At 45.1% G+C, this 140316-nt stretch overlaps 2 protein-coding genes across 8 annotated transcripts; both read left to right on the forward strand.

Annotated features, from left to right (window-relative positions):
• Positions 1–28716: 28716 nt before the first annotated feature.
• On the forward strand, positions 28717–106111 carry ARID1A (AT-rich interaction domain 1A). The gene is made up of 20 exons (XM_008148035.3): positions 28717–29867; positions 57723–57935; positions 60858–61313; positions 62377–62493; positions 85374–85614; positions 85900–85989; positions 86798–86965; positions 87611–87923; positions 89354–89499; positions 89590–89699; positions 93874–94083; positions 96839–97046; positions 98170–98302; positions 98470–98642; positions 99006–99156; positions 99237–99374; positions 99457–99553; positions 99993–100884; positions 101248–101378; positions 103043–106111. The coding sequence occupies exons 1-20, from the start codon at positions 28746–28748 to the stop codon at positions 104771–104773; spliced, it is 6840 nt and encodes a 2279-aa protein (XP_008146257.3). The 5' UTR covers positions 28717–28745; the 3' UTR covers positions 104774–106111.
• Positions 106112–113542: 7431 nt separating this feature from the next.
• PIGV (phosphatidylinositol glycan anchor biosynthesis class V) lies at positions 113543–128390 on the forward strand. 7 transcript variants are annotated; one of them, XM_054720645.1, is made up of 6 exons: positions 113543–114455; positions 114701–114785; positions 117441–117574; positions 125296–125838; positions 125986–126417; positions 128030–128390. In XM_054720645.1, the coding sequence occupies exons 3-6, from the start codon at positions 117497–117499 to the stop codon at positions 128309–128311; spliced, it is 1335 nt and encodes a 444-aa protein (XP_054576620.1). In that variant the 5' UTR covers positions 113543–114455; positions 114701–114785; positions 117441–117496; the 3' UTR covers positions 128312–128390. The 7 variants fall into 7 exon arrangements, with proteins under 7 accessions (XP_054576620.1, XP_054576621.1, XP_054576622.1 ...); XM_054720646.1 differs by having other exon boundaries at positions 125296–125456; positions 125691–126417; XM_054720647.1 differs by having other exon boundaries at positions 125296–125389; positions 126017–126417.
• The last annotated feature ends 11926 nt before the right edge of the window (positions 128391–140316 follow it).

Genomic DNA, 140316 nt, shown 5'->3' on the forward strand with positions numbered 1-140316 from the left:
TATATAGTAGTATACACATACAATGAAATATTATTTATCCTTAAAAAGTGAACTACTGACACATGCAACATGATGAATGTTGAAAACATTATGCTAAGTGAAATAAGATATATGCAAAAGAACAAATATTATATGATTCCACTGATATGAGGTACCTAGAATAGTCAAATTCATGGAGCAGAAGATAGAATAATGGCTACCAGGGCTGGGGGTGGAGAGGATGAGGAGTTGCACTTAATGGGTTCAGAGTTTCTTTTATTTATTTATTTATTTATTTTTTATTATTTTATTATTATTTTTTTTTTTCCAGAGTTTCAATTTGGGATGATAACATAGTTCTGGAGGTGGATATTAGTAATGTTTGCACAACAATGTGAAATCACTTATATTTAATGCCACTGAACTATACACTTAAAAGTGGCTAAAATGATAAATTTTATGTTATATATATTTTACCACAATTAAAATATTTTGTATATCCCTGACTACTAGTGAAATTGAGCACCTTCTGTCTTTTGGGAATTTATATTTCATCATTTATAAATTTCCTGCTCTTATCTTTTGCCCATTTTTTCCCTAGCTGGGTTGTTTATCATTTTGTTAATTTATATGTATAGTTTTTTTATGTTAATGGTATTAACCTTTCATCTACAGGGGCTTTTTCTTCCATTTGATTTAGTTAATGGTGTCTTTTAATATTTAAAAAATTCACAAAATAGCTGCCAAGGGCCCACTACCATTATCACGTGGATTTAGTGTTGTGAGAGATAAAGAAATCAGTTCACAGAAAATAGGATGCTGGATAGAAAACCTATTGAGTACTTACTAAATGAGATTTTGTAAAGATGTAGCCTCTCCAGCAAAGAAATGCAAGAAAATGACAGGAGAAACTGGATATTGGTGCTATTAGCTGAATCATGGTTTACTTGTCATGATTTACTCATTAACTTCTCCAATAACTTATTTACCAAGTTATACCAAGCACTGTAATATAAGAATACAAAAGTAACTAAGATGAGTACTGCTTTTTGCCACATAAATTTGACTAGTCTAGGTACCTCATATCTGTGGAATCTTACCTAATAATAGACAAACATGTAAATTGACCGTACCTCCGCTATGCCCACCAGCCAATCAGGAGGGATATGCAAATCAACCCAACAAAGATGGCGGTTAATTTGCATACAAATTGCACCGGGGGTGGCCGGGATGCTTGTGTTGTTGCCATGGCGACGACGCAGGCATTCCGCCACACCCCCGGTCTCTCAGGGCCTCTGGGCAGCATGGGAAGGCGGAGCTGGAGCTGAAAGAGGTGGCTCCGGGGCTGGGCCGGAGTGGAAAGGCGGTGCTGGCAGTCAGGGAAAGGAAAGCCCATTCTAGCACAAATCTTCGTGCATCGGGCTTCTAGTCATATAATATTTGTCTTTTTGCATCTGTCTTATTATTTCACTTAGCATAATGTTTTCAAGGTTCATGGTGCATGTTTCAGTACTTCACTTTTAAAAAATATATATTTTATTGATTTCAGAGAGGTAGGGAGAGGGAAAGAGAAATGGGAACATTAATGATGACAGAGAATCATCAATCGGCTGCCTCCTGCACGCCCCACACTGGGGACTGAGCCTGCAACCTGGGCATGCGCCCTGACCGGGAATCGAACCATGACCTCCTGGTTCATAGGTGTATGCTCAACCACTGAGCCACACCGGCTGAGCAGTACTTCACTTTTTAAGGATGTATAATATCCCATTGTATGTGTATACTACTACATTTTGTTGACAATGTAGTAGCATTGTAGTTTTGTATTCTGTAAATAATCCTAATATATAAAAACCCTGGGTCCGTCACTACCAGAGGCTTGACCAACCGGAAGTCAGTCCTGTGGCTGCAGACTGGTGACCCAGCACTGACTGCTGAGGGGGCTGCAAATCAGACCCAGAGAGAGGCCTGAAGAGAGAAGCAGGGTCTGATCTGTAACCTGTGTGGCAGCTGTTGATCAGTACTTGCCTCTCTCTTTCTCTCCAGGCCTACCCCGGGGCTGCTGATCAGCCCCGCCTTTCTGATCAGGACCTGTTGATAGGCCAAGAGATGCTGACTGGCATAGAAACTGACCAATCAGAACCAAATCTGGGTGAAGTGTGAGGAGCCAATGGCTTCCTAGGAGGCGGAGCTTTTGACACTGACTGGCATGGAAACTGACCAATCAGAACCAAATCTGGGTCAACTATGAGAATGCAATGGCTGCCTAGGAGGCGGAGCTTTTGACGCTGACTGGCATAGAAACTGACCAATCAGAACCAAATCTGGGTCAACTATGAGAATGCAATGGCTGCCTAGGAGGTGGAGTTTTTGACACTGACTGGCATAGAAACCAACCAATCAGAACCAAATTGGCCGGCAGGGTAGGGCAGTTGGGGGCGAGATCAGATCGGCAGGGGAGGGCCATTGGGGGTGAGATCAGGCCAGCAGGGGAGAGCAGTTGGGGGCAACCAGGCCGGCAGGGGAGGGTAGTTGGGAGTGAGATCAGGCTGGCAGGGGAGGGCAGTTAGGGGTTAGGGGTGATCAGGCAGGCAGAGGCAGTTGGGGGCGAGATCAGGCTGGCAGGGGAGAGCAGTTTGGGGCGAGATCAGACCAGCAGGGGAGGGCAGTTAGGGGCAATCAGGCAGGCAGGCAGAGAGGTTAGGGGCAATCAGGCAGGCAGGCAGGCAGGTGAGCAGTTAGGAGCCAGCGGTCCCAGATTGCAAGAGGGATGTCCAACTGCTGATTTAGGGATCAGGCCTAAACCGGCAGTTGGACATCCCCCAAGGGGTCCCCGATTGGATAGGGTGCAGGCTGGGCTGAGGGAACCCCCCCTCCATGCACGAATTTTGTGCACTGGGCCACTAGTACATTTATAAGATTGTTTTGTTTACAGAATACAAAATTAACTAAGATATGGGTACTGTTTTTGAGATCTCATGGTATATTTAGGGAGGTAGAAATGTTAAATCACCAATAATAGCAAATAGATGAGTACCACACTAGAAAGATGATGATGCCTTCGAGTAGGAAACTGTGGGTTATATTTTAAAGGTTAAAACTGAAAGAACTTGTTGATGTTTGCATGTAAGTATCAGGAAAAGAGGAATCAAAGATGATTCCTAGATTTGGGACCTGAGAAATTATGAATATCCAAAAGAACCTTTTACTCACTTGGAGAAGACTAAAATAGAGGTTTGAAGGAGAAAAATCAAGCGTTCTATTTTAGATATGTTAAGTTTGAAATGCCTACTAGACATCCCAGTAGATTTGTCCAGTGTATAATATGAGTCTGGGAACTCAGGGAAGAGAAGTAAGGCTGGTCAATGTCAGTATTTAAAGCTATGGGACTAGATGGGATCATGTAGGGCAAAGTTTGGATAGAACAGAAAAGAGCCACAGGCAGAGCCAATCTTCAGAAATTAGGTAGAGGATGAGGAGGATCCAACTAAGATGACTGAGGAGTGACCATGGATTTTGAGAGAGAGAGAGAAACATTGATTTGTTGTTCCACTTATTTATGTACTTATTGGTTAATTCTTATATGTGTCCCGACTGGGGATCAAACCTGCAAGGTGTATCAGGATGATGCTCTAACTGAGCTACCTGGCCAGGGCCCTGCTTTGTTTATGGTTGTATTGTGTTGTTACACCCTAATTTACTTATTCAATCCCCTAGTGATCCCTATTGATGAATATTTAAGTGGTTTCCAAAATCTTTTGCTATTATAAAGCTGCAATAAATAATTTTGTACAGAGATCTTTTCACACATGTGACAATATATCTAGGATATTGCTGAGTCAAAGGGTAAGTATATTTGTAAATTTGATAGATACGGAAACAAAATGCTTTTATAATTTGTATACCTTCTATAATATGTCTTACAAGCAATGATGTGAAGGCCTGTTTCCCTATACAGTGTGTTATCACATTTTTTTATCTTTACCAATCTAGTAAGTGAAAAATGGTCTCTTGATGTTGCACCAAAAATGGTCTCTTTTATTTTGTATTTCTCTTCTTTTGAGTCAGGTTGAATATATTCTCAAAAGTTTAAAAGCTATTTGTATTTATTTTTTTCTTTGAATTGTCTCTTCCTATCTTTTGATAATTTTTCTAATGAATTGCTGGTCTTTTTATTGATTTTTGGAACTCTTAATATATCAAGCATGTTAGCCCTCTATTTGTGATATGAGTTGCAAATATATCTTTTGACTTTGTTTATAGTGATTTTTTCCTGCAGAATTTTTTTGGGAGAGGGATAGAGAGTTATCCACTGAGCCAAACCGGTCAGGGCTGTGTCATACTTTTAAAACCTTTCCTTAAATACTCAAAAAGTATTTTTAAAAATTTTCCAGAAGAATTTTTTAAAAATATATTTTTATTGATTTCAGAGAGGAAGGGAGAAGGATAGAGAAATAGAAACATAAATGATGAGCCGAAACCGGTTTGGCTCAGTGGATAGAGCATCGGTCTGTGGACTGGAGGGTCCCGGGTTCGATTCCGGTCAAGGGCATGTACCTTGGTTGTGGGCACATCCCCTTTGGGGGGTGGTGTGCAGGAGGGAGCTGGTCGATGTTTCTCTCTCATCGATGTTTCTGGCTCTCTATCCCTCTCCCTTCCTCTCTGTAAAAAATCAATAAAATATATTTAAAAAAAAAAAAGAAACATAAATTATGAGAGAGAATCATTGACCGGCTGTCTCCTGCACGCCCCTACCAGGGACCGAGCCCACAACCTGGGCATGTGCCCTTGGCTGGAATCAAACCGGGGACCCTTCAGTCCACAGGCAGACGCTCTATCCACTGTGCCAAACCAGCCAGGGCCAGAAGAATTTTTTAAGTATGGGAATGAGATACTAGAGTATGTTTGCATGTTTTCAATAAAAAGGGAGGAATTTCCCTGGCCGGCGTTGCTCAGTGATTTGAGCATTGGCCTGCCCACCGGATGGTTGCCGGTTTGATTCCCTGTCAAAGGGCACGTACCTCAGTTGCAGGTTTGATCCCCTCCCCTCCCCCGCTTCCAGATCGGGGCGTGCAGGAGGCAACCAATGGATGTGTCTCTCTCAGATCAATGGTTCTCTCTCTCTCCCTCTCCCTCTCCATTCTCCCTCCCCTCCACTCTCTCTAAAAAGTCAATGGAAAAAAATATCCTCCTGATTATTGTTCGACTGGGCTCAGCCAGGCGCTGTCTCTCGGCTCCACGGGTGTCCGTTTGTCAAGCTTCTTCTCAGCTCCTCTCTCCTGGCTGCTGTTTGCCAGGGGCAGGCCTGGCATTTGGAGACCCAGAGCAGTCAGGTGGAGGGGCATGGAGGAAGAGGAGGAGCAGTAGCAGGAGGAGGAGCGTGTGCCCTGGCACCCAACAGCGAAGCCATGGTGTATGCATATCTCCTCAAGTACATCGTCATCAGCGACACAGGTATTGGTAAATCATGCTTATTGCTACAGTTCACAGAAAAGAGGTTTCAACCAGTGCATGACCTTACTGGTGGCAGAGCAAGCACGTCAAACTCACGGCCCTCAACCAACATTTTTGTGGCCCAGCCAACATAACGGTATGTAAGAAACGTTTTAATACAAATTCCGTAACTTATTTTCTACAATATCCTCTTATACATAATTATTAATAACAAACTAGCCCTAGCTGGTTTGGCTCAGTGGATAGAACGTAGGCCTGCGTACTGAAGGGTCCTGGGTTCGATTCCGGTCAAGGGCACATGCCTGGGGTTGTGGGCTTGATCCCCAGTCGGGGCCGTGCAGGAGGCAGCTGATCAATGATTCTCTCATCTTTGATGTTTCTTTCTCTCTCCTCCCTTCCTCTCTGAAATCAATAAAAGTATTTTTTAAAAAATAATGAACTACAACGTTCACTAATGACTGATTACTATAATCATGTTGCATTCATTTCCCTTACTGGCCTTATTGCGCAGGGGCACCATTTCTCTCCACTAATACTAGCAGCAAATATTTTAGCAACTGATTGCCATGTCATTAGTCTTGTACTGACTTGTTTGGTGTGCGCAACAGGAAATATTTTGCTTTCGGAGAACAAAAAAAATAGGTTTATTTGTGTTACACTTATTAATTTGTGCAGTTATTCAGTGTCTGGTAAGTTAATGTTCAAGAAAAAATATTAATTTTTATTAAAATGTTGTATTATTTTATGTTAAGGATTACTTATTTATTTCAGTCCTTTGTATTCAGCATGTCTCTATCGAAGTAAACCTACGTTTCTATGAAAATGGAAGCTTTTGTTTTCTTGCGGCCCACATAAACTTAAACCTTGTTTATTTGGTTCGTGTTAGCCTTTGATTGAGTTTGACATGCTTGGTGTAGAGATTGGTGCTTGAATGATTACTATTGATGGGAAACAAATAAAAATTTTAATTTATTGATTTGAGAGAGAGAGAGAGAGAGAAACATCTATTGTTTTACTCATCTATGCATTCATTGGTTGCTTCTTTTATGTGTCCTGAAAGGAGATTGAACCCACAGCCTTGGAGCATCTGGAGGACACTCCAACCAACTGAACTACCTGGCCAGGGCTCACCTGCTCCTTGAAATGTTATGTTTTATTCACTAGGCTTCAAGGATACTACACTCTCCTGATTTTCTCATACTTCATTCACTGGCTACTCCTTCTCAATCTCCTTTGCTGCTTCCTCCTCATTGGAGTGCACCAGGATTCAGATCTTGGATTTGCTTCTCTTCTCTACATTTACTCTATTGGTGATTTCATTCAGCCCAATGGAGGGTTTTAAATATCATTTATAAGCTGACAACTCCTTAACTTATATCTCTGGTCCAGATTCTGTCTAAAATATTCTTCCCTCAGATATCTACATTACTCACTCCCTGCTATAGACTGAAATATTTACATGTTGAAGCCCAGTGAAACTATTTGGAGAGAGGGCTTTTATAAAGATAATTAAGGTTGAATGAGGTTATAAGGGTGGGGCCTTGCTCTAACAGAATTAGTGTCTACATAAGAAGAGACTAGGGAGCACTCTCTCTCTCCATGTACACTCATCAAGGAAAGGCCATGTGAGTACACAAAACAAGAAGTTTATGGTCTGCAAGCCAGAAAGAGAGCTCTCATCAGAACCTGAGCATGCTGACAGCCTGATCTCAGATTTCCAGCCTCTAGAACGGTGAGAAAATAGATGTCTGTTGTTTATTTTTTTATTTTATTTATTTTGATGTCTGTTGTTTAAACCAACCAGTTTATTGTGTTTTCTTATGGCAGCCTGAGCTGGCTAATACACTCCCTCATTTTCTTCTGGTTTTTGCTCAACTATTCCCTTTTCACTGAGATATTTCCTCATTGTCTTGTATAAAGTTGTAATGCTGCTCAACCCTGGCATTCTCTTTCCCCTTCCCTGCTTTTGCTCCAGTGAATCATCTGACATATTTTTTTGTATATTTTTATTGATTTCAGAGAGGAAGGAAGAGGGAGAGAGAGATAGAAACCTCAATGATCACAGAGAGAATCACTGATCAGCTGCCTCCTGCACTGCCCTTACTGGGGATTGAGCCCACAACCCAGGCATGTGCCCTTGACTGGAATTGAACCCGAGACCCTTGAGTACTCAGGCCGATGCTCTATCCACTGAGCAAAACCAGCTAGGGTTTTAATTATTTTTTTTATTGTCTGTCTCCCATCACTAAAATGTAAGTTTGTAAGCACTTTATTCACCTCTTATCCTTAGCACCTACAATAGTGTGAGGCAAAACATAGACCTTTAAATTATATATGTTGAATGAATGATTACCATTGTACTAGTATCTTGAGAATATATAATGAAATTGGATATATGAAATTGAGACCTAATGATGTTGGCTACTTCTGTGAAGGGTAGAATTCAGGTCTTCATGGTTATTTCATAGGTATAGGAACTGTTAATTACCAGTTTTGTGGACTTTGTCAGTAATCAGAGCTCCTTTCATAATGACCACTGCAATGAAAGACTCTTGGTGAGCAAGCCACAATTGGAGCTGAGATGCTCTTTATATCAACTTCACATGAACAAAGCCCAGTCCTAGAGCATCATGCTTGAATGTTCCATTCAAATACCATGTTTACATTGGTGGCTCCTCTGGCTTTGTTAGGAGACCATCTTCAAAGCTGTGTGGTCCATTTATGGCATTACTGTGTCTCCCCCCCCCCCCTTTCCCTTTTTTTTGGCTAGATATGATCTAAATGGAAATGTTTGTACATGAGAGTACTTTCAAAGAGTCAGCTTAAATGCTGTGTCTTTGCTTCTTTACCAGGATCTATGTTTTATGCTGGTCATTGTACTTCAGCAATTTAAGATATTGCTCTATGGCAATTCTTTTTTTTTTTTTAAATAAATCTTTGTTGTTGAAAGTATTACATTTGTTCCCTTTTCTCCCCCATTGACCTCTACTAACCTGCCGCTACCCCCATGGCAATTCTTTTTTTATTTTGTTTGGTTTGTTTGTTAATCCTCATCTGAGGATATTTTTCCATTGATTTTAAAGAGAGTGGAAGGGAGAGGGAGAGACAGAGACAGACAGAAACACCGATGTGAGAGAGACACATAGATTGGGTGTCTCCTGCACATGCCCCCACCAGGGCCAGGGATCAAGCTGGCAACCAAGGTACGTGCCCTTGACTGGAATCGAACCCCAGACCCTTCAGTCTGCAGGTCGATGCTCTATCTACTGAGCCAAACCGGCTAGGGCTGTTCTGGTATACATTTTAAGAAATATATTTTTATTGATTTCAGAGAGGAAGGGAGAGGGAGGGAGAGATATAGAAACATCAATGATGAGAGAAATCACTGATTGGTTGCCTCTTCACAACCCCTACTGGGGATGGAGTTGCAACCCAGGCAAGTGCCCTGACCGGGAATTGAACCTTGATCTCCTGGTTCATAGGTCAAGGCTCAACCACTAGCTGGGCTATATATGATATTTTAGATGTACTTTTTCCACTGAGAATGACTTTAACAGTTATTCTGTAAAGTTCATAGTAACATAAAATAAACATTAATTTAAAAACTATCTGCTGAGTTTTTGATATCACAATAATGATATTTGCACCCATGATCATTTATGAATATTACTGTAAAAACTACAGTCTTGAGGAATTTTGCTCTGGGCTTTACTGTTCCTTGTATCATAAATCATCCAAATCCTGTTATCACTTGGACTTTCTAGTCTTTTGAATGGCATTAACTCTCAAGGGAGCCTTTCTAATTGCAGAATCTGTACCTAGTATGCTTGAATTTGCCAGTTCAGCATAAATAGGGATAGATTAGACTATAGCTCCACATATCTTACAGAATGTGCATTTCCTGTGTTCTCCATCTGCCAAACTGGAAGAGCATTTGGACTAGAAAATGCTACTATTCTTCCTCTGATTTACTGTGTCTCTGAGATGGACCTCTTATTTAAATTTGGTTTGGTCAAGAGGCATTATCAGAAGAGTTTATTTTTAATTCAGTATAACTGATACCACAGCATTTATTACCAGTAGGTTCAGGGTCAAGTTGGCCACATTACCAGAATACATGCTGTATACCCTCTTGTTACCTTTCAGTGATAGTATATGAAAGGCAACTTGATTTAATAGAAAGGATGCAAACTCTGGGAGTAGATTTCTAGGTCTGGGTACCAGAGGAAGGGAGGAGGGTAGAGGTGGGGAGATGGGCGCCCTAGTCCTTAATCCTCCTCATTCATCCAGGAGCTCCCAGATCTCCTATTCCTCCCTTTGGTCAACACACAGGCACTTGAACGGTCTCTTGCCCACTCTTGTCTATCCTCTGCCACTCCAGGGCAAGCTGGGCCAGATTTGTCTGAAACTGAGCTTTGACCATGCAAGGGAGGTGAAATCCTTAAGCAGGGCAAAGCAACAATGTGAGAGGAATTCAAGTTCTTGACTGACCAGTAGAGCAGAGCAGTCTGCTCTCCAGGACCTTCCTGACTATTATTTGAGAAATGAATTTCTGTTTTCTATTTTAAAAAGAGAAGAGAATGCACTCTCTCTTTTTTTAATTTAAATTCTTTATTGTTTAAAATATTACATAAGTCTCCTTTTTCCCCCCTTGACCTCTCCCCGGCCGCCCCCACCGCCCCGAGAATGCAGATTTTCGATTCAGGGTTGAATTTGAATCTCAGCTCTTACACTTACGGTCCCTTTGACCCTTGTTAAGTCACTTAATATCTATTAGCTTCAGTTTTCCACATATGTAAAGTAGGGTTGTTACTGCTTTGCAGCACTATTCTACGTATAGGAAAGAAAATATGTACATCTGGCATATGATGGGCACTCAATTTTATTTATTTATTAAAAATATTTTTATTGATTTCAGAGAGGAAGGGAGAGGGAGAGAGAGGTAGAAACCTCAATAATGAGAGAGAATCATCGATGGGCTGCCTACTGCAAGCCCCCTACTGGGGATCAAGCCCACAACCCAGATATGTGCCCTGACCAGGAATTGAACCGTGACCTTCTGTTTCACAGGTCGACACTCAACCACTGAGCCACACCAGCCAGGCAACACTCAATTTTAAATGGTAGCTCTTACATTTTAAAAATTGAGTAAGTTGGCTTTAACTTAAGACTACAACTTGGGCCTTTTTCCTATCAGAAAAAAATGTATTTGGAAGGCTCCCTATAACCTATAAGATCTTTAAATCTTACCAGGTTTCTAAGTTATTTAGGTTTTCTTTATGCCCGTATCATAAGGACTAATGGTTTGAAATCAGAAATCAAGGGGAACCAAAAAGAGTACTTTAGAAACAACGGAGAACTTTTGATGGAGAAAATCATATCTAGTTGAATTGTGTTAGCAGAAAAGTACTATGATAATACCTCAGTTTCCTATAGAAGGTAATTTGTCCAACAATCTAGGGCATCTGTAGGGGAATTGAGAATACTAAAGCAAGTGAAAAGAAACATCGAACTGCCATTGAAAAGCCAATACTACTCACTTCCAGGAAAGACTCTCATATTCAAAACCTATTTGCTCTTACTTTACACACAATTTAATAAACTTGATTGCCTGGTTTCCCAGGACACAGATTAGGAAGAGAACTGCCAACGCCAAGTACCCAGTAAGTAGCAAGAGGTGCTATCTAACAGCTTAACAAAAGAGGGGAGCCCTAGCCCGTTTTGTTCTTTGGTTAGAGCGTTGGCCCCCGAACTGAAGGGTTGCTTGTTTGATTCCGGAGGCAACCAATTGATGTGTCTCTCTCAAGGCGATGCTTCTTCCCACACCCCACCCCTCTCACTCTTTCTAAAAATCAATGGAAAAAATATCCCCTGGTAAGAATTAACAAAAAACAAAAAAAAAGAGAGGGGGGATTGTAAAAGAACAAAAATACACACCAGCCTCGAATCATTTTGGGTAGAGCAAAGAGCCTATCAATCTATCTACCTGTCTATCTATCTACCTATCTATCTATTTTTAGTTTTTTCTTTTTAATCCTCCCCAAGGACATGTTTTCACTAATTTCAGAGACAGAGGCAGGGAGAAGAAGAGAGAGAAATATTGACATGAGAGACAAAACATTGATTGGCTGCCTCTTGCAAGCACCCATACCAGAGATCGAACCCACAACCTGGACATGTGCCCTGACTGGGAATGGAACTCGAGACCCTTTGATGCACAGAACACTCCAACCAACTGAGCCTCACTGGCCAGGGCAGAGCCTATTGTATTTTATTAATCCTCACCCGAGGATATTTTTCCATTGATTTTTTTAGGGAGAGTGGGAGAGAGAGGGAAAGATCAATGTGAGAGAAACACATCAATTGGTTGCCTCCTTCAAGAGCCCTGACCAGGGCCCAGGCCAAGGAGGAGCCTGCAACTAAGGTAGTACGTGACCTTGATTGGAATTGAACCCAGGACCCTTTGGTCTGCAAGCAGGCCGACGCTCTATCCGCTGAACCAAACTGGCTAGGGACCTATTATATTTTAATATTTCCCAAAGATGCATTACTTTGTATTCTAGTTCTAAATGCTAATAATTAACAAAGAAAATAAGAGGTTGAATTATATTTGTTATATTTTTCAAAAAGGCAGGGATCTATTTTATATAAAATACTTTTTAAAACTTTTTGTATTTAAACAGATTAGTTTCAACTATTTAGAAAATTAATTCAGACTTTTCACATTCTCCAAAGGTGTTAGACAAAGGAAGCTTTTCTAAATTGTAATAGCAAAGTCAGAGTAAATACAAACCTGTTTACATCGACAGGTCTTCCAAATGTGTCTTTAGATCTGGTTGGTTGCTTTGATCCCCCAAAGCAAGAGAGAATAAATAATGTATTCCTCTACAAGATGACTAACCGTAAAAGTTTAACAAGCTTCCCTTGGTATGCCCAGCTCTTTGAAAGACAAAAAGAGTAGAAAATAGGAAAGTTATGTAACACCGTGTTCTGAGTTCCCAAGGCTTAAAGGATGATCATACAAACAAACCCACGATGTAAATTATTTATACTGCTAAATAATATGAAACTTAAATTAACAAAGATTATATATAAGAACAATTTCTAAATAATGCCTAATACACAGAAGCTATTGTTTAAGAAGTTCATGATGTCATGAAGTTATGATTCTCAGCCTTTGTGATACCTCTGCAGTTCTCAGGGAGTCATTCAAGGGCCAAAGGTCGGAGGCAGGAGGATCTTGCAAAGCTACCAGCCAGGACTACATGAGTCCATCTGCCTTTTCTTCCTTGCTGTCCAGGTCTTTCTTGCCTGCCTCACTCAGGAAGAGCAAAATTCATCAGGACACACTAAGAGAATTAGCCAAGCACAAGACAGGTCTATTAGGGTAGCAGTCTGCCATTATATACCCTCCCCCCACCCTCCGGAACAAAACCTCATGAGAGCTGGAACCTTGTCTGCCTTGTGTACAGCTCAGGGCTGGCATGTAATACTATCCAAACATTGCTTGAATGAATATGGCAGAGTAGCAGTGAGAGCTTGAGGTACCTGAAACCTTAATTTGGAAAGCCTTTCCCTGGAATAAGGGCACAACCTTGGGATAAGGGGATATATGGGCTACTCAGGGAGTACAAGGTAGTTTATAATAGTCTGTAATGGAACTATAGGCTCCAAAATCAACTCAGACAAGGCCCCAAATCCAGGCATGACCATCTAGGGAAAGTGCTTTTGTTACTATGCCAGTTTTGTTTTTTTTTAATTTATGTTTCATAAGAAAAATTTGGCTTTGTATAGCTTCATTTATTGAAGAAGACATCTTTATTTTGGGAGAATGTTTCCTTGTTTTGCTGTTCAGTAGAACAGAATGTTTAGACTGATTCTCTTTTTCATAGAAGTAACAGCATACTCAAATGTCTACGTACACAACTGTTGTGCTCCTGGAAGTGGCAAAAGCAAACAATCCAGGTAGAAATGAACAGGGAGGGAGATGGTTAGTTTCCCTATTCTGTGAAGAATGACATAGGGAAATGAAAGTGAACTGAGGAAAGGAAGAGAAATGGGAGCTGAAAAAAACAGCCAAGAGACTCAGGGAGAGAGATTACAAAATCACGTCCCCCTTTAGCTCCCAGTGCATTTGCACTTGCTTCTTTCTCTGCTTCTTGGTTGTTTAAAAGTGCCAGGCATGCATTCCCCCATAGCACACCCCCGACCTCTCCTGGTAACACTGTCATGAGGCACAACCTGGACTGCTGTGGAAACGGCAAAGAGCAGGGCTTTTAGGGAGGAAGACGGAGCCTGACCCAGTGTCCACTACTTCAAGAAACGGGCATAAGGTGGCAGCACTGGTAGTGCCTGCAGGTGTTGTGGAGAGAAACTTGGCCAAGGGCCCGCTGTACTTAAGCTGCTAAATCCCAGGGAGAAGGTGGGGAAAAAAGAACTCTGTTAAAGAAGTCCTTATTAGGGTAGTTAGTAATGAGAGGAGAAAGTCTTCTAGGAGAGTGGTGGTACTCAGGAGCTCTACAGAGAGGAGTGGGTGATGAGGTCACATTGCCTGGCACCCACACATCTGTTGAAAGAATAGCCACGTATAAGGAAGGATCAGGATGAGTTGATGAACAATGTAGATGAATCTTGAAACATAGTAAGTGAAAGAAGCCAATCACAAAAGACTATATGTTGTACAGTTTCATTTATATGAAATGCTCAGAATACAGGCATATCTTTAGAGACAGAAAGTAGATTAGTGGTTGCCTAGGGCTTGTGGAAGGGGAGAATGGGGGGTGACTGCTAAAGGGTAGGGGGTTTCTTTTGGGGGTGATGAAATGTTCTAAAACTGATTGTGGCGATAGTCTCACAACTCTGAATAAGCTAAAAACCATTGAATTGTGCGCTTTAAATGGTGAATTGTAATTATATCTCATTAAAGCTGTTACTAAAAATGGCTGAGATTGTGCATTTCTAAGAAGCTCCTAGGTTATCCTGAAGCTTCTAGTCTTGAAATCACAATTTGACTAGAAAGGCTTTAAGAGGTCCAATGAAATTATATTTTTCTTTGGTGTCAGCTCTGTACTGAAGTTAAAATACCAATTAAATATTTTTATTTATACCTTGTCATACTTGCTATATGATGCTTCTAATAACAGTTAATACTGGTATCTTAAAAAAATACATTACTAACATTGTGGGATTTATTATCCATTTTATTGAAAAGCTCAAAATTTGTAAGAGAGCTGGGTTTGAATCCTGGCTCTAACATTTGCCAGTGTCATGGCCTTGAGTTACTTAATCTATCTGAGCTTCAGTTTCTCCATTTATAGAATGAGCATAATAATACTCAGTGGATTTTTGTGAGTACTAGAGACTGTATGGCACACACATAATAGTTACTCATGAGATAACTACTATTAATGATGTCAAATTTGTGTGAGATGAAAGAATTTAGCCCACTCTCCTTTTCATGTATGCATCACTCCATATTTTTTTTTAAGTCTCCTAAATCGTGAAATATTGGTTGTGAAGGAGATATTTCTCTAAGATTATTTTTCTTCATACATTTGAAGAAGGCATTGTTGTTGTTGTTTTAAGAAGATCCTTTTTAAAAAATTTTATTTGATTTTGAGAGAGAGAAACATCAATTGGTTATTCCATTTATTTATGCATTCATTGGTTGGCTCTTGGATGTGCCCTGACTGGGGGATCAAACCCAAAACCTTGGCATATCGGATGACGCTCTCACCAACTGAGCTACCCGGTCAATGCCAAGAAGGCATTGTTGTTTAGAGATCTAGTAAAATCCACATGAAACACAACTTTGAATACATAGGTGTGTGCTTGGGGGCTAGGGGTGTTCTGGTATTAAGGGATTCAAAGAAAAAGTTCAGGATATTCAATAAGGAATTTTGGTCTCCTTGATTCTTAAGTGCAAATCTGAAATGATTTTCATTTTTGTTAAGAATTTTTTTAAAACTGAGTTGCTTAATTTTGGTGTAGGGCCTCTGCTGTTTTCCTTTTCCTTTAAAGGTATAGCAGGCAAGTTCTCTTAATGCCTGGCCCTCTGGGAAGCCTACAGAGTAAGGCAATTTGGAACACCCTGTTTTGGAACGGAGCTACTCCTCAATAGCTCCCCATGGAAGAGGGATTCCTGCTGTAAATTACATGACATCACAGGCACACAGCTTGGGCTGGAGTAAGGATGCAGCTTCTTCCTTCTGGAGGTGCTCTGACCTGGGGAGGGTCCATGGATTGCAGCAGTAGGTGAGCACCGGGTGTCTAGTTCCCCTGTTATATTTTGACTTTATACTTGGGCTATTCTCTTAATGTTACAGATATGCAAGAGGCTGCCCAAAGTGTTTGTTTCCTTTTTAAATTTTTAATATGTTTTTATTGATCTTAGAGGGAGAGAGAGAGAAAGAGTAACATCAATTGGCTACCTCCTGCATATACCCCGACCAAGGATTGAACCTGCAACCTGGGCATGTGCCCTGATGGGGAATCGAACCAGTGGTCTTTAGGTGTACAAGATGATGCTCAACTAACTGAGCCTCGCCGCCAGAGCTCCTTTTGTTTTTATATTCTTCCCACTTTTAGGCTGACTTTATCTCCTTGGTTTTCCAGGTTTCTGGAAGAATATGTAGCAAATACTAATTGTCACTGGAAGTTCCTGGCATGCAGCATTAGTGAAATTTGTTTCTTCCTTTTTGTTAAATCATTCTTTTATTTTATTTTGACACTTTTATAATTTTTTTTGTGTGTGTGTTTTCACTTTTATAATTTTTTAAAAAATGTATATTTTATTGATTTTTCACAGAGAGGAAGGGAGAGAGATAGAGAGTTAGAAACATCGAAGAGAGAGAGACATCAACCAGCTGCCTCCTGCACACCTCCTACTGGGGATGTGCCCGCTACCAATGTACATGCCCTTGACCGGAATCGAACCTGGGACCTTCCAGTCCGCAGACCAACGCTCTATCCACTGAGCCAAACCAGTTTTAGCAACACTTTTATAAATTTAACCCCTAGCCAATACCTTCCTATCATTGTGTACTCAGCATTACCTATATGAAGGTCTAAGCCGTATGGAGACTTCAACAATTTTTCTTCTTTATTTGGTTTTTAAATTATAGAAGAATTGAATGCTGTCAACTGGTACATGTTTAGAGTTTAGGGTAAACATCACTCCAACTTTTATAAGTACTTTAAAAGAAAACTGGTTTTTGAGATGCCAGTTTTAAAAAACCTGTTTTATAGAGAATTCTGTTGAACACAAATTTTCAAATTTGAAAAAGAAAACAAGAATTCCGCCTGTTTAGTGCAGCTTTGAATATTTAGGATTTCTTCTATAAACAATTCTGCTTTGTGTCATTGCTGCAGGAGTTGCTCAAAAAGGTTGAACTGGAGGTACCAGCCCCCTAAAAAAGGATGGCCACAGGTTCATGGAGTGAGGAAGTGCTAGCGGCTGGTCGGGGACTTCCCAGGTCACTAATTTTGAAACCCCTTACGCGTGATCTAAGATCAAATTCTCACCCTGGCTGGGTAGCTCAGTTGGTTAGAGCATACACTAAGGTTTTGGGGTTCGATCCCCCATCAGGGCATATACAAGAATCAATGAATGCATAAATAAACGGAACTTAGATCTTTCTCCATCTGTCTCTCAACTCAATTTTTTAAAAAGATCCAATTTTCATCTTCAATAGCAAGGATCAAAAGGTTGGAAGGCTGTATTCTGTTTCCTCATCTAGTACCATGGTTCTTTGGGAGAGTTGCAATGAAATGGACTCTAAGTCATGCTTGTTCTTTCCTTTCTCATCTGTCCAATTATGGACATTATTTGATTTTGTGCATCTTAGCCATTCATTTTGGTGGACAGTTGTTTCTCTTGTTACAAAGACTAAAGACCATTCGAACCCCAGAGTCAGACAAATAGGTAGAACAAACATCTCATAATTCCATGTAGCTGCCTTAGGAGCACTGGGTTCCAATCTATGCAGAAATCTTGGGCATGAGCGCTGTTATGCCTAGGAGCACGAGCTTTGAGAGCAGCTCATACAAATTGAGCAGCTCAATTTTTGTGGCATATATTGTACCTTGTAGACATTTTTGTGCCATTTAGTCCAAGTACATGTTACCCAATGTGAAAGCCTATGTGACACGGACAAAAAAAGAGGAGCAGGAGGAGAGAAGTTATCTTAATTCTCTTCTCCTCTAGGAGGGAAAATACAACTACAATATAACCTGAATGTAAGAGCATTAGTAATATTAATATTAATACCTTTGCTACTTGGGCCAGTGAAAAAAACAAAAATAAAATTACAAAAAGAGATAAGTATTTTTAACATCCATTATTTTCTTTGTAGTCATCAAAATCTCTGTAAGGGCCGAAACTGGTTTGGCTCAGTGGATAGAGCGTCGGCCTGCGGACTCAAGGGTCCCGGGTTCGATTCCAGTCGGGGGCATGTACCTTGGTTGCGGGCACATCCCCTGTATGGGGTGTGCAAGAGGCAGCTGATCGATGTTTCTAACTCTCTGACCCTCTCTCTTCCTCTCTGTATCCCCAGTGAGGGGTGTGCAAGAGGCAGCTGATTGATGTTTCTAACTCTCTGACCCTCTCTCTTCCTCTCTGTAAAAAATCAATAAAATATATTAAAAAAAAAATCTCTGTAAGGTCCCATAGACTGGGAATTGCCATGTCTTACATTTTCCCTTGTTTTTCTTTTCTCTTTGTTTATCACAGTGGTTCTCAACCTGTGGGTCGCGACCCCTTTGGGGGTCGAATGACCCTTTCACAAGGGTCGAATGACCCTTTCACAGGGGTCGCTAAGACATCCTGCATATCAGATATTTACATTACGATTCATAACAGTAGCAAAATTACAGTTATGAAGTAGCAACGAAAATAATTTTATGGTTGGGGGTCACCACAACATGAGGAACTGTATTAAAGGGTCGCGGCATTAGGAAGGTTGAGAACCACTGGTTTATCAGCTTCCTTGGAAAATGAGGGATCTTGACCTGAGTGCTAGGAACTTATAAATTTTGAATGAAAAAGGCCTACACTATTTGGGAGGTGTGTCTTTCCTATTAGGTAGACATCAGCCTACAATGTACTTTATGGAAGGTATCAAGGTAGTGTATATACAGTGTTGTATATCACAGAAGGGTAATTGTCAGAGGACCTCCCATTTATGGTAAACTGGATGAGAGGATTAATATCCAAAATTTTAAAAATGGAAACTTCTAGACTGGTTCAAAGTATCATGGTGAAGAGATAATTATTTGACTCATGGAGAACCTCTACTGTCATGATTCTGAGCATATGTAGTCCATATAACCAGATTTTGTGAGTCTATTTGAAATCTTGAGTATTACAACTTATAAATGAATACAGCTACTCAGAAGTTTGACTTAGAATGGAAGTCTGGACATTAGCCTCAAATGTTGAGATAACTTTCAAAGTGTAGGCTCTTATGTGTAGCCATATCACCCTGAACACCTCCCACCCCCATCTCTTCAAAGAGTAGGATCTTTGCCCGCCGGTGTGGCTCAGTGGTTGAGTGTTGACCTATGAACCAGGAGGTCATGGTTGGATTCCCGGTCGGGGCATATGCCTGGGTTGCAGTTGAGGGCTCGATCCCCAGTGTGGAGCGTGCAGAAGGCAAATGATCAATGATTCTCTCTCATCATTGATGTTTTTATCTCTCCCTCTCCCTTCCTCCCTAAAATCAATAAAAATATATATTTTTAAAAAGTGTAGGATCTTTGCCTTGAATATCAGGTAGGTCATCTTCCTTTAACTCTTTTCTTGTCTTTAGTCATTCCCCTCCCCCACTTACTAGCAAGAACACCTCTAACAGTTTTCATCTTTGTAGTATTCCATTCCTGTAAATTCCTTCCCCATGTCTTCATTCTGATTCATTAATTTGGAAAATGGCAGTGAATAATATGTTTGGATATATATATATATATATATATATATATATATATATATAGTGTGTGTGTGTGTGTGTGTGTGTGTGTGTGTGTGTGTGTGTGTGTTGTTCTGGGGTTGAAAGTATAAAAATAGAAATCTTGCCCTTGCTGGTGTGGCTTGGTTGGTTGGGTGGCATCCCATGCACCAAAAGGTTGCTGGTTCCACTCTTGGTCAGGGCACATACCCAGGTTGTGGGCTCGATCCCTGATGGGGGCATGCAGAAGGCAGCCGATTGACAGTCTGCTCTCACATCGATGTTTCTCTTTCTCCCTCTCCCTAACTCTCTCCCTCTAAAACAAACAAACAAACCAAAACAATAAAAAAAAGGAAGTATAGAAGTAAAAATATTTAATAAAATAGAAAACACAGAGGGAAAGCGGGTGGGGGAGGTAGGAGAGGGTAAAGGGGTATAAGTAGAAACCTAACTTGGGGTGGTGAATACACAATACAATGTACAGGTGATGTATTATAGAATTGTACCCCTGAAACCTATATGCATAATTTTATTAACCAATGCCACCCTAATACATTCAATAAAAGTAAATAAAAAGACAACAAATGTCCCTTGTTGTCCAGGCCCCCTCCATAATTTTACTTGTTTAAAAAATGTTTCTCCCACATCTTGGCCAAGGGCTCTATCCCCAAGGTGAGGCCCCTTCCAAAACCCTTGTTGAGACGGCCAAGGAGAAGGCAGAGGAGACGGCACTGGCAGCTACAGAGAAGGCCAAGGACCTTGCCAGCCAGGCAGCCACCAAGAAGCAGCAGCAGCAGCAGTTCGTGTAGCCAGCCCAGACCCTGGTGCGGCAGCATCCCACCCCACCTGCTGCCCTCCCTCTGCCCTCCCCCCTGTATTTTATTATTTAAAGTCAGCTTCCAGCCTGATCTACTCTCTGGGTAGTGGGATGGAGGTGGTATCTGTTTGGCATCTACAGTGCATCAGACATGCTATCCATGTCTGGGCCAGGCCTGCTTCTTCCTGCGTTGGACAGCTGAGGAGAGATTTGCCCTGGGTCACGGTCAGCATTCAGGCAAAGTGGTCATAGACACTAGACTGTAAGCTCCATGAGGGCAGGGACCTTCGTTTTGTTCTCTGCTGTGTCCCAAGTATCTGGAACAACATCTAGCTCATAAGAGACAATAAGTATTTGTTGAATTAAAAAAAAAGTTTATCCTGTTATTTTTGTTAAATGTTTCTCATATTTTGGCATCACACACCAAAACATGATGTCAGAGGCATGTGTATATGCATGTGTGAGTCTGTGGTAGAGGAGAAGGAGAGACTGACTAGGTCAGCTAGCATAATGTGTACAATGGTGAAGAATTTACTAAATTAGTTAATCTTCAATGAGCAGATCACTGAGGATATGAATCACTCACAGGCAGTCACAAGGTGATACCAGTGAATGGTTATGGCTCAGTGTGACAACTCCTGATTTTCTATTGCATTTAGTACTAGCACTATTGCTGCTGCAGGGTTCTCCTGTGAATTTTATCGTTCTGGGGCTTCAGAAATGTCTACTGCCAAAGAGCATTAATAAGTATTCTGGGAGATAGTTAAAGGAAGGAATAGGGTACTTCATGAAGTTTGTAAATATGGCTTTGGAATGATCTTATTATTAGCAATAGTCATACTAGTTGAGAGAATAACATGCTCATAAGATTTCTGAACCTCAGTAGAAGATCCATTTCGGTGAAAATTGATTCAGAACAGCGCATGCAACTCAAGGATTGCTGAAGAAGGACAGGTGCATAGGTATTTCAGGTAGAGTCTATTTAAAATCTTGAGTGTTACAGTTTATAAATGAAGACAGCTATTCAGAAGTTTGACTTAGAATGGAAGGCTGGACATTTGCCTCAAACGTTGAGATAACTTTCAAAGTAGAGGCTCTTGGGCTACAGTATTTGGTTAAGTTTGTGAAACGGTTTCTATGTAACCCCTGTGTAATCAGTTACAAATTGTGCTAATGATGGATTACTAAAGATCTTCAGTAGTCAATCAGGTTGCGACCTTCTTACCTCTGAGCTTCTTCCTGAGGAATACTTGCATTTTTCCAGGCTGGGGTGGCTCAGTGGTTGAGTGTTGACCCATGAACTAAGACAGTACCTTCATTTTGAAGGCGGTGTAGTACCTGAATTCTCCTATGATTCCATCTTGAAAACACTGACTGCTCAGTCATACAAAAACAGTAAGTATGTGTGGAGTCAACTAGAATCCTTTTCTAGAACAGTCTGGACTTTCAACTATAGCTGGGCTTAAGGGGAAACACATCAGCCATAAACTTCAGTTTTTGAAGAACAGAGTGGCCATATTTTTAGGTAGCTGTGATTGATTGTGGGGTGGGGAGGGGGGATATTTAAATCTGCTCTTGGAATTTATTCTGGGCTCAGAAGGAACTTCCCATTAAAAAAAAAATGTAATCTATGCCCAGGCTGGTGTGCTCAGAGCGTGAGCCCATAATCAGGAGGCAACCAGTCGATGTGTCTCTCTCACATCGATGTTTCTCTTTCTCTCCGCCCCCTCGCTCCCTACCTCCCTTCTGCTCTCTCTGAAAAGCACTGGAAAAAAATATCTTCAGGTGAGGATTACAACAACAACAAAATGTAACCTAGCCCTCGCCTGATGTGGCTCACTCCGTTGGTTGCATGTCTTTCCGTGCATCAAAAGGTCACTGGTGTGATTCCCAGTCAAGGGCACATGCCCAGGTTTCACGTTCAGTCCCTGGTACCATGTTTCTCTCTCTCCCTCTCCCTTTCCCTTTCTCTTTAAAAAAAATCAATTTAAAAAAACATATTTTTAAAAAATGTAATCTATATCCTGGTTTTGGTGTTTGGAGCAAAACTAGAGCCTAATGTTTATGGCGCTATGTACTCTTGTTTGAGTGTAGTTTGTGGATGGGCTCTATTAATGCAAACACACTATGGAGGAGAGGAATGTGTGTGTGTGTTTCAGTGCTGTTTTTAAATGGCCTGTTGGGCCCTACCCTGTTTTGCTATGTGGTTAGAGCCTCAACTCTCGGACTGAAAAGTCTCGAGTTCAATTCTGATTCAAGAGCTTTTGTACTGGTACTTTGGTTGCAGTGTCTCTTCTCCCTTCCACTCTCTCTAAAAATTAATGGAAAAAATATCCTCAGGTAAGGATTAACAAAAGAAAAAAAGGCCTGTTGGATAGGCTCAATGAAGTGTGTTGGGTTATTTCTCCTTTGTCTCCTGGTCTTTCATTCACAGCAAGACTGGAAAAAACAACAACACACTTGTAGACAGGCCTCCAGTAGACTCTTTGGAAGAGCAGGCCAATGAGAACCAATCTGCTGTCCCCACCCAATAGCCCCTCCGGTGGCTTCTGAATTCAGTTTCCATGTTGTTAAATTTCAGGGCAGAAAGTGGTAATTTGGAAAAGTGCCAAGACCCACTGTAATTTTTCCTGGCAGTTTTCCCTTGGTGTCATTGGTAAGTTTTCTACATTTCACTGGAATGCCACATCACTATTACTACAGTATCCCACACTTCACTTATGTTTGGTCCGATTTTCTTTCATCTTGGGAAGAAGTTATTTTCTGTCGGGATAGATAGGTTTAAACTCTGTTAAAGCCGGTCAGAATGCTTTCCCTTAAGGGCCATTCACTTCCTGTCCTATGCCTAATAGGTTTCTTTGGATTTTCTTTTTCTTTTTAAAAATATGTTTTCACTGATTTTTTTAGAGAGGAAGGGAGAGGGCAAGAGAGATAAAAACATCAATGAATCTGGCCGCCTTCTGCACGCCCCCCATAGGGGATTGAGCAGCAACCCGGGCCTCTTGGTTCCTGGGTCCACGCTCAACCGCTGAGCAACACAGGCCAGGCTGGGTTTCCTGACTCTTCGTAAAAAGCCTGGGATGCTGCCGCTGGAGTAACCTCTTGAGGTGGTTGTGTTTGCAGAGAACAGGCAGCACCTTTGCTGTCTTAGCCTCCTCTCCGGTTTCGCAGGATCGTATACCTGCCTCCTTCCATTTTGTCAGTGCTCACACAATTTCTTTTTCTCTTTCCAATTCTCTTCTACAGAACTTTGTTGGAGCAAAAGACTCCATTCCAGATCCATTCCAGCGTTGCTATGAGAAACTTACCCACTCTGATTCTTTTTCCTATCTCAGTAAAATGGCAGTCAAAGAGCTTTATGAAATCAGGGTTAAAATAAATATCCAGTTAAGAATATTTGGTTTTCCTCTGATTTTCTTCTTTACCCTCAACTTTAAAAAATTTTCCCTACAATCATTTTACATGTGTGAAAATTTTTCTAGATTGGTTATCCTTCAGTATTAAGATTAATGGCTTTATTTTTCTATAGTAATATTGTTGGTGCTTAGCTCTCCAAATCTAAAAACAGTTTAGTGTGATAAGTACCCAATGTAAAGTGGTTCTCTTCTGATGGACTACAGAGTGGCTTGCAAGCTTCTTTTTAAGTAGTTTTATTTATATATTAGTTTTGATTCAGTTGGTGAATATAAATAAACCTTCAATGAGGCTCAATAGAAATGTTCAAATTTCTGATCGACTCAGTGGTTTTACAAAGCTCCAATCCAGGTTTGTTTGGCTTTAAAATATTATTAGTAGTTTTACTCTGTCAGCAAGCTCACCAACGAGATTGGTAGATAAGGAAAATATTGGTAGATAAGGAAAAATATCTCAAAATATTGGTAGATAAGGAAAAATTAGAGTATAAGAGAGTTGGTACTTTCCCCCTCATGTTAAATTGACCCTGTGAGTTATGTTATATTTGAAACTTACCACAAACCAGACCAGACTGAACCTTTATTTTATTTTTTATTTTTAGCTTTTTGGGGAGGTGATGGTGAGGGTAATTCTTCTCTTATATCGGTCCAAAAAAAGTAAGTTGACTTAAATGTCTAAGGATATCTAGAGCAGAGCTACTCTTATTGTGGGAAAAAAAAGTATCATTCAGAAGTTAACATTTCTAAAAATGTATTCCTCATTATTCTGAAATGTAAATTCCCTCAAATTGTTTAAAACTTTGAGATGAGTGGAAGAAGCATCATCTAGACAAATGGTTGTTGAGCGCTCACTAAGCTTGATTCCTCCGGAGTTGCTCCGCTGGGATTCTAGGTGCTGGCCAGGCACACTTTTATCACGAGGAGCTTTGGAGCTCCATTCAGACTCCGATCCATTTTTCTCCGTGGTAATCCAGTTCGTATTTTACAGCTTCCGTCTGGGAGCCAGTAATATAATGAATTGCTAGACTCTCGCTTCAATCCACTTTCCTCGCTTAATATGCAGCCCAAAGTTTTGCAGCTCGCTGTCAGATGGTAGTGCTAGACTTTCACACTGCTCCCAAGCCTCCGCTGGGGCTGCTTCTGAACACGGAGTTGCAAACTTTAAGAAACAGACAGCTCCAGACGGAAATCCACGCCAGGCTTTGAACTCGGCTTCTGGCTTCCGTCAACTGACATAGTTGCCCTTTTGCTCAAACTCGCAGCACCAGTTCGCGCTGGAGAGAGCTCCGCTGGGTGTCTGTTGCTTTTGCCGCGGCGGGGACGTGTGTGGGGGCCACAACCCGAAGCTCCATTGATTTCCCGCGCCCTAGTTCAGAATCGAGGCAAATTCTTACTGGTTCCCTGGGCTTAAAACTTGTTCCCCTCAAAGGAGTGAGGAAAGGAAGGAGCCAAACCCGGTCTTTTGTTTGTTGAGTTTTGTATTTCTAACACTTAGGGGAAACACTGCGAGAGAGGAATGGTTTTCCTCCTTGTAAACGTTTCCCTCTCTTGGTAAACTCTCCAGGCCTCGGTTCCACATTTTGCAGTTGACTGCCTGGATTTTAATAGGTTGTTCCCTTGTTTTCGGACCCAATCCATGCACACTGTACAGCCGGATAAAATGAGAGCACACCCTCTGCCATTTTCAGTCGGTTTGTCCTGGCAGCCCTGCCCCCCATCTTGGCTGCCGCAGCCGCGGGAGTTAATGCTGCGAGTAGGAAATCCTCCTGATCCTCTAGGTTGGAAATCCAGTCCACGTTTGCCAAATGCCGTGCGGCCGGGGATGGTGATAAGAACTCTCCTGTGAGGGAGCGAGCGAGACTTTAGTCCGGTTTCCATGTCAACGATTCAGTCCATATTTGCCATCAGGCTGTTGGTGGCAGAGGCGCTTTCGTGCGGGTACGCACTGTCCTGGTCCTAGTTCTCTAATCTGCGCCGGGATTCTGGAGCCGCCTGGGTGAGGGGTTAAAAGGCAGCGGCCGTGGGGGAGAAAACTCCACCAAGGGGAAGACCCACAGCCCCAAACCCGGAGCTAGCAGCTCCGGCCAGCCACGTGCCCAGCTCCGCCCCTCCCCCTTTCCCGCTGCCATTGCCCCGAGGGAAAGCTGGTGGGCCAGTTTCTAAGAAAGTTCCTTTCAACTCGGCAGCCCCTGGGATAGTGGTGTGGGGCTCTAAAGATAAGGGTGGCAGAGGGCCCTAAAGGTTTTGAGATTAAAAAAAAAAAAAAAATGGAAAAGGAGAAATCCCATATTACATTCTCCAATCTGGGTGGATGGGTTTTTTGTGCATTTTATCTTATTGCTAGATAAAAAATGGTGGATGTTTTCTAAACAACTTGACCACGGGTAGAAAAGGGATTTTGGCACTTATTCGATTTTACAGCCATTGAAGAAAGGGGATGAGGGCTACCTCTGGAGACAAATCCATTCTGGCTTTCAGATTTTCACTGGGCTCCAGGTTTCCCATTACACTCCAGCTCTGAGGAAAATGGCAGGGTAATTGCATGTAAAAAATTCCTCATTTGTGTGCAGGACTCAGGACTGTTTGCCAGCTCAGAGGCAGTTGATTAACTAGCCAAGCACCATTTATGAGGCAGCTTGTAATTTGGTTTCTAGGACCTAATGCACCAGGAGAATTGTTGTCCCAGAGGACTGTGAGTGGAAAGAGGCCACTGGCCCATTCCAGTCAGTCAGGTCCTGGAAGGCTGGTTTGGTTCTTGACTTGGGGGACAGGGGAGGGGGCACACACCACTTCTAGATTAACAGTAAGGTTTGCCTTCTTAGTGTAAGATGCTCTTAAGATTTCTTGAGGGGGCAGGAATGAGTTGAGGTTTTGGGAATTATTCACAGTGACCAGTAAGTGGCACAGCCAGAACTGGAAGTCTCCATTTATAAAATCCCAGGGGAGCCCTGACCGGTTTGGCTCAGGGGATAGAGCCTCGGCCTGCTGACTGAAGGGTCCCAGGTTCGATTCTGGTCAGGGGCATGTACCTTGGTTGCGGGCACATCCCCAAATGGGGGGTGTACAGGAGGCAGCTGATCGATGTTTCTCTCTTATCGATGTTTCTAACTCTCTATCCTTCTCCCTTCCTCTCTGTAAAAAAAAAAAAAAGAAAGAAAGAAAGAAATAATAAAATAAATAAATAAAATCCCAGGGGAGAAGAGACTCTGGTGTTTGGTGACTACCAAGGCCTGGGCTTCTTTCTTCCAAGGCAGCCTTGGGCCTGGTGAGGAACTGGAATCCCTTCTGGCTTTTGTAGACTGTCTTGTCAGAGCATTCCAAATCTGCCTGAGGAGGGAAAGGCTGCTCTGGGGTTTGGTGGGGCCTATAGATCTGGAGTTTTCTATGTAAGTCTCCAGCTCGTATACATCTCTGGGAATGTAATAGTAAAACTCTGAATAATCTTTTCAATGGAGGCTAGGAAACAAATCTGGGTGGCATCATTTTCTAAGCGAACTGTTAGACTGTCCCTTTTCTCTTTTTAAGGAGAAAATGGTTTCCTTCTGGCCATCCCTCTTCTGCAGTTCCTCCACCCCAGGGGCTTCTGTGGTCCGTTTGCAGTCTCACAGGTACTGTCATTGGAGACTGGGGCTATTGGTCATTCTGGGCTCAGTTCTTTTAAGCGGCAAACATGGGGCTTGGGTTATCCTGCTAGAAGGCTATCATATGCCCCTAGAGCAGCTTCAGTGACCATTTTAAGTCAACGTTGAGATGATCAGCTTTGATCTCAAACCTATTCTGATATATTCTGATCCCATTGTTATATGACACGACTTCTGCCCTCTAACTTTAATGGGACAGTCTCCTCTCCTCTTTCAATTCTGTCAAATGGGGATAACATGACCTCATGCCCCCAAAGCCTTGTGAGGACCAGCTACTGAGGTCAGGGAGAGGGAAATCGCGAAGTCTTAAGGATCATCTGCCATTCCATTCGGCTTGAGAAGGGGGTAAAAAGGCACCCCTTCCCCTCCCCAAGTGGGTCTTTAGAGTGAGTTTGTAAAGGCTTTGAAGAAAAACAGTGCCGTAGAGGTGCTAAGTAGCAGCCACAAGACCAGGCCCGCTGCCAGGGGCTCAGGCCTGGGCCGAGGCGGCCGCGGTCTCGGGCTCAGGCCAATTCTGCAGCCGCCAGTAAGTTCACGCTGCCCGCTCCTCTCGGCGCGGCCCGGAGGCCGGCCGGGATAGGAGCGCCCGAGGGAGGCGGCGCGGGCTCCGGAGAGGCGCCAGCTCCGGGCCGGGTTTTCCCCGAAGCCTTCGGCGCTGGGGCTGCCGAGCGAAAGCGGCAGAGCGCCTGCCGCCGCGGCCGGTTCTCTCCCCTCCTCCTTTGTGAGGGGAAGAGAGCGAGTCCGTTCCACGGCCTGCGCCCGCTCCGCGCTCCGTTCCGGGTTTGCCAGGCGGCTGCGACGGCGCTGGGTAAAATGGCAGTGCTGAGCCTCGTGTCGGAGTGAGGGGGACTCGGAGGAGAGTGGGGCGCTCTAGCCGCTCAGCCCGGCCGCCCGCCCGCCCGCTCGCTCGCCCGCCCGCTGCCGCGCAGCAGCCTCGGCCCGCACCGCGGCCGGGGAGGGGAGGCAGGGCGCCGGCCCGCACTCCGACTCTGCCTCCCGGCGCCCGGGCGGCCGCCGCGCGCCCTCCAGCCCGCCCGTCCCGGGTCCCCCTCCCCCCGCTCCCTCCCCGCCCCCTCCCCCTCGCCCTCCTCCTCCCTCCCTCCCTCCTCCTTTCTCCGGCAGCAGAAAGCGGAGAGTCACAGCGGGGCCAGGCCCTGGGGAGCGGAGCCTCCACCGCCCCCCTCATTCCCAGGCAAGGGCTTGGGGGGAATGAGCCGGGAGAGCCGGGTCCCGAGCCGCCAGAGCCGGGAGCAGCTGAGCCGCCGGCGCCTCAGCCGCCGCCGCCTCCTCCTCCTCCGCCGCCGCCGCCAGCCCGGAGCCTGAGCCGGCGGGGCGGGGGGGAGAGGAGCGAGCGAGCGAGAGCAGCTCAGCCGCGGAGCACCGCGAGGCCCGCCCGGCGGGTGGGGAGGGCAGCCCGGGGGACTCGGCCCCGGGGCGGGGTGGGTGGGGGGGAGACGACGAAGACAGGGCCGGTCTCTCCGCGGACGAGACAGCGGGGATCATGGCCGCGCAGGTCGCCCCCGCCGCCGCCAGCAGCCTGGGCAACCCGCCGCCGCCGCCCTCGGAGCTGAAGAAAGCGGAGCAGCAGCAGCGGGAGGAGGCGGGGGGCGAGGCGGCGGCGGCAGCGGCCGAGCGCGGGGAAATGAAGGCAGCCGCCGGCCAGGAGAGCGAAGGCCCCGCCGTGGGGCCGCAGCCGCCGCTGGGAAAGGAGCTGCAGGACGGGGCCGAGAGCAACGGGGGCAGCGGCGGAGCCGGCGGCGGAGGGCCCGGCGCGGAGCCGGACCTGAAGAACTCGAACGGGAACGCGGGCCCTAGGCCCGCCCTGAACAATAACCTCCCGGAGCCGCCCGGCGGCGGCGGCGGCAGCAGCAGCGACGGGGTGGGGGCGCCTCCTCACTCAGCCGCGGCCGCCCTGCCGCCCCCCGCCTACGGCTTCGGGCAGCCCTACGGCCGGAGCCCGTCTGCCGTCGCCGCCGCGGCGGCCGCCGTCTTCCACCAACAACATGGCGGACAACAAAGCCCTGCCCTGGCAGCGCTGCAGAGCGGCGGCGGCGGGGGCCTGGAGCCCTACGCGGGGCCCCAGCAGAACTCGCACGACCACGGCTTCCCCAACCACCAGTACAACTCCTACTACCCCAACCGCAGCGCCTACCCCCCGCCCCCCCAGGCCTACGCGCTGAGCTCCCCGAGAGGTGGCACTCCGGGCTCCGGCGCGGCGGCGGCCGCCGGCTCCAAGCCGCCTCCCTCCTCCAGCGCCTCCGCCTCCTCGTCGTCTTCGTCCTTCGCTCAGCAGCGCTTCGGGGCCATGGGGGGAGGCGGCTCCTCAGCGGCCGGCGGGGGAACCCCCCAGCCCACCGCCACCCCCACCCTCAACCAACTGCTCACGTCGCCCAGCTCGGCCCGGGGCTACCAGGGCTACCCTGGGGGCGACTACGGCGGCGGGCCCCAGGACGGCGGCGCCGGCAAGGGCCCGGCGGACATGGCCTCGCAGTGCTGGGGGGCTGCTGCTGCTGCTGCGGCGGCGGCGGCCGCCTCGGGAGGGGCCCAACAAAGGAGCCACCACGCGCCCATGAGCCCTGGGAGCAGCGGCGGCGGGGGTCAGCCGCTCGCCCGGACCCCGCAGGTACACACTGAAAGGGGAGGGGGCTGGGCGAGGGGGGTCCGGGGGTGGGTGGGTGGGTGGCGGCTGCGGGACCAGACCTCAGCCGTAGGCTACCCCCAGTCCGGGGCCCCCACTGCTGGGGAGCTGCCATTGTCTGGCTCTTCTCTCTTAAAATGGCTGCCTGTCTGCCTTCCTTTCCTTCCCTCCTTTTGCCTTTGTGTGGGGCTCTCCCTGAGGTGTCTGCTCCCCTTCTCCCTCTCCCCTGGTCCCTTGGAATTCCGGGGGTCCACAGGGGGGTGCGGGGCAGAATGTGCGGGGAAGGGCCTGGTCAGGGTGAGAGGGTGCTGGGGGCTCAGGTTAGGGATGTAGGCAGTTAGGAGCTCGGGAGTTGAGTGACTAGTTCTTTGCTCACCTGCCGCTCCTCTCTGCCACCCCCTGCTTTCCTCTAGGCCGTCCCCCATCTGTGCTTTCAAGGAGGGGCCCCTCGGGCTTGGGGGACCTCGAGGGAGGGCAGGGGCCTGCTTGGGGGCAGCTAGAGGCCGGCTGCGGCTCACCCAGAGCAGCCCGGGCCACGTCCTGTCTTAGTCTCTGTCGGCCCAGTGGCCTGGGCTTCTCCCTGGAAGTGCTGGTAAACAGCTGAGTGATTGGAGTAGTAAGTGCAGATTGCTTTGGTTTGGGATTTGAATTATGGAGGTAAAATCCTTCTGTCAAAGCCAGGAGACAGTTGGTCTTAGGTTGACATCCTATCTGTGATCTGATTGGCTCCCCATCTCCTGCTCTTGGCCATTTATAATTGCCTCTGATGTAATGGTACAACAATCCTGATGAGCTCATAAACTTTTACACTCTGCTTTTCTGCCAGTGATAACCCAAACCATCGCTGCCACTATCTGCCTTTTATTCCATAGCTGAAATTGGCTGTGACCTTGAGGAGGGAGGTTTAAGCGGCAATACTGTATCAGCAGGAGCAGAGCCCCAGACAGGCTGCCCTTGTTACATTGTGCCCGAAACAAAAGAGGAGCCAGTGGCATTTTGCTTGTACCTTGGATTTATTTTGCTTGTTATGTTTTATGCAGCCTGAAATAGATTCTGTGTTGTTAGAACAGTAGCTGGGTTTTTTCTCTACAATGGGTTTGCTGTTTGTTTTGGTTTTGTGACTTTCCTGATGTATAAATGACTTCTTTGATAGCTCAGAAGATGCATTTGTCTTGAGTAATTTTGACCCCGTTCACTTTTCAGAATTGAAATTATTTTACTGGCTTTTTATTATGTGACAAATGTGGGGTCTTACGGGAGGGGGTAAGAGAAAACATTTTTTTTATTTTTTGAGAACGAAGCTTTCTGAGAGAGAATTTCATATTCAAATGTTTTGTTTTAAGACAGGCTGGCCTCATTCTTTGTTTACATTTTGAATTTTGTTAACACTTCTTTTGTTGAACTTTGGGAAAGCAGCTCAATTTAAAGGGAAGCTGACATCTTTCATCATCTTGAGAGGGACTTTCTAAAGGCTTGGCTTGGTGAAATTTATCATTTGTTCTTGGAATATCAAAAAAGCTAGTTTTTATTTTGTCATCAGTCATTTTAGAGCTTTAAGTAGAGATTGACCAGTTTTTTCTTTGCACTATAAGGTACGTTCCACTTTTTGTCTGTCTTCTGAGATAATAAATGTAGCAACTTATAATGATACTTAAGATTTGCTTAGAAATGACAACTTTTAGGTACTTTTTAAATCATTTTATTTTGCTCTTCTCTCTTCATCATGTTCTGTTTTCAATACTTTGGTCAGAAATATTGGGTATTTTATGGAGTCAATTATCTTTTCAAAGAGGAATAAAAGCTCCTGCATATCTCCCCCTCTCCCAGCAGTACCCAGTTATACTTTTGTGGTATGAGATTTTGTTCACTTAAGCGACCTAGTTAGCCTTATTACCCTCCCCATCTAGCACTGCTTTTCTACTCTCCCATTGAGCTGGGAATTTTGAAAATAGTTGTGTTACATGGCCAGTTTAGAGCTTTGACTCCATGTCTTCCATGATGTTGTACCTCTGGGCAAGAAATAGGGGAATTTTCAATTGGAATTCTAGTGTATGGAGGATAAGTTGTTTTTTGTTGTTGTTTTTTGTCTTAGAAAAAAGAACATCCTGTTTCTGGGTCATTCTATAGTCCACACTTCTTCCCCCTCATTTTATTTATTTAATTTTTTTGGTAGGGGGTGGTGAGAAATTTACCTTTCTTAAACTGTTAGAGGAAATAATTTGGGGTAAGTCAGGGTCATTTAAAAGCAAATATTAATTTGAATTCTATTGGTTTGGCAAACAGGTTTGTTTGTTTTTGGATAAAATCAGGTTTCTGATTTCTGTTTTTCAGTCATTAAATAGATATTTGGACATTTTCTGTGTACTAGGTACTAGGCTCTGTACTGGGTAAAAAGGTAGGAAAATAGATATAGTCTTTGGTTGGAAGCTTGTCTGTGCTGCCTTTGGTGAATTTTCTGATTCCCCTTTAATATCACCAGACCTGGCACTTCACACAACATAGATTCCTGTTCGATTTCAGTTCAAGTGTCTACTTACCCTGAGACCTAGAGAGTGGGCTGGTGACATTTACTTGTGGGAGATAGTGAAACTTCCAGTTTTGTGGGCTGCTTCAGTTCAGGTGTGCAGTCTAGATGAGGATTGTAGGTGGATTTTGTTCTGAATTCCTCTTGGATGCTTAAGGATAAACCTCTTGGAGGATCACGATAGGGTCTTGCTCTCTCTTTCTTTCCCTAACTCAGTCTTGGATTATAAATATTTTGCAGAGACTTGATTAATACAGCCAAGGTGGTAATGTTTTCATTTGACTCTGCCTTTTTGAAGTAAAGATTAGGTAACTGTATGTTGTGGCTATGTCTTTTTTAAATATATTTTTATTGATTTCAGAGAGGAAAGGAGAGGGAGAGAGAGGTAGAAACATCAATGATGAGAAAGGATCATTGATTGGCTGCCTCATGCATGCTCCCTACTGGGGATCCAGCCCGAAACCCAGGCATGTATCCTTGACCAGAATGGAACCATGGACCCTTCAGTTCTCAGGCTGATGCTCTATCCACTGAGCCAAACCAGCTAGGGCTGTGGCTATGTCTTTTTCACAGGACCTGGGGAGATCCCAGCAAACTTTTTCTTTATCCCTTTTTGTAAGTACTGTGTCTCAACCTGTTGAGATACTTTTTAGTCATCCATGTGCTTGAACCTGATATAAAGCTTTTATTTTTATTCTTTATTGATTTCAGAGATAGAAACATCAAAGATGAGAGAGAATCATTGATCAGCTGCCTTCTGCATGGCCCCTATTGGGGATCGAGCCCACAACCCTGGGCATGTGCTGTGACTGGGAATGGAACCTTGACCTCCTGATTCATAGGTCTAAGCTCAACCATTGAGCCTCACCAGCTGGGCTAAAGCTTTTTACTTGGGATGCTCTTAGCTGTAGTACCTTGAGAATAGTACCAGCTTATCAAAGTAAAAAGTGATATAGAATATGTAGTCCAGAATGAAGCTGGATTTGATTGTAGGAATTTGGCTGTTAGTTCCTGCTACAGAAACACCAAATGATATTTCTGACAACTGGGAAACAAATACAGAGCTTATTATGGGAATGCCTACTAGCAGAAACTCTGGGCTGGCTGAAATACAGGACCCTTGGCCTCTCTCAAGTAGGAGGGACCAGGATAACCACACCAAGATGACACTTAGTTGTGGAGGCTTCGTGTTTCTGTACTGTCCATGAGAGAACTGGGGGGTGGTGGAGGTTGGAATGGTGGTGAGAGAAAAGAGAAAGCAGCTAGGACCAAGGTTGGTGGCTTTGTATTGGTCCCTGCAAGGACTTTTCTTAGGTTCCTTCATGTATGACACAGAGTAACCATAATAAGTGACACCTGCTGTAACAAGATGTCTTGGGTGCATTAAACATTCATATGTTGGATTGACTCCTGTAAGGTATGATGCCTACAGTAGGCCTTTAAGCAAAGAGGTTAATGAAATTTTTTAAAAATATGAAAATAGGAACAAATAATGTTCAGGGCCCCTTTCCATTCCCACCCCCCAAAAGGTTATTTTGATTGGCTTCACATCCCCAGTTCTAGAAGCAACTGAAGCATGCAAATATGGTTAAAATATGGTATTCAAAATAAATTGGCAACAAATATTTTTTTTCCTGCCAGTGAGCTGAGGCACCTTAGTTTTTGGTATGGAATCCTGATTCCCATGGCTTTATTTCTGGGTTTTACCCTGTTTAGATTGGTTGTTATCATTGCTGATGCACATTGAGTTGTGTGGCACAGTGGTGAGGGATAAAGAGCACAGGACTCAGGAGGAAGAGGAGCTTTGGTTCCACATGCAGTTCTGGCTTAAGCTGTGACTTTGGGCAAGTCATTTGCCTTTTCTATTTCTTTTTTTTTATCAGTAAGGTGAAGTTGGAGAACTGCATGACCTTCTCTCTACACATCTGTCTGTGCCTCTGTATTTGACTTGTTATAAGGTTGTAGCATCTTCCTGTACATTTAGAAGTAGGGGGTCTTGAGACCATCTTTTTTACTCTGGGCTTAAGGAACTCATGGCTGTTTTCTCCTGAGAATTTACAGAAACAAGTTCTGAACAGCTAGCTAGCTTGGTGCAATCAATGGTGGTCTGTGGTCCTTTTACAGAAAAAACCCTACCAGACTTTGCCTTGACACTTAATCTAGTGGTCATTAGTACCTGACTGTTGGTTTTTAAATAGTAATTGAAAAATTAGGCAGACTTCATTAAAGGAAGAATTGAAAAACAGTTGCTTCAAAATCTCCCAAGAGGGGATTTTTGGGATATGTTAGGGGTGGGGAATGGATATTCATAAATTCAACATTAACATTGCTTATTTTAGGGGGATAGGAAGGTGGGGATAGGTGGTAATTAAGCTCTCCAGACTTTCTGGTGTTTGGGCAGGTCTAGGTCTGGTTTGGGCAGTTGGTTGTAATCTGAGTGCCTGAACTTGCCCTGTAAATTTTGCTGAGAGAGGAGCAGAAGTTCCTTAGACTGGAACAGGAAAAGCTAAGAGTCTCAGGGTCAATTTCATAGGTGTATTGCCTTTTCTTATGCCCCTGGTTTTTTAATGTTGGTAATGTTTGCAAGTGGTCCTGGAAATGCTGTTCTTTCTCTTATTTACCACACCTGAATTTCCTTTTTTTTTTAAAATTTCTTTATTGATTAAGGTGTCATATATTTGTCCTCATCCCCCCATTCCCATCCTCCTTTTTTTTTTCTCCTCCTCCTGGCTTAGAAGTTTTGAAGTAATTGAGGCATATTAGAGGTGTGCTAGAAGGAAACTTCCCTTTATAAAAGAGGGGGAAAGGTGTTTGATAATTCTCTGCTTGATGCAGCAGCTTCTTCCCCTCTGGAGGAGCCAAATGTTTCAGAGCTTTGTGTAAATACTTGCTGAGCTGTCAATATGTACCCAGGAGGTTTCTATAGTAAGGTGTAAACGACTCTATAGAATGTTTGACAGGCAAATTAATAAACAGTTTTCAAGCAAAGGTAATGCTAGTCTCTTCTCCTGTGGTGGAATAAAATAACATTGGAGAAAAAGACGAGAATAGGAAAGAGGGTAGGTGGTGGGGGGGAGGGGGGAGGAGAGCATGAAGATGAGGAGAGATGATCTAAAAGAGATTTGAAATTAAGCCTAGCTGGCATGGCTCAATGGTTGAGTGTCGACCTATGAACCAGGAGGTCACCATTCGATTCCCAATCGATTCCCAATCAGGGTACATGCCTGGGTTGCTGGTTTGATCCCCAGTGTGGGGCATGCAGGAGGCAGCTGATCAATGACTCTCTTGTCATTGATGTTTCTACCTACCTTTCCATTCATCTCTGAAATAAATTAAAATTATATTTTTAAAAATAAAAGAGATTTGAAATTAAAAGATGCTGCCCTGGAAGAGAAGCCTCCATGACCCTAGCTCCATGCTGAGTTTCATGGCATGTGGAGCTCTGCTCAAAAACCATTGCAATTTCAGAGTGAAAACAAGAGTTTGGAAGGAAGGTCCTAAGTTTCAATAGTGAAGTAAGTGTGTTCCAAAAGTTTGGTTTATGAGACTTTGAGTTTTAAAGTCTTGTTCTTTCAGAAAGGTTTTGTAGTTTGGTGAGATGTTTTTAGGGTTGGGTTTGCATTTTTTAAATTCCAGAAAGTAGAAAAAAGATATTGCAACTTAAGCGTCGTCTTCAGTCTCTGTTCTGCTATGGCTGTCAGGATTATAAATCCATTCCAAGGGCTGGGTTTATTTATATAATTTTTACTGGACTCCTGTGTATCACTTATATATGTATATTAAAATTAATGCCCCCAGGTTCCTGGGTCAGTGCAAAGTCCAAATGTTTGAGGACTCACTAAGTCCTGCCAGAAGGGTTATGTGGGTAGATTCAGTCTTGTTTTTTTTTGTTTGTTTGTTTGTTTTTTTCAAATTGCCATTTCAGGATTAAAAACATTTCTGGGTTCCTTCAATCAAACACTTTTTATGGATGTATTTTAGAAGTAGAGTATCTAAGTTGCCTGCTTGTGGTATACTCAGCTTTGGTAGTCTTTTTTTAAAAAAATATATTTTTATTGATTTCAGAGAGGAAGGGAGAGGGAGAGAAAGATAGAAACATCAATGATGAGAGAGAATCATTGATTGGCTGCCTTATGCATGCCCCCTATTGAGTCTACAACCAGGGCATGTGCCCTTGACCAGAATTGAACTCGGGACCCTTCAGTCCGCAGTCTGATGCTCTATCCACTGAACCAAATCGGCTAGGGCTGGTAGTCTGTCTTAAATATATTTTTATTGATTTCAAGAGAGGAAAGGAGAGGGAGCGAGAGATGGAAACATCGATGATGAGAGAGAATCATTGATTGGCTGCCTCCTGCACGCCCCCTACTAGAGATCAAGCCTGCAACCGGGCATGTGCCCTGACCTGAAATGGGTACTCAAACCATGACCTCCTGATTCATAGGTCTACGCCCAACCACTGAGCCATGCCAGCCAGACGGCTTTGGTAGTCTTGTGAGATGACCAGATTTACCTCTCAAAGTCCCTTTTTAAACTAATCCAGTGACTCTTGACACCAGTTTTCTTCACATGAAGTGTTTTCTAACCATGGTCCTGGAAGTGCCTTTTTTACCTAGTGTAGTAGTAGGGAATACTAGTATGAACACAGTTCATAATTTTTAGGTTCAGCTAATTTACCAAAAGCTATCAGCTTGTTTAAAAACAAAATATAAAAACTTGGGTTGAGACTGGCATTCGTTGCCCAGGCCTTTCTCAGTGTGTTGGTGATGAGGATATTAGAATGTCAGACTTATTGCTAAGAGCATGATTTCTAACTTGGGGAAATATGGAGATTTAAATGGGAAATTGCTCTATGTGAACATACCAATTAGACACTAAGGAAGAACTTAAAAGATAGAAGCAATCTCTGCTTTGGAGGAGTTTAGTTTTCTTGGGGAAGCATGCTTATGTGCACACATCTGGAAAACTTGCAAAGTAAGGCTTTATAAATGGGTATACCTGGTAGAACAAACTAAGTCTATTGGCTCAAGGAATCCAAAAATAAGGAGCAATCAGACATATTACCCGGGACAGTTTTTCAGAAACAGTGATTTGTGAAGTTGTTTAAGATGAGGATAATTATATTAATTTGCTTTTTCATAACACTACTCTGAGTTCCAAGGGCTTTATAAAATCCAAATTTCACATCCATCCACAGATGGTAGTTGTCTTATTCCAGTGACTTTGAGAATTTGAACTCCATAAAATTCCATGAAAGAGTGGTTCCAGGGTCTTAGCGGTTCCTGTGGTTATGTGCAGCCTTTAGTACAAACTGCCAAGTTCTTGGCCAGTTCAGTTGTAGTAATTTTGGGTTTGGAAGGTCATGTCACCTTCAGAGTTGTATGCCCTGGACAACTCTGCATTTACTAGTTCAATTTTTGTTGGAGAGCCAGGACTTTTTATTTTTTGGCAGAGTTAATTGTCCTTTCTTAAAACGAGCCTTGAAGTACCTGTTCAGACTGCTGCTAATTTTGAAGGGCTGGGAGCTGAGCTTGAACTGAGTTGCTTGGGTTAAGCCTTACATTGAGGGTTGATGGGTAGGTAAGTTTGCACAAATGCAGTTTGCCCATCTGTTCACCGAAGTGGCCTTTTAAATGTGTGTGTGTGTGTTTTTTAATTAGGTTGGCTATGGCCAAGAAGTTCATAAATGCTGCAAAATACATGCTTATTCCTTATAGGAGCCTCTGAAATATAGTGGTTTTGGTTTCTCCTTACTTACTAATCCATGTATGATTGGACCATACATGGCTTCTGGCACTTTTCAAGGGCTGTAAGTGGATGCTTAACAGCTGAGGATGAATGGAGTGTCCCGTGCCAGCTACAGTGCTTCCACCTGGATGAGAAGGATGGGTTACTCTGTTCCAGAAAAGAAATATGATTTCGTGAATACAGATTTTAGTTTAGAAATATTTCTTCTAACTTCTGCCTTATCATTCGGGCATTTTTCAGAAACGAGTTTCCAGTAACTCAGAATTGGGCACCATGATTCATCTGCCTTAGACAGTAGGTGTGTAGGGGCTTGAGATAAACTTTTTTTTTTTAATGTATCTTTATTGATTTCAGAGAGGAAGGGAGAGGGAAAGAGAGATAGAAACATCAATGGTGAGAGAGAATCACCGATGGCGGCCTCCTGCATGTCCCCTAATGGATCAAGCCCACAACCTAGGCATGTGCCCTTGACCTGGAATTGAACCTAGGACCCTTCAGTTTGCAGGCTGACATTATCCAGCCAGGGCGAGATTAATTTCTTAGTCAAACCCAGGTTTTAAAGGAATCCAGGTTAGAGTGAATGTTGACTTAATGGCCTTGACTATTCTCTGCAGTTGCTCCCCAACCCCCCATTTAAATGGATAGGATTAGTTTTTATTTAATGTGAAGGGACATCTGAGTGGACTTTTATTTGTTTTTGTTAGTCATTTGTGCATACTAGAAGATGGTCTTGGGACAAATTGAGTCTTTATTTCCCAGTGGCTTCTGCCTTTTCTAAGGGTGTACTGCATTGGGAAGAAGTCTGATGCCAAGAATTCATTCCAACATGCTGCAGAGTAGGAAATTTGATCCCTAAAATGTTGACTTAGTTTTGGTTATGGTACATATTAGAAATCACCCAGTAATCCAGGACAGATTTTTGTCGCCCTCCAGGAAGTTAATGTTGATATGAAATATTAAAGGGCTTTGGGCACTGGGGCTATGTGCTCTGCAGGCCAAGAGCCCTGCTTGAATTGCCACCCATATGAAGAGGAAATGTGCCATGTGCTTTTTTCCCCCTCTTTTGCATTTGGGCTTCCTTATAGCTTCATTCCTTCTGGGTTCCCGAGGCTTCAGTGTTAGATACTAGACTTCCTCCTCCCTTGGCACTGGTACATTCATGATTTTCTGTGGCTCATCACCAGCAGCCAAAATTTTTGTATGCTTTTTCCTCTTAAACTTGTTAGCTTTCAGCTTGCTTATTTATAGACATCTCTGTTAGAAGGAACTCCCCCCTCAGGATCTAGCCACCAGAATAACGGCAACAGCAGAGTTTAGGGATTGATGTGATAACGGTTATTTAAAAACCCATTTGCTGTGTGCTTGGTGTTTTTTATTTTGCCTCTTGTTTTCCTTGAGGTCTTAACTTGCTTGCCAGGCCTGAGTGCATCTGGGTCCAGCTGTTTACTCTGAACTGACTTGTGCCTGGTGTACATTGACTTTTAAGAAAAGTGAATTCAGCCACGTGGTGGAGAATTAAAGGCTATGTCATGCTGCGTGTTTCCTTTTAGAGAAAACAGATATGTCTTTGGGCTCTACTTGCCCAGTGATTTCCCCTCTCGGGTAGACCTTAGTACGGCTTGCTGTTGTCCATAGAGAGCAAGTCATTTGAGCAGAAATACTGGGATTGGTTGCTGTTTTTCTTCTCTGGCAAATATGGTAGATGGCTTTCTCTCTTCCCCTTTGGACAATATTCAGTTCTGGTCTTAAGGTGGTAGAGTACATGAGTTGGCCTGATATTAGCTTAGGAGTATGAATCTCTCTCTCTCCTTTAAACACATACACACACACACACTATATATATATATATATATATATATATATATATATATATATATAATTATTATTTCAGAGAGTGAGAAGAGAGAGAGAGAGAGAGAGAGAGAGAGAGAGAGAGAGAAACATCAATGATGAGAGAGAATCATTGATTGGCTGCCTCCTCCAGGCAGGCCCCCTTCTGGAGATCTGGCCTGTAACCTGGCACCCTGACTGGGAATTGAATTGTGATCTCCTGGTTCATAGGTCGATGTTCAACCATTGAGTCACACCAGCCGGACTCTTTTTTTTTTTTTTAAGATTTTTAAAAAATTTTAGAGAGGGAGGGAGTGGGGAGGAGGGAAAGAAACATCGATGTGAGAGTGAAATATCAGTCTGCTGCCCCCTGCATGCCCCCTACTGGGGATTGAGCCCACAACCCAGGCATGTGCCCTGACCAGGAATCGAACCAGCAACTTGTCGGTGCACAGGATGACACTCAACCAACTGAGCTACTTGGCCAGGGCAGGGGTGTGAAACTCTTGATAATTCAGATTTGGATAACCTGTTTTTTATTTCCAGACTTCCAACTTTTTACTTGTTTAGGAATCTGGGCTGCCAAAGATAACTATATTATAAAGGACTTTGTGAACAATTCTTATGGTAGTTTATCCACAACTTTGTCCTAGGCCAGGGATAGATCAAGAAATTTGCCTTAGGGCAAATAGCTAGCTAGTAAAAGGTAGAGTTTGGATTTGAATCAGGTTTGTCTGATTTTTTCAGAACTGTAACCCTATAGACTACTAAAATTGTTTCTCCAAAATAAATAATTTGAGCACTAAGGCTTATTGGCACATTAGTTTTGCAATACCCTAGAATTCTGAAATGTGTTGAAAGACTGAAAAGCCCTTAGTTTTACAACTTGATATTATGCCTAGATTTCTGTCCCGCATGCCCCTTCCATTTAGGATTTTATTTATGTTTCTGAGGAATGGCCATGTGATCCCAATGGTGAGAATTGGGAGGGATCTTGGAGTGTGGTTGGGGATGAGATTCAGGTGCAAAATAGAGTCCTTCACTTTGCTCTAAGTGAGAGTAACTTGCATTATGAAAACATTTGCAGGATGATTTTACTTTCTGTAACTTGGAGCACTCACTGGGAAGGCAGGGATTATTGTCTTAATTTTTCATTTGGGGAAAGTGAATACATAAAGGTTAAGTGCCTGTACATACAAAGTTTCATAGCACAGTCAGCTCTAAAGGTTGTTTTTTTTTTTAAATATATTTTATTGACTTTTTTTTACAGAGAGGAAAGGAGAGGGACAGAGAGCTAGAAACATCAATGAGAGAGAAACATCGACCAGCTGCCTCCTGCACACCCCCTACCGGGGATGTGCCCGCAACCAATGTACATGCCCTTGACCGGAATCGAACTTGGGACACTTCAGTCCGCAGACCGACGCTCTATCCACTGAGCCAAACCGGTTTCGGCTATTTTATTGATTTTTTACAGAGAGGAAGGGAGAGGGATAGAGAGTTAGAAACATCGATCAGCTGCCTCCTGCACACCCCCCACTGGGGATGTGCCCGCAACCAAGGTACATGCCCTTGACCGGAATCGAACCCAGGGACCTTTCAGTCCACAGGCAGACGCTCTATCCACTGAGCCAAACCGGTTTCGGCAGTTCTAAAGGTTTAAAGTTCCCTTAGGTTGTGTGACTTTAGGCAAGTCACTTAACTTTTCTGAATCTGTATCCTCAGTTATATAGTGAGAAACAATTATCTACCTTGTAAGCTGTAGTAAATATCAAACGAGATATGTAAAAGTACTATTATCAAATAAAATTAAAACATGGCACAGCCGGTATGGCTCAATGGTTGAGCATCAACCTGTGAACCAGGAGGTCACAGTTTGATTCCGGGTTTTGGGCTCAATCCACAATACGGGGCATGCAGGAGGCAGTGGATCAATGATTCTCTCTAATCATTGATGTTTCTATTTCTCCCTCTTCCTTCCTCTCTGATGTCAATAAAAATATATTTTTTAAAAACTATGTAAAAAAAAAAAAAACTCTAAAAAAAATATATCAAACATGACTCATGTTTGGTAGAGGCCCCTGCTTGAGAGTGGGATAGAATTGAGCAGTTAAAGACATTGTTGGTCTTTACTAAATTAAAAGCTCTCCTATAGTTCATTATATTAATGCTTTAAAAAAAACTTTTATTAAGTACCTGTTATAGTTTGAGAGCTAGAGTAGTATAGGGGTTCTCAGTGTAGTCCCTAATCATCAGCATCAGCATTACCTGGGCCCTGTTTAGAAATGCAAATATTCAGTCAGACTTACCAAATCCAAAACTGTAGAAAACTCTGGCCAGTGTTTTATCTATCTATCTATCTATCTATCTATCTAAAGGAACATTTATTTTTATTTTTTAAATCCTCACCCAAGGACATGCTTAGGCTCCGAGCATAAGGGGGGAGAGAGAAACATCAACTGGTCAGGCAACATGTACCCTGACCCGGGACTGAACGGGCAACCTTTCAGTGCACAGGACAACACTCAGGAGCCACTCTGGCTGGGCACCAGTGTGTTTTAACAAGCCACCTAAACAATTGTGATGCATGCTCAAGTTTGTGAACTACTAGGTTTATGCATTTGTGTTAACTAGGCTACAGAGTATATCCAAATTACCTCAGGGGCTTCTTTGAAATTATATCATAGGCTAAAGTTTCATATGTACCTTTCCCTTCCATGATGTCAAAGTATTATTGAATGGAGGAAAGGTTAAACATGCTTTAAGTTGGAGGAGAAAAAATACTTTTTTAAAAATGTATTTTTATTTATTTCAGAGAGGAAGGGCTAGGGAGAGAGAGAGAGAAACTTCAATGATGAGAGAGAATCATTGATCGGCTGCCTCCTGCACGCCTGACACTGGGGATCGAGCCCGTAACCTGGGCATGTGACCTTGACTGGAATTGAGCCCAGGACCCTTCAGTCCGCAGGTTGATGCTCTATCCACCGAGCCAAACCAGCTAGGGCAAGAAACTACTTTTGAGATGTATCTACTATGCAATAATGATCAACTAATGACAAAACATGTCTGTTTATTTATTGGACTTGGGGACTCCCTGCCTTCCATTTTATCTCTTTCTCTTAGCTGTTTGGTGATAGCATGAAGATAATCTGGATCTGTGTTCCTGGTTGTTTGATGAAGATGGAGATCATTTTAGGGTGATTACTTAGGGTATTCTCCAAGTATGCTCAGTTGCCAAAGAAAGTGATTCTTGAAAAATGCTACTCAAAGGCCAGTATTGTAGCATTATTTAAATGCTACAATATCCCTTCTGCTTGTGATAATGGCCAACTGATCTGAGAACAGGGCCTTTGGGGATTTGGGGATCTCTCATTAGGCCTCTCTCACCCCTCAATCTCCAGTGGTCACCCTAAGTTTTGCTGTGATTCCTTTCTTTGAGTTCATTGTGAAGTCCTAGCAAATAAATCCTCTAAGGAGACTCCTGATAAGTCATCCCATCTCTGAAGTGGATGAGGTGTCTCTGAGGCGTGAACATTTGAGCCATGAGCTGTCTCCAGTTGTGTGACTTAAATAAGGATTGTGCTTGGCACAGGAATGGAAGTTACAGAAATGGTGAGACAATAAATATTAACAATACAAAGACCAAGAGGAGAACCAGTGTTCCAGTTCACCTGGGTTTTCTGAAAACCTGATGTGGTTTCTGTATCCTTCCCATTAAAAACATATTTCCTTGTACCAGACCTCTTTTCCCTCCTGCCTGAGAAGTGAAGCTGTGATCACCCTGTCCTAGCTATGAGGAAGACAGAGGCTTCCAGGAGACAGTATGCTGACAGTTTGATTGTGATTTGGTACTTGTATGTACAGACAAATACTCCAGGTGCAATTTATACCACTTTCAGATCAACATCATTCAGTGAAGATTCCTGATTCTGCTTACCTCTGTTGGACTGGCCTGGCTGACCAGAGGCAGAAAGAAGTGCCTTTGTCTAATTCAATATTAAACAGGAGTTTCCTAATGATCTCTACTTTTCTCTTTTCCCACTTTATTGTCTTTGGTCTGAAGACCGTTTCTTAGCCCCCCTTAATTTGTTTTGAGGGTCCTGTTGGCTCGGGACAGATTTGTAACATTCTTGTTTTTCTAATCTGTGAGTTGAATCCTTTGCTTTCCTAGTGTAGTTTTGAATTGACATCTTTAAAACCCCTACATAAAACCTCAAGTGACCAATATGTGGTCTCATTATGGTATTTTGGGTTAAAATAAAATGAGATTAGATAGCTGGGTTCACCCACCCAGACACATTCACCAAAGTGAAATTCTGTGTGCCTTGCATAGGACAAGCTCAAAAGAGTATATGAGCCAAAACAGACGTGGGGGTGGAGTGGGTGGGGGTGGGAGTACATATTAGCTAGATTTCCATAGGTTAGCATGCCAAGTATCCATCCCAATTTGATTATATTGGCCTGAGATAGCAAATAAAGAGGAGAGACAAAAAAGCTTCAGAAAAGACAGCTGGTAACTTTGGTCTGGTCCCATATGTTTCTGGTATAAATGATGAAGCCAGGATCTCCGATACACATTTGTGTGGACAGTGGTACAGAGAAGGTTGGTACCACTGTACTTTGGGAGCTTTAAAAAGAACTGGAAAATTTTACAGGACTCTAGCTTTTCAGGGTATTGTTGACCTTAAAAAAAGCCTGAGGATATAAGGGCACCTATAATCCTAATAAGGTTGGCTGTGCCCTGGGCCATTCTTTAACTTACGTAATAGTGCCTGTTATAGTTCAGAGTCGACTTAGGGGGATCAGGTGAAAGAATGGCATTTTTGGAAAGTGGTCCAAGGCAGCCCTAGGAATTAATGAAATAAACACAGTGGCAGCATTGCTGCTTCTCAGGGTCTTTATCAAAAGACAGGACTTGATTGGATTGATGCAATCAATCAATGCATGATAAATGGAATACCTAACTGCATATAAATCAAGTTCCTACAGCTCAGAGATGTGTCATAGATACTTTTTTAATATAGAAGAAAAAAACTGGCATATGTAGAACTGTGCACTTAAGAGAAATTTAGGATCTTTTATATAACCACTGCAAGACAAGTCCAAGTTTGGAGTTATAGATAAAATAAAAGGAATGGGGAAATGAGAGCCTTTTAAAGAGAAAGCACATGAGGCTTAAAGTTTTGTGGCTTTATGAGCAATGTTTGCCTAGCCTTTTTTTGTTTTTGTGCTGTGTCTACAAAGCAGTTTAATAGGAAAGAGAGAGAAGAATATTTTAGAAACTAGATTAGAAAAATTAGGTATGATTTAAAAGTATTGTCTTTATTGAAAAGTTGGTATTACACTCTGCTGGGTGAAGCTCTGTAAGGTTACATGGACCCTTGCCTCTACATGTATTAAGTGTACCATATCACTTAATGACAAATTAACAAGGCAGAAAATGTCTTTAAAAATTGTCCTACTCATTTGGGCTTGTGGTCTATTCACAGTAAGGTCCTCTCCCTAGTTGAAGCACCAAAGGATTGTTTGTAGGAGGAAGTAGCTTTTTCTGGTGTCAACCCATACCACTTCATGTAGTAACAAGGTCTGTACATTATTTTTTAATGAGCATGTACTGGATGCAATATATAAACATCTTTCTTGCATACCATCAAGATTTCCTAGACTTAGGTCATATTCCCCAATTCTCAGTTGCCTAATCCTGTTGCTCAAATGTTGTCTGATTTAAAGTATACCATACTTGGAACTTGTTAATGTCAGAAGTCTTACAGCAAAACTTTTTTAAAAACCTGTGGGTACCTACCAACTATATGTCAGTTGCTAATAATAATGCAACAAATACGTATTGAGCTTCTATAATGTGTTGTGAACACTATAGGCTTCATAATTCCTGTCTCCGATAGAGTACTTTCTAGTGGGGAGAAATAAACACAAATAACTATAATTGTAATAAATGCACCTGAGAAGTACCACCTTCAATAAATTATCTTCCACCCTGGACAGGCAGCTCACACCTATGCGCCAAGGTTGTGGGTTTGATCCCTGGTCAGGGCACATACATATAAGAAGCAACCAATGAATGCATCAATAAGTGGAACAACAAATCAATGTTTCTCTCTCTCTCTGAAAAAATTCTATAAAAATATATTATCTTCCAATTATTTTTTTTAAGTAAATTTTTATTGGGTAGTGGGTGACTTTGTACTGCTAGACTCTTGGGATGGGTACTGGTCATTTATTTCCTTTAACAGCTCCAAGGTAAAATGTTATAGGACATTCTTCATCTGAGACTGGTCTTAAGTCCATTAAGTGGGGAGATAGATAAGCTAGATACCATCGTTTCTTAGCAAGGTTCTTCTTTGTGTGGCAGTGCATTGCAGGACATTTGACATCCTGCTCCCCAGGTAATAAATGCTAGTAACACCACAATGTGAGTATGATAACCAAAAGAAGCACCTTTCTTATTTCCAAACACTTCCTGAGGGGTTAGTATTGCCCTGGTTGAAAACTATTGGGATTTACTGCCAGAATTCTTAGAAGGAACTATTGAACAAATTCCTTTGGGAGAACAGACTGAAAAGTAGGTAGAGCTTGAGAATTGGGCTGGTCACCCCTTTTGGTATCTAACTTGTGTGTTCTTGTTTTTTAAGTAGGCGTTTTGAAACTGCTTTCAATCCCATTCTGCTTTTTCTCCTAATGAGGGTGGAGAGAGGGAAGTAACGTCTGTTATAAATTGGTACTGTAAAAAGCATTTTGCATACTTACCATTTGAACTGCCTCATATCTTTCTTAGACTGTTTTTAAATTCCCATTTTACAGATGGTTCTGATGCCAAGGAATGAAGTGACTTGCTCAGAGTTGTCGAAGCTTGTGCTTTCTCTCTTAAAGAGCATAACTTTAACTTACTTGATTGCTAATCAACCTCTTATTGACCCCTCTGAGTTTCTGATCTTGAATATATGGGACCGGACCTTAACTGTTGTGGTTTCTGAGTTTTATTGCTAGAAATTTGGGACTTGTGTAGGATAATAATAGCTAACATTTGGGGTGCTGGAAGATAAAGCAGTCAAACACACAGACATACCTATCTCTTGAGGCTTATATATTCTAGACTAGGATATTGACATTAAATAAGATAAATAAGTAAACCATATAGTATGCTAGTGATATATGCTCAGGAGAAAAAGTTTATCAGAGACCAGGTATAGAAGTGGGCAGGACTGAAATTTTAATGGGTTCACCAGGGAGGGCCAAATTGAAGTGCTTGATACAAAGGGTGAGCTGTACTAAAAACTGGGAGAAGAAAGTATTCCAGGTGGAAGGATTAGTTAACACAAAAGTTCTGAAGCCAGAGCATGTCCAGCTGGATTGAGGAAACAGTGTTGTTTTTTTGTTTTGTTTTACTGTATGAAAACATTTCATTCAACCCTGAAGGTACTACTGCTATTATCTTTTCTATTGAGGTGGAAACTGAGGGACAGAGAAATTGAAGGCATTGCTAGGGCAGAGCTCTTAACCACTGCCTTAGGGACTGGCCATGTAGAGCCAAAGCATTTTTTCAGGACTTGTAAGGGCTCTAGAATTACACCATCTCTTCCATAGTCCCTTTTCCTTTTCTACTTTTAAAGTAGGGAAGTTTGTTTTACACACAACTTTCTACTTTCCTGGAGCTTATATTCTAGTCTAGGATACAGTGAACAGGATAAATAAATACAGCATATAATATGTCGGTGATAGATGCTTAGGTGAAGAAGATTATCAGGTACTAGGTATAGGAATTTGGGAAAGCTTGGCTTTGACTCAGAATGCTGTTTACTTGGGAATCTGAGGTGCATTCCTGGTTTTTCTCTTGGCCATGCACTACCCTCTTCAGACATACCATTGTTTGGCTAAGGAAACTGAATGTGCATCTGTGTTCTAGAATCACTCTGTGCTGGAGATGGGAGGAGCTTTAGAGGGAAGGCCATGTAGCCCAAATGTTCTCAGACTGAACATGAGAATTGCCTGAGTAAATTCCTTGCCCCATCCTAGAGTTGCTGATTCAGAATCTGTAGGGCAGGGTTCAATTATATAGCTGAGAAAGTTAAGGTAAAACCTGGTTAGTTCCTCCTGTTGGGGTGGGGGTGAGGGGTGGTCAGAGAACTGGAATTGGAATTCAGGTGTTCTCTCAGTCTAGTACTCTTTCCACCATGATGTACTTCTGCCTTATTCTTGAGATTAAAAAGTTGTACAGAAGAAGATGTTTAATTTTATCAAATGGTATTTCAGTTCCTGTTTGATTATCTTTCTTGGGGCCTTACTATTTTTATAACCCTGGTTTTAAGAAGTACCTAAAGGAATTTTTTTTCTCTAGTTGTGTGATTTCCTTAGGGGCTTTTGTAATTTGTTGGAAATTAGGAGATATTGGTTAGCTAAGTTTGGTCGTTAAAAAAATTATTTTACAAATCAACAAACGACAAGTGCTGGCGAGGATGTGGAGAAAAAGGAACCCTCCTGCACTACTGGTGGGAATGCAGACTGGTGCAGCCACTGTGGAAGACAGTATGGAGTTTCCTCAAAAAGTTGAGAATGGAACTCCCATTTGACCCAGTGATCCCACTTCTGGGACTATACTCCAAGAAACCAGAAACACCAGTCAGAAAGGATATATGTACCCCTATGTTTATAGCAGCACAATTTACAATAGCTAAGATTTGGAAACAACCCAAGTGCCCATCAGCAGATGAGTGGATTAAAAAACTGATACAACCACACAATGGAATACTATGCTGCTATAAAAAAGAAGGAACTTTTACCATTTGCAACAGCATGGATGGAACTGGAGAGAATTATGCTAAGCGAAATAGGCCAGTTGGAGAAAGATAAATATCACATGATCTCACTCATGTTTGGGATATAATGATCAACATAATTTGATGAACAAGAATAGATCCAGAGACAAATGGTAGGGGAGTGGGGGTTAGAGAGCAACCAAAGGACTTGTATGCATGCAGATTAGCATAACCAGTAGACATAGACACTGGGGCGGTAGGGGCTTGCATGGGATGGGAATGGCTGCGGGGCGCGGGGGTCAATGGGGGAAAAGGAGAATTATGTAAAACTTTAGACAATAAATTTAAAGTATCTTCATTTTTGAAAGAGCGTTTTCACTGTTGAAAGGTGGCTAATGAAAGTGTTCTGGATGATAAGGACTCTATCATTTGTTGGGGAATTCATTAGTTTGGTACTCTTAACTGTTTTGTTTGAAGGGTTCTCTTTGGAACCCAGGGATGGGGGACTACCACCTGGTTGTGGTTTTCTCACACGCCTCTTTTGGGTGGACAGTTGTGAGGTGGTTATTACAGTTGGCTCTCATGATCTGAGTTTTGCTAGGTGATTCAATTATTCTTACCCTTTGGTTTCTCTTTTCTACCCTTGGTGAGTTTTCTTAGATATTCTGGTCTGGAAGGATGGAGCACAGTGACTTAAATATCTCTGAGCCTGGGAGAGAGCCAGGCTTCTTGTCTTGTTCTCTATTACTTTAGAGGCAGAGTCGGGGTTGAAAGGTCCTGAGTCTGATGTCAGGTTACATACAGCCCCTCCTAAGGAGTTTGGTCAGGCTGGTGCTTTGGGTGATGTCTTTGAAATTGGCTCTTAGTCTATAAAGGGAAGAATGTGCTCTAACCTTGTAGAATCATTTTTTGTAAGCAGAATGGGGTAGCTAGAACTTTTCATTAACTTTGAATTTTTTACTTATAGTCAACTTGGACACTTATGAAGCTTTATTATTTTTATTTATTTTTAAATATATTTTTATTGATTTCAGAGAGGAAGGGAGAGGGAGAATGAGATGGAAACATCAATGATGAGAGAGAATCATGGATCGGCTGCCTCCTGCACGTCCCCTACTGGGGATCGAACCCGGGACCCCTCAGTCCACAGGCCAACGCTCTATCCACGGAGCCAAACTGGCCAGGACAGAAGCTTTTTTATTTTAAAAAATATTTGTGAGAGAGAGAGCGAGAGAGAGAGAGAGGGAGAGAGAGGGAGGGAGGAGAGGGAAATATCAGAGGAAGGGAGACAGAAACATCGGTGTGGTTGATTGGCTGCCTCCTGCAGGACCCCAACTGGGGATCAAGCCTACAACCTGGGCATATGCCAGAATCAAACAGCAACCTTTCGGTGCATGGGACATCACCTAACCAACTGAGCCACACTTTTCAGGCCAGGGCTGAAAGAATTTTTTAAAAATCTGTCTCTTTGATGTGGTAGTTGCAAACTAGTTGGTGATATCTCCCTCACCATAAGCAGATGATCAGTTTATTTAGACAGGGAACGTCTGGCCCGGGAGCCGTATAAGGCCTAAGAAATCATTTGGTCTGATCCTGTCAAGGCAACCACAGGCAGGACTCCGAATTCAATAAATATAGGAGCTTTTTTCATAGCAACATAAATTTATATTAAGTGAATTATATTAAGCGAATGGTGTTATAAATATCCAAATGGTCCTTGGCAGAATAAAGGTTTCCCAACTAGAATGAAATAATTGTTTTTTATCTCTTGTGAAGGAGAAAACTTGGGGGGAGGGGTGTGATTCTCCTGTTATGAATAAGAATCATAGTCTGAGTGGGTTTGATTTCCTGGGTCTGGTGGTGTATATCTGATGAGAGATTTTTATTTTAATATCAATTTAATTTCAGGAAATCTTTAATGATATCTCTAGTGAGGCCAAAATAGAAGATTAAGAATTTCTTATTGTCCTAGGTGGGGAAACATGTCAGCTTAAATGCAAAGCAAAAGGAAGGGAGTCTCCTTATTTTAGGAAGCTGGGTCCGGGGCTAGAACTAAACAAGCAGCTTATCCTCAATTGGGGTAGGAGTCCTAGATCAGTCTTCAGAGCCATGAAATACTGGAGGAGTGAGAAAAGACAGGATGAGGAGACATTGGCTACCGATTTCTGGGAGTGGGGGGACGCAATGAGAATGATTTACACCGGTCAACTCGTGTATCAGGTTATAAAGTGTGGTTCTTGTATGGAATTCTGTTCTGTCCATCCTAAGATCTTGAGTAGAGCCACGTGGAACTAGCACGTTAGTTGGGTGAGGCCTTAACTTTTATATTTGTCCGTGCCTGGAATGCACCTCAACATGGGAGGGTCCAGTAAGGGAACTGAATCAACAGCTGCTGCCTGTCCCTGTAATCACAGGAAGCTGAGGCCCAGTGTCTTTGTATGGGAGCTCCGCAGCCAGACAATAGTTTGTGCTGGCAGGGCCATGTGGCGAGTCACGTGACCCGGGGCTGTTTTCTGCTGGGGTCCTCACCCATCTGTTCTCTCGGCTCTTTCTGGGTTATCAGGCGCCAGTCCAAGTCCTCCCAGGCAGCCAGCTTCATGGCCAGAGATTACGAGCAGTAACCTTCCTGGCAGGGGCGGTGTGGCTTCGCGTTTATGCAGATTAGCCATGTGTTTCTCACTTCAAGGCGTTCCACAGGAAAAGCCTTTTCCTGTGTTTGGCTCTCAGTGGGCGGTTCCCAGCTTACTGTACTGGGACTCGGCAAGCTGCAGGCCTGCACGAGAGGGATCACAGTACACTGGCCCCCTCCCATTCCACCTCCAGTGCTACGTCACCACAACACAACCGCTCGTGCTCTCATACTGTTGGTGTCATTCATTCGGTGCCAAGATTGCTTTAAAAAATTCCCTTGGCCCCAGTTCAAACAGGAGTACAGCTGGGATGTGTTAGATTTTAGGCAGTCTGCCCTCAATTTGAGATGAGTTATAAATAGCAGTGCCGACTTCCTTAACTACCGCTCTCTGAGGTAAAATGCAGGTTAATTACTGTGGGAATCAATTAGGGGGTTCTTTCGATTAAAGAGCCAGGGATGCTTTTTAAAATTGTTATTATTAAAAGTCATACAACAAATCTAGCCAGGAATAAATTGAAAGCACAAGGAGTAAGAAGTAATATGTAATTGTCCCAAATCCAAGATTAGGGCTCTTGGTTTATACTGGCCCCAACTAATGGCATTTAGGGAGACAGAACCAATGGTAGTCAAGACTTCTTTCTGATGGACACTTTTTGGCATCCCAGGCCCATTCCTCTTTTCAATATTCTTGCCAGTCCAAATCTGGATCCATAGGGTTACTGCCTGTCCATTTCCTTTCTGCTTCTTTGGGTTGGAACTTAGGTCTGGAGCTTTCTTCAGCTTATTTCAAGAAAATTAAGAAGTTTCTCATTTCCTAATGCACTGCCACTTGGTGTGGTGCATTTTGGTGGTTTCTGCTACTGTCTTCTTAGCTCTCTTCCCAGTCATGGTCAGAGGTTGGAGAATTTGAAGTCTAGTCTGTTATATCTCACCAACTCCTGTGGGTCATTATGGCTTTCCTTGGGGCAATAAGAAGTAAGGGATTCCATTAGCCCACTGGTCTGGAGGGGTTGTAATTCCATTTGCTTGGAACTGGGGAATTCTCTACGCAGTGGTTAGTCTGCAGGCTGTTTTGTTTGTTCTTAATATATTCAGAGGGACCAGCCCGCTAAGCATCCTTGCCTTTGATGCCCCTAAACTGCATCTTTTGATGCATTTTATTTGGCAGGCAGTTTGTAACACAGCCAGTGATCTGGAAAGAGATAAGTGGTAGATGGAGATGAGGCGGGGGGTTCTTATGGCTCTTCCCCCCCCCCCCCTTTTATTTTTATTTTTATTTTTTATGAATGCAATAGGGTATATAGCAGGGGGCCTGACTTCGCTGACCTAGGGGGCAGCATTTTCTTCTCAGTTATGTGTCTTTATGGCAGAGCTTTTGCTTTTGAAGTGTAATCACAGTAATCTACTCCTGTGGTTTCCCATTGAAAGGATTTCCTCTCCGTCTTTCCCAGGGAGCAATCTCTTGCTCTTTGCAGCCAGGGTTTGGTGTTTCCCTTCCATTGCCTTTTCCTTGGTGCCTGCAGACTGCTGATACTGGCTTTTCTAGCTTGCATGTAGTAGGGATTTTTCTGGTCTGAAATTGCTACTATAGAATAAATGATTAGTAAAGATTTAAGGCCCCGTCTTTGTTTTGAGAGATTGGAAGATGGCATTTCATCTATAACTGCAAATCACAACTTTTACAGTGGTTTTAAATATCAGAAGTGTGAGTTAGGTCCCTGCCCACTTTCCCTTCTGATATGAGCAGATGTTTAACTTTGACTTGAGAACAGAGTTATCTGATGGTTAGAGCTGGATATATTTTAATTTGCTAAGTGGCATATTCTTTTTCTTTTATTTTGATTTGAGAGAGAGAGAGAGAGGTCAATTTGTTATTCTACTTATTTATGCATTCATTGTTTGATTCTTGTATGTGTGCCCTGACTGGGGATCATCCTTGGCTTATCAGGACAAAGTGTAAATCAACTGATATACCCAGCCAGGGCAATAAGTTGCATATTCTGTTGATTATAACACTTTGGTGAAGGGAGAGGGTCAGAAATCTGATGTTCAGGGAAGGGAAATGTCTAAATTTTATTTTTAGAATAAGAATTTCTTTGATTTGTATTTTTAGTCTGCAAAGATTTCCTAAAAATGATGAAAGAACCCTTAAACCTTTTATTAACGAACCCCCAGGTAAGTAGCTATCCTCTGTGGGGAGTACAGCGCCCCTGTGAGAGAAGAAAAGGTAACTTGCCTTTCTTTAGCCTTTTGTTTTCAAGCAGGATATTGGGGGATACCTGTATAGTTTGAGACCTTTCTGGTATAAGATGGTACATAAGATTCTTCTTAAAAGTGTGCTTGTCCTCCCTTGGCTGTTTATTCCACCCTCACCTATTTCAGTGCTATTCACTTTTTTTCTACCCTCAAAGTCATATCCTGGTTTAGGGAGTGCCCCTGGCCCTATGGGTAGATGGTTTGATCTGGGCTTTCTCACCAAAGTATCTCCTACCCACTTCTTGCAGTGGGGCAGCCTGGCACATTGAAGTTACTGAGCCCTAGCTCTGCAGGTGGGGTCTTTGAAAATAAAAGGTCTGATTTCTGGCTTTCTAGAACTTAGTCTTGAGAGATTCAGTCAGTTAGCTGGACAACTAAGTGATAAACCTTACAATTCTAACTGAATCTACAATAGGCAATTTAGATATGTGAGAGATCAGTGTGTGTTGAAGAAGTAGGAAGGGCCTTCCTGTTGAAGGGTTGGGTTCTGCTAGTGGAAGCCGTCATGGAAAGGAGGGCAGGGCAAGAGGGTACCATTGCATAGAGCTGGGCATGCTCCGCTATGTGGGGAACTTTGGTGTGGAACTAAAAAAAATGTGTAGAATTGGGGAATGCTGTGGAGGGCTTTAGAGTCACACAGAAGTGCACTATTTACCATCATTATAATTTTTAATCTGTTTCCGAGGATGTGGCTTCTTTATTTTTTAAAATTGATTTAAGAGAGAGAGAAAAACATTGATGTGAAAAACACCAATTGTTTGATCAGTGTCTCCTGTACACTCTAACCAGGGATTGAACCCGAAACCTAGGTATGTGCCCTGACCAGGAATCGAACCTGCAATCTCTTTGGTGTACCAGACAACGCTCCAACTAACTGAGCTACCAGCCAGGATAATTAGATGAAAGACTGATGTGTTCAAGGTCAGACAGTGATAGAATTAGCATCTGAACTCATGTCTATGGATTTATTACACCCTTTGCTCTTACCATGCGATATTTACAGGATGTAGATAGGAAGTATGGAGCTGTTGTGAAGCAAGGAGAGATGAAAATGATTTGTGAGCATTGCTCTAGGTCCAGTATAATAGCTACTAGCTACATATATGGTTATTTGAATTTAATTAAAAGTAAATAAAATAATTTAGTTCCTCAGTCGCACTAGCTATATTTTAAGTACTTAATAGTCACACATCCCAGAAAAATTTATTGAGTAGTGTTTCTCTAGATCACTAGTTCTCAGATAGTATACAATCATCCAAAGATCTTTAGGGGTAGGGGTAGGGGGAGCCCAAGCCCTTGTAGACCCACTAAATTGGAATCTCTATGGAGAGGCCCAGGCATTTGTAAAGCTTCACAGAAAATTCCCATTTGTAGCCCTGGTTAATAGCTACTGCTCTAGAAGCTCCATAGTAACCATAATAATGACTGCCCCTCAAGTGATGTGGGGAGACCTGGACTGGCAGAGATACCCGGAGTGGGCTTGTCTCTGTTCAGCAAATGTAGTCTTCCCTGGGGGCCACAAGGACAGCAGCTGCAGTGAGGGAAGAGATGAGGATCTTGTTATGTGTGTATGATACGGCTGTGTAAGCCCCTGAGCTCTTTACAGGAGAGAATGGTGATGTTTTGGCTCCAGGTGTACCGATGAAGATGACATCCTGTTCATTACTTACTAGTCAAGTTGTAGTTAAGTTTGAACTTCCTAAAGAATCCCCAAAAAATCCATATAGCTCCAAAATTATGATAGGGAACATTATTGGAGCTTCTGATACAGAGGCAGGGTTTGCCAAATTGTTTTAGTTATGTTGGAAACAACACTTTAATAATGACATGTAGCAGTGATTTGGGACATGGTTTTACTATGATTGTAGTTTAGATGAGTCTACTCCTGTCATCACTGTTATCTTTTTAGCTGAGATTTCAGCTGCAGCCTGAGAGAGAACTTCACTGTTTTCCTCTTGGTATTTAGAAGAATAATCCCTGTGGCTTTTTGTCTTAACCTATTTTCATGACAGCTTGACTTAAACACTTAGGTGTACTCTGTCCCCACCCCCAAAGACATGTACAGAGAACCAATTGTTTAAATGCCCCTCCCCTTTTTTATGTGTGTGTGTTAATCCCCACCAAGGATATTTTTTCCATTGCTTTTTTGAGATAGTGAAAGGGAGGGAGAGAAGGGGAGGGAGGAAGAGAGAAACATGGATGTGAGAGGGACACATTGATTGGTTGCCTCCCGCACTTACCGACAGGGGCCAGGAATCAAACCTGCAATCCAGGTACGTGCCCTTGACTTGGAATCATGCCCTTGACCTGGAATCGAGCTTGCAACCCTGCATTGCTAGGGCCAACACTCTAATCACTGAACAACACCGACCAGAGTTGCCCCCCCCCTCTTACTTTGGAGGGGTTTTTGTTGTTATTTTTTAAGGTCTTACCTTAAATTATAATTTATTAATTATAGAATAACAGAACTAGAAGGGACCCTACATATAATCTAGACCTGTGGTTCTTTTTCTTTAAAAAAATTTTTTTATTGATTATTAGAGAGAGAGGGGAGGGGGAGAGAGAGAGGAACATGATGTGAGAGCAAAACATTGATTGGCTGTCTCCTGCATGCCCCTAACTGGGAATCGAACCTGCAACCTTTATTTGTAAGGGACTGACACCCAACCAACTGAGCCACATCAACCCGGGCTAGACCTGTGGTTCTTAAAGTGTGGTCCCTTGACCAGCAGCATCAGCATCACCTGGGAACTGTTAACAAATGCATATCCTAAGCCTGCCATGAACCTACATAATTAGAGGCTCTGGGGGTGGGATCCAGCGGTGTGTAGTTTATTAAGCCGTCCAGGTGATAGCTATATTCCTCACTCCAAATTTTAAGATTTAGTTTTCTGTTCTTTTTAAATATATTTTTTATTGATTTCAGGGAGGAAGGGAGAGGGAGAAAGAAACATCAATGGTGAGAGAAACTATTGATTGGCTGCCTCCTGTATGCCCCACACTGGGGATCGAGCCTGAAACCCGGGTGCCCCGACTGGGAATTGAACTGTGACCTCCTGGTTCATAGGTCAATGCTCAACCACTAAGCCACACCGGCTGGGCAAGATTTAATTTTCAAGTTTTATGTCAGGCCCAAGTTTACATCTCCAACCTGGGTATATCTATTTGTAAGGTGCTTAAGGAAACTTTACAAAGTTTCCCCTCCACACCACCAGTAGATATAGGTAGGCATCTCTGGCAGGGGAAAGGGGCTCTGTCCTCTATAGCTTCAAAAGGATTATGTCAGTAAGTGAATGAGCTGATTGAACCTGTTGCCCCACAATGGGCTGAGAGAAAACTATGTTTGTAGCCAGACACCTGTGACTTGAACTTTGCGCTTTCATTATTGGTGCTGTGCTATACCTTCATGTTTTGTTCTTTGAAGAGAAAAAAGTTCTATCCTCCTTATACCCTCAAACTCTTGTATATTAAAGGAGATGAACTTTTCAGATAAGATGCACAAGGCTGTAAATTCAAAGTAACAGTTCCCTTAACTGTAACTTAACCATGTTACTCATTTGAAAGAAAGCATAAATTTAAGTGTTGTGCCATAGTACAAACAGGTTACAGATATGCAAGGAAAAAAGATATCACTGTTTAAAGAACAGAAATGTGTAGATGCTTGTGTATTCGAATTCCCAAGCATCGGTTTTGGTGTTGAAAAAGATCCTGGCAGAATATAGCAGCACTATTCTCTCTCAATTGCAGGGCTTTTGTTCTGGTTGTCTTCACCATAGAGTACATATATTCATGTTCCACACTTGGGCTGTCCCTTGGATCTCAAGTAATACCACACTTACAAAGCAGTAGCATATAGCTTATAAGATGCTGTCACAGACTGGGGTATTTTCATTTCATATATGATAATTCAAGGTTCTGAGAAAGGTTAAAATGACTTGCCCAAGGGTTACTGGATCTATACCATTATTTTTTCATAATTATTTTTCTATGTGGAATGCAGACCTATGTGTTTGGTTTGTGTTCATATTGGCCAGAGGCCATGAAAGCTTCAGGTTAATGAAATGTTCTTTATTTTGTAGCCATCCAGTCCAATGGATCAGATGGGCAAGATGAGACCTCAGCCATATGGTGGAACTAACCCATACTCACAACAACAGGGACCTCCGTCAGGACCGCAGCAAGGACATGGGTACCCAGGGCAGCCATATGGGACCCAGACCCCACAGCGGTACCCGATGACCATGCAGGGCCGGGCGCAGAATACCATGGGCGGCCTCTCTTATGCACAGCAGGTAGATGGTGACTCCTATTACCTTAACCCTTAATCTGTCCAGGACCTGGTTTGAGCTATAGAATCAGAACACGTCTTTGGCCTTCCAGCTGGAACCACCATCTTCCAGTAATTAGCCAAAATGAGTAACACAAAGGGAAAGAGGAGAGGCACCTGCTATATGTTCTCTAGACTTTTTAGGAAACATGGAGTTCTTCCTTTGGCCACATACATGCAAATCTACTAGAAAGGTAATATTGTAGACATCAAGGGAAGGCCCCACAAATGTACCATAGCAAAAACTAGAGGAGTCTACAGTGTCACCCAGCATGTAGTGGGCATTGTTGTAACAAACAAATTAAGGGCAAGATTCTTGCCAAGAGAATTAATGTACATATTGAGCATATTAAACACTCTAAGAACTGAGATAACTTCCTGAAACGTGTGAAAGAACATGATCAGAAAAAAGAAGGAAGCCAAAGAGAAAGGTATTTGAGTTTAACTGAAACTTCAGCCTGTTCCACTTTATGAGAACCAATGGAAAGGAGCTTGAACTGCTAAAACCCATTCATTCCCTATGAATTCATGGCATGATAAGTGTAAAAAACAAACAAACAAACAAACCCTGTATTGTTTAAAAAAAAAGAACTTGTCTTTGGCTTCCAAACCCCTTGAAAGCATAGGCCAATTGGCTGTTAGTTACAGTGTGCTACTTACAAGGCCATGGTTTTAAGGCACCATTCCATGTGTGCTGGAGGGAAAACTGCTCCCTAGCCACAGGCTGTACATGTGTCTTTTTCTTTGACCTGGCCGGCCTTCTTGGTGATCTCTGAATGAGGTTTTGGGAAGAAAGAATAAGCAACTATCCACTGCTACAAAGAAAAACCACTCGTAATGTGTCCTGTCTGGTTCACAATGATGAATTAGTTTAGGAGGGACTGGAGGTAGAAGAAAAAAGGAAGATTGAACAATAAGAATGCTAACAGTGCTATTATAAATGTAAATCTGTCTGGTCACCTGCATCCTTTATAAAAAATATATATTTTTTTATTGATTTCAGAGAGGGTGAGAGAGAGAGAAACATCAAGGATAAGAATCATTGATTGGCTGCCTCCTGCACACTCCCTACTGGGGATCAAGGCCACAACCCAAGCATGTGCCCTTGACTGGAATTGAACCCGGGACCTTTCAGCCTGCAGGCCGATGGGATGCTCTATCCACTGAGCCAAACAAGCTAGGGCTGCATCATTATCTTTTTACTAGAGGCCTAGTGCATGAAAATTCATGCACTGGTGGGTGGGTCCCTCAGCCCAGCCTGCCCCCTCTCACAGTCCGGGAGCCCTCAGGGGTGGGAGGCGACCTGGCGATCAGGGGAAGGCAACACCCCCATCACACCTCTGCTGCTGCCACTGCCAGCAACACAAGCCTCGGCCAACCCTAGGCGACTGGGCAGCTACCATCCAAGGCTTGCCTGCACCTCGGGCCAGCCCTGGGACTGAAGGGACTGGGGGACTCCAGATGCAGGTGGGGCTGAGGGGACTGGGCTCCGCCATCTTGTGGCTGTGGGCACCGCCATCTTTGAGGGTGTGACAGTCAATTAACATATTCCCTCCTTATTGGCTGTGGGCGCCACCATCTTTGTGGGGGTGTGATGGTCAATTAGCATATTCTCTCTTTATTAGATAGGATAGTCACTTTGTTTTTTGTTTTTTTTTAAAATATATATTTTATTGATTTTTTTACAGAGAGGAAGGGAGAGGGATAGAGAGCTAGAAACATCGATGAGAGAGAAACATCGATCAGCTGCCTCCTGCACACCCCCCACGGGGGATGTGCCCGCAACCAAGATACATGCCCTTGACTGGAATCGAACCTGGGACCTTTCAGTTCGCAGGCCAACGCTCTATCCACTGAGCCAAACCGGTTTTGGCAGTTTTGACAGCTTTTTCTATCATTTACATTTGGATGATATTCATAATGAAAATGGTGAGGGACAGAATCTAAAACCTAACTTTACTCCTAAAACTTTAAAGCAAAGTATGTCTTTAAATATAAAAAATAGGATATGGTCACTTTTGTTTCAATGAGAAAATGGAGGAGAGATGGGATAGATATTGTTGGTGTGTTTTTTGGTGGGGGGTTAGAGCTTGCCCACTTACCAAATGTATTCTCAGTGTCTAGAATAGTGCCTGGTACAAGTAAGCAAGTAGGATCTCAAATATTTTTTTTGAATGAAGGTTAAATGAAAAAGAGAACCAGAGTAACTTAGTGATTTGCACACTGTCTGGGTTATTAAATGCTAGGTTTTCTGTCGGCTGAGCCAGGTTGCTGTTGACTATTCTTTGTGGCTAAGATACAGATTCCTAGTGCTTATAAAAAGTCTATGCCATGATAAAAAGAATAGGCCCATGGTGAAAACAGCTGCTCTTGAACTCTTGTAAATGGCCCAAATATTAAATAGTGTAAATTTCCTGTGGATGAATGCAGTCCACTTGTAAATAAACCAACTGGTAATCCAGCTTGGCCATCCTTCCTGACTCATTAAACAGAGATGGTGGAAAAACTCTGGACCTTCTAAGCTAAGTGTGAGGCATGGCTTGCCTGCTTTCTATACCCATTCACAGGGCATAGCTTTTGACAGAATATCTCACCTCTCTTTTTCTTTTCTTTTTAATCCTCTCCCGAGGACATGCTTTTATTGATTTGAGAGAGAGAGAAAACCATTGATGTGAAAGTGAAACATCGATTGGTTGCCTCCTGCCAGGTACCTTGACAGTGATTGAACACACAATCTGGATATGTGCCTTGAACAGGGATCAAACCCGCAACCTTTCAATTTACTGAATAACACTCCAACCAACTGAGCCACACCGGCCAGGGCTACCTCACCTTTCTTCATCCAGAAGAGTCAGTGCTAAAAAATGTGTCCTTTCCTTTCCTACAGATTCCTCCTTATGGACAACAAGGCCCCGGTGGATATGGTCAACAGGGCCAGACTCCATATTATAACCAGCAAAGTCCTCACCCCCAGCAGCAGCAGCAGCCACCCTACTCCCAGCAACCACCATCCCAGACCCCTCATGCTCAACCTTCGTATCAGCAGCAACCGCAGTCTCAGCCACCACAGCTCCAGTCCGCTCAGCCTCCATATTCCCAGCAGCCATCTCAGCCTCCGCATCAGCAGTCTCCAACTCCATACCCCTCCCAACAGTCTACAACCCAGCAGCACCCCCAGAGCCAGCCCCCCTACTCACAGCCACAGGCACAGTCTCCCTACCAGCAGCAGCAACCTCAGCAGCCAGCATCCTCGACACTCTCCCAGCAGGCTGCATACCCTCAGCCCCAGTCTCAGCAGTCACAGCAAACTGCCTATTCCCAGCAGCGCTTCCCTCCACCACAGGTAAGATGCCCCTGGCTCTTTCTCTTCTTTACATGTAACCACCAGTAGCTTGGGGATTGATATCATGAAAACTTTGCCACACAGATTGGTTCTCTAAAGTGCACTTAAAAGCCAATTAAATTCTGGATAAACATGCTAACTGGATTGATTGAACTAATAAAGGTATAACCTTCTTAACTGCATAAAACCTTTATCTTTCCTTACTGATGACGAAACAGGGCAATGGAAAGTTGCATAGAAAGATAAATTGAGGATAATGGGACTGATTTTTTTTTTTTTTTAACTAGCATTTAGAACTTGAGCATCCAACTAAGTTTGGTCTTCTTTTAAAACAATAACTTTGGGATGCTATACTGTACATTCATTCTAACTGCTATTCCATTCTGCTATTGCTCAAAATATTTTTAGACTCCTTCATATGAAATTGCCATCAGAGCTGACAGCACACTAGAATATTCTCAGATGTGGCAAATCCTTTATTTTTTTGAGGATGGATTTGATTTTGGGAAATAACTAAAATTTATTTGTAGCCATGTCTGAACAAGATAGGTGATGAAGCTGCCTTGGGTTTTATTCTTTAAAGAGCAGAAAGAGGAGAAATGATTGTGTGATGATAGGACCATTAAAAATGTTGTGCATTGATGGCATTGTTGGAAAACTATCTCATCCCAAGGTGATGACTTTGAAGGAAGTAGTAGTCATTTTAATGCAGAGGTTCAGGAGTTTTTTGTTGTTGTCATTTTTAAATTAAATGGTCTCATTCCTTGATAAATATAACATGTAGTTAGCCAGACTTTAGAATTTAACCCTAACAACAGCTCTCTCTGTGAGTGGCGATAAATGGTGAACAGTGCCATCGAAAAGAGTCTTATATCCACTGTTGACATTTTACTTGCGAGCCACACCTTGTATTTTCTGCCTTTGGATGACATTGTGTGCATTGGGCAGTCTCTCTCACCCAGTTTCCCCTGTATGAGAGTCCCATAGCCCTTTCATCATAAAGCAAGCTTGTTTGGTTTGTCAGTGCCAGGCTATAACACAGCTTTTGTTTTTCTTGTTTTAGGAGTTATCTCAAGATTCATTTGGGTCTCAGGCATCCTCAACCCCCTCAATGACCTCCAGTAAGGGAGGACAAGAAGATATGAACTTGAGTCTTCAGTCAAGACCCTCGAGCTTGCCTGTGAGTATGCCTGCCACCCTCTAAAAGATGATGTGGGGCAGAGAGAAAAGCAATGAAAACTGGTTTCTGGTTGGATGTTTTGGTGATATTAAGCTAAATGAACAATGAACTATTTCTTGATTATAGGTTCAAAATTCTGTGTAGGAATTTATGGACTGACCTTGTAGATTGTCTTTTTTTTACTCTCTGCCCAGGGAATAGGTTTATGATCTCTGTGTAGAGTTTTCTATTTTTAAATCTTGGCCTCTTAGGCATGGACCATATGAGAGACGAAAAGATGGAGATGTTTGAAGCACTGTCTGCTCTCCATTAAAGTTCAGAGAAGTCTCAATGGATGGTTTTTTTTTTGTGTGTGTGGGTGGGTGGGTTTTCTTTTTAACCTTACTTTTGAGGTCTTAATTTTTAGGTTTTTGTCTTAGCATTTAGCTAAGAGGTAGGATTTGGGATGCATTCAGCATAAATTGTCACATTGAACATAAGCAGAGTAAAAGCAGTTTTTCTGGTTTGTGTTTTGTGTGAATAAGTGTTTTTGTCTAGTAGGATGCTTGGTGCCCAAATGCTTGATTAATGTTTATGGAATGGACTGACTGTATCCTGAGAGAGGCAGTGTAGTCTGCTGATTAAGAGTTTGGGCTTTAGCCGAAACCGGTTTGGCTCAGTGGATAGAGCATCGGCCTGCAGACTCAAGGGTCCCAGGTTCGATTCCGGTCAAGGGCATGTACCTTGGTTGCGGGCACATCCCCAGTAGGGGGTGTGCAGGAGGCAGCTGATCGATGTTTCTCTCTCATCGATGTTTCTAACTCTCTATCCTTCTCCCTTCCTCTCTGTAAAAAACCAATAAAATATATTTAAAAAAAAAAAGAGTTTGGGCTTTAGAGCCAGAGTTCCTGGGTCTGTAGGTTGACTCTGCCACTAACTCTTTAGCCTTGGGCAAGTCACTTAACCTATCCATGCCTTAATTTTCACATCTGTAAAGTGAATCTAAAAATACCCACTTCATAGGGGGTGGTTATTAACATTAAAGAGGTTAACAGAGAGAGAGTGTTGGTACATTGTAGGCATCCATAAATGTTATTGTCATCATCCCAGAGGGCATGGGGGGACTGTGCTTGATATCTGAAAGGCAGTTTGCACCAACCGTTTAATAATAGGCTGGTTCTGGAAACACTTGTGCAAGTTGCTTAGGTTCTGAAAATTAATCTCAGAAATGAAATGGACTACTACTCCAAAATCTAGTAAGACGGTAGGTAGCAAACCCTCCATTACAATTCTGTTTCAGTTAAGAAATGGAAATTCAGCCACACATGCCCAGACAAGAGTCTTTTAAAATGTTGATTCAACTTGGAATTGAAGCCTATCTCTTCAGTTAGTCTGACTTGGGGGGAAATGGTTTCTGGATCTTTGAGGAATAGGTAGGAGGCAGGAACTCTCTTTATCATAAAGCCTTCCCTGGTTTCCCCTGAAGGTCTCTGAGCCATAACCTTAGTAGGATGAAGTCTGTGGAATCCCTCAGCACCTGTCATTCTGGCTTCTCAGGCCAAGATGAAGAGCCACTGTCAGATGGGACTTCTAAGACTTTCTCAGCTGAGGATTTGGGGGAAGAAGTATCTGAATAGGGCAATCCCTCTTTGTTCCTTTCTCATTAATGTCTGTTGCAATTCTTTTCTGCATCCTGAACTTTACTGGACTGTGCTTTTCAGCCTGATTTAGTCAGTCATGTATAACCACTCCCTCTTCATCTAAGGTCTGTGGCTAAATCTGGGTGAGGTACTATTGTAGCAAGAATCCAAATTGGTGGATTTCTGCCAGTGCTGTAAAGTTGCTCCTTACCCCATCAAAAAGTTTCTGCTTGCTTCTACTGATCTTTTAACAGAACTGTAGTTGGTACTTTTTTAGTCTTGAGAAGTCTAGCATATAATTATATTGCATGTCTTCTAAGGGTTGAGAACCCTGTACTATAGAGAACCCTGTACTATTGATTTGGCTTACTGAAGTGAAGGTGCTGGCAGCTTCTTGGGCCCAAGAGAGAGTTGTTCTTGGGCAGCCAATCACAAGGAGCATTCCCAAATCCATGCTTCTACTATAGATTCATCCAAATGGGTCATTTGCTCTGTGGTAGAAACTCCATGTGGGAGGTGAGCTGGCTGGGTTATTGGCATCTTGTTTGTTGAATTGCTTTTATCCCTCTGCTACTTGAACCAAGAAACAAAAGATGGTTTTTCTTTAAAATTTTGGTTTGATGCCAGATTTGCCTCACCAGGCTGGGAAACAGTCACATCTGAAGAAAGAAGTCGGGATTCCCTACAAAGGGCCCTCTCCTTTCTTAAGCAGCTGTGTTAAGGGATTCTGAAGGTTTACCAGTTTCAGGCAGCCCCTCCACTTTCCACATCACCCTCTTCATTTACCTTACCACTTAGCCCTAAAGGCAATAGAGTTAAAGCCTCAGTATGGTTTCTGATCCTGATTATTACAAAAATTAGATTTTGAGTTTTTGCTCAGCTATTAATGCCAAACCATTTAGCCGCTATTCGTCTGATTATGTTAGCTCTCTATTTAAAATCTCTCAATTACTTTTCGTTAATCATAGAATAAAATCCCACATCCTTAATATTACCTAGGCTGTTTGTCTGTCGTGTGTCCACCCCCCATCCCTCACTCCTCCGGCTGTCCCACTTTCCAATTCAGTAGGCCCGGTGTGTGGCCTGAGAAATTGCATTTTTAACATTCTTCAGTGGTACTGATGCTGCTTGTCCAGGGATGGCGTTTTGAGAAGCTTTACTTTGTCTTTTTTTTTACCTTGCTCTCAGCTTTCTCTCCATTTTTATAAGGCCCTATGCTTTTTTCTGCTTCCAGACCTTTTTTTTTGCTTAATACACTTCTCCCTTTAACTCCTCCAGTTCATATTTCAGACTGCATCTTCAAGATCATTTCCTCAGAAAGCTTCTTCCTAATCAAGCTTCAAAGCTTAGATTAAATAACTTCTATGATGCCCTCACTAAAAAGGCAGGCAGTTTTAATTTTTTAAAAATCTGAAATATTTAAGACATAAGAAAGTGTTAAGAGTAATTCAGTGCCTGAGTACTCATCTATAGAAACTAAAACTTGTTGACATAGGTAAAAGCACCTTATACAGCCCTCTGGAATCACTTCCACATCCTTGTACACAGAGAAGCACCATCTTGTATATTGAAGTTTCTTTGCTCCATGATGCCCAGGGTATTTTGCTGATACCTCTACTTACTTGGGTCTTGCTCACTAGATGGTAAGCTCCTGAAAGGCAGAAACTGTATTATTGACCTCTGTGCCCCCAACACCTATCATGTGACTCCCAAGACTGGTGGTTCTCTGTCTTGGCTGCATGTTAGAATTACCTTGGGAGTGAGTGATTTTTAAAATCACTGGCCAGGGTTCACAGAGTTCTGATTTGTTTGATTTGGGGTTTGGCTTGTGCTTTAGTATGGTTAGAAGCTGTATTGGGTGATTCTGATTTGCAGCCCTGGTAGAGATCCACTAGTTTAAACTGTCAGGTTTCTTTGCTGTAATATACTCTTAGCACCCATGCTTCTTGTCAGTGCTTATCTCAATATTAATTTCAATAACTTACTTAATGCAAATTCAGTCAGGGCCTGACTTGCTGTGTCTTGCTCATTGCCATCATAGTACCTGGCATATAGTAGGCTCCAACTCATTGAACGAAGGAACCTGAGCAATATCCATTATGTTTTGTTCATCCAGAAAATGTATGTCTGACAGGGGACATCTTGACCGTATTATCAGATTACTAGGGGTCCTGTGCACAACTTTGTGCACCTTGAAAGGAACAGTGGGCCGTGAGACTGCTCTGGGCACAGGGGTGGGTCTCTGCCCATCCTCCGAGCACCAGCCCGGCCCCTCCTGCCATGGCCCCTGGTCCCCTGTCTGCTGGCAGCCCGGCTCCCTCTGCTGCCGCTCCCACACACTGACAGTGCCAGCCCCGCTCGCACCCACTGACAGTGTGGAGTGATTGAGGCCGGCGCCAGCAGCGGGTACAAGCGGTGTCTCTGGCACCAGCGGTGGGTTGAGTGGGGCTGTTGCTGGCAGCGGGTGTGAACAGCGGCTGCCAGCCCCGATTGCTCCTCAGGAGCAGGGGGAGGTGGAGAAGCCCTGAGGGGTGATCAGGGCTGGCAGCCGCCACTTACACCCACTGATGGTGCTGAGTGATTGAGGCCGGTGCTGGGCGCCAGCAGCAGCTGCAAGCACCAGGCAGGACTGCAGCGCGTGGGAGCAAAGAATTTTCAGTAACCACCAGAGGCTCACCCCAATGACAGCAACCGACGCCCCATCTTGGTCAGGCGACCCCGCTCACCTGCTCCACCATCCCACCATGGCTGACGCCCGCCATGTTCCGCACTCTGCCGTCTGCTGCTGACGCCTGCCATGTTCTGCGCATGCCCCCTGGTGGTCAGCGCATGCCATAGTGACCAGTTGTTTGGTTGTTTTGCCATTCGTTCTATTTGCATATTAGGGTTTTATATATATAGATTGTTTTCACTGCGAGGGCAAGGCAGGTATCACAGAATGCTATGTGATGGCCCAAACTCTATTTTAGAGAATTGGTTAATTTATTTGTGATTCCTGACAGTGGCTTAGGAAGAATTTGGGGTTAGGGTTTGTCATTCATCTTCTAAAATAGCTACCACTTCACCTTATGTTAAAGGGATGGATGAGCAAATATTCAGGTGTTTCATTAAGTCTTTAATTTTCTTTATTTTGGGGAAAACCTTTAAGGGACTCTGAAAATTGGTATCTGACTTTTGATTATAGTCATTTTTTTAGGATGACTTACATCTTTAAAAGTTTCTATTTTAGTGATTCATCCAAGTGTATGTGGCTTCCCTAGAGTAATGAATGCTTCCCAAATTTTTCTTACTGAGGCACATTTGTAAATTTACATTTTAGTCTTGAAAGTTTACTTGGGATAGGGTTTCCATTTAGTGGTGGAAAATGGATATAGGATTGAAAGCCCTGATCTGGGAAGGTTAAGCTAGATTAGTGCTTCTCAAACTTGGGGATAAATTAAAACACAGATTACTGACCTCTACCAGAAAGATTCTGACTCAGAAGGTGTGGCATGGGATCCAAATATTGGCATTTCTAGCAAGCTCCAGGTGGTGCTGACGTTGCCCATGCCATAGCTGAACAATGAGCTAGGTAGTCCTTTGAAAGGACTTAAAAAATTACTAGACTAGGAAGCCAGTATAGAAATAGTGGTGACTTACAGTATAGTTTTACTCATGATGATCTAGAAATAAGACTGTCCCTTGACAATAGTGGTAGAAAAGAGACTTGGGAGAGAGAGGCTACCTGCAGCTGTGGCCTCTATGCAGTTTATCCGAGGGTTAGGACAGCCCTTGCACTGCTAGCACTCCACTCTAGCCCCCATCACTATATCCCTTCCATAAACTGGTCACCAAATCCTAGTTTACCTCAGAAATGGTTTTTCCCCACTGTCCTCCCCCACTGCCTTTTTTTAGGCCTCCGTTATCCCTCTCCTGGTATCTTGCCACAGCCTCCTGATGGTTAATTTTCTTTTCCTTCCAAGTCAGTCCTCAACATAATTACCAGAATGATCACCTTAAAAAATCAAACCTGGAAAGTAACATTACTGCTTTAAAACCTCTGACTACACGTTGCCTATAGTTTTAAGCCCAAGTGTGACATACAAGTTCCTTTGTAATCTGGAGGATGAGGAACTTTTTATTATATATATTTTTTTTATTTTTAAGTAGGTAAGTTTCCTTTCCTTGGAGTAAAACCTGGTGTACTGTTTGCTGTGGGTGTTATATTGAAGGCAGGTAGGCAATAGACATGGGTTGAACTTCAATGACTTCTGAGGTAAACTGAACTCTTAAATCTGTACTTGTGAATGTGACATGGTTGCTACCCTTAAGAATCCTCCTCTGAATATAGTAGGCATTTAATAAATTTTGAATTAGCCATTTGAAAAATAAAAATAAAAAGAATCCTCCTCTGTTTCATTAGTGAGATAATTAAAGAATATGTGCCCGAATGTTTTAGTGAGTGCTATCAGAGTTTGGTGAAGTCAGTAATTTATTTATGTCTAAATAGTTGAGGGAAGACATCAGTGGCAGAAGTTTAGAATGAGGGAGATATGGATGTATTTAGGTGGTTGGAAAGGAAAAGTACAGCCTGAGCAGACGCCTGGTGGGGGTGGGGTGCAGTACAGATGACATTTGAGAGGCTGGTCAGAATCAGGCTTCTTGGGGAGGGCGTTATAGGCAGTAAAGCTAGATCACAGGGGTTGGGGCCCTGCTGAGCTAGTAAATAAGGCATTTAGATCTGATCTTACAGGCCTGGTGATATGTAATTAGGGCAATAACATAATAAAACTAATGTTTTACAAAAATGATCCATTGGTGTATTGTTTAAAAGGGGAAGAGTCTGGAAAGGGGATCAATTGAAATATTTCTGGCAAGGAGTGTGGAGTTGTGTGTGTGTGTGTGTGTGTGTGTCTCTTCCTCTCTCTCTCTCTCTCTCTCTCTCTCTCATTTGCATAGCTACCTAGTCCCAGTTGTGAGATGTAGCAGGAAAGAATCTATAGAACTGAGAATAAGTAGAATCTTTTGGGTGAAAAATGTAATTAGCTTGATTGACTAGGAGAGGTGAGGTGGGGAGAAAGAGAAATCTCATTGACAAGAATAGAAAGGTTAATAGGAAAGCTCATTTTTTAGGATAAGTTAAGTTCCCTATAGTGAGATGTATTAAAAACAAATGCTTAGTGACTATTTGGAGATAGGAAACTGAAACTTGATAAAAGCTGAGTCTGAATAGAGTTTGAGAATTGTCTGTGTAGTGGTTAATAGTTAAACCATGGAATGAAGTAGGCCTTCCAGTCCATGAAGTCTGAAGAGAGGAGCCAGATAGAGGCCTAGACCAGTGGTCGGCAAACTGCGGCTCGTGAGCCGCGGTTTGCTGCTCTGTTGACTAATGAGTTTGCTGACCACTGTCATATACTACCCTTTACCTCTTTGCACACAATATGCCACAATTGCCTAATCCTCACAGCTTCCAACTACACGGTAACATTTAGTCTACCAGTGGTTGGCAAACTCATTAGTCAACAGAGCGGCAAACCGCGGCTCGTGAGCCGCAGTTTGCTGACCACTGGCCTAGACAATGTCTCTGGTCATTGTGTAGAAGCACCCAACATATAGCTGGAGAGATTGGAGGAGGACCAGGATTGTATCATATTTCTGAAAGCCAAGGGAGGAAGGAAGATGATTCACACCAAATTTATATTTCAAGGAGTATAAAGTTGGACTTGTCATAAAGAGGTTATTGGGATCCATTTTAGGTAGGGAGAGGACCTGGTTTCTGAGGACTGGAGGAAAGGAGCAAGGGAAAGGTGTCAAGGTAAAGAGCACTCTTGAAAGTCATTGAAGGAGAAGTCATTTCAAATGCCTCAGCTACATCTCAAGGCCATGTGTATAAGGCAGGGTGAAGATTGGCAGAATATTAGGAGAGTGTAAATGTGCACATCTTTTGGGAGTCATGAGAGAAAGGAATCAAGGGCACTCACTAAGTGATTGAAAAAATCCTAGAGGCTGCTGTTGAATATCTAAATCGTACTTGTTTCCTGTGGTCAGGCAGGTGTGGAGGTTATTGATGGCAGGAGTGAGGTAGAAAACAGGATTAGGATTTTTAATGTCTGTTAAATTATCTATATTCTTTTATTTGGGTTTCCAAGCCCTTCTTTAGATTCCACTTAACAACATAACAGCTATTACCATTCGTATTTTACTACTGTGATGCTCTCAGGCTCTGAGAGTTTGGGTTACGAGAAAGAGGAAATGTAGGGAACTGTTGTTCTGTAGAATCCGAATCTTAGAGGGGAGGAGTAAGGCCCGGAAAGGAGCTACAGCCTATTCCAATCCTAGAAGGGCAGGAATTGAAATGTACTGAGTAATCACTCCTGTTTTACATCATAAGAAACTAAGGGTCAGACCTAGGACTTAAATCCAGCTCTCTCTATATTTCAGATGAAATACTTTCTGTAGCATCCCACCCAGCAGAGGAAAGAGATGGACAATCGGATTCTCTCTCGTTTAGCCAAAAGCTTCAACCCCTTTGCCATTTAACCTTTACTAGACTTGTCCTAACCTAAAATAAAGAGTGTAAATGGATTTCCATCTCACTTTTGTTTCCCCAGGCCTTGTGATGGAGGCACAGATGAGTTGTAAAAAGGGCAGCTGAGGGACAGGAAGGGGTAAGAAAGGGAAGATGGGCAAATCCATCGGGTAGGCCTGCTGGAGGAACTAGCCAACTGGGGAATCACCTCAAACAGTGGAAAGTTGACTAGAGTTTGGTTCTTTGGCTTCCCTGTGTTGGATGGGGCAAGCCCTGTTCTGTGCCTTTCTTCTTAGAACACAGTGTCCGGCTTAACGCTAACTTAATTGGTTATATTCTCATTACTAAAAACTGTGGTTCATTAGCTAGCAGCATAGACATCACCTGTAAATGCAGACCCTTGGGCCTCGTCCAAGCTTTATAGAATCCCAATACTGTTAACAAAATCCCCAGGCAATTTATTTGTCTAATGGTTTAGAAGCAAGGAGTTCTATTCTGAGAGCTGAGAGTAAAGTTTTCAAATATGGGGACTTGGGAATAAATTTTGCTGTGCCTGGTAAAATTTAAAAAGTCTCAGTGTGGTGGGTGAGAGTGGGAGACCACAACTAATGGTTTTATGGGTGCTTTGGGGGCCCTTGCACCCCATGTCTATAGTCCAGACCCTATTGTTTGACCATTCACAGCTCCCAGCATACCTCTACAGCCTCATCTCTGGCTACTCAGGTATACCTTAAGCTCCTTATAACTCCTGGTCCTTCCATCCTTCCTGCCATTTTCCTTTTATTTAAGATGTCGTGTGCACCCCCACCCTCCCCACTTCTCTTTTGTTAATGCTCAGCAAATCTATGTTGGCTTCAAAACCTAGCTAAAATACCCTTCCTTGGGAATTCTTTCCCATTTTCTTTAAGCATTTTCTTCATGTTCACAAAGATTATGTTGGTACCTCTGCTTGAAGACTTAGGTCTATATCTGACCTCCTGAATCAGGCAGATATTCAGTAATAAACCTTTGTTGTTGTTGTTTTAATATATTTTTATTGATTTCAGAGAGGAAGGGAGAATGAGAGAGAGATAGAAACATCACTGATGAGAGAGAATCATTGATTGGCTGCCTTCTGCATGTCCCCCTACTAGATATGTAACCCGCAACCCGGGTTTGTTCCCTAACGGGGTATTGATCCATACCTCCTGGTTCATAGGTTGATGCTCAACCACTGAACCACACCAGACGGGCAACCTTTGTTGAATAGCCCCTAGGTTCTTGCTACCTACCTGAGCTTGAGAGCCAGTTTTTGTCATCTGGGTTTATTGCGGGGTTGAGGGTTGAAAGAAATCTTCTAAAAGCTTAGAAAATTGGAATGTTTGAAGGATTTTAATTTTATATTGTTTGTGTTCCCTTTTGTCACTTATCATGGTAAAAGAAGGCAGGGCCAATGGTTTTTGCCAGCTTATTTTCAAAGGGGTAACAGAAATACCACTAGTAATTTTGGTACCCAGAAGAGCTAGGCTGTTCTGTTTTCTTAATATCTGACCGTGTATCTGTACTTATTCCCCTTGAATTATAGCCCAGGTATTCTCACAAAGTCTGAAAAAGGAAATCCCTACCTACCCTGTCATATCTGCCCAGAATGTTCAAAGCAGCGTGTACCCTGTGCAAGTAGCTGTCCCTTCTCTAGAAAGCTAGTTCTCTGGCAGGGCTAGCCAATCCAATTCTCTATCTTAGTCACGCTGCTCCAGCCCTGATACTGCTAGTGCCTGCTTGAACCTGTGCTGCTTGCCGCAGATTTCTGTATACTCGTTCCTGGGCCCATTTCCTGTTTCTATTCTGGTCACTGGTGGCTCAGCTCAGCTTCCTGCTTGTGTGTCTCACATAGATTCCTCTTGCTGGAACCATTTGTTTTCTTTAGAACAACTTCAGCCTGAATACTAACTGCACCTTACCTCTAGTATGATGGCTCCTGAGGTCAGTTACCTACTGAGGACTGGTGAGAAGTTACACACACAACCCATCCCCCACCAAGCATACCACTTGGATTTGACATGGTTTTTTAGTTTGTCTCAGTACTGCTACAGGGAGCTGGTGGTTGCCAGAAATTTATATAAGAAGATAAACTGGGACCTTGTGTAGGCCAACCTTGTCTTTACTCATTAGGGCTCTTAGGAAGGTGTGCCCTGATTCTTTTGCACCTGGAACTAATAAACATATTTCCTGCTGCTGAGGAAGACACTTGGTACCCTTTCCAGCCCAAGCCTCCCTAAGAGCCCAGAGAATACTTACTTTGGGTTGGGCAGGTAATACCATCCTCAGCAGAGTAGAGTAAAAGCATTATAGAGAATATAGGGATGAAAAGGAACGCATGTGCTGACTCAATCTTCGTCTTATGTGAGCAATTCAATCCTCCCAGAGCGTGGAGTAGAGGGATAAGGTGCAGGGAGGTTGTATAAAGGAAGACGTGAAGGTGGATGTCCTGAACAAACGTATTTTAAAGTTCTAAGGCTCCTCCATCTTGCCTATTTTCCCCAAAAGGTGCTAACTTAGCAGAAAATAAGTTTGTGAATAATTCTGCTCTCTCCACAACTTCTCAAATTATCATTTGGTAATTCTGTGTCACATACAGTGGTTTCTACTCTGAACCCTAGGCCTGGGTTTGTTTAATAGGCATTTAATATTGGGAGTTGGTCTTACAAAATTGTTAGAAAGGAGCAACCTCTAGGCTTGTCCTTCAGGAACAGAACTAAACCTAGATTTGACCCACTGAGGGAACTCCTGTTTGTGAGCCACTATCAGATTGATTGCTCTAAATCTGCTATCCGGGGATCAGTAAGCTAGAATCAAGAAGTATCAGCAGTTGCTGCCACCAGAACCAACACCCAGTTACCTGGAAGATGAAATGGAAATGCTCCAGCAGAAACAAGTGAAGGAGACAGAAACATGGTCTCTGCCATACTTTAATCTACGGTAATCTTGAATCTGTTTCTAATTAGTAGAGCCTGAATTGTGTCAGAAACTCATCTGCAAGGATTCTGGGATATGTAGTTTTCAGCTTTTTAAGCCTCTACAATTATGAAAAGAATAGAACAAGGGCAGCATGAGTTAGTCCACAGAATATTTACCACACTAATGCAAACACCACCACTCCTTCTTACCCCCACCTTACATATGAGGGAGGAGTAAAGGACCTGCCCAAGGCCAATTCAGTAAAGGAGAATATTGGGTACCCTGACTTTCAGTCCAGTGCTGTTACTATTAGGACCAATTCCCATAAAGGACCAGCAAAAAGCTCCGTTAAGAGAAGGAAGAATGCTATATTCAGAAAACCAGACTTTGTCTTACATGTTCTCTTCTCTTTGGAGAGAGGGACAAGGAGATATGGAGAGATGTGGGGTTGAGATTTCTTGGCAAAAGTAGTGATACTATAGTTTCTGGATTTGGGTCTACTCTCCAGGAAGATGTAGGAAGCATTTACTCTGGAAGGAAGAAACCCCCAAAACTAGAATTTCCTGAAATTCCTGAGTCAACATATGGATTAACTCAGTTGCCTTGGTGACAGTGGCTTGCTTCCACCCATCCCCCTTTCCTTCCTATTGGTGCTGTCTACAAAGCTGCCATTGTTCTTCTCCAAAAAGACCAACCAAAATCAGAAAGCCAGTCTAACAGATGTGTGAATGCTAAGCTGTTTCTTATCCTGGGGTTGGTGGGGGGGGGGGGGGGGGGTGGATCTTGAGCTTTTTGAACAAGATATAAACCAAGACACCCCTCCTCCTGCCCCCTATAAATACTATTCTTATAGAAACCACTAGGGCTCCTCTACACCAGAATAAAAATTTGTTCCTCTAAACTTGGTCCAGATGGGAGGACCCTTAGGCGTGGAACTATGTTAACATACCTGATAAATCAAGCATAGAATTAACTGTTATCTTTTTCCCATGTTTCTAACATATTTGGTGTTCTGTCTGAAAGCTGGATCTAGTTTTGTCCCTTTTGGAGGCCAGTGCTTGATCTTTTACTTTATTCACTTCCATGGCCTGAACCTGTTCCATCCTCCCCACCTGGTGTCGGCATGGAATTGGCTTGTATTATGACATAATCACTGATTGCCACGCAGCAGAACTCACCTCCAAGCTGCTAGTTCACTTCCTTCCCATTTGATCTTTCCCAAGGAAGCTATAAGAAGCCATGCCTTGTTGAAGGTGGGAACTAGGGGTTGAAGGCGCAAGCTCAGAGTCAGCAAACCTGTCCGTTAAGGCCAGCTTTGATGTGGGAGGAATATTGAGTATTGTTTACTGAGATAAGTGAAGGCAATTTCCTGACATTTGGGGGAAGGTAAGAGAAACCAAGTTCCAAATAAAAGGGATCAGTGTTCAGATGAACTGTTATCAAGAATATTCATATCCCCTTGCCCCTCCATTTTCTACTTTTAGAACTTGACTGTGTCTCTCCCTATGTTCAGTATTGTTCTCTTTGGTTTTAATGGCCTTTAAGGTCAATGGCTATCTTTTCTGATTTAAGATCCATTCCTCACAGGTCTGTTTGTTCCACTCCCTCCCCCCAAATATTTAGATTTTTATCTAGACCAGTAGGCATATGGTAAAAAAAAGACCACTGGCAAATATAAATTTAGGGCTTTATTTTTTTATTTATTATTTATTTTTGTTAATCCTCACCCGAGGATATTTTTCCATTGGTATTTTTAGAGAGAGTGGAAGGGAGGGGAAAAGATAGAGAAACATTGTGAGAGAGTCACATCCATTGGTTGCCTCCCACACATGCCCTGATCGGGGCCAGGGATTGAGCCTGCAACCCAGGTCTGTGCCCTTGTCTGGAATTGAACTTGGGACCCTTAAGTCTGCAAGCCAATGCTCTATCCACTGAGCCAAACTGGCTAGGCCTATTTTTAAATTTTATTTATTGATTTTAGAGAGAGAAGCATCAATTTGTTGTTCCACTTATTTATGCATTCATTGGTTGGTTCTTGTATGTACCCTGACTGGGAATCAATCCCGAAACCTTGGCGTATCAGGACAGTGCTCTAAGCAACTGAGCTACTGGGTCAGGGCTAAAAATTAGGGCTTTAAATACCAAACCAAGGAGGCCATACAGCCCCCTAGACCTTGATCTAAGCCATGTTGAGTACAGTGCCAACTTTGTCTTCCTCAAGTTGTACACATTTTTACATCTTTGCTTGCTTCTGGTTGCTATAATTTTGAGGTGCAGCCAGGTGAAGTAAAAGCCTAAGGCAATACCCCCTCCCCCTTATACTTCCCATACCTAGAATTCTGCTGTGTGTGTGGGTTCTCCTTTTTTCTCCCCTTTTTCCTGCCCTCCTTGCTCAAGTTCTAGGATTCAAGCTGATGGTGAAACAAGGTCGATGTGGTTGGCCTTCCTAAAGGGAAATGCTTGGCTTGGAGAAAGTAGGAAGTTCTTCTTTACCATGCTCATTTCTTGCTGTGATTAGAACAGCCCAATTCCATTAATATGCACTGTTCTTGACTGCTCTAACTCAGGCCATCTCTGACCCAGTTTCATTTTTTTCATATCTGGAATGAAGAGTCTGTTAGCTAGTGACCCTTGAAACACTACATTTTTGGCCAAATCTCGTGTGCAAATGAGAAGCCTTTGCAGAATGAGAAGTGTGTGTTGGAAGGCTGATTAGGTTGTTAACATGGTATTATGCAGGCCTGGTGGGGACTGACAAATTGGAAAGCAAGGTTTCAACTGATTAGTGCCCTGTGGGAGTTCTAGGATTTTTTAATTTTTTTTTTAAGTTGGGAATCTGGATTATTTAGTTATTCTTTTATTTTTAGAGAAAGAGAAAGAAACATTGATTTATGGTTTCACTTATTTATGCATTCATTGGTTGACTCTTATATGTGCCTTGATTGGGGGGTCGAACCCACAACCTTGTCGTATTGGGATGACACTAACCAACTGAGCTACCTGGCTAAGGCTTGATTTTTTAATGCAAAATCTTGGAATTATTTAAAGGGTCTTGTAGGAATGTTGGGCAAGGGGTTAAAATGTTCTCTAGGGCCTGTGGACCTATCCCTGCAGCTTCTTGCAGACTACCCATGTAGCTTTGGCTTCTTTGGAGCTGGTGCTTAGAATTTCTCTGTGGGTAGCACCATCTATCCATGGCCAGTTCTCATTGTTTGGTGTTTGTTTTATTGGTTTGGGGAGGGAGAAGTGCAGGGGAGATGTTGAGCAGAAAGAAGCACTCAATGTGATTAAACCTGTAGCAGAGCAGATCTGTGGTAGCAGAATATCGACCCCTGGAAAATCAATGGCTGCTGCAGTGGCCAAGCTGCTGTTTGCAGGGGCTCCCACCACAGGAATGCAGGCAACACAACAGTCTTTCTTCCCCTTTTACACCTCAGCAACACCCTCAGCCTCCAAGAGTTAGACCCACCTCTTAAGATTTTGCTGTGGTGGATTAGAACAGTAGGTTCTTGTATTTTTTGTACTTAGATTGAAATTGTTCCAGTGACACAGCTCTGCCTCCTAACAGCCTCCTTTCCATATGGTTCTTCCCTGCACTGCAATTTTATCAAAGAGCGCTTACCCAAGTGGCCAAGGCCCATTCAGGGTTGTACTTGACAGTTTTAGACAGCATTTGGTTCCCTTGATGCTACCTAAGAGTGCCTTCCTGAATATGGAGGTCCATAGTTCAGGTACAGGGTTAAGGTGGGGGAAGGATGATTAAAGGAAAGAGAGAGGACTAATTGAAATTGGGTCTAAAGAAGTAGATTCTAGGTTCAGCAACGTTTATCGGGCTTTTTGTCTTTTGTGTGCCTGACATTTTTCTGGTCAATAACAGGAGAATAGCCCTGGCTGGTTTTGCTCAGTGGATAGAGCATCAGCCTGAGGACCGAAGGGTCCCAGGTTCAATTCTGGTCAAGGGCACATGCCTGGGTTGCAGGCTTGGTCCAACATGCAGGAGGCAGCCAATCAATGATTCCCTCTCAACATTGATGTTTCTATCTCTCTCTTCCTCTCCCATTCTTTCTGAAATCACTAAAAATATATTTTAAAAAATAATAATAACAGGAGAATATAGCCTGGTCCTGCTTTGGTGCCACAGGCTAGTGGGAGAAAGGGCAAATTCAGCACAGTGCTGTTAGTCCTGTTGCATGAGGTCCAGAGGAGCCTTGAAGGGACTCTGGGTCCTGTGGGGTGAGGGGTAAGGGAAATTGTACTATGACTATGGAGGCTTTGTCCCCCACAAAGCTGTTCTCGTCTTTGAAGTTTCCAAGGCAAAAAACGATTTTATTTTTTATTATACTTTATCTTTATTGTTGAAAATATTACAGATGCCCCTTTTTTGCCCCCATTAACTCCCCTCCCCTCCTCCCCACCCACCGCAAAAAAAACCCCAAAAACGATTTAGTCTATAGTTGCTGTACCTAATGTGCGAGTTCAAGCAATTGTTTTTCCCACTAATTTATCCTCTGGGTGGGTAATGGATCACCCTACCATGTTAGAGGACAGTTCTGTTGCCCATTGTTGGAGCATGGCTATGGGCAGGGGATTAAAGTATGCTTGGCTTTTGCCCCCACAGAGGAGCTTCCCATCTTGTAGTTTGGGGAATAGGGTCCCTAAAAAGGCCCAATTGTCCTCCAGTTTGGAAGGGTGGCTGCAGGGCTGTGTGAGGAGGAAAGGGTGAGGTTTTGAAATTGCCTGAGATGAGGCCACCTGGAGGCCAGGGATGTTTGACTTTTCTCTTTGGGTCACATCCTTGTGCTTGACAATATTCAGTATGAAAACCAGTAGATACCTACCTTCATGGGACTTAACTTCTTGCTTGTCTCCTTAGATTCTAAGCCATTCTCTCCTCTCTTCCCCCTGGTACATTAAGTACCCTTCTAAAGACCCAGAGGTGAAAAAAAAATATTATAACCTTTAGGGTAAAAAAAGGTAGGTTTAACTTAAGAGAGTTAAGGTGAAACAGCTGATTTGAAGTAAACTATGAAAGTAGGTTTAGAAAGCAAGAGTGGTTTATAGGAAGAGTGGCTAAGAGGGGAACATTGTAGCATTGTTTTAGTCTTTCCTTCTACAGAAGATCTAAGTGAGGCCGGCTAATCACCCAGCATTTTGGAGAAGAGTTGTTGCCTGACCCTGTTTGGAACATGGAGCCTTTGATAGTGGCCAGCTTCCACCTTATGATGGAAAGAGTGCAGGCTTTGGAATCAGGAATATGGGTTTGAACCCCAATTCTTATGTTTAATAGTTCTCTGTTCTTGGGCAAGTCATTTAACTTCTGAGCTTCCTGCTGCTTTGTTAAAATAGGTTTGATACCTATATCAGAAGATGATTGTGAGAACAAAATGTGAGTAAATCACATATACCTTAGGGTTGAACACATTATAGTCACATACTTATGTCAGTTCTGTCTCCCTTTGAGAGGGAAACACAAAGGGACTTGCTTTCTTCCTCTTTTCAATATTCTTTGAATTCGGAGATTTGGTCTCCCAGAGCTTTACTTATGCATTCTGATGAGTATATAAAGGGGATTTTCTCCTAGAAGAGGACCCCTAAAAAACATTCTGAAGACAAGGAGAGTCTGACCTTTTATCTGTTGTGCCATCCTCACCAGGCAGCTGGAAGGTACCAGGAAGAAATGATCCATCATCCCCAGAACAATAAGGGGTTTTGGAAACTTAGGGGAAGGGGTTAGGAGTTCTCTGAGCCTTTCCTGGAACAATTTCTGCTATTCTGAACACTGAATGTAGTTGAGGCAGGAGATGATACTTGATCCTAAGCTAAAAGGGATGGTGTCAGCCTGTCACCCTTTGCATCTTTTCTTCCCCCTTCCTTACCACCTGCTTGGCCCTGATGTGGAAGTACTGCCACTAGCAAGAGGCAGCCTTTTCTGGTGTGTTGATTTGTTCTTAGCATTTCAGCCAGCACCAGCCAATCTGCTTTCTAGGCAGGGATGGCAGTTAATCTGTTGGAACAACAGGGCAGCAGTTCTATACTCTGGAACCCCTACCAGTCTAGGATGGGTCAGATATCCCTTCCTTCCATTTAGCAAAGACTGAGGGGGAAAAAACAACGGAGAACCTATGACTGGAACTTTATTGTACTGAAAATTTTTATAAGTGTTTGATAGAAAGGTAGCATCTTCTCCTCCTTACCCTTGGCAATATCTTAAGGAAGGCTTTATGGAAAAACCAGTCTTCCTAAAACGTATGTGCCTTAAGTAATTCCTATGTAGTTAAATGTGTTTTGTTTTAAAATTTGTTAAAGCTGTTGCCTCCTTTCCTACCACCTGCCTTTTTTCAAGGGTTAGATTTTCCAGCCTTTTCTGTGTTCTTCAGGATTTCCTCCCATTCTCCAGCGTGGGAGCAGCCTCCTGTCAGGCTAGGAAAATAATTGACAAATTGCTAGTACAGACTTGGTCACTTCAAGCTATGCATTTGGACTTTTTTCATTCAAGGATTGTCATTTACATGAGTATGGTTGAGTTGCAAGGTTCCCATCACACAAAGTTACTATACGTATGTGTGTAGGATTTACCTGGCTCTCTTGGTGGATGGTTTCCCTGCCAGTAGTTAGCACAACTTGGCAAAAGCTCTTCACAGCTGAAAGAATACAAGAACCTCATGTATCGGTTAACAAAAGCTCCATTTCTCAAAGATTCAGCCACATTTATGAGAGAAACCTGAATCTGATTATTGTCATGACCCTGTTATTTAGATTTGCCTGTTGACGTTATTTAATTTGCCCAGCAAAGAACTGATATCCTCATGAGGCTCTGTTGGAGATTGTTTAAACCCCCCTCATCTAACCCTGAGATGGTATCTTCCTGCTTGATAATGTTCTTCATCAGGCAGCCAATTCATGTTAGAACTTGCAGCCCTTCCTATGAGAGTACTAGCAAACCCCCCCTTACACACACACACACACACACACACACACACACACACACACTGAGGTATGGACTGTGTAATTTTGGGCATGGTTTTGTTGTGGTGTGAAGAGAAGGTGTTAGCTGCTGAGTTCTGTTTGTCAGCAGAGCCTAACAAACCCATGCTGGCACTCGCTGGGACTGGGCAACCAATCACAGCTGGAACAGTTATCGTCATGGAGTCCCTATGGGCTTTCTCTATCAGGTCACATCCCAAAATAACATTGGGCAGTGTTTCAAGTGAAGAAACGAAGGCTTTCAGGGCTGGAGCCAGCCTGGAGTGTGAGATTCTGTGTGAAATAGTTGGACCTGCTCCAGTGTTTTTGATCTGCATGGTAGATGAGCAATAAAATTCATGAAACACTTTGGAAACACATGAGAAAATTCTCCCTGGCCCTGCTGCTTCCTTGGAACTGGCAGGGCACTGAGTGGGCTGATCTCACCTCCCATCTCTTAGCAGGATTGTTCTTGGAGGAGACAAAATCTAGGAAAACCTCTTTCCATTTAAGAGGCAGAGCTGTAATTCTTACAGCGGTCCTCCTAGAAAGTATTTGTTAGGTGAGCCCTTTTGGGAAGACTAAGAACCTGAGTCCTGAAATTCTAAAGGCAGCCCCCACTATGGAGAATTGGGGCTGGGATTGATTGAACTTTGTCTGTGATAAGTATGTTGTGGAAAGCCCGACAAGTTAAGCACATCAAGGTCTGACTCAACAGCCATATATCCGGCTTTTTGTGGAACAAAAGACTTGAAAAACTGGCTTTTTGTAGGGTAGAAAGCAGAGGTGTGTCCTGTGCAGTAAAAGGACATGGAGTTCAGAGCAGTTTCTGTTCATGTAGATAGAGGGGGGAGACTTCTTTTGGAGTCTGCGCTTACAACTCCCTCTCATTTCCCAATAAAAACATTTACTTGTGATTAGCCACCAGGACTGAAGGTATGTCTTACATCTTACACTTGCTTGTGTGTTGTCATATCTCTCATTCCAAGGTATAGCATATTTCATATGATCCTGACCATAATGCCAGTGGTGTTTCATGCATAAGCCCCAGTGGTGTCACAAACTCAGATTTATCTAGTCCCCTCATTATATAATTGAGGGAAACCAAAGCCTGGTTTTTTTGCCAGCTTACCCAAGGTCACAACTGATAAGTACCAAGAGTTGGGCCTTAGTCTCCTAACTCAAGGGTGTGGTACTTTTTCCTCGGCTCATATAATACCAGCTTAATGGAGAGCTCTGGGGTTCAGCAGACCTGGAATCAAAACCTAGTTTCTGCCATTTGCTTGCTGGATGACTTGGGCATGTAACCCCATCTCTCTGAGCATCAGCTTGCTCATCTTCATCATGTTAGTGGTAGAAGTACCTATTTCTAAGAATTAACTCCGTAAGGTACCTGGCACGTTGCAGATGCTCAAATGGTAGTTATTATTTATATTAATGTAAATGGTCTGCCCTTCCTGTGCTATATTTTGGTTCTTAATTTATTTTTTTTAATCACCTACTCATGCTGACCAGTTGCCAACTGATGAAAATGACAGTTTGAGAGACTGGCCTCAAATCAACCAAATCTGAGAATAGGAATATTAATGCTGCTGCTTTCCATACTATTGTTTATGCCTATGTACCCCAGACCACGTGGGGCTGCTGTTGACAGTGGTTTATTTAGCACTTTTTCTCCAAGGATCTCAGAGCACTTTACCAAAACTGGCAGCTCTCCTCAAAGTGCCTTTGTGAAGGAAGCCACCACCTTGTCACCACAGATGTCTCCAGGGTCCTGAGAACCCAGCCTCAGGGGCTGCCGGTATTTTCTTCAGGCGACTGGGATTCCCTCAGCTGGACTGGGACATACACTTGTGGAGAGCCTGGGTTTGCACAGAAGTGTGGCTGAAGGAGCATCCGAAAGCCCTGCCCTGGCTCTGTAGCAGTAGTTGGTGGGTTGTGGTTGGGTTTTTTCTTTCCCCTCCTCTGTTCCTCAGAAGGTCTCCAAGAATACACACCAAATTGAACAGGGTTCCTCTGTTGAAGGCAGCAGAAAGAGAGCAAAGGGGGACTTTGGCTTTACATACACTCTCTGAACTGTTTTTAGCATGAGAATGTTCATGTTTTACTGAAAAGACAGAAATGTTCAAGACACTTAATTTTTCAAAGCCATTTGAACAGAGCCAAGTTCTTGTCTTATGGAGAGACCTTTGATTCCTATTGTGTTGCAAAATATACTGATTTCTTTTTCATGTTAGCAAGTAACTTTTATTAGCAAAAACTGGTTGTTTGATAAGGAATAGAGACTGTAGGAAGGAATGCTGAAGGAACTTACTGGTCCCTAAAACAGAGCATTGGGCTGTGGTTTCTGTTACAGACCAGAGATTAACAAGTGGCTTTTGAGGCCTTTTCTGGCATACATAGTTGGCTTCTCTCATCATCTTGCTGTCTCTCTGAGTTTACTCTCCTTAGCTCAGATAGCTTAGCCCTCAACATGGGAATGGAATCCCTACTCTCTTGGTGTGAACCCAAGGCTCTTTATAGTCCAGGTACTTTAGGCCTTTGAGGGGAAGAGGCTCTTTGATGTTACCTGGAGAAGGGCAGCTTTTTTTTTTTTTATTTTTTTTACATTTTTATTGATTTCAGAGAGGAATGGAGAGGGAGAGAAGAAACATCAATGATGAGAGAGAATCATTGATTGGCTGCCTCTTGCATGTCCCCTACTGGGGACCGAGCCCACAACCTGGGCATGTGCCCTTGACAGGAATCGAACCTGGGACCCTTCAGTCCACAGGCCGACGCTCTATCCACTGAGCCAAACAGGCTAGGGCTAGAGAAGGGCTTCTTTTTTTTTTTTTTTTTTTTTATTGATTTATTACAGTGAGGAAGAGAGAGGGATAGAGAGTTAGAAACATCGATGAGAGAGAAACATCGATCAGCTGCCTCCTGCACGCCCCCTACTGGGGATGTGCCCTCAACCAAGGTACATGCCCTTGACCAGAATCGAACCTGGGACCCTTCAGTCCGCAGGCAGATGCTCTATCCACTGAGCCAAACCAGTTAGGGCCTAACTGCATTTTTAAAGCATGCTATTGTGTACTAGTAGGAAAGTTAGCATTTTCTAACTTCTCAGCTAACACAGAGAGCTGGACATAGACACAACTACACACCCACCTACCTACCTACCTACCTACCTGCCTTGCCTTCAGGGCAAGCTTTGTTTCGTTAGAACTCAGCAGAAATGCTTCCAGCCTAGTAAAGTAACCAACCTGGATACTTGGAAGAGAGCCTAAAGGTGCCACCTTGAACTGATATTTCCAAGGTGAGCTTGTTGTGGGAATAGGAATAGACTCAAATCAGGCCTCTTCAGGTGTGTGTCTTTAAGATAACTCTTTGTTTAACTCAGACCTGACCCCTTATCCAAAGCTCTCATCCTTTCTTCGAGGAACATTTAGTTTCTAGTCTGAAGTTAATGTGTGGTGTTGAGCTAGAGAATGAACATGGGGCAGGGAGTTGAGTTGAGGGTGCATTTCCTGGGGTGAATTTTTTTCATATTGAGCTTCTGATTGCTAATTTTGGATTGTATCTACCCAAAGCGAACTCTACTGATTATTTCAAGACAAGCAAAGCTCCCAAGTAAATACCAACTCTTCATTGTACAACTTAAAACTAGGGAGAAAACTGAATTTGTTCAGTTGATAAACATTTGTTAGGAATATAGGCCCAGACCTTTTTGTTCTATGCAGTATATCCCTTTTTCACCCCCTACCCCTTATACTAGTATATTAAAATATGGTAACTTGGAGAAAGTGAGTCCTTAGTAAATCCTATATAATAAAAGACTAATATGCAAATTGACCGAACAGCTGCTATGATGCAAACTGACCACCAGGGGGAAGACACTCAATGCAGGAGCTGCCCCCTGGTGGTCAGTGTGCTCCCATAGGGGGAGCACCGCTCAGCCAGAAGCCCTGAGCCAGGCTTACGGCTGGCAAGCAAGCCTCTCCTGCCTCTACGGCAGCAATAAGGATATCTGACTGCCGGCTTAGGCCCACTCCCCGTCAGTTGGACATCCCCCGAGGGGGCAGATGCTCAATGCAGGAGCTATCCCTGTGGGAGCTCCGCTTAGCCAGAAGCTGGGCTCATGGCTGGTGAGCACAGCAGCATTGCAGGAGAGCGACAGCGCATGTCCGACTGGCAGCTTAGGCCCGCTCCCCGTGGGCTCCCAGACTGCGAGAGGGTACAGGCTGGGCTGAGGGACCCCGCCCCCCCCCCCACCTCCCCAGTGCAGGAATTGCGTGCACTGGGCCTCTAGTATAGGTTATAATAATCTGAGGGGCGGGGATCTGTGATTACTGCCCAAACTTGTTAACATTCTCTTCTGGCTCCTGGTACTCTCCTGGCAGTGTTTTATAAAGCTTCCTCAGTGGAAAAGAATTAAAGGCTCACTGAAATGCTGCACTCTTACAACTGTGGAAATTGAGGCTGGAAAAGAAAAGTACTAGATCTGCTTCTGATGGATAGGCCAGAGGTCAGCAAACTACAGATTGTAGGCCATTTACTTGTTTTTCTGAATAATCAAATGGATGTGGCTGTTTCAATAAAACTTTATTATCTGTGACTGCTCTTTTGCACTATGATGGCAGAGTTGAGTAATTATACTTGAAGAAGACTATCTGGCTCACAGAGTCTAAAATATTTTTCTATCTGGTCCTTAATAGTTTGCCATACGTAAGCTATAGTATCACAACAACATAATGTGTGGTGTGCTTGCCCTTGGTTGTTTAAGGGAAATGTTAATCATGAAGTAGAATTGTTGAAAGAAGAGTCTTTCTGCCTAATATTGCTAATTGAGATATTGTGGTATGTTTCAGGATCTATCTGGTTCAATAGATGATCTCCCCATGGGGACAGAAGGAGCTCTGAGCCCTGGAGTGAGCACATCAGGGATTTCCAGCAGCCAAGGAGAGCAGAGTAATCCAGCTCAGTCTCCTTTTTCTCCTCATACCTCCCCTCACCTGCCTGGCATCCGAGGCCCCTCCCCGTCCCCTGTTGGCTCTCCCGCCAGTGTTGCTCAATCTCGCTCAGGACCACTCTCGCCTGCTGCAGTGCCAGGTACCCTCAAGTGCTGGGTTTTGGGGAGAGGGGGACAGGGACTGGCTTACAACAATATCAAGGAGCCCAGCCTTCACTGGCAGAGAAAGAATCTCTGGTGATGTCTGCAAAGTTTCTCTTCAGCATTTGAAGAAGGGAGATGGGAGCCCCTTTGTTGGAGCTCTCTGTGTATTTAATACTGGGAGGTGTTTGATCTTCTCAGGAGCCATTTCCAGCTCTGAATTGACCACCTAGCTAGAATTCCAGGCTTAGCCATGATTGGCTTACTTTCTCTATCTGGAGCAGGCAACCAGATGCCACCTCGGCCACCCAGTGGCCAATCGGACAGCATCATGCATCCTTCCATGAACCAATCAAGCATTGCCCAAGATCGAGGTAAGAGCCTGGGCTTGGGAGTGTCGGGGTGGGTGTGGGGAGAGGCTAAGGCTGAAACTTAACACGTTGGGGACCAGTAGTTTTATTGCTAGCTTTACCCAGTAGCCAGATAAGTTTCTATTGAATGAGTACAAAAAACGTTTTACATTAAATGTTAAAGGCACGCTTTAAAATTAAATACCCATTGCATTTTGAAGTTATTTATTACATGTTCTTATAAGCTAATATCTTTTTAAAGTATGATACTTTGTAAAACACTGTGTAATATGAAGTGAGAATTCTTGTGATCCGTCTGCAATGTGTTAATTATCCTGTGCAAAATAGCTTTTAGAGAACTCTATGGCCATGAAGTGTAGGACAATTTCAACAACAGTTGTGAAGTTAAGAGTGGGCTTAGCCATGTAGTTACTCCAGAACTGTGTTCTTCCACCGTCATTCTTTGTTTCTTAGTGTTTGTGTTTTGATGTATTCCCCCCTACATACATTGTGCCCAGTTTGGTCAGCAAATGCTAAAACTCAGCATTGAATCTTTACTCTTTAAATCCTGCACCGTTTTAGTTTTTCTGTAATTGCTATTTGTCTTTTCAACCCCCCATTTAGTAGAAAGAGTTGGCGTGATCTGGTTAATGGCTATGTCATTTTGAAGGATACCTAAAATGGCACACAGTTATATAGCAAATAAGGTAGAGACGTCATTCAATTAGTTGCTAAATAAAATGGAGATGGTGAAGTCCTAGGATAAGGGAGAGCATTTGTTCCCATTATATCGAAGTAATAACTAATATATATGGGCACTACCCACAAATAGGTTACATGCAGAGGAACCCCCAGATGCCTCAGTACAGTTCCCCCCAGCCCGGCTCGGCCTTATCTCCGCGTCAGCCTTCTGGAGGACAGATGCACACTGGCATGGGCTCCTACCAGCAGAACTCCATGGGGAGCTATGGTCCCCAGGGGAGTCAGTATGGCCCACAAGGTGAGTATACTACCCAGTTAGGAGTACATAAGAGATGAGACGAGAAAACAGTTCCTTGTCTGATATGCTGCTGTCCAGGGTGTAAAGAGTAGAATTGTTGTTTGCCTTTAATTCACCAAAGCCAGGCCCTAAAGTAGGGCAGGACTGTTACCATGGGAAAATCCTTGAATGGGGATAAGGTGTTTAGCTCACGACTGAATACAGACAATCAGTAAATGGTAATTATCCATTATACTTGTTTTTAGTATATTAGTCCTAATAGAATGGATCTTTCTTAAAAATTAGCCCTAGACAGACTAAAGATAGAATGTCTTTCATATAGCATGGGAAAGAAGGTAAGAATGTAGAAAGGAAACAATTTCTGGAGTTGTTGAACCTGGATAGCAGCAAAGCCAGCCTTGCCTGCCAGTCAGTCTTGCTCTGTGCTGTCTTTAAGACGAGGGGACAACTGAGGCCCATCTTTATGTGCTTCTACCCTTCCCTTAACCTTTTTTTTTAATGGGGTAAAATTGGGCTCTTTCCAGACCAAATCTCGAATGATTCTTACTATTTTTCATCTTTGGAATTTTAGAGTTTGAGCATTAGTGAGTTGCTAATGAGTCACTAATCAAGTCTCTGTGTCTTCTTTCCTTCTTCTTCTTCCAGGAGGCTACCCCAGGCAACCAAACTATAATGCCTTGCCCAATGCTAACTACCCCAGTGCAGGCATGGCTGGAAGCATGAACCCTATGGGTGCTGGAGGTCAGATGCATGGGCAGCCTGGTATCCCACCTTATGGCACACTCCCTCCAGGGAGAATGAGTCATGCCTCCATGGGCAACCGGCCTTATGGCCCTAACATGGCCAATATGCCACCTCAGGTTGGGTCAGGGATGTGTCCCCCACCAGGGGGCATGAACCGGAAAACTCAAGAAACTGCTGTCGCCATGCATGTTGCTGCCAACTCTATCCAAAACAGGTAAGGCCTGGGAAGTGAAGAGGGTGTCAGTGTAAGGAAATAAATTGTAGAATCATTCAGGTCATTGAGATACTTCTGGACCTAAATCATGTTATTATGGTAAATATGCATTTTATTAAGAGCTCTTTAAAAATTAGCCTTTCTTATAGTGAAAAACACAACAAAAGTTCTGATTCTTAAATATCATAAATTGGTATCAAATTTCACATGACCAGGTATCATATGTAAAGAACTTTATAAAGCAGAGGTTATTTTGATCCATAAAAAATAAGTCTTCAGAGTTTCTTCATTTCTTCTGTCAATGTAGTTTCTTCGTTTCCAAAATAATACATATGACTTGAATCTGTGGTGTGAGAAATAAAGGATGGTAGGGCTGTGATTTGTCTTTTTTTCCTGTGTGGTCCTGTGCAGTTGACTCTGGTGCTAAAGTGAAGAAGTCTCATGTGATCTTGTTTAATGACTTGAAGATTGATCTTTTCTTCCTTGGCCATGGGCTTCAGTGAATATGATTCCTCTTTGTTTTTCTTTTGTTGTTGTTGTTTTTAATATATTTTTATTGGTTTCAGGGAGAGGGAGATAGAAACATCAATGATGAGAGAGAATCATTGATCGGCTGCCTCCTGCATACTCCCTGTTGGGGATTGAGCCCACAACCCGGGCATGTGCCCTGACCAGGAACCAAACCATGACCTCCTAGTTCATAGGTCAACACTCAACCACTGAGCCACACCGGCCTGGCTGATTCCTCTATTTTTGAAGGCACTGTCCTTGTATTCCATTATTGGTGCCTATAGTTCTTAAAGTGATTAGTCGTATTAGGATATTAATGAGCCAAGGTAGAATAGGGTGATTGACTGTAACTGTAAAGAGGTGGGTTTTAGTTGGTACTTCAAAATGATGAAAGCACAAAGTTTGTAGAAGGCCCATCAAGAAAGAATGCCAAGCCTTCCCTGCTTCTGCCAGGTGCTTTGCTGCTGAGGGCTCCAGTTTGGTTGAGGTTTAATGTGACAAAGAGTGATAAAATTGAGCAATATAGGCCTTTTGGCATAGAGAGGGCTCTTTAAATGGAAACACGCTTGACTTTGAAGGTGCCTTAGAGGCTGGTAGTACTTAAGTGACAGGGTAGGATTTCATTCTTCAAGGAGTGTTTCCTTTAAAATTGAGCTATGGTTTCCCATTTGGGGCTTGAGCCCTCTTAGAAGCTTTTGTGGGAGGTGGAAGATAAAAATATCTAAGTCAGGTAGTGCATGATTGTGGTTTGGGGATCCATACACTTTTTCTTTGTTAGCCTAACTAGATGATCTTGACTCACACAACCCTATGTAGCTCAAGTCCAAATCTGAAAGATTAGTGTTTCTAACTCTGGTCTCTCTCATGCTCTCTCTCGCTCTTTCTCTCTCTCTCTCTGTCTCTCTTCTCATCTTTCGCAGGCCACCAGGCTACCCCAATATGAATCAAGGGGGTATAATGGGAACCGGACCTCCCTATGGACAAGGGATTAATAGTATGGCTGGCATGATCAACCCTCAGGGACCTCCATATCCAATGGGTGGAACCATGGCCAACAATTCAGCAGGTAAGTCCTAGTCATTGCTCAGCCCAGGGATTTCTTCCAGAGTGATCTTCGTGTCACAAGCCTATTAAAGAATATTTTTCGTTTTTATAGGGATGGCAGCCAGCCCAGAGATGATGGGCCTTGGGGATGTCAAGTTAACTCCAGCCACCAAAATGAACAACAAGGCTGATGGGACACCCAAGACAGAATCCAAATCTAAAGTAATGATTTATATCTTGACTCTTCTCAACTTTCTTTCCATCCTTTCCAGTGATAGGAAAGAAAAAGAAAAGGGTGATTAGACTTTAGCCTTTTATGACACCAAATAGATAGTCTCAGATAAGGTTGTTTCTCCTCCTTATGAAGGGTCCCAGGATAGTAGCTCATTGAATTAGGTTTGAGTTAGTCTATGGGGTTCTGATGTAAAAAACATAATGATCTCGGATGTGAGGGCGATCTGGCTGCGACATCTGTCACCCCATTGATCGCCAGGGTTGATTCGGCTGATCTGGCTGGCTAGGCGGGTGTCCCCCTCCTCCCTCACCGATCCATGTGCGTCCCTCCCGAAGCTGCGCGCTCGGTCGAAGAGGACGACCTTCCCCCCAGAGGAGAGGACCGGTCTTCGGTCAAGGGTATACGAGTAGCTGCGCTCCCCTGCTAGAACCTCCAAACAAGCTCTCAAAAACATAATGATCTCATAGCTGCCTATTATGAGGATACTAGAGGCCCAGTGCACGAAATTCGTGCACAGGGGTGTGTGTCCCTCAGCCCAGCCTGTACCCTCTCCAATCTGGGATCCCTCTCACAATCCAGGACTGCTGGCTCCCAACTGCTCGACTGCCTGCCTGCCTTCCTGATTGCCCCTAACTGCTTCTGCCTGCCAGCCTGATCACTCCCTAACCACTCCCCTGCCAGCCTGATTGATGCCTAACTGCTCCCCTGCCAGCCTGATTGCCACTAACTGCCCTCCCCTGCAGGCCTGGTCACCCCTAACTGCCCTCACTTGCAGGCCTGGTCCCTCCCAACTGCCCTCCCCTGCTGGCCATCTTGTGTCCACATGGGGGCAGCCATCTTGTGTGTTGGCGTGACAGTCAATTTGCATATTGCTCTTTTATTAGATAGGATAGAGGCCTGGTGCATGGCTGGGGGCCGGCTGGTTTGCCCTGAAGGGTGTCCTGGATCAGGGTGGGAGTTCCCTTGGGGCGTGGGGCGGCCTAGGTGAGGGGCCTGTGGTGGTTTGCAGGCTGGCCACGCCCCCCGGCAACCCAAGTGGAGGCCCTGATATCTGGGATTTATTTATCTTCTATAATTGAAACTTTGTAGCCTTGAGCGGAGGCCAGAGCGGGCACATTGCCAGGGAAACCAAAGCCTCCTGCTCGCTCTGTGGCCGCAGCCATCTTGGTTGGGTTAATTTGCATACTTTCTCCTGATTGGCTGGTGGGCTTGGCTGGTGGGCGTATCTGAGGTACGGTCAATTTACATGTTTCTCTTTTATTAGTGTAGAAGCCAGATCTGCAGTGTATAATTCTCTATGAAACTGTGCCCCCTGTCCTTGTGCATTGTTAGATGGCATATAACATGGGCAACAAGTTGCTCTTCTCTTCCTGGACAGAACTAAGAACAGCAGGAATGGTTGGTGTCCTATCCTATCTAATAAAGAGGGAATATGCTAAATGACCATCACTCCGTCACAAAGCTGGCTGCACCCACAGCTTAGGCCAAGTTCCCATAAGGAGCCTTAACTAGCAATCAGCAGGGACCTGAGGCTATGCCCTCCCCTGCCCCGTGGGGCTTGACAGGGGACCTCAGGCCATGCCTCCCATCCAGCAGGGCTTGACAGGGGACCTCAGGCCGTGCCCCCCACCCAGCAGGGCTTGAAAGGGGACCTCAGGCCTCACCCTCGCCCTGGCATCAGGCTGGGGGACCTCAGGCCACACCCCCCACCCCAGTGCCAGGCCAGGGGACCTGAGGCCACACCCGCCGCCCGGCTTGACAGGGGACCTCAAGGTGTGCTTCCCGTCCTGGTGCTGGGCTAGGGGACCTCAGGCTGATCACCCCACCCCGACACCAGGCTGGGGGACCTCAGGCCACGCCCCTGCCCAGTGGGGCTTGATGGGGGACCTGAGGCAGTGCCCCCCTCCCAGTGCTGAGCCGGGAGACCTGAGGCTGTGCCCCCCTCTCTCCGCTTGACGGGGGACCTCAGGCCACGCCCCCGCCCCGGTCTAGGCTGTGGGACCTCAGGTCATGCCCCCCATCCTGGCGCCAGACCAGGGGACCTGAGGCTACGCCCCCTGCCCGGCAGGGCTTGACAAGGGTGGGACTGGCCGGGTCTGGATCTAGCCCAATGGCGGGGGGGGGGGGCCTGGGGGCAGGTCTGGGTCTCACGCGATTTTAAGGTGCATATGAGTTTGCGGGGACTTGATTCTGGGACCCATGGTGTGCCCCGGACTCTGACAGGAGGAAGGTTTTCATATACATTTTACTAATTTTCTTTTATCTCTGACACTTCTATTATAGAGAATGGGCAAATAGCAATATTAAATTATTTCCTCTAATTAATCCCCTTTTAATGTGCATGGATTTTGTGCACCAGGTCACTAGTCCTATATAATAAAAGGCTAGTATGCAAATTGACCAAACGACAGGTTGTTATGATGCGCACTGATCACCAGGGGGCAGATGCTTAACACAGAAGCTGCCTGGAGACCCCAGGCCAGCCAAGGCGGGTGCCAGTCGGCCCCACCACCACCATCATAATCATCATCATCCTGCCGGTTGCCCCACAGAGGGAGGCAATGCCTGACAGCTGCAGTGGCAGCAAGGGGTGGGGTCGGCGAGCAGGCAGCCAAGGTGGGTGCCAGCGGGTCGCCCCACAAATCGGCCCTGATCACCAGCCAGGCCTAGGGACCCTACCCATGCACGAATTTCGTGCATTGGGCCTCTAGTATTCTATAAAATGGGAAATGAGGCAGGTGGGGTTTGGTCCTTGGCCTCCCTGTAGGCTGGTACTGAGTGTGCTGGCTGTTGGGCCATGTGGCAACCTGGGGACCTGTTCAGTATTTGAGTTATTTGAAACATTTCTGCCCTATGTCATACCTCATTTTCCCTATTTTATAAAGTAGGGGAAATTAAGTATCATAGGAGCCACCTTCTATGGACTTTCACCTTTGGCTCCCAGACCCTATTAGCCATCCTGTCTTGGACAGGATACCATCCAAAGCCTTTCAGGCACTTGAGAGTCCCTTTCTTGAGAGTAGGCAAAGTTTTTCATTTTAGTCCATCCCATTGTCTCAAGATCATGATTTGAATTTCTTGAGTTCTCTGAAATAGTCTATAAAAGTGTGTCTAGCCCCTGCTAGGGCTCAGTTGGTTGGATCGTCATCCTGTACACCAAAATGGTTATGGGTTCAATCCCCAGTCAGGGTGCATACAGGAGGCAGCTGATCAATGTTTTTCTCTCTCTCTCTCTCTCTCTCTCTCTCTCTCTCTCTCTCTCTCTCTCTCTCAGCTGTAAATGTTTCTCTCTGTCTCTCTCCCTCCCTCTCTCTCTCTCTCTCTCTCCCTCTCTCTCTTTCCCTCCCCTCTCCCCTCCCTCCCCCCCTCCCCCTTCCCCTTTCCCTTCTTCTCTCTCTGTGAAAATCAATAAAAACATCCTTGGGTGAGGATTTATTTAAAGAGTGTGTCCAGGTCCTGATTAAGTAGTGTGGGTAGTGGTAGTGATATTGATGTCAGCTGGACAAGGATTTGACACTCAGCCCTGCTACTTGAAAGCTATGAGATCGTAGATGTGGCCTCCTTGTGCCTGCTTTTTTATCTTTTAAGAGGAAAATAATTTATGCCTAAATATGTAAAGGCATCTAGCACAGCACCTAACGTGTAACATACACTGAGTGGCCAGATTATTATAATCTCTGAACGCATAATAATCTGGCCACTCAGTGTGTGTGTGTGTGTGTGTGTGTGTGTGTGTGTGTGTGTGTGTGTGTGTTTTCACCCGGTGCATGAATTCGTGCATGGGTGGGGTCCGGCCAGCCTGGCCAGGGGGAGGAGACATGGGCGGTTGGCCGGCCTGCCTGCTTGTTGAACTCCTGGTCAAGGGGATAATTTACATATTAGCCGTTTATTATATAGAATATATACTGAGTGGCCAGATTATTATGCATTCAGAGATCATAATAATCTGGCCACTCAGTGTATATAGTCGGTATTTCCTTCCTTTACAGGAAGAAGGTCTACTTACCTATCTTTTGGCCTTGCAGCCTTACAAAGGCAGGGCAGGTGATAGTAACCACCCCAGAATAAGAAGCTTTATCACCTAATTAAGGAACTTCTAAGACCCTTAGCATAGTCTTTGAATCTAACCAGTTCCTAAGAATCTTGACCTGTCCCTTCCAGAAATCCAGTTCTTCTACTACAACCAATGAGAAGATCACCAAGTTGTATGAGCTGGGTGGTGAGCCTGAGAGGAAGATGTGGGTGGACCGTTATCTGGCCTTCACGGAGGAGAAGGCCATGGGCATGACAAATCTGCCTGCTGTGGGTAGGAAACCTCTGGACCTCTATCGCCTGTATGTGTCTGTGAAGGAGATTGGTGGATTGACTCAGGTGAGTGCCTAGGACTTGGCTTCCCCTGTGGTTTCAACAAGCCTCTCTCAAGATACTCAGTGGCTTTACCTGGCTTTACCCTCTCCTGCTCTCTGAGTCGCATACTGACAGACCTGGGAGCAAGGGCTTCTAGAAAATAAGGCTTCCAAAAGGCTGAGACTTCCCTGGGTAGGATGAAGTATTGGCATTACATTTACTATATGTCTGGGGTCCCACTGGGTTACAAAGATGGGGAAAGTCTGTGGGCAATTCTGATTCCATGGAGACAGTCTGGCATAGTGGACAAGAGCAAGATTCAGAGAGAGAGGCCTGGTTTTGAAACCTGTCTCAGCCATTTATATGTGACCTCAATAAAGGTTCATAACCACTCAGCCCTAACATTTCTTATTTGTAAAATAGTGACAGGTGTATCCTGCTAGGCTGTCTAAAGCTAGAAGTAATAAAGCTTTCAGCAAGATTTCTGCCACATAAATTGGTCTGCAAGATGGCACAGGGGCAGCCAGAGTAGTTGCTGACCCTTTCCAGGGAACTTTGCAGTAAAGATGAGATTTCAGGAGCTATTTAATAGAAATTGTTTGTGAAGGGGGAAGTAGGTGGGAAATTGTGTTTAATTAGTTACTCTCCATGGGCGACAAGTGAATGAATTCATCTCTGCTACAAACATCTGAACTGAATACCACCGTGAGCCTTGCCTCTGCCCTGATACCTTACAGCTTTGTTTTACTCTCAGCCCAAGAGGCAAACAGGTGAGGCAATGCTGGCAACACACTGTGGCTTGCAAACTTTCCTCCAATGTGTGTTCTGTAGTCATCAGGCCAGGAGCCTGCTGTTGGTCCTGAGTTTGTGGCTGAGCTCAGGGGAGTTGTGGCTGGGAGGCATATATTCCAAACTTTCTAAATCAGAAGAGGAAAACAGCTGTCACCAGCAGAAAAGAAAGTGATTGGAATGAAGCCAACCAACAGTCAGTTATGAATTCCTTCTCCCTTCAGGCTAATTTCCCTCCCCCACAAAGGAAAGCAAAACAAAACAAGACACGTGTGCACCGCCACATAAGTGGCGTGGGAAGCAAAGCCACAGAGGCTTCTGAAGTGACCCTGAACTTATTCCTGTCGTTCTCCTTGGTGCTAGTTCTCATACACAGGCCTCTCCTGCCTAGAAAGAAAGGGAATATTGGGTTAGGTTTGGCATACTTTTAATTGTGTGGGTGTCTGAACTTAAGATGAGTTAGTACAGAGAGAATCCCAAAGCCTAGGCCTGTGTTAGTTTACAAAAGGATGCCAACCTTTTAGATGCTGTGTTGTAATTGAACTCTAAAGACAGTGCAGAGGAGAGAGTGCTGTTAGAAGTTAGTTTGTGAAGGCTCCAGAAAGGCAAAAGATAAGTTCTGAGCTTTTCTGAAAGATTTGTATGTAGGGTTTAGGTGGAGGGAGGAGCTATTCCAGTTGACTGGCCCAGGTGGCCTGGAGATGAGAAATCTGGGATGTACCCTACCAACACCATCTCCAACCTTCAAAACTCAGCTCAGCTCAGTTGTCACCTTCTCTAGAAAGTTTTCCTGGTCACCTTCCCTCCATCTAGATCAGTGATGGGCAACCTTTTGAGCTTGGTGTGTCAAACTTCGCCAAAAAACTGAGCATAACTCGGGTAGTGTGTCACATTGAGGAAAAAAACATTATTTTGCGATATTTATAGTTTAAATAACATAAATGTATAATTGTTATATGTAATTGTATTTAATAAACCAAAAACTAAATATTTAGTGCTGACACGCGTGTCAGAGGTTCGCCATCACTGATCTAGATTGTTCTTCTCTTTGCTTCCTTATCACTCTTCTCTCTGGTATCATTAGTATCACAACATACTGAATTTCTTTTGTGGATTGAGTCTGGAAAGCCAGTGTTCCCTGCCCCTGAGAGGCAAATAAGCATCTATGATAATAAAAGTGTAATATGCTAATTAGACCGGACGACCTTCCGGACCAAGCCGGGGCTGCGAGGGAAGCCCAGTCCCGGGAGCCGGGGGAAAGAAGGCGTACTCTTACACGAATTTCATGCATCGGGTCTCTAATAGAATACATGAAGAAGGAAACCTGCCTGGCTAGAGCAGAAAGGGTAACTAAAGGGATTGGGAATGGTGTGTCCTAAAGCTGAGGAAAGGAGGAAGGACTAGGCTGGCTTCTGGGAAGGCACAAAAGAAGTCACAGGGCCCCGAGCATCTGGGTAGTCAGGACAGTGACTGGTGAGGGAAAGGGGCTTGTAGTTACACGTCACTGAGATGCAGGGGAGAGGCACAAGAAGGTCAAATTTGCAAGGAGCCTCACACTGGGGGGGAAAAAATGTGAAAAGCCCCAGTTTGACAAAGTAAGTCAATCAGGGTGATGTTGATTACCGCACATCCCCATTTTATAAAATGTTCATTTTTATTGGTACATTGAAAATAGGATTTGGCTTTGATAGTGATTGCACATACTTTTTCAGCAGTACACGTGTACAGACCATACTTTCTTAATTCTGTTCTCTAATAGTTATGTGAAATTTGCCCTGATAGTTGCAGTGATCTGTGGATAGAGCCTACTGAGTGTAGAGGAAAGCCAGCACGAATTCAATGTTTATTGTGGATTGTCCACCAAGTGGAGTTAATAACTTTTGTGGTTAACTGAGAATTGTGATTCCACAAGAGATGGGTACCTAGTAGTCTGGTGGGGGTTGGGACTTGGCAAGAAGATGTACCCTGGCTTTTCTGGTTGCTTGTGCAGGTCAACAAGAACAAAAAATGGCGGGAACTTGCAACCAACCTCAATGTCGGCACCTCAAGCAGTGCTGCCAGCTCCTTGAAAAAGCAGTACATCCAGTGTCTCTATGCCTTTGAGTGTAAGATTGAACGTGGAGAAGACCCTCCCCCAGACATCTTTGCAGCTGCTGATTCCAAGAAGTCCCAGCCCAAGATCCAGCCTCCCTCTCCAGGTAGGGGTTGGGTGAGCTCCACCAAGGCTCACACTTCAAGGGTAGTATTCAAGTGTCCAGTCTCCTTGTTCACCAACACCTGCCACCAGGGATGTATGCTCTGCTCTGCCCTGCCCTATCACACAGGATGTAATGAGTTGGCAGAATAAAGAGCAGGCTGTGGCGACTCCCTTGGGAAGTAGTCTGCAGCAACCCTTAAGTTTTAATTTTCATTGTGTACCTGGCATCTTCCCAAATGTTTGTAAACTAGAGAGTAGGAGGGATATCAGAGGAGTGGGGAAAACTGACAATAGCAGTGAGGCAAGACCATCTGGTAGCTTTAGCCCATTGATGTCAGTGCCTTAGAATGCAGCTCAGACTAGAGCCCTGAATTCCCCGAAGAGCTGAGATGGTAATGAATGGGAAGGAAGTGGTGAGGAGAGGGTATGAATGGAACTCTAATGGGAGTGCCTCTGCCAGTCCTCCTTTCTGAGAGGCGTCTGGGCCCTGGGCAAGCATGGGAAGGGCAGGACTCCTAGAAGATTGCTGTAAACACGTGCTCTGGTGTTGACCTCCGAGGGTGTAATGAGTGCCTGAGATGACTCATCAGCTGGAGAGGCCCAAGCAGTGGGATATCTGCTTATGGGAATGGTAACTAATGGAAACATTAATTACTGGTGATTCTGTGCTCTTCAGCTTAGAGGAACATTTGAACCTGAGTGGTGACACTGCTAGATGCTTCAGAATAGGAGCTCCTAGGCTCCTAATGTGCACTGCTGATTTGGGTCTCCCTAACCACGATTCCAGGGGCTTTGACTGGGAGCTTATCCACCAGCATTACATGGTGAGACCCTATCCATGGAGGGAAGTAAAGTAGTCAGGGAAGCTGGCAGAGATTCAAGGGGTCAACAGCATGGTGATGGCCTCACCACACCACTCCAATTCTCCAAATGTGAAACAGCAAGTACCATGATAGAGCCCTCAAATTCCCTGACCTAGCCTTGAGATTCCCTGTGGAGAAAGGTGATTTAGGCTTTAAAGAACTATCTTTAGCCTTATAACAATGTTTTCTGAAGAGATCCCAGGGAGTATGTTCCTGTGAGAGTTAAACACTTTCCTGCTCACCCTTCATCTCTCTTCACAGCTGGATCAGGGTCTATGCAGGGGCCACAGACACCTCAGTCAACCAGCAGTTCCATGGCAGAAGGGGGAGATCTGAAGCCACCAACTCCAGCATCTACACCACACAGTCAAATCCCTCCCTTGCCAGGCATGAGGTAAGGCCACAAGCAGGGCAGGTGGTTTGGGGAACCGTAGGCAGAAGTCCATGAGCTCCTATGCAGCCAGGTGACTCTGCTGTCCAGCCAGAGACTTCCATGTATCCTGTTTTATCAGAGGAATTGCTTTTTTTGGGATTTAATTGACTTTTCTTGTTCTGGAGCAGGAGCAATTCAGTCGGGATCCAGGATGCTTTTCCTGATGGAAGTGACCCCACATTCCAGAAACGGAATTCCATGACTCCAAACCCTGGGTACCAGCCCAGTATGAATACCTCTGACATGATGGGTCGCATGTCCTATGAGCCAAATAAGGATCCTTATGGCAGCATGAGGAAAGGTGACCAGTTGCTGTTGGCCTTGTACTTTTGAGGACAGTGCCAGGGAAGTGGGGTGATAGCTTGAGAGTAGTTCAGGGTTCTGGTCGAGTCATCCTCTGAGATAAGGCATTTTTAAACCTAACTATCCCTCTTTATCCCCGCCTCCTTGTCTTCCTCTCCCTGGTCTCACCTTCTTATCCCTTAACAAGTACGTGTTCTCTACTGAATACGGCCTCTTTAGATCTCTGTTTTAAACCTGTCAGGAAAACAAAAGGAACAACCTTGAGCTCTGAAGAGGGCATGGGTCTTTGGGGCAAGCAAAGTATAGATTGCTAGGCTTGCTCACCTACCAGTTTGCTCACTGCCTGCCTTTCTACACCCAGCTCCAGGGAGCGATCCCTTCATGTCCTCAGGGCAGGGCCCCAACGGCGGGATGGGGGACCCCTACAGCCGAGCTGCCGGCCCTGGGCTGGCAAATGTGGCAATGGGACCACGACAGCACTATCCTTATGGAGGTCCTTATGACAGAGTGAGGTAAGCATGACCCCCCTCCTGTATCACCCTAGAACCCCACAGCTATAGTGGACTCAACATGCTTCTTCGCTTTTGTTTAGGACGGAGCCTGGAATAGGACCTGAGGGAAACATGGGGAGCACTGGAGCCCCACAGCCGAATCTCATGCCTTCCAACCCAGACTCGGGGATGTATTCTCCTAGCCGCTACCCCCAACAGCAGCAGCAGCAGCAGCAGCGGTGAGTGCAGCCTGGTCTCAGTGCCCCTGTGCCTCTGGCTTTGCCGTTTCCTACACTGATCCTGTTTTCCTCTCTGCTGCAGACATGATTCCTATGGCAATCAGTTCTCAACGCAAGGCACCCCTTCCGGCAGCCCCTTCCCCAGCCAGCAGACCACAATGTATCAGCAGCAGCAGCAGGTGAGGAGGGTGTCAGGTGGACTGACACACAGAGCCCGTTAGAACAGTAAGGTGGAAAGTCTAAGCAGCTCCCTAGATACTTTGGTGGTCTTTTCCCACCCAAGTAGCCAGCTCTGCCTGAGGAGCCAAGTCCACAATCTCTCCTCTATTTGGAGTCCAGTCCAGTTTCTAATTCTCCAATGGGGACTAGAAACAGGCCTTATTTTGATTTTTGAACTTTTCTTTGTTTTCCTACTTACAGCAAGGGAGAGCCAGAAGGGAATAGAAAATGATTCTTGCTTTCAGAGATAATTTGTAAACATTATTCCTTTGTTCTCTTGGAGTCCGCGTCTTCTCCAGGGGCAGAAGCAAGTCCAGTGTCTGGTATCGCCAGCCATCTTGGCAGCTATGGTTCTTGAGTGCAAAGTATTAACTTCCCCTCTGATTGTTCCTGTTTTAGAATTACAAGCGGCCGATGGAGAGCACATATGGCCCTACTGCCAAGCGGCACGAGGGGGAGATGTACAGTGTGCCATACAGCACTGGGCAGGGGCAGCCCCAGCAGCAGCAGTTGCCCCCAGCCCAGCCCCAGCCCGCCAGCCAACAACAAGCTGCCCAGCCTTCCCCTCAGCAAGATGTGTACAACCAGTATGGCAATACGTATCCTACCACTGCCACCGCTGCTACTGAGCGCCGGCCAACAAGTGGCCCCCAGAACCAGTTTCCATTCCAGTTTGGCCGAGACCGTGTCTCAGCACCCCCTGGCTCCAGTGCCCAGCAGAACATGCCACCACAAATGATGGGTGGCCCCATACAGGCATCTGCTGAGGTTGCTCAGCAAAGCACCATGTGGCAAGGGCGTAATGACATGACCTACAATTACACCAACAGGCAGAGCACGGGCTCTGCCCCCCAGGGCCCTGCCTATCATGGTGTGAACCGAACAGATGAAATGCTGCATACGGATCAGAGGGCCAACCATGAAGGCTCATGGCCTTCCCATGGCACACGCCAGCCTCCATATGGTCCCTCTGCCCCCGTGCCCCCCATGACAAGGCCCCCTCCTTCCAACTACCAGCCCCCACCAAGCATGCAGAATCACATTCCTCAGGTATCCAGCCCTGCTCCCCTGCCCCGGCCAATGGAGAACCGCACCTCTCCTAGCAAGTCTCCATTCCTGCACTCTGGGATGAAGATGCAAAAGGCAGGTCCCCCCGTGCCTGCCTCTCACATAGCACCTGCCCCTGTGCAGCCCCCCATGATTCGGCGGGACATCACCTTCCCACCTGGCTCTGTTGAAGCCACACAGCCTGTTTTGAAACAGAGGAGGCGACTCACCATGAAAGACATTGGTAAGGAAACCTCTCTGATTGGGTTGTATAATCTGCCCCTTTCCATGTTGTCCTTTGTTCTCTGTACTGATATTCTGGATGAGGTTAAATCTGGTTGTGTTGACTAAAACAGAACCAAAGAAATTTGAGTAAGGAAGAAATCAGCTGATTTTGGCTTTTACTTAAAGGAATTGCTATACAGTGATGTCCTAAGAGGGCCTAGAAGCCATGAGGAGCAGATGTGGGTCATCTTTCAGATAGGAACTGCCTCCATTTGTTACCTTCATAGTAGCCTGACTGATGGGCCAGCGCTCGGGTTGACCACTTGACCACCTCCCACCAGCCTAGGCTTGGTGGATGGATGACATGGAGGTTTTGTTTCAGGAACTCCAGAGGCATGGCGGGTAATGATGTCCCTCAAGTCTGGGCTGCTGGCAGAGAGCACATGGGCATTAGACACCATTAACATCCTGCTGTATGATGACAACAGCATCATGACCTTCAACCTCAGTCAGGTGAGTACAGGTGCCTGGGGAAGGTTGGAAGTTTGGGAGGGACTGGAATTTTATTTAAGCCAATGATGCTAAGTGACACAGGGAATTAAGCTATCCCCAGCCAATATGGTCGCCTCCATCTTGCTCCCTCTCTGATATCTTCCTTGCCAATACGTTGCCACTGGCCATTGGCTCAGAATACTGAGAACAATAATAATTTGTGTGAGGTATCAGGATTGGAAGAGAATTTGAGAGAAACTCTTTGGTATCAGTAAGAAATGCAGATTATGTTGATGTCAGCGAGGACACCCATGTTTTCTAGACTACCAAGAAGAACCTGTGGTCTTCATCAGTGAACGGAATAGTTTTTCCCCCTTTTTATTTCACCCACTCTGAATAGAAGAGATCTTTGTTAATCCCATTTTCCTAAGGTGTAGAATGGGAATTGCTGGGGGCCAGGGAGCAGTGGAGGTTAATGATGTTCTTGCAGATGGGATTCTCCAGGCCCTCTCTCCACAGGACATGCATCTTGAGTTTTCCCAGTAACTCTTTCTTTTGATCATTCTTAGTACCTACCAACCAACCCATCTTCCAAGGAGCTGACTAAGGGGGATTGTTATTAATAGTTACTGTTCCAAAAAAAATAGTTACTGTTGCTTGTGCCACCACTTTGTGACAGGCTCTTCATATTTTCTTTCATGTCATACAACAGTCTTCTGAGGCAGATGTGGCCACTTAGAGGTGAGTATACACTGAGTGGCCAGATTATTATGATCTCTGAACACATAATAATCTGGCCACTCAGTGTATATCCTATATAATAAAAGGCTAATATGCAAATTGTCCGTTTGACCAGGAGTTCGACCAGCAAGGAGGCCGGCCAACTGCCCATGTCCCCTCCCCCTGGCCAGGCTGGCCGGACCCCACCCATGCACGAATTCATGCACCGGGCCTCTAATTATTCATACACACACACACACTGAGTGGCCAGATTATTATGCGTTCAGAGATAATAATCTGGCCATTCAGTATATAGGCTCATAGACTTACCTTTGCCTAGATTCACACAGCTGTTAACCGAGTCTTTCTGATTCTAAAACCTGACTTTATGTCTTGCATAATTTTGCTCCCATGAGAAAGTAAAAGAATATTGATTGAGCAATTTCCATATTCTAGGCATTTGATATATTCCATTTAGACCTCAGAAGAATCCTGTAAAATTTAGGAATTTCTGGAAAGATGGAAAAACTATAGCTTAGAAAGTTAAGTCACAGAGCTAGTTCCTGGAAAAGCCAGAATTCAGACCTAGATCTTCCTAATTCTAAAGTCCTTATTTTTTCCATTCTGCTATACCATTCGACCAGAAATTGACATGAGTGGAAATTAGTGTTTTCCTCTAGAGGTAAATGGCCTGCTGATACAGGATCCAAGTTGGCATTTGGGTCCCACTAATACCAGCTTGGAGCAATGTTTGGTGAATCAAAGCTTCATCCTACTCATTATGTTGCATGATCCATGGAGTACAGCCTCCTAGAATGTTGGGGAGCTTGGAGAGAAGAGAGCAGATGAACATCGGTCCAAACTGCATTCCCTCTCTCTGCTCATGTTGTGAGGGTCATCCCACCATGCCTAGATTTGGGCTCCACTTTTCTCCCTTAATTTATTTCCTGCTCTTTCTCTTTTAGCTCCCAGGGTTGCTAGAGCTCCTTGTGGAATATTTCCGACGTTGCCTGATTGAGATCTTTGGCATTTTAAAGGAATATGAGGTGGGTGACCCAGGGCAGAGAACACTACTGGACCCTGGGAGATGCAGCAAGGTGTCTAGTCCAGCCCCTGTGGAGGGGGAGGATGAGGAAGACCTTCTAGGTCCTAATCTAGAAGAGAAAGAAGAAGAGGAAGTAGTTGAAAATGATGAGGAGATGGCCTTTTCAAGCAAAGACAAGGCAGCCTCAGAGAATAGTGAGGAGAAACTTATTAGTAAGTTTGACAAGCTTCCAGTAAAGATCGTGCAGAAGAATGACCCGTTTGTGGTGGACTGCTCAGATAAGCTTGGGCGTGTGCAGGAGTTTGACAGTGGCCTGCTGCACTGGCGGATTGGTGGGGGGGACACCACTGAGCATATCCAGACCCACTTTGAGAGCAAGACAGAGCTGCTGCCGACCCGGCCTCATGTGCCCTGCCTACCAGTCGCCCGGAAGCATGTCACAGCAGCAGAGGGTACATCAGGGACAACAGAACAGAAGGGCCCCCCACCTGATGGCCCTCCAGAAAAACGGATCACAGCCACTATGGATGACATGTTGTCCACCCGATCTAGCACGTTGACTGAGGAGGGAGCTAAAAGTGCAGAGGCTCCCAAGGAGAGCAGCAAGTTTCCATTTGGCATCAGCCCAGCACAGAGCCACCGGAACATCAAGATCCTAGAGGATGAACCCCACAGTAAAGATGAGACCCCACTGTGTACCCTTCTGGACTGGCAGGATTCCCTTGCCAAGCGCTGCGTCTGTGTCTCCAATACCATCCGAAGCCTGTCATTTGTGCCAGGTAACGACTTTGAGATGTCCAAACACCCAGGGCTGCTGCTGATCCTGGGCAAGCTGATCCTTCTACACCATAAGCATCCAGAACGGAAGCAGGCTCCACTAACTTATGAGAAGGAGGAGGAGCAGGACCAAGGGGTGAGCTGCAACAAAGTGGAGTGGTGGTGGGACTGCTTGGAGATGCTCCGGGAAAACACCTTGGTCACACTAGCCAACATCTCGGGGCAGTTGGACCTCTCCCCGTACCCTGAGAGCATTTGCCTGCCTGTCCTGGATGGACTCCTACACTGGGCAGTCTGCCCCTCAGCTGAAGCCCAGGACCCCTTCTCCACCCTGGGCCCCAATGCCGTCCTCTCCCCCCAGAGACTGGTCTTGGAAACTCTCAGCAAACTCAGCATCCAGGACAACAATGTGGACCTGATCCTGGCCACGCCCCCCTTCAGCCGCCTGGAGAAGTTGTATAGCACCATGGTGCGCTTCCTCAGTGACCGAAAGAACCCAGTGTGCCGGGAGATGGCCGTGGTACTGCTGGCCAACCTGGCTCAGGGAGACAGCCTGGCAGCCCGTGCCATCGCCGTGCAGAAGGGCAGCATCGGCAACCTCCTGGGCTTCCTGGAGGACAGCCTTGCTGCCACGCAGTTCCAGCAGAGCCAGGCGAGCCTGCTCCACATGCAGAACCCTCCCTTTGAGCCAACTAGTGTGGACATGATGCGGCGGGCTGCCCGTGCGCTGCTGGCCCTGGCCAAGGTGGATGAGAACCACTCAGAGTTCACGCTGTATGAGTCACGGCTGTTGGACATCTCGGTCTCACCATTGATGAACTCATTGGTTTCACAAGTCATTTGTGATGTACTGTTTTTGATTGGCCAGTCATGACAGCCGTGGGACACCTCCCTCCCTGTGTGCGTGTGCGTGTGTGGAGAACTTAGAAACTGACTGTTGCCCTTTATTTATGCAAAACCACCTCAGAATCCAGTTTACCCTGTGCTGTCCAGCTTCTCCCTTGGGAAAAAAGTCTCCTATTTCTCTTTCTTCCCAGTTCCCCTCACCTTTCTACCTTTCTGTTCCTTGTCCTCACTCCCTCAGGACCCTACCCTATTTGAAAAGACAAAGCTCTGCCTACATAGAAGACTTTTTTATTTTAACCAAAGTTACTGTTGTTTACAGTGAGTTTGGGGAAAAAAAAAATAAAATAAAAATGGCTTTCCCGGTCCTTGCATCAACGGGATGCCACATTTCATAACTGTTTTTAATGGTAAAAAAAAAAAAAGGAAAAAAAATACAAAAAAAACCCTCTGAAGGACAAAAAAGGTGACTGCTGAACTGTGTGTGGTTTATTGTTGTACATTCACAATCTTGCAGAAGCCGAGAAGTTTGAAGTTGTGGACAGACCCTGTTCACTGGAGAGGCCTGTGCAGTAGAGTGTAGACCCTTTCATGTACTGTACTGTACACCTGATACTGTAAACATACTGTAATAATAATGTCTCACATGGAAACAAGAGAAAAAACCGCTGGGTCAGCAGCAAGCTGTAGTTTTTAAAAATGTTTTTAGTTAAACGTTGAGGAGAAAAAAAAAAAGGCTTTTCCCCCAAAGTATCATGTGTGAACCTACAACACCCTGACCTCTTTCTCTCCTCCTTGATTGTATGAATAACCCTGAGATCACCTCTTAGAACTGGTTTTAACCTTTAGCTGCAGCCACTGTGCTGCCACGTGTGTATATATATGACGTTGTACATTGCACATACCCTTGGGTCCCCACAGTTTGGTCCCCCTCCCAGCTGCCCCTTTATAGTATGACGAGTTAACAAGTTGGTGACCTGCACAAAGCGAGACACAGCTATTTAATCTCTTGCCAGACATCGCCCCTCTTGGCGTGATGCTGTACAGGTCTCTGTAAAAAGTCCTTGCTGTCTCAGCAGCCAATCAACTTATAGTTTATTTTTTTCTGGGTTTTTGTTTTGTTTTGTTTTCTTTCTAATCGAGGTGTGAAAAAGTTCTAGGTTCAGTTGAAGTTCCTGATGAAGAAACACAATTGAGATTTTTTCAGTGATAAAATCTGCATATTTGTATTTCAAACAATGTAGCTAAAACTTGATGTAAATTCCTCCTTTTTTCCTTTTTTGGCTTAATGAATATCATTTATTCAGTATGAAATCTTTATACTATATGTTCCACGTGTTAAGAATAAATGTACATTAAATCTTGGTAAGACGTTTGTGAGGCTTTTTGTTGTTTTCAAACTATTTAAAAGTTTGACCCTTTGGGGGTGTGGTTCCTGATCTTGCAACTCGCCCTTGGTGTGCGCTCTCCTCTAAAAGGTGGCATCCTGGACCCTGTCATTTCTGCATCATATTTTACTTTACTTTCCACAGTGTAAGTTTAAATTTAAGAAAGCTGAGATTTCCCCTGCAAGAGGAAGTTTTAGGCATTAAAAGCGTGTTAGCTTCTTGAAATAAAGTGAGTTTAAATAGCAAAAGAAACTGATGGCCTGGCGGGTGTGGCTCAGCGCTTGAGCGTTGACCCGGGAACCAAGAGGTCACTGGTTTGATTCCCAGTCAGGGCACTTTAAAAAGAAAAAATAGAGTCCTCCAAAGAAATTGATGATACTCTAGAAGAGCGATTTTCAACCTTTCTCATCTCATGATACACAAACTAATACTAAAATTCTGCAGCACACCAAAAAACATTTTATGCTGATCAAAAATAGGTATACTTTTGCTGAAACCGGTTTGGCTCAGTGGATGGAGTGTCGGTCTGCGGACTGAAGGGTCCCAGGTTCGATTCCGGTCAAGGGCATGTACCTTGGTTGTGGGCACATCCCCAGTAGAGGGTGTGCAGGAGGCAGCTGGTCAATGTTTCTCTCTCATCGATGTTTCTAGCTCTCTATCCCTCTCCCTTCCTCTCTGTAAAAAAATCAATAAAATAGGTTAAAAAGAAAAAGAAAAATAGGTATACTTTTTTTTGTTAATCCTTACCTGAGGATATTTTTTCCGTTGACTTTTAGAGGGAGAGAGAGAGAGAGAGAGAGAGAGATCAATGTGAGAGTGACACATCAATTGGTTGCCTCCCACACATGGACCTGAGCTGGGAATGAACCTGCAACCCAGATACGTGCTCTTGATCAGGAATCAAACCCTCAACCCTTTGGTGTCCAGGCTGATGCTCTACCACTGAGCCATATTGGCCACGGCAAAAAATAGGTATACTTTTGATTCACACCTAGTGACTATTGTGCTGGCTGTTGTCATTTTTTATTTGACAATCTAAGGGAAAAGGAAGTCAGTACCTCTGATAGGTATTGTGTGTTTTAAAAAATTCTTGGCACACCAGTTGAAAATCTGCTCTAGAAAGAAACTTTTGGAAATAGTTGGCAAAGGAAATCTCTATTTTTCTTAGAAATTGTTAACAATGAGACACCATTTATCTGAAAGCAGCCTCCAACTTAACCATTAATTTCTCCAGACTGGCTCTCTCCCCTGATTCCAAATAAGAACATTCAGCTGCTTTCTTGCTGTCTCTGGAAGTTTAGTTTGAACATACCCAAACTAAAATGCCATCTTCCCCTAGAAATCTGCCTTTCCCACAGTTTTCTCAGTAAATGGCAACTCCATCACTTGGCCAAAAAAATACTTTCATTTCCACTGCCATTCTGTTAGCAATCTTCAAAAAATCCTCAGTCCAGTCACTAACACTGTAGTTTAAGACATTATTATACTTCTTGAAGATTCTTCAAATATCCTCCAGCCCTAGCTGGTTTTGCTCAGTGTATAGAGCATCGGCCTGCGGACTAAAGGGTCCCATGTTTGATTCCGGTCAAGAGCATGTGCCTGGGCTGTGGGCTTGATCCCCAATAGGGGGCATGCAGGAGGCAGCCGATCAGTGATTTTCTCTCATCATTGATGTTTCTATCTTTCCCTTCCTCTCTGAAATCAATAAGAATATATTAAATTTTTAAAAAAAAAAAAAAGATCCTCCAAACTGTCCTTTCTGTTTCTGCTTGGCCTGGTAGAACCTATTCTCAATACAGCAACCAGAATGCTCCTTTTAAAGCCAAGTCAGATCAAAATCCTTTAATCCTTCTCACTCTAAGTAAAAGTCCAGATCATTATAATGACCTACCAGGCCCTCAGTTGTCTAGCATGCTGTTACTGTTCTGGTTTCCTCTCTTCCCCATTGCTCACTGTACTATACCGGCTGTTTCCACCTTGGGGCCTTTGCACTTACTGTTTCCTCTGTCCAGAATACTGGCAACAGATAACTGCATGGTTCAAGTCCTCATCTTCAAGTCTCTGCTCAAATATATTGGTGAATCTTTCCCTGGCCACCTTGTTTAAAATAGCAATCTGCTCCCCTGTCTTATTTTCCTTCTCTGCCTAAATTTTCTTTGTAGTACTTGTTACCATCTGGCCTATTGTACATTGTACTTATCTGTAGCCTTACACTAGAACATCAGCTCTCTGAGGACAGGGGGGTTTCTTTTGTTCACGGCTATATCCCTGTCCTATATCCCTAGCACAGTCTGGCACAAAGTTAATGAAATGTAGATGTTGGCCAGGTGCAGTTACTTTTACAGGCTAATGTTACAATATATAGCTTCTCTGTTCATCTACTTCCTTAGGGAAACAGTGGAAGAACCAAAAGCAATTACAGAGAAATGCTATTATTGTGGACACTTAGAAGTGGAATTTGAAACAATAGCTTTCTATTACCTACTTGGATACCAGACATAGTACATCAAATAATCCTGCAACAGTCCCATGCCTGTGAGGTCACTATTCTGTCTCACATTTTATAGTTGAGGAAAGTGGCCTGTATGAGCTCACACCAACCGAGGTCTCTCTGACTCGAAGGTCCATAGTCTTCCTAATTGACCAGACTCTACCTTCTTCCTGGGTCGAAGGACAGCCAGAGCTCGGCAGGTAAGATTTGTTTTTTGTTTTAGCATGAGGTAAAATGAAGCCAAGAATTTCAAACAAGTGTTTATCAAATTAAGTATGGTTGTTAACATTTGGGTCAGGGACAGGAATGAATAATTAGTATTTCTCTATTGAGAGAAGAAGAAATAGAGATCATTGGCGAACCTTCATCCACCAAGATACTTCCTAGGACTCTTCTGGAAAAAAACTAAATGGGGAGCTTTTCATATCTATATTTTGGTGAGCAATATTGCTAATGGCTATTTTTGCTCTGGGCCTCTTGAACTCCACTTTCTAGTGTAGAAAGTGCATTTCTGGGCTGTGTGTGGAGCATTGCCTAGGAGTTTGGTTTCCTGGGTTCCTTTCATCTGCTCTCCTGCAATGCAGGGGGAGCCGGGCCTAGTCTCCAGTTTCTGACTGGAGTTAGCACAGGCCAAGAGCTGCTAGCCACTGAGCTGTGAGTAATTTGCTTTTGAGAAGTAAATAGAACCTTGCCTGTAGAGAGCCCAGGGGTGTGGCCAGTAGTTCTTTTCCCAGGCTCCTCCCTCCCCACCCCCCAAATGACCTTAACCTTCTTTCATAGCTGGAGAGCATCCAAGTCTGGCCTAAACAATACTCTCAACCTCATTGGCTCTTTTACTTTGCAGCCAGTGCCACCCCTAAGTGGCTAAGGCCCTTCCCACTAGGCCTTCTCAGTGGGGTCAAGGTTTTCTAACTATGGACAGGCAAACACCAAAGAAAGAGTGAAAAAATAACCTAGTGTCCACGGCCTTTAAAGGATCAGTGTTTGGGTTCTGCAGTTGGGAGGTAGGGCAGGGCCTTTGTCCTGGAGTGGATGGGCATCTTCAAGAGATACAGCAGAAACCCAAAATGTGTGCTTTTGGCCACCCCAGGTTTCCGGATGGATGTAAATGTCACCTAGCATTCTTGGAAACTGCCAATTAATGCCTTTTATCCATAGTGAAAGGAGGTAGCATCAAGTTCTGGTAAGGTACGGCTGCTTGTCATGTCATTAGCACTGCCTACTACCAGTTGGCAATGACAGGTATCAGAGGCCTGTGTGGTCACTTGTGTCCCATAATGCCATGGCCTCAAGGCCAATGTCCCAGAACAAAGCTTCTCCAATATTCAAATAGGACTGGGGTCATGGAAAGTTTAGTGTCTGGAAACTGAGCTAATACACAGCACTGTTTCTCCGCCCAGCCTGAGGCCAAGGATCTCCAGATGTGGCCAGAGGAAGGCAGAGAAATGAGTTGTCCGGTTGCTTCAGGGAGGTGAGTGCTCCAGAGAACTTCCTCCACACCTTCAGCAGAAAAATCACTTCTCTTTTCATTCAGGAGGGTCTAACAGCCCCATCCTTCCTGAGCACTTTATGCCATGCACTATGAAATCCATGAGGTAGATAATATTTCCATGAGGACAAGAACTGTGTCTGCCTTGCTCAGTGTTCACCCTCATCCCCTCTCACAGAGTAGGCACTCCCATTTTGTTGAATAAATCAAACAGGTGAGAGAGGAATTTAGTGGAGGAAAGAGTAGTTAGGAGTTGGTGTGCCCTATGTGGTATTCTTGGTATATCCCATACAGCCTTAGTCAAGTGGAAAAAAAGAAGAGAGGGAAAGAGGTAAACCTGAGAAAAATTTAAATAGTATAGAGTGTTAGAAAAAAAAAAAAAAAAAACAAGCTGGGAAGCTAGAAACCGAAATTTAAGTCCCACCTCTACCACTAGCTGTGTAACTTCAGGCTAGTCACTTCCCCTGAGCCTTTGTTCCTGCATCCAATAAACTATAGGTATCAGGTTAAACAAATTGATTTGTTCACCATAACTTTATTGAGTACATACAATGTGCAAAGAAAGGACTATTCTAAGTGCTGGTAGTACTTTGAACAAGGCCCCCACTCTCACAAAGCTTACTTTCCATAACAGGAAAACAGATGCTGAGTAAAATTCATGGACAGGACCATCAAGTGGTGGTAAGTACTAGAAAGAATACAGAACACACCCTAGCTGGTTGGGCTCAGTGGTTAGAGTGCCAGCCTGCAGACTAAAGGGTTGTGGGTTTGATTCCCAGCAAGAGCACATACCTCGGTTGCGGGCTCTGGGGTGCATGTGGGAGGCAATTAATTGATGTGTCTCTCTCACATCTCTCTCCCTCCCTTCCACTCTCTCTAAAAATCAATGAGAAAAAAATATCCTCAGGTGAGGATTAACAAACAAAACAAGAAAACCGAACAGGGTGATGGGCTAGTACAGGGTCGTGATTGTGACTGGATAGTCAAGGGAAGGCCTCTGTGAGGAGGTGACATTCAGCTGACATCTGAATGCAGTGGGTTCACCAAAGGGTAGAATGGCAGGGAAGGGTTTCAGGCAGAGGAAATGGCATGAGCAGAGCCAGGCAAGTTAAAAAAACACACAGAAATGTCACTTCCATTCCAGGATTCTAGAAACAGTGATGTATTGTTTAGGTCAGGGATGTGTATTATGAAGTTGTTTCTTGGTGGTGTACGATCTCTGCTTCTTCATGGAAGTGGCTGGGTGGTGTAGCCATTCTGGAGCCCTGGGATCCATCTCTGTCTCCCTGGCTTTCCCACAGTGCTGCTCGCTTAGCTGGTTCAGTGCAGATGCAGCCACCATTTTAGCTGCTGACTCTAAAAGCAGACTAGATAGAGTTGCCTCTTCCACTACTTACTCACAGCCTTGGAGGCTGAGAACCCCCTCCCATCCCACCTGGTCTTCTATGCTGACAAGCCAGGGCTTTGAGAGCACGAGATTCAGCTTCCTCGTTTTCCTGTCGGAGCAGGAGCCAGAAAATGAAACAGGAAACAGAAGAGGAGGGGGGTGGGTAGCAGAGAAGGAAAAGAAGGAGAAATTGCAGGGAAGTAGAACAGAAAATCTGGACAAAGTTCTACCTCTGAAGGGTGACAGATGAGTTTTTAGAAAACATTCTGACTTGTCACAAGAGACTCCTGCCCTTTTTTAAAAAAACACACATATTTTTATAGATTTCAGAGAAGGGAGAGGGAGAGAGACAGAAACATCAATGATGGGGGAGAATCGCTGATGGGCTGCCTCCTGCACCCCCCTACCGGGGATAGGACAAGCAACCCAGACATGTGCCCTGACGGGGAATCAAACCTTGACCTTCTGGTTCATAGGCTGACCATCAGCCACTGAGCCACACTGGTCAGGCCAAGGTTTTATTTTATTGTATTTTTTACTTCTCTCCTTGCTCTTATGAACACCACTTGAATCATTCGTAGTGCCAGAGGATCCAGAGAGGTTGAGTGACAGGCCTGGGGTCCCACAGCCATTTCAAAACAGAGCTGGGGCTGGGCTCCTTGACTTGAGAATCTGTCTTCCACCCAAGACTCTGCCCTCCAGCTCTTCCCTGTCCTTCTCCGTTGGGAGGAGGTGGATCCCCTGAAGTGCCCTGACCGGAATCAAACTGTGACCTCCTGGTTCATAGGTCGATGCTCAACCACGGAGCCACAGGCCAGGGTAACCACTGTCCTTTTCACAAGTAGATTTTTGAGGGAATTTAGTGTGGGCAGAGGGAAACTTCGGATGCATTTCTTTTCCCCATGTGAATTCACAAAGCAAGGACAGTTCGTTTCTGTTTTGTCTTTGCAAGCTGTCTCCAGCCACAGCCAAGTCACAAGTTGCCCTCCGGCTTCGGCCGATTCCCGCGCAGGCCTCCGGAGCCGAGAACCAGTCTGTCGCTGAAAAGCCTGGGGTGGGGAAGAGTCTTCTCAACTGCATTTCCCCCTTCTCCTCTCACGAACAACTAAAATGGGATTTATATTTTATCCACCTTACACACAACAAATACCTAAAGGGTAGTTTAGGTCTCGGGGCCTGAAATGACTTACAAAGAATCAAAAGACGCAGCCCCTGGCCACCACAGACGGGATCTGGGCTAGTTTGCCTGAGAGAGAGCAACCATCGCCTTTGTTTCCACCCACAGGAGTAGCTGGGGCTGCAGATAAACCCCTCCCTCGCCGGGGCTGCGGCCAGAAGCTCACCCGGCCCGGCTGCGTTCCGAGGGCAGATAACTGAAACCGCAGAGGCTTTGGGATCCTGAGAAACGAGAAATCGACCAACGGAGAAGGATTTATTATCTGCTTCCTTTAAGCAGGGTGCAAAGTTGTTCTAACAGTTTCCGTTACAGGGGTACCCACCGGCCGCTCCTCCCCAACTGACGGTTGTGTTGAGTCGGCTTTTTTTCTTCTCCTTTTTTGGCCCCACTTCCTACGAGAGAAACTGCTTGAATGAGGAAGAAGGGAGTCCTGGGGGGGTGTTCTCTGAAGTTCCCTTCTCCGTCCTCACTAGCCGCCTGAGGTGGGGACTGGAGCAGGACAGAAGGTCCCTGGTAGCCGGAGGAGTTGAAAGTCAAGGGGATCCCCCACTTTCTTCACACCCAAGACGCAGGGTGCCGCTCCTGGCCACAGAAACCCCAAGAAGGCGGTTCTCTCTATTCGGAGAACATCTATTGCGCGCCGGGCCCCGTGCTGAGCTGTTGCTGCCAGACGGCAGGGAAAGTGCCGCTCGGGCTTCTGTGAAGAGCGGCCGCGGGGCAGCCCCAACTCCGAGAGCCTGGCCCACACCGGGGACTCAGTGCTGTCTGCGGGATGGACCTGGGGCAAGAACCCCGCCTCTGAGACAGCTGCCCCGGGGACCAAGTGAAGGCGGGGGAGGGGGCCGAGGACGGGGTAGTGCGGGCGGGAAGTCTCCAGGTGTCACCAGGGCGGGAAGGTGCCCGACCGAGGGCGCAGAGCGGAGGGGCTCGGCCGTCCCCGCCCCGCAGGCCCGGAGTCATCATGGCCGCCGCGGAGGGGGCGGAGCAGCTCCGAGCCGGGCGGGGCCGCCGCCGGCGGAGCCAGTGCGCAGGCGCGGCCGCTCGGGTCCCCGGATGAAGGAGCTGAGGTTCGCACCCCGTCTGGGAGGTCGAGACGGGCTGATGCTGGGGACTCGGCGCCAGCGTGGGAGCCCGAAAGTTCTTGGGGGAGGGAAGTTGTCAAACGGAGGCGGAGGGAAACGAGGCGGAGGCCGCCGAGAAGCGGGGAGCCCCGCCCCTCCGCCATAGCGGCCTCGGGGTGCCGCCTCTTCCTCTCCAGTCTCCCGCCCTCCCCTGCCTTCCGGCCCTGCGGCCGGGCCTGGCCCCGCCGCCCCCCTCGGAAATAGCCCCTGGCCCTTCGGGGAGAGGAGATCCCCGATGCCCGCCTGGGCTGTGTCTGAAAGAGCGGGCTAGACGCGGCTCGCGACGGCCAGCGCGGCCTCTGGCCTCGAGGACCCCTGTTACAGCGATCTCCCCACCCCACCGAGGGTGGTAGTCTTCCCCCGGAGTCCAGGGCTCCAAGTCAGCAGGCTCCCCTGTATCTCAGGCCCTCCCTGCCCTCAGCACACCCAGCAAGAGCTTGCGCCGTCGTCGGACAAGACCGGGCTGGGTTAGGGAGACCTGGGTTGTAATCCTGTTGTAGGAAGAGCGCATCCCCTTTGGCCGGTGTGAGGCCTGCTAGGAAGACCACGAGGTTTCAGAATTTAAAAATGAAAGAAAATGACGTTCTCCTTAAATATAGACTTGAGTGTGCCGCTTGACCCCAGTGAGCCTCAGTTTCCACATCTATAAAAATGGCGATGGTAATTATACTGGCCTCACAGGGTTTAATGAGGTCTCTGATGTAAAAACTAGGGAGATTTTTATTACTCGCCTCGGGGGCATATTTATCTCATGGGAAAATGGAGTAAAACTAGTAGCTTTCTGTCCTGACAGTTCAGAGAGAGGGACTTGGCAAAGGGTTTGTTGGGAAGTGAGGGTGGCAATTAGCTGAGAGGGAGAACTCACTGGCTTTATTTTGTTTTTACTTGGTTTACCTGTAAATTAGGGCTACAAGTCTCCTGTGGTCGCTGGGGCTAGAGCTTGACTCTGGAGAGAGGAAGGAAGAATGGCAGCCTGGTGAAGAGGCAGAGGTGGGTTAAGTGCTTTTCTGTTCCTAACTTCGCTTCTGCATGTGGGTGGGAACTGAAGAAGGGCAAAAAGTGAATTCACGCAAGGATAGAGAACCAGTGACCGTGTGAGGTTTGGTGGGGCCTGTTTCCACGATTCCTCTCGATTCAGCGAGTCAAATGTTGGAAATGTTGGATAGATTCACAAACTGCCTCTTTGGGGTTTTCCGAAGCTTGCCTTTGAACTGAATTTTGATGAGCAAACCGGTGTGGTGTTGGTGGCCCCTCCCTTCCTCTTGGCTTCCTGGTAATGGAGTAAGCAGTAGGCGCCCCCTTGTGCTGAGGATAGGTACTGTTGCTATTGGCCAATCTTGCTTCCTTTATGGAGAAATTTTATTTTTCTACTAGAGGCCCAATGCACAAAATTTGTGCATGAGGGGGGCCCTCAGTCCGGGAGCCCTCTGGGGATGTCCCACTGATGGGGAGTGGGCCCAAGCCGGCAGTCAGACATCCTTAGTGCTGCCGCGGAGGCGGGGGAGGCTTGTTCGCCAGCGGTGAACCTGTCTCAGGGCTTCTAACCACAGGGGGAGCGCACTGACCACCAGGGGGCAGCTCCTGCATTGAGCATCTTCCCCCTGGTGGTTAGTGTGCATCATACTGGCCAGTGGTTCCACTGTTCGGTCGATTTGCATATTACCCTTTTATTATGTAGGACTAGAGACCTGTGGGGTCCCTCGGCCTGGCCTGCACCCTCTCACAATCTGGGACCCCTCAGGGAATGTCGGACTGTCAGTTTCTGCCTGATCCCCGTAGGCCAGTCTGAGGGACCCCACCCGTGCACGAATCTGTGCACCGGGCCTCTAGTATGCATATAAGATCTGTGGTTAATCTCTTCCCGCCCTCCCGCCTCCCCCCCTTGCCTCAGATTCATCAGTCTGTTCCATGTTTCCATGCCTGTGTGTTGAATGTCTGCCCCCTGTGGTCAGGGTGTGTCATAGCTACTGGTCCAGCGGTCACTTAGGCTATTAGATATATAGATGGCTTCTCGCGACTTTGTAGTCTTGCTCTTAACATGAGTATGGTGAGAGGAATACTTGGAGCAGTGATTTTTATACCCAGAGCCAATGAACTGGTAATGACACATCCTGTTCTTGCCACTTACACTCAATCAGAACACAGGCTTAAAATAGTCTATTTGTATGCTAGGCCCTGAGGATATAGTTGTGAACCCTTAAGGTAGACAAAGCCCCTGCCCTCCCAAGCAACTTATTTAAGCAATAGCACTAAGACCACATGTCAGAGTACAATGAAAGCATATCACATAGTCTGGTGAATTCCAGACAAGGGATATCTAAAGGCTTGGTAGGTATTAGCCAGATAAGAGAAGAAAGAAAAATATTCCAGCCCTCCGTGTTAGTTTCTCAATTTAAATATTTTTTTTTTTCTTTAGGGATAGAACCCCGGCATACATCAGGAACTCAGTGGATGTTTATGGGTGGAAATGGGGCAAGAACACCAAATCAGGGAGTTATATCTGATGTTCTTGCCCTTCTTTCTGATTTCCCAGACTGGTTCTGTAAGAGCCATTGCTACTTTTAGTCCAAGAGACTGTGTGATGTATTTTTGTTTTTAATAATAAAAAGCCTTGAAGTGCATTCCTTGCCTCAAAATGGCTTTGCAGTTGTTTATATGTTGCTGCCATTCCAGCAAAGAAACGCGAAATACATTTTCTCTGTCTCTGTCGTCAACTCTGTCTTCCCCCTAAGTTTGTTTTAGCAATGTAAGCTGGTTTAAGTCCTGCCGAGCGGTGGTTTTCTTTTCCTTCTCCACTTAATTTAACAGACCAGCTGAACACACATCAGAGAGCGAAGCTGGAGTGTGTAGTCATTATGGTCTTCCAGCTCAGTTCTATGCCCCATTTTTGGGACTCTGGTTTGGGACCTAGTTTATTATTCTGGGCAAGAGGAAAAGGGCACACACCAAATAGCACCAACCACAATATAGATGTAGTGGTACTTCTTCACACTTTAGTCCATTTCACCATCATGACAGTTTTGTGAGATGGGCAAAATAATCTGATCTCATTGTATACATAAAGAACTGAGGTTCAGAAGGACTAAATGAGAATTTGTGAGTGACAGAGCCCGGACCTGAACTTAAGTCTTTAGTTCCTGCATATTGGGGCGGGGGGGGGGGGGGCACGCAACAAGCTTTTTAAAGAATTGCTTTGAGCCCTAACCTTTTTGGCTCACTGGTTAAAATGTTGGCCCCGGGGGACTGAAGGGTCCCCGATTCGATTCCCGTCAAAGGACGGGAATGAGTGTGAGGCAACCAACCGATGTGACTCTGTCTCTTCCCCTCCTTTCCATTCTCTCTCTAAAGAAAGAAAGAAATCAATGGAAAAACTATCCTTGGGTGAGGATTAACAAAAAACAAACAAAAAAAGATTTGCTGTGAATTTAGCTTTCCGATTTCATGCCTGTTTGTGTGGAACTTTCCCAACAAGAATATAGTGTTTCAGAATGACATCTGCCTTCAAGATGCTTTTCCCTCATTTGGGAAGTTAAGTGGTTAAATTTGCCTAGTAATGCTGAAGCGGGGAGTCTCCTGTGGAGAATGCTTTCAAGAATTTACTTTCAGCCCACGTGTGACATTTCCTTCTTGGGTTTTGGAGTTTAGAAGCCTCAGGGAGCTCAGTCCTGGCAGCAACACCCCTGAATTCCTGTGGTGAGAGGATGTGGCCCCTGGACCCGTCCCGAAAAGAGGTGCTGAGGTTTGCGGTCAGCTGCCGGGTCCTGACGCTGGTGCTACAGGTCAGTCTCTGATCTTTTGTGCTGAACATGCTGTTGCCACATGACTGGGCCAGACACTAAGAATAGTCCCCATCTTCTTTCCACCTCCGAGGTGTGCCCCTCCAGGTGGCTGGAACCGTAGACACTTAGGCTTCATGGCTGGAAAATGGGCAAGACTCTTAGGAATGGTCTTTAATCCCTAGTTTTACACATGAACGTTTAAAGAGCTTCCCTAAAGTCACACAAGTTAGAGAAGGGCCAGAATCAGAACCCAGGTTTCCTAACTCCTGAGCTAGCGGTCTTTCCAGCAGGCCATGATGTTCTGTAACCAGAGGTGACAGGGTGTGACAACTCAAAGCATTGGCCTGGATCCCCTAAGCAGGAGACTGAGCACTTTGTCAATCAGTTGAATGGGAAGGAGGTGGCAATGTCCTGAGACCATCTGTGTATATTTGTTTAGTCAGTAGTGTCTCCTGCTCTTTTCCCAGGCGTCTCCCCTTGCTGTCTCACCCACACACAGCCCTCAAAACGCATTCACTTTTGCAAAACTCCCTTTCCCCTCCAAGGCTGTCCTTATACATATTTTAATTGCATTTCATATATGTATGCGTTAAATGCAGTGCCTAGCACAATGCCCGATGTTTAGTAGGTCCTTAGTATGTGTTGGTAAATGTAGTCAACATCTTAGGTATGTTGTTATATTAGCATAATTATTGTATGTATACCTTTTATCACAAGCTTCATTCTCTCTGAGGCTCAGCTGGTTCCTTTGTGGAAATCCCCTTTTCTCTTTTCTCCCTTACTATAGGAGGCATAGTAGGCTCTGCTGGCTCCCAAGTTTAGTTAAAAGTGTCTTCAACATGGAGACTAGGGCTGTTTTCACTATTTGAAGTGGCCTGATGACCAAAAAACTGACCAAAAAGAGAAAGAGCCTTAAATATGGGGCTGTACTCCTGGTGCCAGGCTGGAGAAACTGACTCAGGGATAGCTTGGAACCAGTATTAGCTGAGTGATTGGCAGAACCGATGGAGCAATACTGTGAATCGGCATCTGGGGTAGGAAACCAGTACAGCTGGGTTCTAATTCAGTTGATTTGGAAACAAGGATGTTTTGTAGACTGTTCACTCAATCACCAAAAGTTTACTAAGTACCTACTCTGTTCCACGAACTGTGCTAGGTGGCGAGTATAAAAGTAATGGTGTCTTTGCGTCCCTGGATCCGGATGAGGCCTCGTGCACCTAGGCCCGGGTGAGCCCAAGTGGCCCTGGGTCTGGGAGAGGCCAAGCGTCCCTGGGTCCGGGTGAGACCATGTGTCCCTGGATCCGGGTGAGGCCTCGTGCACCTAGGCCCGGGTGAGCCCAAGTGGCCCTGGGTCTGGGAGAGGCCAAGCGTCCCTGGGTCCGGGTGAGACCATGCGTCCCTGGATCCGGATGAGGCCTCGTGCACCTAGGCCCGGGTGAGCCCAAGTGGCCCTGGGTCTGGGAGAGGCCAAGCGTCCCTGGGTCCGGGTGAGACCATGCGTCCCTGGATCCGGATGAGGCCTCGTGCACCTAGGCCCGGGTGAGCCCAAGTGGCCCTGGGTCTGGGAGAGGCCAAGCGTCCCTGGGTCGGGGTGAGACCATGTGTCCCTGGATCCGGATCAGGCCTCGTGCACCTAGGCCCGGGTGAGCCCAAGTGGCCCTGGGTCGGGGAGAGGCAAAGCGTCCCTGGGTCCGGGTGAGACCATGTGTCCCTGGATCCGGGTGAGGCCTCGTGCACCTAGGCCCGGGTGAGCCCAAGTGGCCCTGGGTCTGGGAGAGGCCAAGCATCCCTGGGTCAGGGTGAGACCATGTGTCCCTGGATCCGGGTGAGGCCTCGTGCACCTAGGCCCGGGTGAGCCCAAGTGGCCCTGGGTCGGGGAGAGGCCAAGCGTCCCTGGGTCCGGGTGAGACCATGTGTCCCTGGATCCGGGTGAGGCCTCGTGCACCTAGGCCCGGGTGAGCCCAAGTGGCCCTGGGTCGGGGAGAGGCCAAGCGTCCCTGGGTCCGGGTGAGACCATGTGTCCCTGGATCCGGGTGAGGCCTCGTGCACCTAGGCCCGGGTGAGCCCAAGTGGCCCTTGGTCTGGGAGAGGCCAAGCGTCCCTGGGTCCGGGTGAGACCATGTGTCCCTGGATCTGGGTGAGGCCTCGTGCACCTAAGCCCGGGTGAGCCCAAGTGGCCCTGGGTCTGGGAGAGGCCAAGCATCCCTGGGTCCGGGTGAGACCATGTGTCCCAGGATCCGGGTGAGGCCTCGTGCACCTAGGCCCGGGTGAGCCCAAGTGGCCCTGGGTCTGGGAGAGGCCAAGCGTCCCTGGGTCCGGGTGAGACCATGCGTCCCTGGATCCGGATGAGGCCTCGTGCACCTAGGCCCGGGTGAGCCCAAGTGGCCCTGGGTCTGGGAGAGGCCAAGCGTCCCTGGGTCCGGGTGAGACCATGTGTCCCTGGATCCGGATGAGGCCTCGTGCACCTAGGCCCGGGTGAGCCCAAGTGGCCCTGGGTCGGGGAGAGGCCAAGCATCCCTGGGTCCGGGTGAGACCATGTGTCCCTGGATCCGGGTGAGGCCTCGTGCACCTAGGCCCGGGTGAGCCCAAGTGGCCCTGGGTCTGGGAGAGGCCAAGCGTCCCTGGGTCCGGGTGAGACCATGTGTCCCTGGATCCGGGTGAGGCCTCGTGCACCTAGGCCCGGGTGAGCCCAAGTGGCCCTGGGTCGGGGAGAGGCCAAGCGTCCCTGGGTCCGGGTGAGACCATGTGTCCCTGGATCCGGGTGAGGCCTCGTGCACCTAGGCCCGGGTGAGCCCAAGTGGCCCTGGGTCTGGGAGAGGCCAAGCATCCCTGGGTCCGGGTGAGACCATGCGTCCCAGGATCCGGGTGAGGCCGCGTGCACCTAGGCCCGGGTGAGCCCAAGTGGCTCTGGGTCTGGGAGAGGCCAAGCGTCCCTGGGTCCGGGTGAGACCATGCGTCCCTGGATCCGGATGAGGCCTCGTGCACCTAGGCCCGGGTGAGCCCAAGTGGCCCTGGGTCTGGGAGAGGCCAAGCGTCCCTGGGTCGGGGTGAGACCATGTGTCCCTGGATCCGGATGAGGCCTCGTGCACCTAGGCCCGGGTGAGCCCAAGTGGCCCTGGGTCTGGGAGAGGCCAAGCGTCCCTGGGTCCGGGTGAGACCATGTGTCCCAGGATCTGGGTGAAGCCTCGTGCACCTAGGCCCGGGTGAGCCCAAGTGGCCCTGGGTCGGGGAGAGGCCAAGCGTCCCTGGGTCCGGGTGAGACCATGTGTCCCTGGATCCGGGTGAGGCCTCGTGCACCTAGGCCCAGGTGAGCCCAAGTGGCCCTGGGTCTGGGAGAGGCCAAGCATCCCTGGGTCCGGGTGAGACCATGTGTCCCTGGATCCGGGTGAGGCCTCGTGCACCTAGGCCCGGGTGAGCCCAAGTGGCCCTGGGTCGGGGAGAGGCCAAGCGTCCCTGGGTCCGGGTGAGACCATGTGTCCCTGGATCCGGGTGAGGCCTCGTGCACCTAGGCCCGGGTGAGGCCACGTGCCCCTGGGTCTGGGAGAGGCCAAGCGTCCCTGGGTCCGGGTGCGACCATGTGTCCCTGGATCCGGGTGAGGCCTCGTGCACCTAGGCCCAGGTGAGCCCAAGTGGCCCTGGGTCTGGGAGAGGCCAAGCATCCCTGGGTCCGGGTGAGACCATGTGTCCCAGGATCCGGGTGAGGCCTCGTGCACCTAGGCCCGGGTGAGCCCAAGTGGCCCTGGGTCTGGGAGAGGCCAAGCGTCCCTGGGTCCGGGTGAGACCATGCGTCCCTGGATCCGGATGAGGCCTCGTGCACCTAGGCCCGGGTGAGCCCAAGTGGCCCTGGGTCTGGGAGTGGCCAAACGTTCCTGGGTCTGGGTGAGACCATGTGTCCCTGGATCCAGGTGAGGCCTTGTGCAACTAAGCCCGGGTGAGGCCACGTGCCCCTGGGTCTGGGAGAGGCCAAGCGTCCCTGGGTACGGGTGAAGCCAGATCCTGGGTCCAGGTGAGGCCGTGCGCCCCTGGATCCATCCGGGTGAGGCTGGGTCCCAGGCCCGGGTGAGACCACGCGCCCCTTGGGTATGGGTGAGGCCACGTGCCCCTTAGTCCAGGTGACGCCGTGCCCCTGGGTTCGGCCGAGACCAAACTAGAGGGAGTCGGACCTCCATTACCACCATTTGTCCACCATCCAGAGCTGAGGGGTCAGTGCTGACATGTACACATAAGGAACTACTGGACATCGAAATTGGGTCTCAAAAGAACTGTTGGTCCAGGGGGAAGCTCGCTACAGATTGATTCATTTGCCTGTCAACATAAATATTATTGCTCGTCTCACATTCAGTTCTTATTAGTATATATCTAGTGACATTTGATCTCATTCATCTAGAGGAAATGATGAACAACATAGACTGAGGAACAAGAACAGAACCAGAATCAAGGAGGCATCGATCGGACTATCGGGCCTCAGAGGGAGGATAGGGGAGGGTAGGGGGAGGGTGGGGGGAGGGGGAGAGTTCAACCAAAGGACCTGTATGCATGCATATAAGCCTATCCAACGGTTAAGTTCAACAGGGGATTGGGGCATGCGTGGGGAGAGGGGTGGGATGGGAATGGGGGGATGAGGACAAATATGTGACACCTTAATCAATAAAGAAATTAAAAAAATTAAAAAAAAAAAAAAAAAAGTAATGGTGTCTTTTCCCTTAAGTAACTGACAATCTAATCGGGCAAAAAGATATTTAACAATGTGCTATTTTGTTATTTCTCCCACTGCCAACCCTTCTAGTTTTAAAGGTAATGCCATCAGAATATATTGCCAGTTACCCTTCATTGTTGCTGTCATCTGTGGTTTTTTAAAATATATATTTTTATTGATTTCAGAGAGGGAGAGATAGAAACATCAATAATGAGAGAGAATCATTGATCGGCTGCCTCCTGCACACCCCCCACTGGGGATTGAGCTCACAACCCAGCATGTGCCATTGACCGAATTGAAACCGGGACCCTTCAGTTTGCAGGCAGATGCTCTATCCACTGCGCCAAACTGGCTATGGCTATCATCTGTATTAATGACAGCTCATTAATAAACCCTCATTCCTTGAAGGTTTTCGCTTCTGATTCAGTTACTCTTTCCAGCACAACTATTGATTTCTTGGTGGTTTGAATATTAATAAGGCTGATACACCTGACCATTATCTCCTGTCATTTCAGCTCACTTTCTCTAGTATCCCAGCTCTAATGATTCTTCTAACCCCTCAGGATTTATAATCCATTGATCCTACCACTTTTCGTTGACTCTCAGCCATCTCAAGGCGTCAGCCCCACTTTTTACCTAGCTTGGATTCCATGCTCCATCATGCATAGCCACACAACTCACTTACTCCCTTCTCTGTATGTCCAACCTTGGTTAAATTCAGTTCTCTGTCATCCCATGCTTGCATCTGCCCAGAGTAAAACACACAACTGTAGTAACAAGTTTCCTTTTATTTAAGATCATTAATCCAATTGAGTCCTCAATGCTACCTGCCAATGTTAGTGTATTTCTCTTGTCCATCCACCGCACCCCACCCCCCCCCCACCCCCATTTTCTGCACATTCAAATCACCAGGGAGAGTTTTAAAAAAACTCAGTGCCCAGTCTGTAACCCATACCAGTTAAATCAATAACTCTGGAGAAGGAACCCAGGCATCGGTATTTCTAAAACTACCTGGGTGATTCCCTGTTTTGAGAACTGAGATTATAGATGACATATTTTACATGTATTAGTCTTTAGTCAACTCTCCAACGTTTTTCCCCAAATTGCTTTCCTGAGTAAAATATAGAAGCAATCAGAAGCGACTGTCTGCATGCTCACACCACATCCATCGGCATACCTACACCTTCTCCTCTGTGCCTTCACTGTGGAAGGTTGGGAGAGCTGGCCGTCCTCCTCTCCAAGGTTAGCTCCTGCACCTGTGCAGCAGATTCCATCTCCTGTCGCCTGCTCCAGCGGTTCTCTGTTCTCTTTCTTGTTTCCTTTACACTGATTTATTCCCACTGGCAAACACTTATCTCCCACCTTAAATATATTTTTTTATTGATTTCAGAGAGGGGGAGAGAGAGAAAGATAGAAACATCAATGATGAGAGAGAATAATTGATCAGCTGCCTCCTGCATGTCCCCTGCTGGGAATTGAACCCACAACCTGGACATGTGACCTGACTGGGAATTGAACTGTGACCTCAACCACAGAGCCACACCAGCTGGGCTGTCTCCCACCTTAAAAATATATATATATATATATATATATCCCCATTTCTCTGCTCGCCTTTACAGCAAATCTCCTCCAAATAATTGTCTTATGCACTATCTCCCTTCTTCCCTTCGCTGTTGAACCCAGTCTAGGCAATCTTCTCTCTCCTCCACCCCACTGAAATAGCTCTTGTCAAAGGCACCAGTGACCTTCACATTGCTCAATCTAGTGGTCAGTTTTCAGTCCCCATCTTACTTGACTTATTGGTAGCATTTAACAGAACTGATCACTCCCTTGCTTCACTCGGATCTAAGGCACCATACTCTCCTATCCCCGCCCCCCCCACCTCACTGACTGTTTCTTCTTTTTTTTTTTAAATATATTTTATTGATTTTTCACAGAGAGGAAGGGAGAGGGACAGAGAGCTAGAAACATCGATGAGAGAGAAACATCGACCAGCTGCCTCCTGCACACCCCCCACCGGGGATGTGCCCGCAACCAATGTACATGCCCCTGAGCGGAATCGAACCTGGGACCTTTCAGTCCGCAGACCGACGCTCTATTCACTGAGCCAAACCGGTTTCGGCATGTTTCTTCTTTTTTTGTGTGATTTTGAAAGCACATTTATTAAAGCTGGGGACAGTTAAACAAGGAAGAGCTTAGAATAGAAGAAGCAACTTTTCTATCCTAGGCAGGGCCGCTTAGCTCTCTAGACACGTTATAGAAAAGAAATGAGTCTAGGCCAGTGGTCGGCAAACTCATTAGTCAACAGAGCCAAATATCAACAGTACAACGATTGAAATTTCTTTTGAGAGCCGACAACCGACTTCTGCACATGGGCCACGAAGTTTCAATCGCACTGTACATGCGCGCCCGCACACATGTGGCTCGCGAGCCGCAGTTTGCCGACCACTGGTCTAGGCGGAACTGCTTTGGCTCACTGAGAACTCAGAGCAAAGGGGACATTGGAGACTATGAGGATTAGCCCAGGAAGAGCTGCCCGCTGCCCATTGTTCCCCTGGTTACAAGTCTCCTGGGGTCCCTTAGAGTTTAGGAGATCCATGCCGGAAAGGGAAGAAGAAGGAAAGGAAAAGTGCAGGGTGCTCTCGGGAGGAGGAGTATGCCTGACTGTTCTTTAATCTTCACTGCTGGATCCTACCCCCTTTCAAGTCACTAAATGTTGATGTGACCAGGGACCAGTCTTTGGAGCTCTATCTGTATGTCCTAGTGCTCGCATTCAGTCCCATACCTTTAAATACTGCCCATTACTTCTGATTCCCAAATTTTATCTCTAGCCCTGATCATTCTTCTGACCTTCAGACTCATATCTCACTGCCTCATTGACCTCTGCACTGGAATGTCCAACACAAATTTAACCAGTCCAAAATTGACTGATTCCCCCCAAACAAATCTGTTCTTAATTTTATTAAATAGTAATTATTTTCTTCTAGTTGTTCAACCAAACTCCTGGTTCTTCTTCATCCCACAGGCTCTCTTCAATGCCTTCATCCCAGATCACCACGCAGAAGCCTTCTCTCCTCCTCGCCTTGCCCCCTCGGGCTCTGTGGACCAACTCGTGGAAGGTCTTCTGGGTGGCCTGTCTCACTGGGATGCTGAACACTTTCTCTTCATTGCTGAGCATGGCTACCTGTATGAGCACAACTTTGCCTTCTTCCCTGGTTTCCCCCTGGCCCTGTTGGTGGGGACTGAATTGCTGAGACCCCTGCGGGCGTTACTGAGCCTACGGAGTTGCCTGTTAATCTCAGTAGCATTGCTCAATTCCTTGTTCTCTATCCTGGCTGCACTTGCACTTCACGACCTGGGCTGTCTGGTTTTGCACTGTCCCCGCCAGGCCTTTTACGGAGCACTGCTTTTCTGCCTCAGCCCTGCCAATGTCTTCCTGGCTGCTGGTTACTCAGAGGCTTTGTTTGCCCTCCTGACATTCACCGCCATGGGGCAGCTGGAAAGGGGCCGAAGCTGGACTAGTGGACTCCTCTTTGCCCTTGCTACTGGTGTACGCTCCAACGGGCTGGTGAGCATTGGCTTCCTTGTGCATTCTCAGTGCCAAGGCTTTTTCTCCTCTCTCCTGGTGCTGAATCCTCTGAGACAGCTCTTGAAGCTGGTGGGCTCCGTGTTCCTGTCTGTGCTCACACTTGGGCTTCCCTTTGCCCTCTTTCAGTATTATGCCTACACCCAGTTCTGTCTGCCAGGCTCAGCCCACTCCATCCCTGAGCCCTTGCTGCAGTTAGCTGTGGACAAGGGCTACCGGATTGCAGAGGGAAATGAACCACCGTGGTGCTCCTGGGAACTTCCTCTAATATACAGCTATATCCAGGATATCTACTGGAATGTTGGCTTTTTGAGATACTATGAGCTTAAGCAGGTGCCCAATTTTCTGCTGGCTGCACCAGTGGCTATACTGGTTACCTGGGGAACGTGGACGTATGTGACCACCCACCCTTGGCTCTGCCTTACACTTGGGATGCGAAGGAACAAGAGCGATGAGACTCGAGAGAAGCCTGATCCGGGATTCCTCAGTCCTCGGGTGTTTGTGTACCTGGTTCACGCTGCAGCACTGCTGCTATTTGGCAGTTTGTGCATGCACGTTCAGGTGAGGTGGATTCCTGGCTGGGAAAGGATGTGAATACGGACAGAATCCCTGGGCCAGGAATGGGGAAGACAGCTAACTTCTCCCATTTGAGTGAACTGTGCCTAGTTTGTTTATTCAACAACTATGTGAGGGCTTTATTTGTGTTAGACCCTGGGTCAGACCACTGAAGATGGAACATGAGTAAGATAAGATTGCTGTCCTAATGCGTCTCATGGTATAAATGGGAGACAGACATTGAACAGGTAAAATTATAGGACAGTGGGATGCGAGAGAATTTGCTGTTTTGAGATAAAGTATTGTGGGAAGCACAGAGGAAAAAAGTAGCTGACTGAAGGAGGGTGTCATATTTAGACCAGGTCGTAAAGAATAAGAAGAAATTCCATTTAAGAAGCAAAGGAAGAACATTCTGGGCAAATGAAGGGTGTGTGCAAAGATATGAGAGTTGTAAGAGGACCTGATTTGACTGAGATAGAAGAGTGGGCACAGAGAATACATCTGGGCCCTTCCCCTAATACACAGGTACACCCAGAATGTCAACTTGATAGTTGGCTCTCTGAGGTACTCAGCGGGTGCTCAGTTTTCAGAGGAGACATCTTGTGCAATGTTCAGGGTGGTAGTGTAATATAAAGGGATGGGAAAGGTTTGACCATTAATTCCATCTCTTTTTTTCTTTTTTTTTCTTTTTTTAATCCTCACTTGAGGATATTTTTCCATTGATTTTTAGAGAGAGTGGAAGAAAGGGAGAGACAGAGAGAAACATCGATGTGAGAGAGACACATTGTTTGGTTGCCTCCTGCATGTACCCCCGCCAGGGCCGGGGAACCTGCAGCCAAGGTACGTGCCCTTGACTGGAATCGAACCCGGGACACTTCAGTCTGTGGGCCAACACTCCATCTACTGAGCCAAAAGGGTTAAGGCAATTTCATCTTTTTTGTTTCTGGCTGTGGCTCCAGTTTCAACTTAACTCTGAGGAAGTCTTTTTGTCTCCATGCTGGCCTCTCCTTAGCAGTTTCTGCCTCTTGGAGGCACACATTGGCTGTTTGTAAAGTTCTCTGAACTGTGTGAATAGAGACATAGGGGAAACAGAAAATAGCATTCTGTGTTTGTAGCTGGATTAGCTAGTAGAGGGAATGCCAGCAAAGGTTAGCATTTCCAGGTAGATGAGGGAGGCCATTTGGCTCTGAAGTCCCCTAGAAGGGAGAATGTTAAACCATAGTATCCTCTGCTCCCTTTCCCTCTGCTTTGTATCCCCATGGGATGAGGGAACCACCTTACATTCCAAAGTTCCACATCACAGCCTTGAGTTTAGAGTCCAAGCCCTAGGGTATAATTGGACCCCGCAGAGGTTTATTTTATTTTATTATTATTGATTAACTCATTATTGTGGTAATTAGTTTAGCTATTTTCATTTGTAACATTGAGGTCACCTGGCTGGTATCATGCACAGCTTTATAAGGCATATCCTAAGCTATACTAAATTTTATGTCCAGTGTAATACATTTCTAGTCATGGGGTTATAGTTCACCCAGCAGCAGGCAAGCCCCAGGCTGGTCCAATTTGAGGCAGTGACATTCCAATAAATGTGTGGGTTTCCCCCTATTATGATTTCCAGGTTCTCACCAGGTTTTTGGGTTCCTCCACTCCTATTGTGTACTGGTTTCCAGCTTACTTGCTTCAGCATCAAGAGCCACTGCTGAGATCTCTAGAGACTGTGCCTTGGAAGCCTCTTGCAGAAGACTCCCCACCAGGACAAAAAGTCCCCAGAAATTCTATCATCGGACTTTTGTACAACTGGAAAACCTGTTCTCGAGTCACACGATGCATTCTAGGCTACTTCCTGACTTACTGGCTCCTGGGACTACTCCTACATTGCAACTTCCTGCCTTGGACATGACCTGGAGTCTCAGGGGACAGACTTGAAGCCAACTTAACCAGGAATCTGAAAGTACAAATATATAAAAACACTGCCTGCACTGCCTTGGGATCCTTACTCTGTCTATTAGAAACTCTCTCTCTATTTGAAGGTTGGTTAGGAGTGGGAACAGTATGAGCCACTGGAGATCCCCTATGGTCCTGGCTATGGAAAATTTTAGAACAGTAACTATTCTTGCAGAAAGTGAAAAAATCATATTCCAATTCTAAAGTATACCAGGATCTGTCTCTTCAACCAAGCGCAGCAGAGATAATTTTAAACTTACCACTGACCCACATGTAATTTTGTTGTTGTTGTTAATCTCACCGGAGGATATTTTCCATTGATTTTTTAATATATTTTTTTTATTGATTTCAGAGAGGAAGGGAGAGGGAGGGATAGAAACATCAATGATGAGAATCATCGATTGGCTGCCTCCTGCATGCTCCCCCTACTGGGGATCGAGCCCAGAACCCTTCAGTCTGCAGGCTGATGTTCTATCCACTGAACCAAACTGGCTAGGGTTCCATTGATTTTTATAGAGTGGAAGGGAGGGGAAGAGGAGAGAGAGAGAGAGAAAGATCCATGTGAAAGAAACACATTGATCAGTTGTTTCCTGCATACGCCCCAACTGGGGCCAGGGATCAAACCTGCAACCCAGGTGATGGAACCTGCTACCCTTTGGTGTGCGGGGTCCATTTAGCAACTGGCCAGGACCCACATGTAAATTTAAATGTAAATTATTTAAATGTAAATTTCATCAGCCCTGGCTGGGTAGCTCAGTTAGGAACATTACCCCAATGCACCAAGGTTACGGGTTCGATCCCCAGTCAGAGCACATGCAAGAATCAGTGAGCCCTAACTGATTTGTCTCAGTGGATAGAGCATTGGTTGGTCCATGCACTGAAGGGTCCCAGGTTAAATTTTGGTCAAGGGCATGTACCTTGGTTGCAGGCTCAATCCTAAGTAGGGGGTGTGCAGGAGGAGGCAGCTGATCGATGTTTCTCTCTCATCCATGTTTCTATCTCTCTTCCTCTGTAAAAATCAATAGAATTTTTTTAAAAAGGATCAACTAATGAGTGCATAGATAGGTGGAATAACAAATCAATGTTTCTCTTTCTCAAAATAAATAAATGTAAATTTCATCAAAAGCTCTAGCTAATAGGCTGATAATAGTCCACACATGATGGCATAGGCCTGAACAGTGTCATGGCAGTAGTAAGTAAAGTAACCCTTCTTGCCCTAACTGGTTTGGCTCAGTGGATAGAACATCGGCCTGCGGACTGAAAGGTCCCAGGTTCGATTCCAGTCAAGGGCATGTACCTTAGTTGCGGGCACATCCCCAGTGGGAGGTGTGCAGGAGGCAGCTGATCGATGTTTCTCTCCCATCGATGTTTCTAACTCTCTATCCCTCCCCTTTCTCACTGTAAAACATCAATAAAAATATATATATATATTTTTAAAAGTAGAACCTTCTTTTCTAATTTGGACATTGTTTCTGATGATTTTTTGATTTATTCATTTATTTGTATGAAAAGTCTTACAAAGATATGCAAATTAAACAACTTGGTTAAAGGAGCAGTTACCTTTTTAAAAAATTAATACAAATTATTTTGGGGGGAAGTCATAGTAAGAAAAGCATTGCACAAGGAAGCAGCAGACCTGGATTCTAGACCTCACATATCAGCTATGTGACCTTGGAGAGTTTTCAGAGCCTTAGCTCCTCTTCTGAAACTAGAGGAAATGATACCCATAGGGGAAGTGGGGGTGGGGGGTGGTATATAATCTCTTAGAGGTCCCTTTCTCTAAGATCTTAAGAGCTGCCTTAAACAATGGAATTATCCCAGTCTAAACACTTATATAAAGGCTCAAAAATGATTTTAGGAGAAAATAGTTCTGTTTTCAGCACTTAGAAGAAACTCTCCCCCTCTTTGGGTGCAACTGAGGAGTAACTTAAGTGACCTTTTCTTTGACTGAGGGAAAGCAGTGGTACCTGGCTTTAGGCTCCTTGTTCTGCATAGGTAAACCAGTGCCAGGCAATAAGTGGTCCAAGTGGTGACTGGTTTGCCTGCCATGCCCAAGTACCTGTGCTTGCTTGATTGGTGGACATGGGTCAGAGGAGCCAACGAGGCAGCATGAACTGATAATTTGTAGGTTGAATGAAATGGTATCTGGCCTCATTTGGTTATGAGCCCATCACTTTAATGGGGGTAAACCATTGACCCCTGTGGAGCTATTTTTGCCCATTCTTTGAGCTAAATAAGAGGCTCTGCATCATCACCATTCATTCCCCATTTGAGTGAAAAATTCCAACAAGCAGAAACTTCAGAATAAATGGTTAATCATAAGCAGTTCTGGAGAGCCCTGAGAATTGGAATTTTGACACGCTCCCTTTGACCATGACAGAAAGCTAAACTTGCCAGCTGAAGGGAAGCTCCTGGCTGAGCCCCAGCACCCTCTGTTGGAGCTTCCAGTCAGCCTGGCCAATAAGCATTTCCCATCCATTACCCCAGCTTTAGCACAGCTGAGAGAATTTGGTCCAGAGTCAAATGCTTCTGAAAATGTACACACAGATTGGGGCAGCCCTCTGCCTTCTGCCAAGACACCCGAGTGCCCTTCTTGGCAAAAGATCATCCCTGCCTTACTGTCCTTCCAGTTGGCAGAAATTGTTCCCTCCCTCCTCATCAACAGCTGCAAATCCAGGGACTTCCACTCTGTGCAGGAAGAACTGAGATCCTGTTTCAGTTCTTCATTGCAGAGGTAGGAGCACTAGACTCTGCTCTCACACATTCTCTTCTTGGGGGATAATCAGGACTGATTGGTCCCCTACTGGAAGAGGTGACAAACTCCACAGGGTAGGGAGTGATTTCACTGCTCTGGCAGTCTCAGCCTAACCTTTACACTAGATCTCATCACCCCCAGAATCAAGTGATTCCAAGGATCAGAGACCTTATAAATGGGAATCCCATCTTCTCAACTAAACCACTCTGGTATTCAGCAAAGACCAATATGGTTACAGTTGATCATCGAGGTGCTAACTAAGAACCCCAACTAGGTGGACACACCTGTGTGACCTGGAGACAACAGTTTTCTCTTTGACCTTGGAAGGATGGAGCTGCTCTTCTCTAAGGATCTAAGGAATGGGCTGATTTTATGGCCAGCAGCTGTCTTTTTACCATCCTAATAACAGTCGTTTAATAGTCTGGGAGAGGGACATGAAGGGCCCAGGGCAGGAAGCTTCCTGTTTACCCTGAGGTCTAACAATGCTGCAGCTGGATTGGGCGTCTACAATTTCAGAGAAAAGTAATTTCCTTCTGAGACCTAGCTAAAACAGAAACCAGAGCTTCTTGTACCTAGAAATCGGTGCTTTTTTGTTCTTTAATGAAGGTGGGAGGAAAGGGAATGTTTGACATGTCTTCACCGGTCCCCCAAGAGGGGGAGGGGAAGGGGGACTACTTTTCTTGAACAGACTCTCTCACCTTCATCTAAAAATGCAATGTGTGCAGGTTCAAGGGATTGGAAACAATTCTTTCAGCAATTATTTATTCCTATTTTAGGGAAATAAAGATGACTTGCTATACCTCCCATTCTCATATAACTGTCTCATAGAGTTGCTAGCAGATACATAGAAACATTAATCAAGATAGAAACTGATCGCCCTAGCTGGTTTGGCTCAGTGGATAGAGCATGGGCCTGCGGACTGAAAAGTCCCAAGTTCATTCTAGTCAAGGGCACATGCATGGGTTGTGGGCTCGATCCCCAGTAGGGGGCGTGCAGGAGGCAGCCAATCAGTGATTCTCTCTCATCATTGATGTTTCTCTCTCCCTCTCCCTTCTACTCTGAAATCAATAAAAATATGTGTTTTTTTTTAAAGATAGAAACTGATCAATTCTGGGGAATGAAGGGATACTTAAACGTCTCACTCTGTATCTCTATACTTGGACTTTTTATGATGAGGATGAATTAAAGCTTTGCTCCCGTGCTTAGGAAGAGGTAACTGAGGTACAGAGTAAGTGCTTTGTAAATTCACACAAGGTGGAGATCCCTTCCAGCTTCGAATACCTGAAAAGGCTTCCTAGAGAAATGGTCTTCGAGCCGGACTTTGAAGGACAAGTAGAGCATATGTGAAATCTAATCAACAAAAATTGATGAATAGAAAAAAAGGGGGAACAAAGAGTGAGTATAGGAAGCAGGAAATGGAATAATACAGGAAGAGCTTACCAGTTTGAGTGGAACTGAGGTCTTGTCATTTTTGAGACATAGACCTTTAAATCAGCCCCAAGCCCAGCTCTACTATGTACTAGTTGTGTAAACAGAAGCCAAATACTGAGTCTCTAACACTCAGTTTATTCATCTGTAAAATGTGGGTAACACTTTAGCTCATAGATGTGAATGACATCCGTCTCATAGGTTTGTTGTGAGAATTAAGTAAAAAGTGTTTAGAACAGTAATAACAAGGGAATATCTGCATTTGGATGTGTTAAGTTTACAATGTCATCAGCACATTCATATGCCAGGAAATGTGGAACTGGAGACAAGGAGAGGGGACAGGGAACCATCCAACCAGACATAATTATAGCAGCCCTGAGATTGGATTTGATTGTCAAAAGGAAAAGTGTAGATGCTCAGCCGAGGTCGCAGTTTGATTCCCAGTCAGGGCACATGCCCAGGTTGTGGTCTCGATACCCAGTGGTGGTGCGCGCGCAGGAGGCAGCTAATCAATGATTCTCTCTCATCATTGATGTTTCTATCTCTCCCTCTCCCTTCCTTTCTGCAGAGAGAGAGAGAGAGAGAGAGAGAGAGAGAGAGAGAGAGAGAGAAGGAGGGTCTATAAGACCTAGGACAAATGATTCAACTTCTCTAAACCTATTTTCTCATTTCTAAAATAGGGGTGAAAAAAATAGGGTGATAGCATCTATCACACAGAGTAGTTATGAGGATTAAATGAGACACTAGATATAAAGCACTAGCATGGTGCCTGACACATAGAACTTCATGAAAATAAAAAACTTCATGAATGGTAGCTGACATTACTATCATTATCATCGTCATTAAAGGACTAGAAACAAATAGTTACAGAGGAAAAGAGAGTTTCAAGAAGAAAGAAATGATTACCAGGTTCCAATACTGTTTAGATTAAGGAAAGGATGAGAAAAGTAGGCTAGCTGCTGTATCTAACAACTCCCAAAACTCAGTGTTTTTTTTAAATGTATTTTTATTGATTTCAGAAAGGGAGAGATAGAAACATCAATGATGAGAGAGAACCATCGATCAGCTGCCGGGCATGTGCCCTTGACCAGAATCAAACTCGGGACCCTCAGTCCCCAGGCTGACGCTCTATCCACTGAACCAAACCTGCTAGGACACTGTCTTAAACATAAAAGTTTCTTTCTTATTTTATCTTCACTGGAGGATATGTTTTTAGTGATTTTCAAGAGAGAGGGAGGGAGAGAGAAACATCAACTTAAGAGAGAAACATCAACCAGTTGCTTAGTTGCTTCTTGCACTAGCCCCAACTGGGGATCCAACCCACAACCTAGGTATGTGTCCTGACTGGGAATTAAATCTGTAATCTTTTGGTGTGTGGGATGACGCTCCAACAGAGCCATTGGCCAGAGCAAAAGTTTCTTTCTGTGTGTGTGTGTGTGTGTGTGTGTGTGTGTGTGTGTGTGTGTGTGTGTCTGTGTGTGTGTGTGTTTAATTTAAAAGTTTCTTTCTTGTTTAAACTATAGTATAATGCAGGTTTGGGGAGGGAGGCCTGTTCTACCCAGTCACTTGGGACCCAAGCTTCTTATATTTTGTGACTCTGCCCTCTGAGAGAGAAAGAGAGCTTTTAAAGAATTGGTTCATGCCGAAACCGGTTTGGCTCAGTGGATAGAGCGTCGGCCTGCGGACTCAAGGGTCCCAGGTTCGATTCCGGTCAAGGCATGTACCTTGGTTGCGGGCACATCCCCAGTAGGGGGTGTGCAAGAGGCAGCTGATCGATGTTTCTCTCTCATTGATGTTTCTAACTCTCTATCTCTCTCTCTTCCTCTCTGTAAAAAATCAATAAAATATATTAAAAAAAAAAAGAATGCGGCACAAATAAATGGAAAGACATAATGAATAGGGAGACAATATATTAAAAAATATAAAGAAAGGAAGAATTGGTTCATTATTATTGAGGCTGACAAGTCTAAAATCTGCAAGGTAGGCCAGCAGCTAGAGACCCATGAAAGAGTTGATGTTAGGAGAAAAGAAAAAAGAAAAAAAGAGTTGATGTTGCAATTTGAGTCCAAAAGCAATCTGCTGGTAGAATTTCCTCTCTCTCAGGGGAAGTCTGTCTTTTTTCTATTAAAGCCTTCAACTGATTGATTGAGGTCCACCCACTTTATGGAAGATAATCTCCTTTACTCAAAATCTACTGATGTAAATGTCAATCTCATCTAAGAAAAAAAATCCCTTCACAAAAACATCTATACTGCCCTAACCAGTTTTGCTCAGTGGATAGAGTGTCAGCCTGCAGTCTGAAAGGTCCCAGGTTCAATTCCAGTCAAGGGCATGTACCTTGGTTGTGGGCACATCCCCAGTAGGGGGTGTGCAGGAGGCAGCTGATCGATGTTTCTAACTCTCTATTCCTCTCCCTTCCTCTCTGTAAAAAAATTAATAAAATGAATATATTTTTTAAAATCTATACTAATAAAAGGGTAATATGCTAATTAGACCAGGAGACCTTCTGGACCGTCCTTCTGGACAAAGCCATGGAGGCGGGGCTGAGGCAGAGGTTGTTAGGGGTGATCAGGCCAGCAGGGAGGGGGGCAGTTGGGGGCAAGCAGGCCGGCAGGGGGGGCAGTTGGGGACAAGCAGACCAGCAGGGGAGGGGCAGATGGGGGCGAGCAGGCCAGTGGGAGGGGCAGTTGGGGGCAAACAGGCCGGCAGCGGGGGGGCAGTTGGGGGCAAGCAGGCCGGCAGGCAGGTGAGCAGGTAGGAGCCAGCGGTCCCAGATTGCGAGAGAGATGTCCGACTGCTGGTTTAAACTGGCAGTTGGACATCCCCTGAGGGGTCCCAGATTGGAGAGGGTGCAGGCTGGGCTGAGGGACACCCCCCTGTGCACGAATTTCGTGCACCGGGCCACTAGTACTATATAATAAAAGGCTAATATGCAAATTGACCGAATGGCAGAATGACTGGTCGCTATTATGCGCACTGACCACCAGGGGGCAGAAGCTCAACACAGGAGCTGCTCCTGGTGGTCAGTGCACTCCCACAGGGGGAGCACTGCTCAGCCAGAAGCCAGGCTCACAGCTGGCTAGTGCAGCTGCAGTGGCAGGAGCCTCTCCCGCCTCCACGGCAGCACTAAGGATGTCAGTCAGACATCCCCTGAGGGCTCCCGGACTGTGAGAGGGTGCAGGCCAGGCTGAGGGGACCCCCCCCCACCCGAGTGCACGAATTTCATGCACCGGGCCTCTACTCTAGAATAATATTTGACCAAATATCTGCATACTGCAGCTAGCCAAGTTGACATACAAAATTAACACAACAGGTTTCTGCTCTATTTGCTTGTAGTCTTATTCATGTGAGACTAACCACACTCAAGTTCTTTCCTAGATGTAATTCTCAACCTAAGATATTTATTTGCTTCTTCACCCCTTGCCTGACCCTTAGCGTAATGATGGCTACATTAAAGCTGTGTGAAATAACTGGGAAGGCCATGCTCTTCACCAGGTAATTGCCTTAGAGGTGATCACATCTTTCAATTCCTGTGGTTCAAGATCTTTTTTATTTTTTTAAAAAAGAGCCCTAACCAGTTTGGCTCAGTGGATAGAGCATCGGTCTTCGGACTGAAAGGTCCCAGGTTCGCCGAGACTGGTTTGGCTCAGTGGATGGAGCGTCGGCCTGCGGACTCAAGGGTCCCAGGTTCGATTCCGGTCAGGGGCATGTGCCTTGGTTGCGGGCATGTCCCCGGTGGGGGGTGTGCGGGAGGCAGCTGGTCGATGTTTCTCTCTCGTCGATGTTTCTGGCTCTCTGTCCCTCTCTCTTCCTCTCTGTAAAAAGAAATAAAATATATTTAAAAAAAAAAAAAAAAGGTCCCAGGTTCGATTCTGGTCAAGGGGGCATGTACCTTGGTTGCGGGCACATCCCCAGTAGGGGGCGTGCAGGAGGCAGCTGATCGATGTTTCTCTCTCATCGATGTTTCTAACTCTCTCTCCCTCTCCCTTCCTCTCTGTAAAAAATTAATAAAATATTTTTTTAAAATATTTTTTTATTGATTTTTAGAGAGAGAGGAAGGGAGGGGGAGAGAGAGAAACATCAATGTGAGAGGGAGACATTGATTGTCTATGTGCCCCCTACCAGGAATTGAGTCTGCAACCCAGGTATGTGCCCTGATTGGAAATCAAACAGGCAACCTTTTGGTGCATGGGATGGCACCCAACCAACTGAGCCACATCAGCCAAGGCCAAGACCTTTTTTCAATCTTATATTATTTGTTGTCAGCTTTTCCCACCCTGAAAGGCCCATCATCTCTAGACTTTCTCTACAGGGTGGAGCAAAAGTAGGTTTACAGTTATTCATATGGAAAATAATACAATAATTAATAAACAATAACAATACAAGAGTAAACTCTGTGAGTTCATGTACTTACAACTGTAAACCTACTTTTGCCCCACACTGTATTTCCCTTCCATGTCTGCTTGAATTCCAGCTAATTGTCACCTAAGTCCACCTCTTCTTTCAAATACTTTATAAAGGAACCTGTGCTAGTTATTCAGCTATTGTCTTTCAGCTCCAAACCCACCGTCCTACTTTCTGCTATGAGATACTGGAGCTGGGATTCTGCAAATCACATTTCTGCTTTGTCAGCTGGCCCTATGTCTGGCTCTGCCAATGATGGCCACCAGAGGGAGATATTGAGGTGGGAGGAGGAAGAAAGGACTTCCGTTTGCTTCCTGTCCTGTGAGGTAACCCCAGCAATGCTCCTTCACCCTGGTGGCAGCAGTTCCTTCCTGTAGCAGGAGCTGATTCCACTTTGCAGTTTTTCCTCCAACAATTGCAGCTTCATAGTGTCCCACTCAGAGACACCAGCATCAACTGGGTAGCACCCCTTTCCTCAGAGGTGTCGGTCCCTCTTCCAAGTTCAGAGACATCAGCATCAGACTTGGAGGACTGAGTTTTAGCTCTGTAGAGCCCCTTTTCTAAGTGTCTAAGTTTTAGTAATTCCAAACTCTTTCCTTTGCTCTCCTAGTTCTAGGAATTATAGATGCTTCCTGCTGTTGCTACCTCTCAGAGTTTTCTTTTTACCCTTTCAGTTATCTAGTTAACAACTCAATATTTAGTTAACCATTCTAACCATTCTTTATATTAAATTAGAGGCCCGGTGCACAAAATTCATGCCTGTTGGGGGAATGTCCCTCAGCCCAGCCCGCACCCTCTCCAATCTGGGACCCCTCGGGGGATGTCCGACTGCCAGTTTAGGCCCTGTGGAATCGGGCCCTAAACCAGCAGTCGGACATCCCTCTCACAATCTGGGACTGCTGGCTCCCAACCGCTCACCTCCCTGCCTGCCTGATTGCCCCTAACCGCTTCTGCCTGCCAGCCCGATCACCTCCTAACCACTCCCCAGCCAGCCCAATCAACACCTAACTGCTTCCCTGCCAGCCTGATCGCCCCCAACTGCCCTCCCCTGCCGGCCTGGTCACCCCCAACTGCTCTCCCCTGCCGGCCCGGTTGCCCCCAACTGCCCTCCCCTGCCGGTCTGGTTTTCCCTAACTGCCCTCCCCTGCTGGCTTGATCGCCCACAACTACCCTCCCCTTCCAGCCATCTTGTGGCGGCCATTTTGTCACCACATGGGGGTGGCCATTTTGTGCAAGGGCGTGATGGTCAATTTGCATATTTCCTCTTTATTATATAAGATTCTCTCTGCCCAGTGAATGGTGTGATTACTGTCTCATTGGCTGGACCCTGACTGCTATAAAAATTGGGCTCTTGCCCTAGATGGTTTGGCTCCGTGGATAGAGTATTGGCCTGTGAACTGAAGGGTTCCAGGTTCGATTCTGGTCAAGGGCACATGCCTGGGTTTCGGGCTTGAGCCCAAGTAGGGGGCGTGCAGGAGGCAGGTGATCAATGATTCTCTCTCATCATTGATGTTTCTATCTCTCTCTCCCTCTCCCTTCCTCTCTGAAATCAATAAAACTATATTTTAAAAAACACACACAACATTTAAAAAAAAAGAAATTGGTACTAGTAGTGGTCCCAGGAAATAGACTTAGAAAGATAGGATTAGGGAACTGGCTTGGTTATGTCATTGAGTTTGAATGTGCTGAGTAAGCTCCTTGCCAATGAGAAATGTGATGCTACTAGTCCATGGCATGCTGTGGCATCATGATTAATCAAATTATCACCTGGGGTTATTTGTGATGAAGTGTTAACTAAAGCAAATGCCTTGGGGGCCCAAATGGTTGTGGCAGTTGACTGTTGTGGCAGTGGTGATGACTACAGGGACTTGATATGGGAGGAATTCTGAATGCATGAGTCCTTGCAGAAAATGACAAATTTGGGTCTTTAAACTCCCCCCTCAAATCATGGTAAGAGAATCAAAAAGCTTCCATGATAGCCATAAAATAATCTCTTATTTCTTTTTTTTTAAATATATATTTTATTGATTTTTTTTACAGAGAGGAAGGGAGAGGGATAGAGAGCTAGAAACATCGATGAGAGAGAAACATCGACCAGCTGCCTCCTGCACACCCCCACCAGGGATGTGCCCACAACCAATGTACATGCCCTTAACCGGAATCGAACCGGTTTCGGCAACCTCTTATTTCTTGTAGCCACAAGACTTATTTGCTACAAATAAAACAAACAAAAATTATGCATGGTGCAGCTATATCCATTTAATTCAGTCTTAATAAGTCTTCTGTGATTGAAAAGGAGTGGGACCCTAAAACTTGGAATGGAGGCATCTGGTTGACTTTCTTTAGGTCCTTAGAGTCTCCTCTGTTCTGCTAGCAGATGGGAGGGAGAGCAAGAATCAGCACTTAGGAGTTTTATGGGCCAGCCTGTCACTTCCACTCATATTCTATTAGCCAGAATTCAGTCCCTTGGCTATGCCTATTTTTTTTAATATATATTTTATTGATTTTTTACAGAGAGGAAAGGAGAGGGATAGAGAGTTAGAAACATCGATGAGAGAGAAACATCGATCAGCTGCCTCCTGCACACCCCCGACTGGGGATGTGCCCACAGCCAAGGTACATGCCCTTGTCCGGAATCGAACCTGGGACCCCTCAGTCCGCAGGCCAACACTCCATCCACTGAGCCAAACCGGTTAGGGCTGGCTATGCCTATTTATAAGAGAGTCTGGGTACTGTGGATATTGGTGAGAATGCCATACAAAATGCATCCCTAGCGCCCTAGGCAGTTTGGCTCAGTGGATAGAGCATCAGCCTGCGGACTGAAGGGTCCCAGGTTTGATTCCAGCCAAGGGCACATGCCTGGGTTTTGGGCTCGATCCCCCGTAGGGGGCATGCAGGAGGCAGCCGATCAGTGATTCTCTCTCATCATTGATGTTTCTATCTCTCTATCTCTCTCCCTTCATCTCTGAAATCAATAAAAATGTTTTTTAAAAATGCATCTCTAGGGACATTTAAGGTAGAAGTTTTAAGGAGAATGATGTAGACAGGCCAAATTATAAGAAGTTAAGGAATGAATAGGTGACCAGGAAGTTGTAGTTGCTCTTTAATGTGACTCTAATTAGAGAGAGAAAAAGATAAACCTGAAGCTAGAGTAAGGAGGTAGCCAAACATGGGAAGCTGTTTCTGTCGTTATTTTTAAAAATATGTATTTATTGATTTTCTGGAGAGAGGAAGGGAGAGGGAGAGATAGAAACATCAATGCATTAACATCGATTGGCTGTCTTCTGCTGGGAATCCAGCCCCAGGGCATGTGCCCTGACCAGAAATCAAACTGGTGACCTCTTGGTGCATGGGTTGACATTCAACCACTGAGC

Source organism: Eptesicus fuscus, chromosome 9, assembly GCF_027574615.1.
Source record: "Eptesicus fuscus isolate TK198812 chromosome 9, DD_ASM_mEF_20220401, whole genome shotgun sequence".
Taxonomy (NCBI): domain Eukaryota; kingdom Metazoa; phylum Chordata; class Mammalia; order Chiroptera; family Vespertilionidae; genus Eptesicus; species Eptesicus fuscus.

Excerpts from the sequence above, each read along its gene's own strand:
- ARID1A (XM_008148035.3), top strand. The coding sequence starts at position 28,746 with ATGGCCGCGCAGGTCGCCCCCGCCGCCGCCAGCAGCCTGGGCAACCCG. Across the intron at positions 97,047-98,169 it reads GATCCAGCCTCCCTCTCCAG|CTGGATCAGGGTCTATGCAG; the intron begins GTAGGGGTTGGG and ends CTCTCTTCACAG. Across the intron at positions 98,303-98,469 it reads CCTCCCTTGCCAGGCATGAG|GAGCAATTCAGTCGGGATCC; the intron begins GTAAGGCCACAA and ends GTTCTGGAGCAG.
- PIGV (XM_008148032.3), top strand. The coding sequence starts at position 117,497 with ATGTGGCCCCTGGACCCGTCCCGAAAAGAGGTGCTGAGGTTTGCGGTC. Across the intron at positions 117,575-125,295 it reads TCCTGACGCTGGTGCTACAG|GCTCTCTTCAATGCCTTCAT; the intron begins GTCAGTCTCTGA and ends TTCATCCCACAG. Across the intron at positions 126,418-128,029 it reads GTTTGTGCATGCACGTTCAG|GTTCTCACCAGGTTTTTGGG; the intron begins GTGAGGTGGATT and ends TATGATTTCCAG.